We start from the raw sequence: 113033 nt of genomic DNA on the forward strand, positions 1-113033 counted from the left end.
ATCACACACATTTGACACTTTACAGATCAACATGTCGTTAGATGTTTTATTATTTAATAAAGCCATATCAATCACATCACAAAAACAGCTTTTTATCATTTAAAAAATATCTCAACATTAAGAGGCTTCCTGTCAAAAGCAGACTCTGAAAAATTAATTCATGCATTCATAACAAGTAGATTAGACTACTGTAATGGTCTATTCACTGGCCTCCCAAAATCAGCTGTACAGCGATTACAGTTAATTCAAAATGCGGCTGCACGCACTCTCACTGGAATAAAAAAGTTTGAACATATTACACCTGTTCTTAGATCCCTACATTGGCTCCCCGTGAAAACTAGAATTGATTTTAAGATTCTGCTACTTATATATAAAGCTCTAAATGGCCTCGCACCTCAGTATATAAAAGACATGCTCATCAGATATGAACCAGCAAGAACTCTCAGGTCCACCGGCAGTGGTCTTTTTAACATCCCTCGTACTAACTCTAGAGCAGGGGAGGCTGCCTTCTGTATCTATGCCCCAAGCAAATGGAACACCCTGCCTGAGGACCTGAGACACGCTCCTACACTGAGCACTTTTAAAAGCAGGTTAAAAACCTTACTTTTTTCCAAAGTTTATGATTAAGTTTCTGTGTGTATGTGCGTGTGTGTGTGTATGTGTGTGTGTGTGTGTGTGTGCGTGCATGCATGTGTCTGTTCTGTATATTGCAAGATCTGTATAGGCTACATGCACTGGTCTTTGTCCTGTAATCATGTTGTCGCTATGTGTAAAGCACATTGTGTTACATTGATTTGTATGAAATGTGCTATAGAAATAAAATTTGATTTGATTTGATTTGAATAATGACAGAAAAGAAACATTCTTCACCTCTATTTGCTATATCACAATTCTTTCAGATGATCTGTTTCACCTTCAGTCAGCTGATTCTTCACACGTCAATAAAGACTCAAATCTACAGGTGGAAAAGAAAAGAGTCACATCAGCACTTTCCCATTCAACCTTGTATTCATCATGAAACAAAATCATTTCACTGCAGTTGGAGTTGCCTTTCACTTTCTAAATAAAACATTGGAAATAAAACAGTTTTCAAATATACAAACATCAAATAAACCTTCGACTGGAAACATCAACGTGATAAATCCTCGTATTTCCCTGGTTGATACTTCCAGCTCTGACGACTCTCCTGTTCAATCACGAAACGTTATGGATGGATGCATGAAAAGAAAACATACATTACATTTCGAGTCATCACATTTCTTCATCAACAGATTCAACAGTTTAATGTGTAACATTATTATATTTCATCAACAGCAGCTGAAAAGCATCAGATGCATAAATGAGACTCATTCAGTGAACAGAGTCGAGCTTACCCTTGCAGACGTGGACCTTCACCAGAGACCAGAGCAGGTCTGGCACACATGTTTTATTGGCTGACTGAGCCTCCACTCCACCTTGTGTTGCTCAGTCAGTCACTAGGCGACTGTTGCTGCCAACTCTGCATCAATAACATCACACATGTTGACAGTTTGTGATTCAACTCATTGGTTCAACTTTCAGCTGTTTCTTTCTTTTTTCCTAGATTATAAACTTCCAAGTTCTCTGGTCTCTAACTGATCAGGTACTCTGGTTTGTACAGGTACTCTGGTATCTAACTGATCAGGTACTCTGGTCTCTACAGGTACGGTCTCTAAATGATCAGGTACTCTGGTTTCTACAGGTACTCTGGTCTCTACAGGTTCTTTGGTCTCTACAGGTACTCTGATGGAGGTTCCGTTTGAATGAATTGTCATGGACCTCATTGGCCAGTTAACTGGAGCGCAAGCGGATATGGCTTTGTTGTAAATTTGAAGTCCAGGAAACCACAAGGGGTGTTGGAACTAATTAAGGAAAACTGGAGGATGGTCTAAGCCCAAGCAAAAACGTTAAATAAGTCCTGGACCTGGGAGGTCCCAAAATCCACCAATCATGCCTCATTTATTTATGATGACCATCCCTCACTGTCCCAGAGAGCAGATGTGGCTCCATTGCAACAGTGGTTTGATGATATGACGGCCCGTTCACGGCCCTTTACATTACCTGAACACAAGAGAAAAGTGGTTCAGGAGGAATTACAATCTATGCTGGAGATGGGATTAATGGAAGGATCCAACAATGCCTGGGGTAGCCCCATAGTTCTTGTACCAAAGAAGGATGGCGGTATTCCATTCTGTGTGCCTTAATGTGTGGCTGAATGATATTTCACGGTTTGAAGCCTACCTAATGGCCTGGATCCATGAGCTGTTTTTTTACGACAGATTTGATCAAGGGCTACAGGCGGGCTTATCTCCAGAGTCTAATGAAAAAAGCAGCCTCATGCGGGGTACCACTTGGGCGGAGGGCAAGTGCGGATAAGACCAGGGCGATTGCAGCCTGTCCAAGGCCCAAGACCAAAAAGGAGGTGATGCAATTTCTGGGACTGACTAGGTATCATCGGCGGTTCATTCCGAAATTCGTGGACCTGACCGGTCTGGTGGACGGAGTGGTACCAGATGCATCGAACTAGAGGCTGTTTATTCCCACAGGTAGGCTACAGGGGGTCGATCGGCCAGTGCTTTTCATCAGCTTGAAGCTCTCTGAGAGGCAGTCACGCTGCAGCACCACTCCGGCCTAAGTCGGTGAGCCACCCGTCAGGTGTACGCAGCTGCAGCTGATCTGGAGGGTTGACTGAATAATTTACAAACACTCAAACACAAACATGTAACTCAGTTCCTCGTGCCCGATCTCCATGTACTGAAGCTCTGCTGTGCTTGATAACGTGATGATTGATAATGTGGTAACTGTAATTGATAATATTCTCTCCCGACTGGAGCTGCACTGGCACGCTGCTATGCTGGCGGGATGGAAGAGCAATGATAGGCGAATTGCAACGACCAGTTGCTGCCCGATTGTTGTCGGATCTGACCGGGTTCTGGCAGTCCCCGCTGAGGCTGACATATTGGGCCCTAGTTTCGTAGACCAGGCGCAGTCAGCCTTCAGCGCACCTGCGCCACGCCGACGGGGTGTGTCCGCCTGGACTTTGCAAGTTTCGTGCACCGCGCAGGCTCGCGCAGGCACACCTCCCGTCTCGCCCACCGGCGCAAGTAAGAAAGAGGGAGGAGAAGAAGGCGTTAGTGGGAGACGAGGAGGAGACGAGGAGGAGACGAGGCGTGGACTGGGATTACTACAGCCGATTCAGATCTTCACCAATCAAATGAGCTCCTCTCCTCACCTTTAATGCGTTAGGGGAGGTTCAGTGCAAGTTCCGTCATTTGACAACCCGATGACAGAAGCAGCGCCGCTGCTCCCACCTCGCGCATCACGCGCTGTGCGCGCGTATCATAATAATAACAATGCCGATATTATAAAAAACAGGAGAGAGAGAGAGGGAGATGTTTTGGTCCGAGAGGCTGAGTTTCCGTTACGCGTGCAATCCGCCTTTGATCTGACGTCAGATGTGACGGGACAATCTATATAGATATAAATTCACGTGTTGATTCAATTAGTTGCATTAAATAGTGTTTGTTGTGATTATTTATTGCATTTAAATGTGCCTGGAACTGTGGAAACCTGCCTGTGAGGTCTCGGTGACGTGTGCGCACTGCGCGCCGTCAGCCAAACTTCCACTCCGCCAGCTGTGATTCGCATTGAATGAATGGACTTTATTTACGTCTTGCGCCTTGCGCCGAAAGTAGACCAGGTTGGAGCTGGCGAGCTTTCAGCGCAGTCTCGGCGAGGCTTTTTGCCACGAAACTTCCGCTACGCCAAACTGAATCTGTGACGCCTCCCCCTGCTGCGCCGCCACACCCATCTTGGCACAGGCGATCCACCAAACTGCCAAACTGACGGTGCGCAAGGCTGCGCGGGTCGAAACTTGCATTGCGCCGGCTCTGCCACCCTGCGCCGCCCTGCGCTGCGCCACGAAATTAGGGCCCATTGTTAAGTAATGCCGCTGCTTTAGTTCAGCTTCTTGAGTAGAAATCGGTGAGACAAACGAATGAACAGTCGCTCAGTTGCCTTTATTTTGAAATGCCACCAACCAACCACCACACGACATAACTTTACAGAATGAAATTCTACAGATCCCTGCAGTACGAATTGGACAAAATTACGTCACAATTACACACGGTTCACAAACTCACAGGAAGCGACTTGCAAATATGCAGACCCAGTTTCACACGTAGAATTCAACCTGTAAATGCATAAATATGAGTTGACATACTTTTTGTGGTGAAACATCTCTCATTTTTTTTGTGAAATAAAAATACACATAAATACATTTACTGCCTACATATTTGTAAATCACTATCTATTTTTGTAGATATAACTTGACAAAACACAAATACACATACAAATTATTGCACCTCACATGTGTAAGGTTTATTCTACAGATCCATGGTGGTGAAAGTTGGACAAAATTATGCAAATATGTAAGCGTTGTTGCACTACAATCACTCAAATATTTTTTTGTTCATTTTTAGTATTAGTAATATGTTGTGCACTTTATTGTTTATTGTTTTTGTCTCAGTGTTATTGTTATTGTATTGTCTTCTCTGTTGTGCCTGTGCACTTTATCTCACAGTGGAACGGGGAGAAACGTTGTTTCCATTTTCTTGTGTGTGGTACATGGAAGATATTGACAAATAAAAAAATAAAAAGTTGAAGAAAGTCAAAAAAGTCAAAAATGTTACATTGCTCACAAACTCACAGGAGGCAACCTTCAAATATGAAAACCCTGTTTCACGTGCAGAAAGTCATCCGTAAATATAACTACACATTTTTAGATTAAAAAATTGTATTCTGTGCTTTTACAATTAATAAAGTGCAAAAAAGTACTTCCATACAAAACCACTTAGGTTCAGGAAAAGCATCGTTGTTGGGCTTGAATTAATTATGTAAGTTTAGGCAACGTAAACAAATGTGAGGTCCACACAGTGTCGAACACTGGTCTCGTGGTTGAAAGTCCTGTGTTGTCGGACCCATCCATCCCATTGATCAACGTTAGTATATCCATATGTTTTCGTTTTCAGCTGAAATAAAAAAGTAGACCACTTTTTTCACTCTTTGAATTCAGTATTCAGCATCACCTCATGTGTGCCTGGTAAACATGATGAAAAGTTTTTGTCTTACAGCTTTAATTTGCAGTCCATAGATAATGCCGTTCAGGGCGGGAGGAACCACGTGGAACAAGATGGATGCCAGCTTTCTGTAATCTGATAAGTGAGGGAAACGATGGAGGATGATGATGATGCAGCCTGACATTAAGAATATGACGTACACAGCCAGGTGGGAGGCACATGTCTGCAGTGCTTTGATGTTCAGAGCCTTGTTATGACTACTCAGACACACTATGGCGATCCTCAGGTAGGTGAGCGTGACGCTGCCGATGGAGGAGCCCAGCAGAATTACGGTGTAGCTGAGGCCGTAGATGTTATTGATGAGGACACTTTCACAGGACAGCTTGAACAAGGAAGCATTGTCGCAAAATAATGCAAATATCATCAACCTACAGCGCGACAGGCGCACACTGAGACCCACGAGGATCGCCACCATCAAAAAAGTCACCGCCCAGGCTGTCACCGACAGCATCACCACCATCCTGTTGGTCATGATAGTGGTGTATTGCAGGGGGTTGCAGATGGCCACATAGCGGTCGAAGGCCATGATCATGAGAACAGTGTGACTGGCGCTGCTAGTCAAGTGAACACAAAATGCCTGAGTGGCGCAGTAGCTGTAGTGAATATAGCGGTCTGTGATTGGAATAAAAATGTCACTTAACAGGCGAGGGATGATTGTTGTCGCCCCGAATGCATTGTTAATACTCAAGTTGCAAAAGAGCAGATACATGGGCTGGTGGAGGCTCCTCTCCATGGTGATCAGGACCAGCAGGCTGAGGTTGGACACCATGATGAACATGTAGCTGAGGAGTAGGAGGACGAAGGCCGGAACAGAGAACTGGGGGCTGACCTTTAACCCCTCTAACTGTAGAACATCCATGTTGACAGTCTGGTTGTTCATCCTGCAGAGGGACGAAATAGCACAAAATAAAAATAATTCAAAATGTGGAAAGTAAATCATGTTTAGTCAACTCTGACTCCAAACAGAAAGATATGTAGAAAACATATTTAAAACGTGAAGATTGTTCTCACATAACACAGTTTCATGTTTTCATTTAAAAAAGATTTAAAAACAGTTTCTTAAATATAAAACTATACAGTTTAGATCCGGACTGAGAAAATGCATACAATCAGAGATTATTTGACCCACACTTTTGAACATTTTCCCACATAGATTAGAAGTGAAACTGACTTCACATACAAATATTTAAGTGGAATATCACAACTTCACCTGATCACCTTCTGTCAATTGTAGAGGCTGAAATCATTTCACATTTAGCACGAAGAGTCTCACTGTTTAAACAATCAATCTGTCTGTGAAGTCGAACAGGAAACACCAAAACCAAAGTTCTCATGTCAATAAGAATAATTAAATGAAAATGAGGATTAAATCCTTAATAACATAGTACAAATGTTCCAGAATATACTGAGAGTTTCACACATTATATTTTACTGTCCTTTTTTCTTTTTGGCCAAACAGAACATATTTGTACAGTTTAACACCTACACCTAATACAAATCTTATAATAAAATAGTAGTAAATTCAATTTTCCAGATTACAGTTCATTTTGTTCATTAATAATAACATCTCAGTGCTGTTAAACATTTGAATACTGTCTGAGTGTGCATCAGGTTCACCTCTTCCAGGCAGACCAGAGGTGGACTGGCAGAACCCCCCTTCATAAGGAGACTGGTGACGCCTGGTCGCCGCCTTAGAAACCACATCTCAGCGGAGGGCTTTGATCGCCACACAAATAATTTAATGATGTTGTTCAAGTTTCATTCAACTCTTTGAAGAACTGTGTGTTCTTCACAGAACTCAACAACACTTATCAACTTTTCTGGACATGATGTACAAACCCTTCAACACAATAGCACCTTTGATATTAGTCTGATCCTGTGTCTGATCATTTTATTATATATATTAAGCCTAGGGAGGCTTAGCCATATCTTCCTTTTGCACATATAAAAAATAAATCTAAAACATATTAGGCCCCCCCGTTGGCCTCTAGAGCGGCGGTTTCCGTGGGTAGGGACACATTATACCGAATGAGTCGTGACAATCAGATGAATGAGGAAATCACCCAGTTCTTAATGCCGAAAAGCCGCAGTGAAATCATTTTCGAGGAGGCTCACTTCAACCCGATGGCCAGTCACATGGCGTATGAGAAAACACCATCCATCCATCGTCTACCGCTTATCCTGTATTCAGGGTTTCAGGGGGGGCTGGAGCCGATCCCAGCTGTCATTGGGCGAAGGCAGGGTACACCCTGGATAGGATGCCAGTCTATCGCAGGGCCTGAGAAAACAATCAACTGAATAATTGCCTGTTTCAATTGGCCAGGCATTCAGGGAGATGTGCATTGTTGGTATGAAACTCTTGCCCCGAATGCCAGTTGGTTAACCAACCAGCAATCCCCAGGGTGCCTTTGCACCCATTACCACTGATGGAGGTAGAACCGTCAGAACAGGAGCGGTTGACGAGCGGACCCCCAATAGGCTGCGTGGGGCAGGCGTAGGACGGTCCCCTGTATGGACAGGAACAGGTGATGAGCGGAATCCCAGACGGCTGCTTGGAGCAGGCGTCAGACGGTCCCCCATCAGGACAGGGACGGGTGACGAGCGGACCTCCTGAAGGCTGCGTGGAGCAGGCGTAGGACGGTCCCCCATCAGAACAGGAGCGGTTGACGAGCGGACCACCAATAGGCTGCGTGGGGCAGGTTTCGGATGGTCCCCCGTCGGGAAAAGAACGGGTGATGAGCGGACTCCCAGACGGCTGCTTGGAGCAGGCGTTGGACAGTCCCCCGTCAGGACAGGGACGGGTGACGAGCGGACCTCCTGAAGGCTGCGTGGAGCAGGCGTAGGACGGTCCCCCGTCAGAACAGGAGCGGTTGACGAGTGGACCCCCAATAGGCTGCGTGGGGCAGGCGTAGGACGGTCCCCTGTCGGGACAGGAACGGGTGATGAGCGGAATCCCAGACGGCTGCTTGGAGCAGGCGTAGGACGGTCCCCCGTCAGAACAGGAGCGTTTGACGAGCGGACCCCCAATAGGCTGCGTGGGGCAGGCATTGGACAGTCCCCCGCGGAACAGGAAGGGGCCACGAGCAGACCTCCCGAAGACTGCGTGGAGCAGGCGTAGGACGGTCCCCCGTCGGGACAGGAACGGGTGACGAGCGTACCTCTCGAAGGCTGCGTGGATCAGGCGTCGGACGGTTCCCCCGTCAGGACAGGGACGGGTGACGAGCGGACCTCCTGAAGGCTGCGTGGAGCAGGCGTAGGACGGTACCCCGTCGGAACAGGAAGGGGCGACGGTCAGACCTCCTGAAGGCTGCGGGGAGCAGGCGTAGGACGGTCCCACGTCGGAACAGGAAAGGGCGATGAGCAGACTCCCGAACGGCTGCGTGGGGCAGGTTTCGGACGGTCCCCCGTCGGGAAAGGAATGGGTGACTGAGGGCCGCCGACTGAAGACCACTGGCAAGTGACAAAAGGGCCGCCGTCTGAAGGCCACTGGCAGGTGGAGACCGGGCCGCCGACTGAAGGCCACTGGCAGGTTTCGACCAGTGTCGACCAGCTGAGACATGGGCTAGTGGCTTGGCTGTGACTGAGACATGAGCTGGTAGCTTGGCAGTGACTGTGGCAAGGGCTGGTAACATGGCTGTGGCTGAGGCCTGGACTGATAGCTTGGCTGTGGCTGAGGCCTGGGCTGGTAGCATGGCTGTGGCTGAGGCCTGGGCTGGTAGCATGGCTGTGGCTGAGGCCTGGGCTGGTAGCGTGGCTGGAACTGTGGCAAGGGCTGGTAACATGGCTGTGGCTGAGGCCTGGGCTGGTAGCATGGCTGTGGCTGAGGCCTGGGCTGGTAGCATGGCTGTGGCTGAGGCCTGGGCTGGTAGCATGGCTATGGCTGAGGCCTGGGCTGGTAGCATGGCTGTGGCTGAGGCCTGGGCTGGTAGCATGGCTGTGGATGAGGCCTGGGCTGGTAACATGGCTGAGGCCTGGGCTGGTAGCATGGCTGTGGCTGAGGCATGGGCTGGTTGTATGGCTGTGGCTGAGGCCTGGGCTGGTAGCTTGAATGGAACTGTGGCCTGGGCTGGTAGCTTGGCTGGAACTGTGGCCTAGACTGGTAGCTTGGCTGGAACTGTGGCCTGGGCTGGTAGCATGGCTGTGTCTGAGGCCTGGGCTGGTAGCATGACTGTGGCTGAGGCCTGGGCTTGTAGCATGGCAGGAACTGAGGCATGGGCTGATAGCTTGGCTGTGGCTAAGTCTGGGCTGGTAGCTTGGCTGGAACTGTGGCAAGGGCTGGTACCATGGCTGTGGCTGAGGCCTGGGCTGGTAGCATGGCTGTGGCTGAGGCCTGGGCTGGTAGCATGGCTGTGGCTGAGGCCTGGGCTGGTAGCTTGGCTGGAACTGTGGCAAGGGCTGGTAACATGGCTGTGGCTGAGGCCTGGGCTGGTAGCATGGCTGTGGCTGAGGCCTGGGCTGGTAGCATGGCTGTGGCTGAGGCCTGGGCTGGTAGCATGACTGTGGCTGAGGCCTGGGCTGGTAGATCGGCTGGAACTGTGGCAAGGGCTGGTAACATGGCTGTGGCTGAGGCCTGGGCTGGAAGCATGGCTGTGGCTGAGGCCTGGGCTGGTAGCATGGCTGTGGCTGAGGCCTGGGCTTGTAGCATGGCAGGAACTGAGGCATGGGCTGATAGCTTGGCTGTGGCTAAGTCTGGGCTGGTAGCTTGGCTGGAACTGTGGCAAGGTCTGGTAACATGGCTGTGGCTGAGGCCTGGGCTGGTAGCATGGCTGTGGCTGAGGCCTGGGCTGGTAGCATGGCTGTGGCTGAGGCCTGGGCTGGTAGCATGACTGTGGCTGAGGCCTGGGCTTGTAGCATGGCAGGAACTGAGGCATGGGCTGATAGCTTGGCTGTGGCTAAGTCTGGGCTGGTAGCTTGGCTGGAACTGTGGCAAGGGCTGGTACCATGGCTGTGGCTGAGGCCTGGGCTGGTAGCATGGCTGTGGCTGAGGCCTGGGCTGGTAGCATGGCTGTGGCTGAGGCCTGGGCTGGTAGCTTGGCTGGAACTGTGGCAAGGGCTGGTAACATGGCTGTGGCTGAGGCCTGGGCTGGTAGCATGGCTGTGGCTGAGGCCTGGGCTGGTAGCATGGCTGTGGCTGAGGCCTGGGCTGGTAGCATGGCTGTGGCTGAGGCCTGGGCTGGTAGCATGGCTGTGGCTGAGGCCTGGGCTGGTAGCATGACTGTGGCTGAGGCCTGGGCTGGTAGATCGGCTGGAACTGTGGCAAGGGCTGGTAACATGGCTGTGGCTGAGGCCTGGGCTGGTAGCATGGCTGTGGCTGAGGCTTGGGCTGGTAGCATGGCTGTGGCTGAGGCCTGGGCTGGTAGCATGGCTGTGGCTGAGGCCTGGGCTGGTAGCATGGCTGTGGATGAGGCCTGGGCTGGTAGCATGGCTGTGGCTGAGGCCTGGGCTGGTAGCATGACTGTGGCTGAGGCCTGGGCTGGTAGCTTGGCTGTGGCTGAGGCAAGGGCTGGTAGCTTGGCTGGAACTGTGGCAAGGGCTGGTAACATGGCTGTGGCTGAGGCCTGGGCTGGTAGCTTGGCCTGGGCTGGTAGCTTGGCTGGAACTGTGGCCTGGGCTGGTAGCTTGGCTGAAACTGTGGCCTAGGCTGGTAGCTTGGCTGGAACTGTGGCCTGGGCTGGTAGCTTGGCTGAAACTGTGGCCTAGGCTGGTAGCTTGGCTGGAACTGTGGCCTGGGCTGGTAGCTTGGCTTGAACTGTGGCCTAGGCTGGTAGCTTGGCTGGAACTGTGGCCTGGGCTGGTAGCATGGCTGTGGCTGAGGCCTGGGCTTGTAGCATGGCAGGAACTGAGGCATGGGCTGATAGCTTGGCTGTGGCTAAGTCTGGGCTGGTAGCTTGGCTGGAACTGTGGCAAGGTCTGGTAACATGGCTGTGGCTGAGGCCTGGGCTGGTAGCATGGCCTGGGCTGGTAGCTTGGCTGGAACTGTGGCCTGGGCTGGTAGCTTGGCTGAAACTGTGGCCTAGGCTGGTAGCTTGGCTGTTGCTGAGGCCTGGGCTGGTAGCATGGCTGTGGCTGAGGCCTGGGCTGGTAGCATGACTGTGGCTGATGCCTGGGCTGGTAGCATGGCTGTGGCTGAGGCCTGGGCTGGTAGCATGGCTGTGGCTGAGGCCTGGGCTTGTAGCATGGCAGGAACTGAGGCATGGGCTGATAGCTTGGCTGTGGCTAAGTCTGGGCTGGTAGCTTGGCTGGAACTGTGGCAAGGTCTGGTAACATGGCTGTGGCTGAGGCCTGGGCTGGTAGCATGGCTGTGGCTGAGGCCTGGGCTGGTAGCATGGCTGTGGCTGAGGCCTGGGCTGGTAGCATGACTGTGGCTGAGGCCTGGGCTTGTAGCATGGCAGGAACTGAGGCATGGGCTGATAGCTTGGCTGTGGCTAAGTCTGGGCTGGTAGCTTGGCTGGAACTGTGGCAAGGGCTGGTACCATGGCTGTGGCTGAGGCCTGGGCTGGTAGCATGGCTGTGGCTGAGGCCTGGGCTGGTAGCATGGCTGTGGCTGAGGCCTGGGCTGGTAGCTTGGCTGGAACTGTGGCAAGGGCTGGTAACATGGCTGTGGCTGAGGCCTGGGCTGGTAGCATGGCTGTGGCTGAGGCCTGGGCTGGTAGCATGGCTGTGGCTGAGGCCTGGGCTGGTAGCATGGCTGTGGCTGAGGCCTGGGCTGGTAGCATGGCTGTGGCTGAGGCCTGGGCTGGTAGCATGACTGTGGCTGAGGCCTGGGCTGGTAGATCGGCTGGAACTGTGGCAAGGGCTGGTAACATGGCTGTGGCTGAGGCCTGGGCTGGTAGCATGGCTGTGGCTGAGGCCTGGGCTGGTAGCATGACTGTGGCTGAGGCCTGGGCTGGTAGCTTGGCTGTGGCTGAGGCAAGGGCTGGTAGCTTGGCTGGAACTGTGGCAAGGGCTGGTAACATGGCTGTGGCTGAGGCCTGGGCTGGTAGCTTGGCCTGGGCTGGTAGCTTGGCTGGAACTGTGGCCTGGGCTGGTAGCTTGGCTGAAACTGTGGCCTAGGCTGGTAGCTTGGCTGGAACTGTGGCCTGGGCTGGTAGCTTGGCTGAAACTGTGGCCTAGGCTGGTAGCTTGGCTGGAACTGTGGCCTGGGCTGGTAGCTTGGCTTGAACTGTGGCCTAGGCTGGTAGCTTGGCTGGAACTGTGGCCTGGGCTGGTAGCATGGCTGTGGCTGAGGCCTGGGCTTGTAGCATGGCAGGAACTGAGGCATGGGCTGATAGCTTGGCTGTGGCTAAGTCTGGGCTGGTAGCTTGGCTGGAACTGTGGCAAGGTCTGGTAACATGGCTGTGGCTGAGGCCTGGGCTGGTAGCATGGCCTGGGCTGGTAGCTTGGCTGGAACTGTGGCCTGGGCTGGTAGCTTGGCTGAAACTGTGGCCTAGGCTGGTAGCTTGGCTGTTGCTGAGGCCTGGGCTGGTAGCATGGCTGTGGCTGAGGCCTGGGCTGGTAGCATGACTGTGGCTGATGCCTGGGCTGGTAGCATGGCTGTGGCTGAGGCCTGGGCTGGTAGCATGGCTGTGGCTGAGGCCTGGGCTTGTAGCATGGCAGGAACTGAGGCATGGGCTGATAGCTTGGCTGTGGCTAAGTCTGGGCTGGTAGCTTGGCTGGAACTGTGGCAAGGTCTGGTAACATGGCTGTGGCTGAGGCCTGGGCTGGTAGCATGGCTGTGGCTGAGGCCTGGGCTGGTAGCATGGCTGTGGCTGAGGCCTGGGCTGGTAGCATGACTGTGGCTGAGGCCTGGGCTTGTAGCATGGCAGGAACTGAGGCATGGGCTGATAGCTTGGCTGTGGCTAAGTCTGGGCTGGTAGCTTGGCTGGAACTGTGGCAAGGGCTGGTACCATGGCTGTGGCTGAGGCCTGGGCTGGTAGCATGGCTGTGGCTGAGGCCTGGGCTGGTAGCATGGCTGTGGCTGAGGCCTGGGCTGGTAGCTTGGCTGGAACTGTGGCAAGGGCTGGTAACATGGCTGTGGCTGAGGCCTGGGCTGGTAGCATGGCTGTGGCTGAGGCCTGGGCTGGTAGCATGGCTGTGGCTGAGGCCTGGGCTGGTAGCATGGCTGTGGCTGAGGCCTGGGCTGGTAGCATGGCTGTGGCTGAGGCCTGGGCTGGTAGCATGACTGTGGCTGAGGCCTGGGCTGGTAGATCGGCTGGAACTGTGGCAAGGGCTGGTAACATGGCTGTGGCTGAGGCCTGGGCTGGTAGCATGGCTGTGGCTGAGGCTTGGGCTGGTAGCATGGCTGTGGCTGAGGCCTGGGCTGGTAGCATGGCTGTGGCTGAGGCCTGGGCTGGTAGCATGGCTGTGGATGAGGCCTGGGCTGGTAGCATGGCTGTGGCTGAGGCCTGGGCTGGTAGCATGACTGTGGCTGAGGCCTGGGCTGGTAGCTTGGCTGTGGCTGAGGCAAGGGCTGGTAGCTTGGCTGGAACTGTGGCAAGGGCTGGTAACATGGCTGTGGCTGAGGCCTGGGCTGGTAGCTTGGCCTGGGCTGGTAGCTTGGCTGGAACTGTGGCCTGGGCTGGTAGCTTGGCTGAAACTGTGGCCTAGGCTGGTAGCTTGGCTGGAACTGTGGCCTGGGCTGGTAGCTTGGCTGAAACTGTGGCCTAGGCTGGTAGCTTGGCTGGAACTGTGGCCTGGGCTGGTAGCTTGGCTTGAACTGTGGCCTAGGCTGGTAGCTTGGCTGGAACTGTGGCCTGGGCTGGTAGCATGGCTGTGGCTGAGGCCTGGGCTTGTAGCATGGCAGGAACTGAGGCATGGGCTGATAGCTTGGCTGTGGCTAAGTCTGGGCTGGTAGCTTGGCTGGAACTGTGGCAAGGTCTGGTAACATGGCTGTGGCTGAGGCCTGGGCTGGTAGCATGGCCTGGGCTGGTAGCTTGGCTGGAACTGTGGCCTGGGCTGGTAGCTTGGCTGAAACTGTGGCCTAGGCTGGTAGCTTGGCTGTTGCTGAGGCCTGGGCTGGTAGCATGGCTGTGGCTGAGGCCTGGGCTGGTAGCATGACTGTGGCTGAGGCCTGGGCTGGTAGCTTGGCTGTGGCTGAGGCAAGGGCTGGTAGCTTGGCTGGAACTGTGGCAAGGGCTGGTAACATGGCTGTGGCTGAGGCCTGGGCTGGTAGCTTGGCCTGGGCTGGTAGCTTGGCTGGAACTGTGGCCTGGGCTGGTAGCTTGGCTGAAACTGTGGCCTAGGCTGGTAGCTTGGCTGGAACTGTGGCCTGGGCTGGTAGCTTGGCTTGAACTGTGGCCTAGGCTGGTAGCTTGGCTGGAACTGTGGCCTGGGCTGGTAGCATGGCTGTGGCTGAGGTCTGGGCTGGTAGCATGGCTGTGGCTGAGGCCTGGGCTGGTAGCATGGCTGTGGCTGAGGCCTGGGCTGTTAGCATGGCTGTGGCTGAGGCCTGGGCTGGTAGCTTGGCTGTGACTGAGGCATGCGCTGGTATCTAGGGTGGAACTGTGGCATGGGCTGGTAGCTTGGCTTTGACTGCAGGATGAGCTGGTAGCTTGACTGTGACTGCGGCACGGGCTGATAGCATGGCTGTCGAGGATGGCCGGGGGCCAGGGGTTGAGTATGTCCTTCACCCAGGCAGGCAATGAGCCCCTGAGCCAAGGGCTCGAGGAAACCAGTTCCCTGGCTCTCGTCAGGGCTGACTGCCTTTCTTCCTCTCCGTCAGCATGCTTGTGCTCTGCCTGGAGGCACCGAAGTTTATAAGTCACGTTCCGGAGCTCATGTGTAGAGCTGCATAAAAAAAAGGCTGCTAGGTCCATAGCGTGGCTGCTGCTCTGCCTCTGCTGGGTCCTTTCTGGCCAGTTCGTTCTGTCAGGTTTCGGGCAAGGAGGGGGGACTCAGATGCAGAGGCAGTGTAAATGGTCTTTATTCCAAAAAAGACTCAAAAGGCCTGTCCAAAAAGGAGGTGATGCAATTTCTGGGACTGACTGGGTATCATCGGCGGTTCATTCTGAAATTCTCGGACCTGACTGGTCCGGTGGACGGAGTGGTACCAGATGCATCGAACTGGAGGCTGTTTATTCCCACAGGTACAGGGCGTCGATTGGCCAGTGATTTTCATCAGCTGGAAGCTCTCTGAGAGGCAGTCACGCTGCAGCATCACTCCGGTCTATGTCGGTGAGCCACCCGTCAGGTGTACGCAGCTGCAGGTGATCTGGAGGGTCGACTGAACAATTTACAAACACTCAAACACAAACATGTAACTCAGTTCCTCGTGCCTGATCTCCATGTACTGAAGCTCTGCTGCCCTTGATAACGTGATGATTGATAATGTGGTAACTGTAATTGATAATATTCTCTCCCTACTGGAGCTGCACTGGCACGCTGCTATGCTGGCGGGATGGAAGAGCAATGATAGGCGAATTGCAACGACCAGTTGCTGCCCGATTGTTTTCGGATCTGACCGGGTTCTGGCGGTCCCCGCTGAGGCTGACATATTGTTAAGTAATGCTGCTTCAGTTCGGCTTCTTGAGTAGACATTAGTGAGACAAATGAATGAACAGTCGCTCAGTTGCCTTTATTTTGAAATGCCACCAACCGACCACCAAAACTTTACAGAATTAAATTCTACAAACTCACAGGAAGCGACTTGCAAATATGCAGACCCAGTTTCACACGTAGAATTCAACCTGTAAATGCATAAATATGAGTTGACATATTTTGTTATGGTGAAACATCTCTCATTTTTTTTCTAAAATAAAAATACACATTTACTGCCTACATATTTGTAAATCACAATTTATTTTTGTAGATATGACTTGACAAAACACAAATACACATACAAATTATTGCACCTCACATGTGTAAGGTTTATTCTACAGATCCATGGTGGTAAAAGTTGGACAGAATTATGCAAATATGTAAGCGTTGTTGCACTACAATCACTCAAATATTTTTTTTGTTCATTTTTAGTATTAGTAATATGTTGTGCACTTTATTGATTATTGTTTTTGTCTTAGTGTTATTGTTATTGTATTATCTTCTCTGTTGTGCTTGTGCACTTTATCTCACAGTGGAACGGGGAGAAACGTTGTTTCCATTTTCTTGTGTGTGGTACATGGAAGATATTGACAAATAAAAAAATAAAAATGTAAAAAATGTTACATTGCTCACAAACTCACAGGAGGCAAATTGCAAACGTTTCACGTGTAGAAATTAATCCGTAAATATGACTACATATTTTTAGAGTAAACTTTACATTTGCAAGTTAAAGAATACATAATTGTGGAAACCTGAAAATCACGCTACAAATTTGTTAATTGTATTCTGTGCTTTTACAATTAATAAAGTCCAATAAAAATTTCCATACAAAACCACTTAGGTTCAGGAAAAGCATCGTTGTTGTGCTTAAATTAATTATGTATGTTTAGGCAACGTAAACAAATGTGAGGTCCACACGGTGTCTAACACTGGTCTCGTGGTTGAAAGTCCTGTGTCCTGTGACCGATCCATCCCATTAATCAACAATGTTTGTATCCATATGTATTTGTTTTCAGCTGAAATAAAAAAGTGGTCTGGGGGTTTACTCTTTGAATTCAGTATTCAGTATCACCTCATGTGTGTCTGGTAAACATGATGAGAAGTTTTTGTCTTACAGCTTTAATTTGCAGCCCATAGATAATGCTGTTCAGGGCGGGAGGAACCACGTGGAACAAGATGGATGCCAGCTTTCTGTAATCTGATAAGTGAGGGAAACGATGGAAGATGATGATGATGCAGCCTGACATAAAGAATATGACGTACACAGTCAGGTGGGAGGCACATGTCTGCAGTGCTTTGATGTTCAGAGCCTTGTTATTACTACTCAGACACACTATGGCGATCCTCAGGTAGGTGAGCGTGACGCTGCCGATGGAGGAGCCCAGCAGAATGACGGTGTAGCTGAGGCCGTAGATGTTATTGATGAGGACACTTTCACAGGACAGCTTGAACAAGGAAGCGTTGCTGCAAAATAATGCAAATATCATCCACCTACAGCGCGACAGACGCACGCTGAGACCCACAAGGATCGCCACCATCAAAAAAGCCACCGCCCAGGCCGTCACCGACAGCATCACCACCATCCTGTTGGTCATGATAGTGGTGTATCGCAGGGGGTTGCAGATGGCCACGTAGCGGTCGAAGGCCATGATCATGAGAACAGTGTGACTGACGCTACTAGTTAAGTGAACACAAAATGCCTGAGTGGCGCAGTAGCTGTAGTGAATATAGCGGTCTGTGATTGGAATAAAAATGTCACTTAACAGGCGAGGGATGATTGTTGTCGCCCCGAATGCATCGTTAATACTCAAGTTGCAAAAGAGCAGATACATGGGCTGGTGGAGGCTCCTCTCCATGGTGATCAGGACCAGCAGGCTGAGGTTGGACACCATGATGAAGATGTAGCTGAGGAGTAGGAGGACGAAGGCCGGAACAGAGAACTGGGGGCTGACCTTTAACCCCTCTAACTGTAGAACATCCATGTTGACAGTCTGGTTGTTCATCCTGCAGAGGGACGAAATAGCACAAAATAAAAATAAATCAAAATGTGGAAAGTAAATCATGTTTAGTCAACTCTGACTCCAAACAGAAAGATATGTAGAAAACATATTTAAAACGTGAAGATTGTTCTCACATAACACAGTTTCATGTTTTCATTTAAAAAAGATTCCCACATAGATTAGAAGTGAAACTGACTTCACATACAAATATTTAAGTGGAATATCACAACTTCACCTGATCACCTTCTGTCAATTGTAGAGGCTGAAATCATTTCACATTTAGCACGAAGAGTCTCACTGTTTAAACAATCAATCTGTCTGTGAAGTCGAACAGGAAACACCAAAACCAAAGTTCTCATGTCAATAAGAATAATTAAATGAAAATGAGGATTAAATCCTTAATAACATAGTACAAATGTTCCAGAATATACTGAGAGTTTCACACATTATATTTTACTGTCCTTTTTTCTTTTTGGCCAAACAGAACATATTTGTACAGTTTAACACCCACACCTAATACAAATCTTATAATAAAATAGTAGTAAATTCAATTTTCCAGATTACAGTTCATTTTGTTCATTAATAATAACATCTCAGTGCTGTTAAACATTTGAATACTGTCTGAGTGTGCATCAGGTTCACCTCTTCCAGGCAGACCAGAGGTGGACTGGCAGAACCCCCCTTCATAAGGAGACTGGTGACGCCTGGTCGCCGCCTTAGAAACCACATCTCAGCGGAGGGCTTTGATCGCCACACAAATAATTTAATGATGTTGTTCAAGTTTCATTCAACTCTTTGAAGAACTGTGTGTTCTTCACAGAACTCAACAACACTTATCAACTTTTCTGGACATGATGTACAAACCCTTCAACACAATAGCACCTTTGATATTAGTCTGATCCTGTGTCTGATCATTTTATTATATATATTAAGCCTAGGGAGGCTTAGCCATATCTTCCTTTTGCACATATAAAAAACAAATCTAAAACATATTAGGCCCCCCCGTTGGCCTCTAGAGCGGCGGTTTCCGTGGGTAGGGACACATTATACCGAATGAGTCGTGAATGAGGAAATCACCCAGTTCTTAATGCCGAAAAGCCGCAGTGAAATCATTTTCGAGGAGGCTCACTTCAACCCGATGGCCAGTCACATGGCGTATGAGAAAACACCATCCATCCATCGTCTACCGCTTATCCTGTATTCAGGGTTTCAGGGGGGGCTGATCCCAGCTGTCATTGGGCGAAGGCAGGGTACACCCTGGATAGGATGCCAGTCTATCGCAGTGCCTGAGAAAACACTCAACTGAATAATTGCCTGTTTCAATTGGCCAGGCATTCGGGGAGATGTGCATTGTTGGTATGAAACTCTTGCCCCGAATGCCAGTTGGTTAACCAACCAGCAATCCCCAGGGTGCCTTTGCACCCATTACCACTGATGGAGGTAGAACCGTCAGAACAGGAGCGGTTGACGAGCGGACCCCCAATAGGCTGCGTGGGGCAGGCGTAGGATGGTCCCCTGTATGGACAGGAACAGGTGATGAGCGGAATCCCAGACGGCTGCTTGGAGCAGGCGTCAGACGGTCCCCCATCAGGACAGGGACGGGTGACGAGCGGACCTCCTGAAGGCTGCGTGGAGCAGGCGTAGGACGGTCCCCCATCAGAACAGGAGCGGTTGACGAGCGGACCACCAATAGGCTGCGTGGGGCAGGTTTCGGATGGTCCCCCGTCGGGAAAAGAACGGGTGATGAGCGGACTCCCAGACGGCTGCTTGGAGCAGGCGTTGGACAGTCCCCCGTCAGGACAGGGACGGGTGACGAGCGGACCTCCTGAAGGCTGCGTGGAGCAGGCGTAGGACGGTCCCCCGTCAGAACAGGAGCGGTTGACGAGTGGACCCCCAATAGGCTGCGTGGGGCAGGCGTAGGACGGTCCCCTGTCGGGACAGGAACGGGTGATGAGCGGAATCCCAGACGGCTGCTTGGAGCAGGCGTAGGACGGTCCCCCGTCAGAACAGGAGCGTTTGACGAGCGGACCCCCAATAGGCTGCGTGGGGCAGGCATTGGACAGTCCCCCGCGGAACAGGAAGGGGCCACGAGCAGACCTCCCGAAGACTGCGTGGAGCAGGCGTAGGACGGTCCCCCGTCGGGACAGGAACGGGTGACGAGCGTACCTCTCGAAGGCTGCGTGGATCAGGCGTCGGACGGTTCCCCCGTCAGGACAGGGACGGGTGACGAGCGGACCTCCTGAAGGCTGCGTGGAGCAGGCGTAGGACGGTACCCCGTCGGAACAGGAAGGGGCGACGGTCAGACCTCCTGAAGGCTGCGGGGAGCAGGCGTAGGACGGTCCCACGTCGGAACAGGAAAGGGCGATGAGCAGACTCCCGAACGGCTGCGTGGGGCAGGTTTCGGACGGTCCCCCGTCGGGAAAGGAATGGGTGACTGAGGGCCGCCGACTGAAGACCACTGGCAAGTGACAAAAGGGCCGCCGTCTGAAGGCCACTGGCAGGTGGAGACCGGGCCGCCGACTGAAGGCCACTGGCAGGTTTCGACCAGTGTCGACCAGCTGAGACATGGGCTAGTGGCTTGGCTGTGACTGAGACATGAGCTGGTAGCTTGGCAGTGACTGTGGCAAGGGCTGGTAACATGGCTGTGGCTGAGGCCTGGACTGATAGCTTGGCTGTGGCTGAGGCCTGGGCTGGTAGCATGGCTGTGGCTGAGGCCTGGGCTGGTAGCATGGCTGTGGCTGAGGCCTGGGCTGGTAGCGTGGCTGGAACTGTGGCAAGGGCTGGTAACATGGCTGTGGCTGAGGCCTGGGCTGGTAGCATGGCTGTGGCTGAGGCCTGGGCTGGTAGCATGGCTGTGGCTGAGGCCTGGGCTGGTAGCATGGCTATGGCTGAGGCCTGGGCTGGTAGCATGGCTGTGGCTGAGGCCTGGGCTGGTAGCATGGCTGTGGATGAGGCCTGGGCTGGTAACATGGCTGTGGCTGAGGCCTGGGCTGGTAGCATGGCTGTGGCTGAGGCATGGGCTGGTTGTATGGCTGTGGCTGAGGCCTGGGCTGGTAGCTTGAATGGAACTGTGGCCTGGGCTGGTAGCTTGGCTGGAACTGTGGCCTAGACTGGTAGCTTGGCTGGAACTGTGGCCTGGGCTGGTAGCATGGCTGTGTCTGAGGCCTGGGCTGGTAGCATGACTGTGGCTGAGGCCTGGGCTTGTAGCATGGCAGGAACTGAGGCATGGGCTGATAGCTTGGCTGTGGCTAAGTCTGGGCTGGTAGCTTGGCTGGAACTGTGGCAAGGGCTGGTACCATGGCTGTGGCTGAGGCCTGGGCTGGTAGCATGGCTGTGGCTGAGGCCTGGGCTGGTAGCATGGCTGTGGCTGAGGCCTGGGCTGGTAGCTTGGCTGGAACTGTGGCAAGGGCTGGTAACATGGCTGTGGCTGAGGCCTGGGCTGGTAGCATGGCTGTGGCTGAGGCCTGGGCTGGTAGCATGGCTGTGGCTGAGGCCTGGGCTGGTAGCATGACTGTGGCTGAGGCCTGGGCTGGTAGATCGGCTGGAACTGTGGCAAGGGCTGGTAACATGGCTGTGGCTGAGGCCTGGGCTGGAAGCATGGCTGTGGCTGAGGCCTGGGCTGGTAGCATGGCTGTGGCTGAGGCCTGGGCTTGTAGCATGGCAGGAACTGAGGCATGGGCTGATAGCTTGGCTGTGGCTAAGTCTGGGCTGGTAGCTTGGCTGGAACTGTGGCAAGGTCTGGTAACATGGCTGTGGCTGAGGCCTGGGCTGGTAGCATGGCTGTGGCTGAGGCCTGGGCTGGTAGCATGGCTGTGGCTGAGGCCTGGGCTGGTAGCATGACTGTGGCTGAGGCCTGGGCTTGTAGCATGGCAGGAACTGAGGCATGGGCTGATAGCTTGGCTGTGGCTAAGTCTGGGCTGGTAGCTTGGCTGGAACTGTGGCAAGGGCTGGTACCATGGCTGTGGCTGAGGCCTGGGCTGGTAGCATGGCTGTGGCTGAGGCCTGGGCTGGTAGCATGGCTGTGGCTGAGGCCTGGGCTGGTAGCTTGGCTGGAACTGTGGCAAGGGCTGGTAACATGGCTGTGGCTGAGGCCTGGGCTGGTAGCATGGCTGTGGCTGAGGCCTGGGCTGGTAGCATGGCTGTGGCTGAGGCCTGGGCTGGTAGCATGGCTGTGGCTGAGGCCTGGGCTGGTAGCATGGCTGTGGCTGAGGCCTGGGCTGGTAGCATGACTGTGGCTGAGGCCTGGGGTGGTAGATCGGCTGGAACTGTGGCAAGGGCTGGTAACATGGCTGTGGCTGAGGCCTGGGCTTGTAGCATGGCTGTGGCTGAGGCTTGGGCTGGTAGCATGGCTGTGGCTGAGGCCTGGGCTGGTAGCATGGCTGTGGCTGAGGCCTGGGCTGGTAGCATGGCTGTGGATGAGGCCTGGGCTGGTAGCATGGCTGTGGCTGAGGCCTGGGCTGGTAGCATGACTGTGGCTGAGGCCTGGGCTGGTAGCTTGGCTGTGGCTGAGGCAAGGGCTGGTAGCTTGGCTGGAACTGTGGCAAGGGCTGGTAACATGGCTGTGGCTGAGGCCTGGGCTGGTAGCTTGGCCTGGGCTGGTAGCTTGGCTGGAACTGTGGCCTGGGCTGGTAGCTTGGCTGAAACTGTGGCCTAGGCTGGTAGCTTGGCTGGAACTGTGGCCTGGGCTGGTAGCTTGGCTGAAACTGTGGCCTAGGCTGGTAGCTTGGCTGGAACTGTGGCCTGGGCTGGTAGCTTGGCTTGAACTGTGGCCTAGGCTGGTAGCTTGGCTGGAACTGTGGCCTGGGCTGGTAGCATGGCTGTGGCTGAGGCCTGGGCTTGTAGCATGGCAGGAACTGAGGCATGGGCTGATAGCTTGGCTGTGGCTAAGTCTGGGCTGGTAGCTTGGCTGGAACTGTGGCAAGGTCTGGTAACATGGCTGTGGCTGAGGCCTGGGCTGGTAGCATGGCCTGGGCTGGTAGCTTGGCTGGAACTGTGGCCTGGGCTGGTAGCTTGGCTGAAACTGTGGCCTAGGCTGGTAGCTTGGCTGTTGCTGAGGCCTGGGCTGGTAGCATGGCTGTGGCTGAGGCCTGGGCTGGTAGCATGACTGTGGCTGAGGCCTGGGCTGGTAGCTTGGCTGTGGCTGAGGCAAGGGCTGGTAGCTTGGCTGGAACTGTGGCAAGGGCTGGTAACATGGCTGTGGCTGAGGCCTGGGCTGGTAGCTTGGCCTGGGCTGGTAGCTTGGCTGGAACTGTGGCCTGGGCTGGTAGCTTGGCTGAAACTGTGGCCTGGGCTGGTAGCATGGCTGAAACTGTGGCCTAGGCTGGTAGCTTGGCTGGAACTGTGGCCTGGGCTGGTAGCTTGGCTGGAACTGTGGCCTGGGCTGGTAGCTTGGCTGGAACTGTGGCCTAGGCTGGTAGCTTGGCTGGAACTGTGGCCTGGGCTGGTAGCATGGCTGTGGCTGAGGTCTGGGCTGGTAGCATGGCTGTGGCTGAGGCCTGGGCTGGTAGCATGGCTGTGGCTGAGGCCTGGGCTGTTAGCATGGCTGTGGCTGAGGCCTGGGCTGGTAGCTTGGCTGTGACTGAGGCATGCGCTGGTATCTAGGATGGAACTGTGGCATGGGCTGGTAGCTTGGCTTTGACTGCAGGATGAGCTGGTAGCTTGACTGTGACTGCGGCACGGGCTGATAGCATGGCTGTCGAGGATGGCCGGGGGCCAGGGGTTGAGTATGTCCTTCACCCAGGCAGGCAATGAGCCCCTGAGCCAAGGGCTCGAGGAAACCAGTTCCCTGGCTCTCGTCAGGGCTGACTGCCTTTCTTCCTCTCCGTCAGCATGCTTGTGCTCTGCCTGGAGGCACCGAAGTTTATAAGTCACGTTCCGGAGCTCATGTGTAGAGCTGCATAAAAAAAAGGCTGCTAGGTCCATAGCGTGGCTGCTGCTCTGCCTCTGCTGGGTCCTTTCTGGCCAGTTCGTTCTGTCAGGTTTCGGGCAAGGAGGGGGGACTCAGATGCAGAGGCAGTGTAAATGGTCTTTATTCCAAAAAAAACTCAAAAGGCCTGTCCAAAAAGGAGGTGATGCAATTTCTGGGACTGACTGGGTATCATCGGCGGTTCATTCTGAAATTCTCGGACCTGACTGGTCCGGTGGACGGAGTGGTACCAGATGCATCGAACTGGAGGCTGTTTATTCCCACAGGTACAGGGCGTCGATTGGCCAGTGATTTTCATCAGCTGGAAGCTCTCTGAGAGGCAGTCACGCTGCAGCATCACTCCGGTCTATGTCGGTGAGCCACCCGTCAGGTGTACGCAGCTGCAGGTGATCTGGAGGGTCGACTGAACAATTTACAAACACTCAAACACAAACATGTAACTCAGTTCCTCGTGCCTGATCTCCATGTACTGAAGCTCTGCTGCCCTTGATAACGTGATGATTGATAATGTGGTAACTGTAATTGATAATATTCTCTCCCTACTGGAGCTGCACTGGCACGCTGCTATGCTGGCGGGATGGAAGAGCAATGATAGGCGAATTGCAACGACCAGTTGCTGCCCGATTGTTTTCGGATCTGACCGGGTTCTGGCGGTCCCCGCTGAGGCTGACATATTGTTAAGTAATGCTGCTTCAGTTCGGCTTCTTGAGTAGACATTAGTGAGACAAATGAATGAACAGTCGCTCAGTTGCCTTTATTTTGAAATGCCACCAACCAACCACCAAAACTTTACAGAATTAAATTCTACAAACTCACAGGAAGCGACTTGCAAATATGCAGACCCAGTTTCACACGTAGAATTCAACCTGTAAATGCATAAATATGAGTTGAGATATTTTGATATGGTGAAACATCTCTCATTTTTTTTCTAAAATAAAAATACACATTTACTGCCTACGTATTTGTAAATCACAATTTATTTTTGTAGATATGACTTGACAAAACACAAATACACATACAAATTATTGCACCTCACATGTGTAAGGTTTATTCTACAGATCCATGGTGGTAAAAGTTGGACAGAATTATGCAAATATGTAAGCGTTGTTGCACTACAATCACTCAAATATTTTTTTTGTTCATTTTTAGTATTAGTAATATGTTGTGCACTTTATTGATTATTGTTTTTGTCTTAGTGTTATTGTTATTGTATTATCTTCTCTGTTGTGCTTGTGCACTTTATCTCACAGTGGAACGGGGAGAAACGTTGTTTCCATTTTCTTGTGTGTGGTACATGGAAGATATTGACAAATAAAAAAATAAAAAGTTGAAGAAAGTCAAAAAAGTCAAAAATGTTACATTGCTCACAAACTCACAGGAGGCAACCTTCAAATATGAAAACCCTGTTTCACGTGCAGAAAGTCATCCGTAAATATAACTACACATTTTTAGATTAAAAAATTGTATTCTGTGCTTTTATAATTAATAAAGTGCAAAAAAGTACTTCCATACAAAACCACTTAGGTTCAGGAAAAGCATCGTTGTTGGGCTTGAATTAATTATGTAAGTTTAGGCAACGTAAACAAATGTGAGGTCCACACAGTGTCGAACACTGGTCTCGTGGTTGAAAGTCCTGTGTTGTCGGACCCATCCATCCCATTGATCAACGTTAGTATATCCATATGTTTTCGTTTTCAGCTGAAATAAAAAAGTAGACCACTTTTTTCACTCTTAGAATTCAGTATTCAGCATCACCTCATGTGTGCCTGGTAAACATGATGAAAAGTTTTTGTCTTACAGCTTTAATTTGCAGTCCATAGATAATGCCGTTCAGGGCGGGAGGAACCACGTGGAACAAGATGGATGCCAGCTTTCTGTAATCTGATAAGTGAGGGAAACGATGGAGGATGATGATGATGCAGCCTGACATTAAGAATATGACGTACACAGCCAGGTGGGAGGCACATGTCTGCAGTGCTTTGGTGTTCAGAGCCTTGTTATTACTACTCAGACACACTATGGCGATCCTCAGGTAGGTGAGCGTGACGCTGCCGATGGAGGAGCCCAGCAGAATTACGGTGTAGCTGAGGCCGTAGATGTTATTGATGAGGACGCTTTCACAGGACAGCTTGAACAAGGAAGCGTTGTCGCAAAATAATGCGAATATCATCAACCTACAGCGCGACAGGCGCACGCTGAGACCCACGAGGATCGCCACCATCAAAAAAGTCACCGCCCAGGCTGTCACCGACAGCATCACCACCATCCTGTTGGTCATGATAGTGGTGTATCGCAGGGGGTTGCAGATGGCCACATAGCGGTCGAAGGCCATGATCATGAGAACAGTGTGACTGGCGCTGCTAGTCAAGTGAACACAAAATGCCTGAGTGGCGCAGTAGCTGTAGTGAATATAGCGGTCTGTGATTGGAATAAAAATGTCACTTAACAGGCGAGGGATGATTGTTGTCGCCCCGAATGCATCGTTAATACTCAAGTTGCAAAAGAGCAGATACATGGGCTGGTGGAGGCTCCTCTCCATGGTGATTAGGACCAGCAGGCCGAGGTTGGACACCATGATGAAGATGTAGCTGAGGAGTAGGAGGACAAAGGCGGGAACAGAGAACTGGGGGCTGACCTTTAACCCCTCTAACTGTAGAACATCCATGTTGACAGTCTGGTTGTTCATCCTGCAGAGGGACGAAATAGCACAAAATAAAAAGAAATCAAAATGTGGAAAGTAAATCATGTTTAGTCAACTCTGACTCCAAACAGAAAAATATGTAGAAAACATATTTAAAACGTGAAGATTGTTCTCACATAACACAGTTTCATGTTTTCATTTAAAAAAAGATTTAAAAACAGTTTCTTAAAATGTAAAACTATACAGTTTAGATCCGGACTGACAAAATGCATACAATCAGAGATTATTTGATCCACACTTTTGAACATTTTCCCACATAGATTAGAAGTAAAACTGACTTCACATACAAACATTTAAGTGGAATATCACAATTTCACCTGATCAACTTCTGTCAATTGTTGAGGCTGAAATCATTACACATTTAGCACAAAGAGTCTCACTGTTTAAACAATCAATCTGTCTGTGAAGTCGAACAGGAAACACCAAAACCAAAGTTCTCATGTCAATAAGAATAATTAAAGGAAAATGAGGATTAAATCCTTAAAAACATGCTACAAATGTTCCAGAATAAAGTGAGAGTTTCACACTTTTACTGTCCTTTGTCTTTTTGGCAAAACAGAACATATTTGTACAGTTTAACACCTACACCTAATACAAATCTTATAATAAAATAGTAGTAAATTCAATTTTCCAGATTACAGTTATCATTTTGTTCATTGATATTAACATCTCAGTGCTGTTAAACATTTGAATACTGTCTGAGTGTGCATCAGGTTTACCTCTTCCAGGCAGACCAGAGGTGGACTGGCAGAACCCCCCTTCATAAGGAGACTGGTGACGCCTGGTCGGCGCCTTAGAAACCACATCTCAGCGGAGGGCTTTGATCGCCACACACATAATTTAATGATGTTTTTCAAGTTTCATTCAACTCCTTGAAGAACTGTGTGTTCTTCACAGAACTCAACAACACTTATCAACTTTTCTGGACATGATGTACAAACACTTCAACACAATAGCACCTTTGATATTAGTCTGATCCTGGGTCTGATCATTTTATTATATATATTAAACCTAGGGAGGCTTAGCCATATTTACATTTACATTTAGGTCATTTAGCAGACGCTTTTGTCCAAAGCGACTTACAATAAGTACATTTGTCAAAAGAAGGAAACAAAGAAACCACAACGTATCATTGCTGATAAAGTAAGAGCTAAAAATAGAACAAGTGTTAGGTCCTCATCTGAGTAAACTAGTACTTTAAGAGCAACAGTGCTATGATCAGAGTGGTATAGGTAAGGTTTTTTTTTTTTGGGGGGGGGGGGGGGGGTGTTAGTGGGTCATGCTATGTAGAGTCGAGGTGAAGTCTGAACAGGTGAGTCTTGAGCCTTTTTCGGAAAATGGCAAATGACTCTGCTGTCCTGACATTAGTCGGGAGTTCGTTCCACCACTGAGGCGCCAGAACAGAGAAGAGTCTGGACTTTGCTGAGCGACATTTGTTTGATTTCAGCGATGGTGGTACCAGCTGGCCAGCTGAAGTAGAGGAGCGAAGTGCTCGCTTCGGGGCATGAGGTTTGACCAGTGTTTGAAGGTACACGGGTGCTGTTCCATTGATGGCCAGTGTCATCGTCTTGAATTGGATGCGTGCTGCAACAGGGAGCCAGTGGAGGTCACGGAGGAGGGGGGGGTCACATGGGAGAATTTGGGTAGATTGAAGATAAGGCGTGTTGCAGCGTTCTGGATACGCTGCAATGGTTTAATCGCAGAGGCCTGGAGTCCGGCCAGGAGAGAGTTGCAGTAGTCAAGGCGGGAGATGACCAGTGCTTGGACCAAGAGTTGCATTGCATCCTTTGTGAGGAAGGTCCGAATCCTGCGGATATTGTAGAGGGCAAATCTGCAGGATCGGGCCACAGCAGTGATGTTGGGGGTGCAGGATAGTTGGTCATCGAGGATTACACCCAGGTTCCTCGCAGTTGACGACGGCAATACTGTGATACCCTCGACAGTGACCGACAGGTCCATGCGAGGGCAGTCTTTCCCTGGGATGAAGAGGAGTTCGGTTTTATTCAGGTTAAGCTTGAGGTGATGTGCAGTGGTCCAGACAGAGATGTCAGCCAGACAGTCTGAGATGCGAGTTGCAATGTGAGTGTCAGAGGACGGGGGAAAAGAGAGGAACAGCTGGGTGTCATCTGCGTAGCAATGGTAGGAGAATCCATGCGATGTGATAACAGAACCTAGTGATCTGGTGTATAGTGAGAACAGAAGCGGTCCTAATACTGAGCCTTGAGGGACACCCGTGTCCAGAGAACAGGGTTTGGACATAGAGCCATTCCATGTGACCTGAAAGGTGCGATTTGTCAGGTATGATGTAAACCAGGTGAGAGCAGAGTCAGTTATGCCAAGTTCAGCCAGAGTGAAGAGGAGGATTTGGTGGTTGACTGTGTCGAATGCAGCAGATAGGTCGAGGAGAATGAGAACGGAGGAGTGGGACGAGGCTCTGGCGTCTCGCAGGGACTCGGTCACTGTGAGGAGGGCCGTCTCAGTGGAGTGAGCAGTCCTGAAGCCTGATTGATTAGGGTCTAGGAGGTTGTTCAGCGAGAGATAGGATGACAGTTGGTTGTAGGCGGCACGTTCCAAGGTTTTAGAGAGGAATGAAAGAAGAGATACAGGTCTGTAGCTTTGGATGTCAGTAGCGTCTAGGGTGGGTTTTTTAAGGAGAGGCTTCACGGTAGCTGTCTTAAAATCCGCTGGAATGACACCTGAGGTGAGGGAGGAGTTGATCAGGGTGGTGAGGAATGGCAAGATGTCGTGTGAGATGTCTTGGAGAAGAGAGGAGGGAATCGGGTCGAGGGAGCAGGTGGTGGCACGGTTAGATGTAACAAGTGCGTGAACGTCTTCAGAGGTGAGGGGGGTAAAGCTGGTAAGACCATCCGAGTTGAAAGTTGGGGGAGATGTCTTCTGGGAGGGAATAGGCGTGAATGAGGAGCTGATGTCATTTACTTTCTTGGTAAAGTAAGTTGCAAAGTCATCGGCAGTAAGGGAGGAAGGGGGGGAGGGGTAGGAGGGGCGAGGAGGGAGGAGAACACGGAGAAGAGTTTCCTGGGGTTGGAGGTAGAAGAGTTGATCTTTGCCAGGTAGAAGGCAGATTTGGCTGCCGAAACAGTTGAGGTGAAGTCAGAGAGGAGGTCGTGGTAGTGAGCAAGGTCCTCGTGCTGGCCCGATTTCTTCCATTTTCTCTCTGACGCTCGCAACAATGATCTGTTGGTTCACAGAGGTTCGGACAGCCAGGGAGGGGAGGGAGATGATCGCGCAGGTCGTGAGATTGGGGGACAGAGAGTGTCCAAAGAAGAGGAGAGTGAGGACATCAGGATGGAGGAGGCTTCCTCAGTAGGCATTAAGGAGAACTGTTCTGAGGATGGTAGCGAGGAGATAACAGTTGAGGAGAGAGCGGAGGGAGTGAGGGATTTCAGGTTGCGGCGGCTGGTGACCATTCGAGGCGTAGAGGGGAGGGATGTGGTGGGCTCCATGGGGAGGGAGAAAATCACAAAGTGGTGGTCGGACACGGTGAGCGGGGTAACGGAGAGTGCCGAGATGCCACAGGATCTTGTGAAGACAAGGTCAAGTTGGTTCCCGGCCCGGTGAGTTGGTGGAGAGGGGGAGAGTGTAAGGTCAAATGCGGAAAAGAAGTCAATGAATTCAGATGAGTGCAGCTTTCCCGAGTGGATGTTGAAGTCACCGAGGACGACGAGTGGTGTGCCATCATCAGGGGAGCAGCTCAGGAGGGCATCCATCTCATCCAAAAAGTCACCGAGAGGACCAGGTGGGCGATCAATCACTATGATGTTGAGTTTGAAAGGAAGGGTGACAGAGACGGGTTGAAATTGAAGTGTAGATCGGGGTAGGTGGTCCAGAGGAAGGACCTGGTAGGACCATCTGGGTGAGATGAGGAGCATATCTTCCTTTTGCACATATAAAAAACAAATCTAAAACTTATTAGACCCCCCCGTTGGTCTCCAGAGCGGCGGTTTCCGTGGGTAGGGACACATTATACCGAATGAGTCGTGACAATCAGATGAATGAGGAAATCACCCAGTTCTTTATGCCGAAAAGCCGAGTGAAATAATTTTCGAGGAGGATCACTTTAACCCGATGGCCAGTCACATGGCGTATGAGAAAACACCATCCATCCATCCATCCATTGTCTACAGCTTATCCTGTATTCAGGGTTGCAGGGGGGGCTGGAGCCGACCCCAGCTGTCATTGGGCGAAGGCAGGGTACACCCTGGATAGGACGCCAGTCTATCGCAGGGCCTGAGAAAACACTCAACTGGATAATTGCCTGTTTCAATTGGCCAGGCATTCGGGGAGATGTGCATTGTTGGTATGAAACTCTTGCCCTGAATGCCAGTTGGTTAACCAACCAGCGATCCCCAGGGTGCCTTTGCACCCATTACCACTGATGGAGGTTCCGTGTGAATAAATTGCCATGGACCTCATTGGCCAGTTAACCGGAGCGCATGTCGGCAAGTGACCTGAAACGAGAGTGGAGTTATTTTCAAAATAAAACAGGAAATGACAAGACAAAAACCAAGACGAGACATTACCTCACCGGCGTGACAGCACAAGTGGATATGGCTTTCTTGTAAATTTGAAGTCCAGGAAACCACAAGGGGTGTTGGAACTAATTAAGGAAAACTGGAGGATGGTATAATCCCAAGCAAAAACGTTAAATAAGTCCTGGACCTGGGAGGTCCCAAAATCCACCAATCATGCCTCATTTATTTATGATGACCATCCCTCACTGTCCCAGAGAGTAGATGTGGCTCCATTGCAACAGTGGTTTGATGATATGACGGCCCGTTCACAGCCCTTTACATTACCTGAACACAAGAGAAAAGTGGTTCAGGAGGAATTACAATCTATGCTGGAGATGGGATTAATGGAAGGATCCAACAATGCCTGGGGTAGCCCCATAGTTCTTGTACCAAAGAAGGATGGCTGTATTCCATTCTGTGTGGCTTAATGTGTGGCTGAATGATATTTCACGGTTTGAAGCGTAGCCAATGCCCTGGATCCATGAGCTGTTTTTTTAAGACAGATTTGATCAAGGGCTACAGGCGGGCTTATCTCCAGAGTCTAATGAAAAAAGCAGCCTCATGCGGGGTACCACTTGGGCGGAAGGCAGGTGCGGATAAGACCAGGGCGATTGCAGCCTGTCCAACGTGATGATTGATAATGTGGTAACTGTAATTGATAATATTCTCTCCCGACTGGAGCTGCACTGGCACACTGCAATGCTGGCGGGATGGAAGAGCAATGATAGGCGAGTTGCAACGACCAGTTGCTGCCCGATTGTTGTCGGATCTGACCGGGTTCTGGCGGTCCCCGCTGAGGCTGACATATTGTTAGGTAATGCCGCTGCTTCAGTTCGGCTTCTTGAGTAGACATCAGTGAGACAAATGAATGAACAGTCGCTCAGTTGCCTTTATTTTGAAATGCCACCAACCAACCACCACACGACATAACTTTACAGAATTAAATTCTACAGATCCCTGCGGTACGAATTGGACAAAATTACGTCACAATTACACAATTTTTTGTGGTGAAACATCTCAAATTTTTTGTGTGAAATAAAATTACACATTGTAAATCAGTATCTATTTTTGTAGATATAACTTGACAAAACACAAATGCTGTTTCTACAATTAATAAAGTGCAAAAAAGTACTTCCATACAAAACCACTTAGGTTCAGGAAAAGCATCGTTGTTGGGCTTGAATTAATTATGTAAGTTTAGGCAACGTAAACAAATGTGAGGTCCACACAGTGTCGAACACTGGTCTCGTGGTTGACAGTCCTGTGTTGTCGGACCCATCCATCCCATTGATCAAGTTAGTATATCCATATGTTTTCGTTTTCAGCTGAAATAAAAAAGTAGACCACTTTTTTCACTCTTTGAATTCAGTATTCAGTATCACCTCATGTGTGCCTGGTAAACATAATGAAAAGTTTTTGTCTCACAGCTTTAATTTGCAGTCCATAGATAATGCCGTTCAGGGCGGGAGGAACCACGTGGAACAAGATGGATGCCAGCTTTCTGTAATCTGATAAGTGAGGGAAACGATGGAGGATGATGATGATGCAGCCTGACATTAAGAATATGACGTACACAGCCAGGTGGGAGGCACATGTCTGCAGTGCTTTGGTGTTCAGAGCCTTGTTATTACTACTCAGACACACTATGGCGATCCTCAGGTAGGTGAGCGTGACGCTGCCGATGGAGGAGCCCAGCAGAATTACGGTGTAGCTAAGGCCGTAGATGTTATTGATGAGGACGCTTTCACAGGACAGCTTGAACAAGGAAGCGTTGTCGCAAAATAATGCAAATATCATCAACCTACAGCGCGACAGGCGCACGCTGAGACCCACAAGGATCGCCACCATCAAAAAAGTCACCACCCAGGCTGTCCCTGACAGCATCACCACCATCCTGTTGGTCATGATAGTGGTGTATCGCAGGGGGTTGCAGATGGCCACGTAGCGGTCGAAGGCCATGATCATGAGAACAGTATGACCGGCGCTGCTAGTCAAGTGAACAAAAAATGCCTGAGTGGCGCAGTAGCTGTAGTGAATATAGCGGTCTGTGATTGGAATAAAAATGTCACTTAACAGGCGAGGGATGATTGTTGTCGCCCCGAATGCATCGTTAATACTCAAGTTGCAAAAGAGCAGATACATGGGCTGGTGGAGGCTCCTCTCCATGGTGATCAGGACCAGCAGGCCGAGGTTGGACACCATGATGAAGATGTAACTGAGGAGTAGGAGGACAAAGGCGGGAACAGAGAACTGGGGGCTGACCTTCAACCCCTCTAACTGTAGAACATCCATGTTGACAGTCTGGTTGTTCATCCTGCAGAGGGACGAAACAGCACAAAATAAAAAGAAATCAAAATGTGGAAAGTAAATCATGTTTAGTCAACTCTGACTCCAAACAGAAAGATATGTAGAAAACATATTTAAAACGTGAAGATTGTTCTCACATAACACAGTTTCATGTTTTCATTTAAAAAAGATTTAAAAACAGTTTCTTAAATATAAAACTATACAGTTCAGATCCGGACTGACAAAATACATACAATCAGAGATTATTTGACCCACACTTTTGAACATTTTCCCACATAGATTAGAAGTGAAACTGACTTCACATACAAATATTTAAGTGGAATATCACAACTTCACCTGATCACCTTCTGTCAATTGTAGAGGCTGAAATCATTTCACATTTAGCACGAAGAGTCTCACTGTTTAAACAATCAATCTGTCTGTGAAGTCGAACAGGAAACACCAAAACCAAAGTTCTCATGTCAATAAGAATAATTAAATGAAAATGAGGATTAAATCCTTAATAAAATAGTACAAATGTTCCAGAATATACTGAGAGTTTCACACATTATATTTTACTGTCCTTTGTCTTTTTGGCCAAACAGAACATATTTGTACAGTTTAACACCTACACCTAATACAAATCTTATAATAAAATAGTAGTAAATTCAATTTTCCAGATTACAGTTAATTTTGTTCATTAATATTAACATCTCAGTGCTGTTAAACATTTGAATACTGTCTGAGTGTGCATCATGTTTACCTCTTCCAGGCAGACCAGAGGTGGACTGGCAGAACCCCCCTTCATAAGGAGACTGGTGACGCCTGGTCGGCGCCTTAGAAACCACATCTCAGCGGAGGGCTTTGATCGCCACACACATAATTTAATGATGTTTTTCAAGTTTCATTCAACTCCTTGAAGAACTGTGTGTTCTTCACAGAACTCAACAACACTTATCAACTTTTCTGGACATGATGTACAAACCCTTCAACACAATAGCACCTTTGATATTAGTCTGATCCTGTGTCTGATCATTTTATTATATATATTAAGCCTAGGGAGGCTTAGCCATATCTTCCTTTTGCACATATAAAAAACAAATCTAAAACTTATTAGGCCCCCCCGTTGGCCTCTAGAGCGGCGGTTTCCGTGGGTAGGGACACATTATACTGAATGAGTCGTGACAATCAGAGGACAGTCACATGGCGTATGAGAAAACACCATCCATCCATCGTCTACCGCTTATCCTGTATTCAGGGTTGCAGGGGGGGCTGGAGATGATCCCAGCTGTCATTGGGCGAAGGCAGGGTACACCCTGGATAGGATGCCAGTCGGTTAACCAACCAGCAATCCCCAGGGTGCCTTTGCACCCATTACCACTGATGGAGGTAGAACCGTCAGAACAGGAGCGGTTGACGAGCGGACCCCCAATAGGCTGCGTGGGGCAGGCGTAGGACGGTCCCCTGTATGGACAGGAACAGGTGATGAGCAGAATCCCAGACGGCTGCTTGGAGCAGGCGTCAGACGGTCCCCCATCAGGACAGGGACGGGTGACGAGCGGACCTCCTGAGGGCTGCGTGGAGCAGGCGTAGGACGGTCCCCCATCAGAACAGGAGCGGTTGACGAGCGGACCACCAATAGGCTGCGTGGGGCAGGTTTCGGATGGTCCCCCGTCGGGAAAGGAACGGGTGATGAGCGGACTCCCAGATGGCTGCTTGGAGCAGGCGTTGGACAGTCCCCCGTCAGTACAGGGACGGGTGACGAGCGGACCTCCTGAAGGCTGCGTGGAGCAGGCGTAGGACGGTCCCCCGTCAGAAAAGGAGCGGTTGACGAGCGGACCCCCAATAGGCTGCGTGGGGCAGGCGTAGGACCGTCCACTGTCGGGACAGGAACGGGTGATGAGTGGAATCCCAGACGGCTGCTTGGAGCAGGCGTCGGACTGTCCCCCGTCAGGACAGGGACGGGTGACGAGCGGACCTCCTGAAGGCTGCGTGGAGCAGGCGTAGGACGGTCCCCCGTCAGAACAGGAGCAGTTGACGAGCGGACCCCCAATAGGCTGCGTGGGGCAGGCGTAGGACGGTCCCCTGTCGGGACAGGAACGGGTGATGAGCGGAATCCCAGACGGCTGCTTGGAGCAGGCGTAGGATGGTCCCCCGTCAGAACAGGAGCGGTTGACGAGCGGACTCCCAATAGGCTGCGTGGGGCAGGCGTTGGACAGTCCCCCGCGGAACAGGAAGGGGCGACGAGCAGACCTCTCGAAGGCTGCGTGGAGCAGGCGTTGGACGGTTCCCCTGTCACTTCAGGGACGGGTGACGAGCGGACCTCCTGAAGGCTGCGTGGGGCAGGTTTCGGACGGTCCCCCGTCGGGAAAGGAATGGGTGATGAGCGGACTCCCAGACGGCTGCTTGGAGCAGGCGTCGAACTGTCCCCCGTCAGGACAGGGACGGGTGACGAGCGGACCTCCTGAAGGCTGCGTGGAGCAGGCGTAGGACGGTCCCCCGTCAGAACAGGAGCAGTTGACGAGCGGACCCCCAATAGGCTGCGTGGGGCAGGCGTTGGACAGTCCCCCGCGGAACAGGAAGGGGCGACGAGCGGACCTCCCGAAGACTGCGTGGAGCAGGCGTAGGACGGTCCCCCGTCGGGACAGGAACGGGTGACGAGCGGATCTCCCGAAGGCTGCGTGGAGTAGGCGTAGGACGGTCCCCCGTCGGGGCAGGGATGGGTGACGAGCGAACCCCCAATAGGTTGTGTGGGGCAGGCGTAGGACGGTCCCCTGTCGGGACAGGAACGGGTGATGAGCGGACCTCCTGAAGACTGCGTGGAGCAGGTGTAGGACGGTCCCCCGTCGGAACAGGAAGGGGCGACGGGCAGACCTCCTGAAGGCTGCGGGGAGCAGGCGTAGGACGGTCCCACGTCGGAACAGGAAAGGGCGACGAGCAGACTCCCGAACGGCTGCGTGGGGCACGTTTCGGACGTTCCCCGTCGGGAAAGGAATGGGTGACTGAGGGCCGCCGACTGAAGACCACTGGCAGGTGACAACCGGGCCGCCGTCTGAAGGCCACTGGCAGGTGAAGACCGGGCCGCCGACTGAAGGCCACTGGCAGGTTTCAACCAGTGTCGACCAGCTGAGACATGGGCTAGTGGCTTGGCTGTGACTGAGACATGAGCTGGTAACTTGGCAGTGACTGTGGCAAGGGCTGGTAACATGGCTGTGGCTGAGGCCTGGGCTGGTAGCATGGCTGTGGCTGAGGCCTGGGCTGGTAGCATGGCTGTGGCTGAGGCCTGGGCTGGTAGCATGGCTGTGGCTGATGCCTGGGCTGGTAGCATGGCTGTGGCTGAGGCCTGGGCTGGTAGTATTTTTGTGGCTGAGGCCTGGGCTGGTAGTATGACTGTGGCTGAGGCCTGGGCTGGTAGCATGACTGTGGCTGAGGCCTGGGCTGGTAGCATGGCTGTGTCTGAGGCCTGGGATGGTAGCATCGCTGTGGCTGAGGCATGGGCTGGTAGCATGGCTGGAACTGCGGCATGGGCTGATAGCTTGGCTATGACTGAGGCATGGGCTGGTAGCTTGCCTGTGACTGAGGCATGGGCTGGTAACATGGCTGTGGCTGAGGCCTGGGCTGGTAGCATGGCTGTGGATGAGGCCTGGGCTGGTAGCATGGCTGGAACTGAGGCACGGGCTGTGGCTGAGGCCTGGGCTGGTAGCATGGCTGTGGCTGAGGCCTGGACTGGTAGCATGGCTGTGGCTGAGGCCTGGGCTGGTAGCTTGGCTGGAACTGTGGCAAGGGCTGGTAATATGGCTGTGGCTGAGGCCTGGGCTGGTAGCATGGCTGTGGCTGAGGCCCGGGCTGGTAGCATGGCTGTGGATGAGGCCTGGGCTGCTAACATGGCTGTGGCTGAGGCCTGGGCTGGTAGCATGGCTGTGGATGAGGCCTGGGCTGGTAGCATGGCTGGAACTGAGGCACGGGCTGTGGCTGAGGCCTGGGCTGGTAGCATGGCTGTGGCTGAGGCCTGGACTGGTAGCATGGCTGTGGCTGAGGCCTGGGCTGGTAGCTTGGCTGGAACTGTGGCAAGGGCTGGTAATATGGCTGTGGCTGAGGCCTGGGCTGGTAGCATGGCTGTGGCTGAGGCCTGGGCTGGTAGCATGGCTGTGGCTGAGGCCTGGGCTGGTAGTATGGCTGTGGCTGAGGCCTGGGCTGGTAGCATGGCTGTGGCTGAGGCCTGGGTAACATGGCTGTGGCTGAGGCCTGCGCTGGTAGCATGGCTGTGGATGAGGCTGTGGCTAAGGCCTGGGTAACATGGCTGTGGCTGAGGCCTGGGCTGGTAGCATGGCTGTGGATGAGGCCTGGGCTGGTAGCATGGCTGGAACTGAGGCACGGGCTGTGGCTGAGGCCTGGGCTGGTAGCATGGCTGTGGCTGAGGCCTGGGCTGGTAGCTTGGCGGGAACTGTGGCAAGGGCTGGTAATATGGCTGTGGCTGAGGCCTGGGCTGGTAGCATGGCCGTGGCTGAGGCCTGGGCTGGTAGCATGGCTGTGGCTGAGGCCTGGGCTGGTAGCATGGCTGTGGATGAGGCCTGGGCTGGTAGCATGGCTGTGGATGAGGCCTGGGCTGGTAGCATGGCTGGAACTGAGGCACGGGCTGATAGCATGGCTGTGACTGAGGCCTGGGCTGGTAGCTTGGCTGTGGCTAAGGCTTGGGCTGGTAGCTTGGCTGTGACTGAGGCCTGGGCTGGTAGCTTGGCTGGAACTGTGGCCTGGGCTGGTAGCTTGACTGTGGCTGAGGCCTGGGCTGGTAGCTTGGCTGGAACTGTGGCAAGGGCTGGTAGCTTGGCTGGAACTGTGGCAAGGGCTGGTAGCATGGCTGTGGCTGAGGCCTGGGCTGGTAGTATGGCTGTGGCTGAGGCCTGGGCTGTTAGCAAGGCTGTGGATGAGGCCTCGGCTGGTAGCATGGCTGTGGATGAGGCCTGGGCTGGTAGTATGGCTGTGGATGAGGCCTGGGCTGGTAGCATGGCTGTGGCTGAGGCCTGGGCTGGTAGCATGGCTGTGGATGAGGCCTGGGCTGGTAGCATGGCTGGAACTGAGGCACGGGCTGATAGCATGGCTGTGGCTGAGGCCTGGGCTGGTAGCTTGGCTGTGGCTAAGGCCTGGGCTGGTAGCTTGGCTGTGACTGAGGCCTGGGCTGGTAGCTTGGCTGGAACTGTGGCCTGGGCTGGTAGCATGACTGTGGCTGAGGCCTGGGCTGGTAGCTTGGCTGGAACTGTGGCAAGGGCTGGTAGCTTGGCTGGAACTGTGGCAAGGGCTGGTAGCATGGCTGTGGCTGAGGCCTGGGCTGGTAGTATGGCTGTGGCTGAGGCCTGGGCTGGTAGCATGGCTGTGGCTGAGGCCTGGGCTGGTAGCATGGCTGTGGATGAGGCCTGGGCTGGTAGCATGGCTGTGGATGAGGCCTGGGCTGGTAGTATGGCTGTGGCTGAGGCCTGGGCTGGTAGCTTGGCTGGAACTGTGGCCTGGGCTGGTAGCTTGGCTGGAACTGTGGCCTAGGCTGGTAGCTTGGCTGGAACTGTGGCCTGTGCTGGTAGCTTGGCTGGAACTGTGGCCTAGGCTGGTAGCTTGGCTGGAACTGTGGCCTGGGCTGGTAGCATGGCTGTGGCTGAGGCCTGGGCTGTTAGCATGGCTGTGGCTGAGGCCTGGACTGGTAGCTTGGCTGTGACTGAGGCATGCGCTGGTATCTAGGGTGGAACTGTGACATGGGCTGGTAGCTTGGCTTTGACTGCAGGATGAGCTGGTAGCTTGACTGTGACTGCGGCACGGGCTGATAGCATGGCTGTCGAGGATGGCCGGGGGTCAGGGGTTGAGAGTAAGTCCTTCACCCAGGCAGACAATGAGCCCCTGAGCCACGGGCTCGAGGAAACCAGTTCCCTGGCTCTCGTCAGGGCTGACTGCTTTTCTTCCTCTCCGTCAGCATGCTTGTGCTCTGCCTGGAGGCACCGAAGTTTATAAGTCAAGTTCCGGAGCTCATGTGTAGAGCTGCATAAAAAAAAGGCTGCTAGGTCCATAGCGTGGCTGCTGCTCTGCCTCTGCTGGGTCCTTTCTGGCCAGTTCGTTCTGTCAGGTTTCGGGCAAGGAGGGGGGACTCAGATGCAGAGGCAGTGTAAATGGTCTTTATTCCAAAAAAACCTCAAAAGTTCTGTCCAAAAAGGAGGTGATGCAATTTCTGGGACTGACTGGGTATCATCAGCGGTTCATTCTGAAATTCTCGGACCTGACTGGTCCGGTGGATGGAGTGGTACCAGATGCATCGAACTGGAGGCTGTTTATTCCCACAGGTACAGGGGGTCGATTGGCCAGTGCTTTTCATCAGCTGGAAGCTCTCTGAGAGGCAGTCACGCTGCAGCATCACTCCGGTCTATGTCGGTGAGCCCCCCGTCAGGTGTACGCAGCTGCAGGTGATCTGGAGGGTCGACTGAACAATTTACAAACACTCAAACACAAACATGTAACTCAGTTCCTCGTGCCTGATCTCCATGTACTGAAGCTCTGCTGCCCTTGATAACGTGATGATTGATAATGTGGTAACTGTAATTGATAATATTCTCTCCCGACTGGAGCTGCACTGGCACGCTGCTATGCTGGCGGGATGAAAGAGCAATGATAGGCGAGTTGCAACGACCAGTTGCTGCCCGATTGTTTTCGGATCTGACCGGGTTCTGGCGGTCCCCGCTGAGGCTGACATATTGTTAAGTAATGCTGCTTCAGTTCGGCTTCTTGAGTAGACATTAGTGAGACAAATGAATGAACAGTCGCTCAGTTGCCTTTATTTTGAAATGCCACCAACCAACCACCAAAACTTTACAGAATTAAATTCTACCGATCCCTGCGGTACGAATTGGACAAAATTACGTCACAATCACACGCGGTTCACAAACTCACAGGAAGCGACTTGCAAATATGCAGACCCAGTTTCACACGTAGAATTCAACCTGTAAATGCGTAAATATGAGTTGACATATTTTGTTATGGTGAAACATCTCTCATTTTTTTTCTAAAAAAAAAAATACACATTTACTGCCTACATATTTGTAAATCACAATTTATTTTTGTAGATATGACTTGAAAAAACACAAATACACATACAAATTATTGCACCTCACATGTGTAAGGTTTATTCTACAGATCCATGGTGGTGAAAGTTGGACAGAATTATGCAAATATGTAAGCATTTTTGCACTACAATCACTCAAACATTTTTTTTTTCATTTTTAGTATTAGTAATATGTTGTGCACTTTATTGATTATTGTTTTTGTCTTAGTGTTATTGTTATTGTATTCTCTTCTCTGTTGTGCTTGTGCACTTTATCTCACAGTGGAACGGGGAGAAACGTTGTTTCCATTTTCTTGTGTGTGGTACATGGAAGATATTGACAAATAAAAAAATAAAAATGTAAAAAATGTTACATTGCTCACAAACTCACAGGAGGCAAACTGCAAACATGAAAACCCTGTTTCACGTGTAGAAATTAATCCGTAAATATGACTACATATTTTTAGAGTAAACTTTACATTTGCAAGTTAAAGAATACATAATTATGGAAACCTGAAAATCACGCTACAAATTTGTTAATTGTATTCTGTGCTTTTACAATGAATAAAGTCCAATAAAAACTTCCATACAAAACCACTTAGGTTCAGGAAAAGCATCGTTGTTGTGCTTAAATGAATTATGTATGTTTAGGCAACGTAAACAAATGTGAGGTCCACACGGTGTTGAACACTGGTCTCGTGGTTGAAAGTCCTGTGTCCTGTGACCCATCCATCCCATTAATCAACAATGTTTGTATCCATATGTATTTGTTTTCAGCTGAAATAAAAAAGTGGTCTGGGGGTTTACTCTTTGAATTCAGTATTCAGTATCACCTCATGTGTGTCTGGTAAACATGATGAGAAGTTTTTGTCTTACAGCTTTAATTTGCAGCCCATAGATAATGCTGTTCAGGGCGGGAGGAACCACGTGGAACAAGATGGATGCCAGCTTTCTGTAATCTGATAAGTGAGGGAAACGATGGAAGATGATGATGATGCAGCCTGACATAAAGAATATGACGTACACAGTCAGGTGGGAGGCACATGTCTGCAGTGCTTTGATGTTCAGAGCCTTGTTATTACTACTCAGACACACTATGGCGATCCTCAGGTAGGTGAGCGTGACGCTGCCGATGGAGGAGCCCAGCAGAATGACGGTGTAGCTGAGGCCGTAGATGTTATTGATGAGGACACTTTCACAGGACAGCTTGAACAAGGAAGCGTTGCTGCAAAATAATGCAAATATCATCCACCTACAGCGCGACAGACGCACGCTGAGACCCACAAGGATCGCCACCATCAAAAAAGCCACCGCCCAGGCCGTCACCGACAGCATCACCACCATCCTGTTGGTCATGATAGTGGTGTATCGCAGGGGGTTGCAGATGGCCACGTAGCGGTCGAAGGCCATGATCATGAGAACAGTGTGACTGACGCTACTAGTTAAGTGAACACAAAATGCCTGAGTGGCGCAGTAGCTGTAGTGAATATAGCGGTCTGTGATTGGAATAAAAATGTCACTTAACAGGCGAGGGATGATTGTTGTCGCCCCGAATGCATCGTTAATACTCAAGTTGCAAAAGAGCAGATACATGGGCTGGTGGAGGCTCCTCTCCATGGTGATCAGGACCAGCAGGCTGAGGTTGGACACCATGATGAAGATGTAGCTGAGGAGTAGGAGGACGAAGGCAGGAACAGAGAACTGGGGGCTGACCTTTAACCCCTCTAAATGTAGAACATCCATGTTGACAGTCTGGTTGTTCATCCTGCAGAGGGACAAAACAGCACAAAGAAAAGAAATCAAAATGTGGAAAGTAAATAACGTTTAGTCAACTCTGACTTCAAACAGAAAAATATGTAGAAAACATTTAAAACGTGAAGATTGTTCTCACATAACACAGTTTCATGTTTTCATTTAAAAAAGATTTAAAAACAGTTTCTTAAAATGTAAAACTATACAGTTCAGTTCTGGACTGACAAAATGCATACAATCAGAGATTATTTGATCCACACTTTTGAACATTTTCCCACATAGATTAGAAGTAAAACTGACTTCACGTACAAATATTAAAGTGGAATATCACAACTTCACCTGATCACCTTCTGTCAATTGTTGAGGCTGAAATCATTACACATTTAGCACGAAGAGTCTCACTGTTTAAACAATCAATCTGTCTGTGAAGTCGAACAGGAAACAGAAAAACCAAAGTTCTCATGTCAATAAGAATAATTAAATGAAAATGAGGATTAAATCCTTAAAAACATGCTACAAATGTTCCAGAATAAAGTGAGAGTTTCACACTTTATATTTGACTGTCCTTTGTCTTTTTGGCCAAACAGAACATATTTGTACAGTTTAACACCTACACCTAATACAAATCTTATAATAAAATAGTAGTAAATTCAATTTTCCAGATTACAGTTCATTTTGTTCATTAATATTAACATCTCAGTGCTGTTAAACATTTGAATACTGTCTGAGTGTGCATCAGGTTTACCTCTTCCAGCCAGACCAGAGGTTTGACTGGCAGAACCCCCCTTCATAAGGAGACTGGTGACGCCTGGTCGCTGCCTTAGAAACCACATCTCAGCGGAGGGCTGTGATCGCCACACAAACAATTTAATGATGTTGTTCAAGTTTCATTCAACTCTTTGAAGAACTGTGTTCTTCACAGAACTTAACAACACTTATCAACTTTTCTGGACATGATGTATAAAAACTTCAACACAATAGCATCTTTGATATTAGTCTGATCCTGTGTCTGATCATTTTATTATATTAAGCCTAGGGAGGCTTAGCCATATCTTCCTTTTGCACATATGAAAAACAAAATCTAAAACTTATTAGCCCTGTGGTTAGGGACAGATTATACCGAATGAGTCGTGACAATCAGACGAATAAGGAAATCACCCAGTTCTTTATGCTGAAAAGCCGCAGTGAAATTATTTTCGAGGAGGCTCACTTTAACCCGATTGCCAGTCACATGGCATATGAGAAAACACTCAACTGCATAATAGCCCGTTCCACCTGGCCAGGCATTCGGGGAGATGTGCATTGCTGGTGTGAACCTCTTGCTCGGAATGCCAGTTGGTTAACCAACCAGCAATCCCCAGGGTGCCTTTGCACCCATTACCACTGATGGAGGTTCCATTCAAATGGATTGCCATGGACCTCATTGGCCATTTAACTGGAGCACAAGCGGATATCGCTTTGTGTTGGTCTTGGTGGATTACGCCACGCAATACCTGAGGCAGTGACCGCTGTACACCTTCTCTGCAAAGAGTGTTGTGCAGGAGCTGTTTCAGGTCATCTCCCGTGTCGGGATCCGAAAGAGATTCAAAACAGAGCAGGGCACCTAATTTCTGTCACAATCACTTGCGGAACTGTACGGATAACTGGGCATCAAGTCTATTCGTACCAGTGTTTACCACCCTCAGACGGTCTAGTCGAGCATCTGAATAAGACTTTGAAGTCTATGATCCATAAATTTCTGTACAAGGATGAGCGTATGGAATAGGTGGCTAGATACACCACAAGGGTGTTGGAAGTAATTAAGGAAAACTGGAGGATGGTCTAAGCCCGAGCAAAAACGTTCAATACGTCCTGGACCTGGGAGGTCCCAAAATCCACCAATCCCGCCTCACTTTTTTATGATGACCATCCCTCACTGTCCCAGTGAGCAGATGTGGCTGTGTTGCAACAGTGATTTGATGATATGACGGCACATTCACGGCCCTATAATTACCTGATCACAAGAGAAAAGTGGTTCAGGAGGAATTACAATCTATGCTGGAGATGGGAATATGAAAGGATCCAACAGTGCCTGGAGTAGCCCCATAGTTCTTGTACCAAAGAAGGATGGGTCTATTCCAGTCTGTGTGGCTTATCTTAAGGTGAACCATATTTCACAGTTTAATGCCTACACAATCACTGAAATTATGGATCTGTAAGCATGGCTCATTTTTTTTACACTGGATTTAACCAGGGGCTACTGGTGAATTCCCTTGCCTCCAGAGTCTAAGGAAAAAACTGCCAGAACTACAGTCTAGGCCCAAGACCAAAAAAGAAGTTAGGCAATTTCTGGGACTGCCCGGGTATTATTGGCGGTTCATTCCGAACTTCACATACCTGACCAATCTGACCTCATCCGGAGAGGTGCCACTGGATGGAGCGGTGCCAGCTGGAAGCTCTCTGAGAGGGAGTACAGCACCATCGAGATCGGTTCAAATCGTGGATTGGTTAGGCAAAGGTAGTTTTTACGACACTGGATTTAACCAAGGGCTACTGCCGGATTCCTTTATCTCCAGAGTCTAAGGGGGGAAAAAAGGCTCAGGCGGGGTTCCGCTTGGGTGGAGGGCAGGTGCAGTCTTAGGTAGATAAGACTGCAGCAATTACAGCCTTATCCGAGGTCCAAGACCGAAAAGGAAGTGAATTTCTGGGACCGGCTTGGTATTATTGGCGGTTCATTCCAAACTTCACATACCTGACCAGTGAAAGGAGTGGTGCCAGATGGCATTTGAGAGGGATAAAACAAACCCTCTGTGGGGAGGTACTCCTCCCCTGACTGACCTCACCCAGAAAGGTAAGGTCAGTCAGCCAGGAATAAAACTCCTTGCTGGATATTTTCTGTTCGGCATTGTATCATTTAGTTTGGTGTGAAACCTCTCAGTAAACTACATCTCTGATCTCACACAATATACGTCACCAACACAGTCATTATCATGGCTTGCTAGCTAGCTAACTTAGCTAGGTACATCACCAACAGGACTGTTACATGGTTTGCTAGCTGACTTTGTGATAGTAATATAGTTAGGGTTAGGATTAGGACATTTTATTTTATTATTAATGTGAAGGAACATACCGTGACCCTGAATACAGAAGAAGTGGTAGAAAATGGATGGATGGATGGTGAAGGAACATAGACATGCTGCTTGGTAGAAGAGCAACAGAAAATATCCAGCAAGGAGTTTTATTCCCAGCTGGTTTGGGTTCATTTTAATCGTGGAAGCATGAAACAGTGTTGTTGATGAAAGTTTTAAAAGTTTGTCTCCAGGCAACAGTTGCACAACAAACCCTGGAGCACCACCGGACCAACATTTAGCTTATAAAAGGTGTCAGCTGATCTCAGGTATGAGTGGAGGAGGTTTATGTGAATGCAGGTAAACATGAGACACATTTGTGCACGGAAATATTGCTGTAGAATACTGAATCATGCCTTTGTTATCTCTGTCTGACTCACTTTATTCTTCTCCAGCTTCCCTTATTGCAACTGTCTTTGGACCTGAGTGATAATCTGTTGATATGAGCTTCTATAATCAGTTTTCATATTAATTTGCTGCCTTGTGTGACACTCAAGTAATTGCACTATATTTGAATGAAGCAGTCCGGCATTCATCAACTACACAGATGTCTTATTGAACTATATGCCACTCAAAGAACAAACTACAGCATTTTTTTCATGTCATTCAATTATTTTTAATGGATAATGGTTTTTATTATATTGTTGTTTTATGTCTCAGTGTGGTTATGGGATGTCCAGTAAATTCATTTTTAGCATTGCGAGACAAATGTCCTCAATGTCTGTTGCTCATTGACTGATTATGAAAACTGAAAATATTTTGAAGTCAATTGGAAAATATAAAAAATAAATCTGGCATTTTAATCTCAGTTAATATTACATGAAATCATTGAAATTAAAATATACAGTTTATAGCCATTTTCATTGTACTCATGGCAGACTTATACTTGGTATCACAGGGGTCTCAAACTGTTTTCCCTCTGACAACTCATTTTCTCAATTTTCTCCTCTCCCTGTGTTCTTGGACGACCAGCCAGAACGGTCACTTTGGACTTTGGTGAAGATCACCAACGCCATTAAACAACATACAAACAATTATTATTTTTTTTGTATAATTTGTGCATATGGAAAATATTTTACATAGTTTTTGCATTGAACTGCTGCTGCTGACCCGTTTGAGAATCCATTTCTTCTGTTTGTGTAGATCACTATCTCTATATTATTATCTTTAAAAAATCATCATTATTAAGTCTCGCACCTTCCAGTGTTACCCAAGGAATCTTTTCTGAAACAAAAATATGTTAGTCAACAGCAACAAACATACATTTTTTTTTACATGTACTTTAATCACGTTTGAATTGTGTGTGATATTACAGTAAATGCCATTTCTGTCTCCCATCCTCACTAGGCTTCTATTAAGCCTCTGCAGGATGAATAACCAGACTGTCAACATGGATGTTCTACATTTAGAGGGGTTAAAGGTCAGACCCCAGTCCTCTGTTCCCGCCTTTGTCCTCCTACTCCTCATCTACATCTTCATCATGGTGTCCAACCTCAGCCTACTGGTCCTGATCACCATGGAGAGGAGCCTCCACCAGCCCATGTATCTGCTCTTTTGTAACTTGAGTATTAACGATGCATTCGGGGCGACAACAATCATCCCTCGCCTGTTAAGTGACATTTTTATTCCAATCACAGACCGTTATATTCACTACAGCTACTGCGCCACTCAGGCATTTTGTGTTCACTTGAATGGAAGCGCCGGTCACACTGTTCTCATGATCATGGCCTTCGACCGCTACGTGGCCATCTGCAACCCCCTGCGATACACCACTATCATGACCAACAGGATGGTGGTGATGCTGTCGGTGACAGCGTGGGCGGTGTCTTTTTTGATGGTGGCGATCCTCGTGGGTCTCAGCGTGCGCCTGTCGCGCTGTAGGTTGACTATATTCCACCCGGTTTGCGACAATCCTTCCTTGTTCAAGCTGTCCTGTGAAAGCGCCCTCATTAATAACATCTACGGCCTCAGCTACACTGTCATTCTGCTGGGCTCCTCCATCGGCAGCATCATGCTCACCTACCTGAGGATCGCCATAGCGTGTCTGAGTAGTAATAACAAGGCTCTGAACACCAAAGCACTGCAGACATGTGCCTCCCACCTGGCTGTGTACGTCATATTCTTTATGTCAGGCTGCATCATCATCATCCTCCATCGTTTCCCTCACTTATCAGATTACAGAAAGCTGGCATCCATCTTGTTCCACGTGGTTCCTCCCGCCCTGAACGGCATTATCTATGGACTGCAAATTAAAGCTGTAAGACAAAAACTTTTCTTCATGTTTACCAGGCACACATGAGGTGATACTGAATACTGAATTCATAGAGTAAACCCCCAGACCACTTTTTTTAAATTTCAGCTGAAAAGGAATACATATGGATACAAAAATTGTTGATTAATGGGATGGATGGGTCTGACAACACAGGACTTTCAACCACGAGACCAGTTTTCGACACTGTGCGGACCTATTGTTCCTTTATGTTGCCTAAACGGTATGTAATTATTTTAAGCCCAACGATGCTTTCCCTAAACCTAAGCGGTTTTGTTGCCCTAACCTAGACATTTGTTTAATAGCGTAACATCATCGCAACTGACACAAATAACAATACTTCCAATATAAATAAGTATTACACACGGTATGGATGTGCTCTCACATGATTAATTTTCATTTATATATTGTAGACAAACTGTCATATCTATGTACCCAATTAATTTCCAAGCTGGGTTTTGTATCGAATGCTGAGAAAAATATTTGTCATTAAAAAATTCAATTCAGTTGTATGTCATCCTTATCTCCAGAGTCTAAGGAAAAAAAGAAGCCTCAGGCGGGGTACCACTTGGGTGGAGGGCAGGTGCAGTCTCAGGTAGATAAGACAGCAGCGATTACAGCAGGGATGCCAGGGTGAAATTGGACAGGGCGCCAGATTTTTTTCAAGTGAGACCTCAGGGGGCCGGATTACACTTTCGGACTGAAAAGGCCAAACATTGACTCAACACATGGATAGGTAGGCTATTTGAAATTATTCATGAAGGCCTACACATCAAAAAGAAAATGCATTGGCACCAAAATAGCCTCACAATAAGGCCTAAATTACATACATTACAAAGGAAGATGATTGACAGGCGCTCTCCTTCATACAATTACGTGCACACTACATGGCTGCACCTGATTGGACGATCACTTTCACAGCTGTCCCGTCTGCTCCCGGATTTCAAACCGACCAACATGGCGGCTCGTTTGAAAACGTTCTCTTATTTTACGACAATAGTTCACCGAAACGTGTTTCTGAAAACATTTAAAGCGAGAAATAAGCTATGCAGTTGCTGATTCTGTCTTTATTTTAGATCGATAACATTCAGTTGAAAAGATTTTCGAGAGCTTGCGGGAGGCAGTGGCGCACCGTCTGTCCACACTCGCCGTGAGTCGAATGCATTGCAGGGCATACCGTAAATCCTTTAATATAGAACTCAGCCTAAATCTTCGCGACGCGAACCTGACTGAATGAATGGGAAGGGTGGAAATAACGCTGCCTGTCGACACTTGCCCCGGCCAATGTGACTGGCCGGTGATAGAATACAGGCCAGTATTAGAGGATTTACGGTATATATATATATTTTTTTTAAATAGATAAAATAATAATTAAAAAATAAATTCTCCCCTTAACACCCGCGGGCCGGATGTGACGTACAGTCGGGCCGGGTCCGGCCCCTGGGCCGTAACCCTGGCATCCCTGGATTACAGCCTTATCCGAGGTCCAAGACCGAAAAGGAAGTGAATTTCTGGGACTGGCTGGGTATTATTGGCGGTTCGTTTCCGAATTTCACATACCTGACCAGTGGAAGGAGTAGTGCCAGCTGGCATTTGAGAGAGTGAAACAAACCCTCTGTGGGGAGGTACTCATCCACTGACTGACCTCACCTGGAAGGGTGCTGTCTGAGTGTTTTGACAGAAATCTATAATGTAGGCTTTCACCATGAAAATTCACCCAAACCAGCCAGGAATAAAACTGCTGGATATTTTCTGTTCGACATTGTATCATTTAGTTTTGTGTGAAACTGCTCAGTAAACCTGGTAAAAAATCTCTGATCTCACAAAATAAACGTCACCAACACAGTCATTATCATGGCTTGCTAGCTAGTTATCTTAGCTAGGTATGTCACCAACAGGACCGTTATGTGGTTTGCTAGCTGACTTAGTGATAGTAATATAGTTAGGGTTAGGATGAGGACATTCTTTATTGTATTATTAATTTGAAGGAACATAGACACGATGAATGGCAGAAGAGCAACAGAACATATCCAGCAAGGAGTTTTATTCCCAGCTGGGGTTTGAGTTTTCTGACATTTGAGGATGTCTGTGAGTAATGTTGAGAGTATGTTGAGATATTTCACAGGCTAAGTGTAAAAAGATCATCTACGTCATTTGGATTCATCCTCTGGGGACCACAAATGTCTACAAAATGCCAAGGCACTCTATCCAATAATTCAGTAGAGAAAAGAGTGGTGGAATGACCAATCTGCCGACAGAAGTAAAAGTCTGTCATTAGACAGACATCGATCTGAATTCAAATCGATCTGGTGGGATGATAAAGAATGTCGTAGACAGCAGATCAGGCCCCAACCTTTGAGTCTTTTTGTGGCCACCTGTGGTGCCTGATATTGGCAAAATGACATTTGACATTACCGTGAACTTGAAAGGAGATTGCTGGGTCACATATGACACGTCGCATTTTACAAAACCGCTAGTTGTTTAGCTGACTATTATTTAGCAAACCAGCTATCTGCCCCTATTGTGCACACTTACAACCCGTGTCCACTCCAGGGAGCCTATGGGCCTATATAGTGCCAGTTAACATCAGTTAGCTAGGCTAAATTTACTGTTTAGCAACAGATGGGTAGAGCATAGCCAATCAGAGGCGGAGCAGTGGCAGGTTGCCCATCCAGCTGATCCGTTTCGTCTCTCCCACATAAAGCTGTGGCATGGACTGTTGCCATCCGGGTCTCACAGTTCAAGGAAGCACTTTGACACTGGTTGATCAAATTTATTTTTATTTTACCCGTTTTTACGGATACAAAACACGTTCCCAGAGTTCCATTGTCCAGCATGCTGCGCTCTCTCTCCCTCCTGTGGCCGCCTACTTTGAAGCATATGAAGTGTTAATTGTTCATTCAATCCTTCAGATTACCTGCAGCTGCGTTTATCAGCTGACTTAGGCCGAGGAGCGGGAGAGGAAGTCGGCCACAACCATCTGTGCCCCCTGCTCGTGAGAATCAGCAGATCTCCGCTCTGTAAAGGATTAGGATTAGGACATATTTTATTTTATTATTAATGTGAAGGAACATACCCGTGACCCTGAATACAGAAGAAGTGGTAGTAAATGGATGGATGGATGGTGAAGGAACATAGACATGCTGCTTGGTAGAAGAGCATCAGAAAATATCCAGCAAGGAGTTTTATTCCCAGCTGGTTTGGGTTCATTTTAATCGTGGAAGCACGAAACAGTGTTGTTGATGAAAGTTTTAAAAGTTTGTCTCCAGGCAACAGTTGCACAACAAACCCTGGAGCACCACCGGACCAACATTTAGCTTATAAAAGGTGTCAGCTGATCTCAGGTATGAGTGGAGGAGGTTTATGTGAATGCAGGTAAACATGAGACACATTTGTGCACGGAAATGTTGCTGTAGAATACTGAATCATGCCTTTGTTATCTCTGTCTGACTCACTTTATTCTTCTCCAGCTTCCCCTATTGCAACTGTCTTTGGACCTGAGTGATAATCTGTTGACATGAGCTTCTATAATCAGTTTTCATATTAATTTGCTGCCTTGTGTGACACTCAAGTAATTGCATTATATTTGAATGAAGCTGTCCGGCATTCACCAACTACACAGATGTCTTATTGAACTATGTGCCACTCAAAGAACAAACTACAGCATTTTATTCATGTCATTCAATTATTTTTAATGGATAATGGTATTTATTATATTGTTGTTTTATGTCTCAGTGTGGTTATGGGATGTCCAGTAAATTCATTTTTAGCATTGCGAGACAAATGTCCTCAATGTCTGTTGCTCATTGACTGATTATGAAAACTGAAAATATTTTGAAGTCAATTGGAAAATATAAAAAATAAATCTGGCATTTTAATCTCAGTTAATATTACATGAAATCATTGAAATTAAAATATACAGTTTATAGCCATTTTCATTGTACTCATGGCAGGCTTATACTTGGTATCACAGGGGTCTCAAACTGTTTTCCCTCTGACAACTCATTTTCTCAATTTTCTCCTCTCCCTGTGTTCTTTGACGACCAGCCAGAACGGTCACTTTGGACTTTGGTGAAGATCACCAACGCCATTAAACAACATACAAACATTTATTATTTTTTTGTATAATTTGTGCTTATGGAAAATATTTTACATAGTTTTTTGCATTGAACTGCTGCTGCTGACCCGTTTGAGAATCCATTTCTTCTGTTTGTGTAGATCACTATCTCTATATTATTATCTTTAAAAAATCATCATTATTAAGTCTTGCACCTTCCAGTGTTACCCAAGGAATCTTTTCTGAAACAAAAATATGTTAGTCAACAGCAACAAACGTACATTTTTTTTACATGTACTTTAATCACGTTTGAATTGTGTGTGATATTACAGTAAATGCCATTTCTGTCTCCCATCCTCACTAGGCTTCTATTAAGCCTCTGCAGGATGAATAACCAGACTGTCAACATGGATGTTCTACAGTTAGAGGGGTTAAAGGTCAGCCCCCAGTCCTCTATTCCCGCCTTTGTCCTCCTACTCCTCATCTACATCTTCATCATGGTGTCCAACCTCGGCCTGCTGGTCCTGATCACCATGGAGAGGAGCCTCCACCAGCCCATGTATCTGCTCTTTTGCAACTTGAGTATTAACGATGCATTCGGGGCGACAACAATCATCCCTCGCCTGTTAAGTGACATTTTTATTCCAATCACAGACCGCTATATTCACTACAGCTACTGCGCCACTCAGGCATTTTGTGTTCACTTGAATGGAAGCGCCGGTCACACTGTTCTCATGATCATGGCCTTCGACCGCTACGTGGCCATCTGCAACCCCCTGCGATACACCACTATCATGACCAACAGGATGGTGGTGATGCTGTCGGTGACGGCCTGGGCGGTGTCTTTTTTGATGGTGGCGATCCTCGTGGGTCTCAGCGTGCGCCTGTCGCGCTGTAGGTTGACTATATTCCACCCGGTTTGCGACAACGCTTCCTTGTTCAAGCTGTCCTGTGAAAGCGTCCTCATCAATAACATCTACGGCCTCAGCTACACCGTCATTCTGCTGGGCTCCTCCATCGGCAGCATCATGCTCACCTACCTGAGGATCGCCATAGCGTGTCTGAGTAGTAATAACAAGGCTCTGAACACCAAAGCACTGCAGACATGTGCCTCCCACCTGACTGTGTACGTCATATTCTTAATGTCAGGCTCCATCACCATCATCCTCCATCGTTTCCCTCACTTATCAGATTACAGAAAGCTGGCATCCATCTTGTGCCACGTGGTTCCTCCCGCCCTGAACAGCATTATCTATGGACTGCAAATTAAAGCTGTAAGACAAAAACTTTTCATCATGTTTACCAGGCACACATGAGGTGATACTGAATATTGAATTCAAAGAGTAAACCCCCAGACCACTTTTTTTTAATTTCAGCTGAAAACGAATACATATGGATACAAACATTGTTGATTAATGGGATGGATGGGTCCGACAACACAGGACTTTGAACCACGAGACCAGTTCTATTTCATCCTTACTGACCGCCAGAGGCGGTGCTTAAAGCACTGGATATCTCCACCTCGCGCATGCGCATTTCGAGTACCAATAACAACATAGTCACCTGTGACCCCCACGTGACACCGGGAGGGCTATATCTTCCGGTGTCGTAAGAGGATCTGTTCCTTTTCATCTTCTCGCTGCGCATGTACCGTGTTGCACTTTGTGCTGAGAAGGAAGTTGGAAACTTTTGTTTACAGCTGGCTGCGTGCAGCCTCGTGACGACAGTCGGAGCCGCGGGCAACCCGTCCTCCAGAGGCTGTGGCTAGCTGATCTTCGTCTGAGACCAGACCAGCGTGGAGTCAGGTTTGTGTCGGCGTTTGTTAGTTGAGGCAGTGTTTTCGCTCCCGATCCTAGCACTCGTTGGCCTCCTTGCTCTCAATGTTATTGGTGTCTAACCAATTTGTTTTTGTGTGGCTTGCCGGTGAAAGTAGTGTTTTCGCTCCCGCTCCCGGTGACGCTTTTATTCGACTTTTGTTTAGCAGCAGCGCTTACGCTCACAGCTAATTGTCCGTTGTTGATTGCTTACTGGTGAAGGCAGTGCTCTCGCTCCCGCTCCCGGTAACGCTATTATTTGACTTTTGTTTAGCAGCAGCGCTTACGCTCACAGCTAATTGTCCGTTGTTGATTGCTTACTGGTGAAGGCAGTGCTCTCGCTCCCGCTCCCGGTAACGCTATTATTTGACTTGTGACTGTTAGCAGCAGCGCTTACGCTCATAGCTAATTATTGTCTGATTATCGATTATTTGCTGGTGACGCCACGCGCCCAGTAACACTATTATTGGCTACCTCTGTGATGGCCCATCCATGTGTCACCTGTGCGGCTCCTCTTGAGTCTGAGGACGGTCATGACCGCTGCCCTCCTTGCCTTGGCCTCGAACATTTGAGAGAGGGCCTCACTGACAGTGCCTGTATGAACTGTGGCCTCCTGCCTTGGGTGCTCAGGGTGGCTAGGCTGGCAGAGTTGGAGCGTCGGGCGACAGCTGACGACCCCTCTGCTTTGACGAGTCTCCCTCCACATCAGTCCCGCCGTTGTCGGCCTCGACATGAGGGAGCTGCGGCCATGGGTGCCCCCCCCAAGAAAAAGGGGAGGGGCGGGCTGTCCTCCAAAGTGGACGGTTTGGCGGCCGACATGGAGCAGATGAAGGCGCTCCTCCTGGCCCTTCAGCCTGGGGCTGGTCGGGGGCCGGCTGGGCTACAGCCTGACCCCCCCTCGGAGGATGCACCTGTGCTGGACGATGCCTCCTGCTCCTCTGCTCGGAGCTCTCTGCAGGGGGCAGCAGACACCTCTATCGGGGCCATCATGCGTATGGCTCTTGCTCGCCTACAGCTGGATGTGCCACAGACAGACGCGGCTCAGGCTAGCGCCTTTTTCAGGCGCAGCCCTGCCCCGACCGCACTCACTGTTCCTCCTTCAGAGGAGTACTTGAAGGAGCTTCATGCGTGTTGGAGGGACACCAGGGTCTTTTCCCATCCGTCCTCAGACGCCCGGACCTTGGCTGCCATGCATGATGCGGCACAGGTTGGGCTAGGCCGTATGCCACCAGTTGAGCCTGCCATTGCGGCCCTCATTTTGGCTCCTGATGAGGCTTTGAGGCCAGATGCCAGGTGTCCCCGGCCTCAGTGCAGGGTCACGGACGACCTTCTCACAAAGGCCTATGATTCTGCGGCACGCATGGGTCGGATTGGCAATTCCCTTTCCCACCTACTGCTGGGCCTTTCTACCTCTCTGCAGCAGGCGCAGATTGATCCGTCGCTGCAGAGTCTGAGTGATGCCTCGTTACAGGCATTTGCCCTCATGTCGAGGGAGTTGGAGCGCACAATGTCCACCATTGTCCAGGCTCGCCGCCAGGTTTGGCTCGCTCAGTCGCCCCTGTCGGAGTCATGTAGGAAGGTTCTTCGTGCTGTACCGGTAGAACCTGGGGAGCTCTTTGGTTCTGCTGCCCTGGAGGCGCTGGAGAGAGCTGCCCAGGCTACTCAGACCAGGCAGCGGCTATCCAGTCTACGCAGGAGTGTGTCTGCTCCTAGCAGGCCCAGGGGCCCCTCGGCTGTCCCCCGGCAGCGCTCTCAGCCACCTGGTTACCCTGGTGGCCTGCGGAGGTCTCAGCGGCCTGCTCAGCAGCCTGTTGATGACTTTCGGCCCCCCGAGCGCCTACCTTTCCGGCAGCCTCGTGCCCCGCAGCCTGACCGTCGCCCCCCCAGAGCCTCGAGACGCGGGGGGGGCAGGCGCTAGGGCCACGGGGCCGGTCGTCGGATGTTTTTCCCAACAGCAGCTCAGTTACTGGGCTGCCTGTACTTCAGACCCCTGGGTGGTTTCCACCTTAACCCAGGGGTACGAATTGCAGTTCTGACGCCGGCCCCTGGCCTTCAGCCGGGTCAAAATGACTGTTCTTAACGATCCGGCGAAGGCCTTAGCTCTGAGCCAGGAGTTGTCCGCCCTCCTGGCCAAGGGTGCAATCGAGCCAGTGGACCCTCTGCTACACCCCAGGGGGTTCTACTCCAGGTACTTTCTGGTAGCAAAGAAAGGTGGCGGACTTCGCCCCATTCTCGACCTGAGGGGACTCAACAGGTTCCTGAAGGTGCTTCCATTTCACATGCTGACCGCGTCAGACACGCTTCGTGTGGTGACCAGGGGGGAGTGGTTCACCACTGTAGATCTAAAGGATGCGTACTTCCATGTCCCAATTGCGTTGCACCATCGATGCTTCCTGAGATTTGCTTTTCGCAGCCGGCATTTTCAGTTCAGGGTTCTTCCCTTTGGCCTTTTCCTCTCCCCGCGGGTGTTCACCAGGGTTGTTTCGGCAGCTCTGGCACCCCTGCAGAAACAGGGCATGAAGGTTCTGCCATATTTAGACGACTGGCTGGTCTGTGCACCATCCCGGTGTCTGGTGGCCCAGTATACGGCTCGGCTGCTTCAGCACGTGGCCCGGCTGGGCCTGACAGTAAATTTTTCAAAGAGTGTCCTGGACCCATCCCAACGGGTAGTATACCTGGGGATGGTCCTGGACTCGGTCACTATGAGGGCATATCTGTCGCCTCGGCGTGTAGACGACATCCTCCTCCGCCTTCCCCTCTTCAGGGGTGGCAGGATGGTGCCATTCCTTCAGTTCCTCCAGCTCCTGGGCAAACTGACAGCTGCTTCAGCTATGGTGCCGTTGGGCTTGCTGTCTCTGCGCCCACTACAGATGTGGCTGAACAGCCTCCACTGACCGGAAGGTCAGGGTGTCTCGGCGGTGCCTCTTTTCTCTGTCCCCATGGAGACAGAGGTCGTTTCTGTCTGTGGGTGTACCCCTGGGCGCCATTCCATCCCGCCGGGAGATGGTCGCGACCGACGCTTGCCTCTCGGGGTGGGGCGTGGTATGGCAGGGCAGGACTGCCCAGGGGCAGTGGTCGGCCCAGCACCACATTCATATCAATGCGCTAGAGCTCCGTGCTGTGCATCTGGCGCTTGTTCACTTTCTGCCTCACCTGTGGGGCAAGCATGTGCTGGTTCGATCGGATAACATGTCCACTGTTGCCCAGATCAACCACCAAGGGGGCACCCGGTCTACACAGCTTCTCCAGGTAGCTCGGAGCCTGTTGACTTGGGCGTATCCCCGTCTGGCCAGCCTGCGGGCAGTATTTATACCAGGGGAACAGAATCTGGCCGCAGATTTTCTGTCGCGGTGGAAGCCCCCACCAGGGGAGTGGCGGCTTCATCCGGAAGTGGTGGAGACGTTGTGGGGTCTTTTTGGCAGGGCGGAAGTGGACCTCTTCGCTCCGGCGGAGTCGACACATTGCCCCCTCTGGTTCTCCTGGACGGAGGTGACCAGCCCCCTTGGCCAGGACGCTCTGGCTCACGATTGGCCGCAGTGTCCTCTGTATGCCTTCCCACCGCTGCCCCTGATTCTTCCAACACTCCAGCGGGTACTTCTGCAGGGCCACAGGCTCCTTCTGGTGGCCCCCTTTTGGCCAGGGAGACTGTGGTTTCCACTGCTGCGCAGGCTCTGCTGCAGCTCTCCGTGGCGCCTCCCCTACAGGACGGACCTCCTTTCACAGCTGGGGGGTCTGATTTGGCATCCGGACCCCGGTCGCCTCCAGCTCTGGGCTTGGCCGCTACAGGGCCCGACCCACTGCTGAGGGTTTGCCCTGCGGACGTCAGGCGTACTATTCTGAATGCCAGGGCACCATCTACCCGGGTTCAATATGAGAACAGATGGAGGCTGTTCTCTAACTGGTTTGTGGATAAGGCAGTAGATCCAGCACGTTGCTCTGTGGCCACTGTTCTGGAGTTTCTGCAGTCTCTGCTGGATGGTGGTCGCGCTCCTTCCACCTTAAGAGTCTATGTGGCTGCTATTTCTTCCCAACACGAGATGGTCGACGGAGCCACAGTGGGGAGCCACAGGTTGGTGTCCCTCTTCCTTAGAGGGGCTCTGAGGCTGTGTCCCCCTAGGACCCTGAGGGCTCCAGCACGGGACCTGCCCCTGGTGCTGGAGGCCGTGTCCGCTCCTCCCTTTGAGCCTTTGACCCAGGTAGGGTTGAAATGGCTTTCTATGAAGACGGCTTTTCTGCTCGCCATTACCTCTGCAAAGCGGGTCGGGGAGTTGCATGCCCTCTCCGTGGCTGATACCTGCCTGCGGTGGAACCCTGATGGCTCAGGGGTGGTCCTGTGGCCGAATGTGGCGTTCCTACCCAAGGTGCTTTCACGTGCCCATCTTAACCAGCCTATCCAGCTCGCACGCTTTGACTCCCTGTCTGAGGATGGTCAGTCGGAGCTGCTGTGCCCGGTACGGGCACTTGAGGCTTATATTGCCGCTACTGCCGGTATTCGGCAGTCGGAACAGCTGTTTGTGTGTCATAGTGGCCCTAACAGAGGCCGTGCGCTTTCCAAGCAGCGGCTGTCCCACTGGGTTGTGGATGCGATCACGCATGCCTATGGGGCCAGTGGCCGCCCCCCCGCCATCTGGGGTAAGGTGTCACTCCACCAGGAGTGTTTCAACATCATGGGCGGCACTAAGAGGGGTGCCCCTGGAGGCGATCTGTGCTGCTGCATCATGGACGTCACCTGGCACATTTGCACTTCAACGTCGCCGCTCCCCATCCGATGGGTGTGGTCCTGTGTCCAAGCGCTGCTGCCCCCGATGAGTGAGGTGGGTGTTGGATTCTTTGTGACCTTGTTGGTATGGGTCATCCAGTGCTTTAAGCACCGCCTCTGGCGGTCAGTAAGGATGAAATAGAACGAAAGTTACGAATGTAACTACGGTTCTATGAATCCTGGATGACTGCCAGAGCATCTTGTCACTCAGAATCCGTGTGTTTTCGCAAGAAGATTCTGGGAACAGATCCTCTTACGACACCGGAAGATATAGCCCTCCTGGTGTCACGTGGGGGTCACAGGTGACTATGTTGTTATTGGTACTCGAAATGCGCATGCGCGAGGTGGAGATATCCAGTGCTTTAAGCACCGCCTCTGGCGGTCATCCAGGATTCATAGAACCGTAGTTACATTCGTAACTTTCGTTTTCGACACTGTGTGGACCTATTGTTCCTTTATGTTGCCTAAACGGTATGTAATTATTTTAAGCCCAACGATGCTTACCCTAGAAACCTAAGCGGTTTTGTTGCCCTAACCTAGACATTTGTTTAATAGCGTAACATCATCGCAACTGACACAAATAACAATACTTCCAATATAAATAAGTATTACACACGGTATGGATGTGTTCTCACATGATCATTTTATATATTGCAGACAAACTGTCATATCTATGTACCCAATTAATTCCCAAGCTGGGTTTTGTATCGAATGCTGAGAAAAATATTTGTCATTAAAAAATTCAATTCAGTTGTATGTCATCCTTATCTCCAGAGTCTAAGGAAAAAAAGAAGCCTCAGGCGGGGTACAGCCTTATCCTAGGTCCAAGACCGAAAAGGAAGTGGCTGGGTATTATTGGCGGTTCGTTTCCGAATTTCACATACCTGACCAGTGGAAGGAGTAGTGCCAGCTGGCATTTGAGAGAGTGAAACAAACCCTCTGTGGGGAGGTACTCATCCACTGACTGACCTCACCCGGAAAAGTGCTGTCTGAGTGTTTTTGACAGAAATCTATAATGTAGGCTTTCACCATGAAAATTCACCCAAACCAGCCAGGAATAAAACTGCTGGATATTTTCTGTTCGACATTGTATCATTTAGTTTTGTGTGAAACTGCTCAGTAAACCTGGTAAAAAATCTCTGATCTCACAAAATAAACGTCACCAACACAGTCATTATCATGGCTTGCTAGCTAGTTATCTTAGCTAGGTATGTCACCAACAGGACCGTTATGTAGTTTGCTAGCCGACTTAGTGATAGTAATATAGTTAGGGTTAGGATTAGGACATTCTTTATTTTATTATTAATTTGAAGGAACATAGACACGATGAACGGCAGAAGAGCAACAGAACATATCCAGCAAGGAGTTTTATTCCCAGCTGGGGTTTGAGTTTTCTGACATTTGAGGATGTCTGTGAGTAATGTTGAGAGTATGTTGAGATATTTCACAGGCTAAGTGTAAAAAGATCATCTACGTCATTTGGATTCATCCTCTGGGGACCACAAATGTCTACAAAATGCCAAGGCCCTCTATCAATAATTCAGTAGAGAAAAGAGTGGTGGAATGACCAATCTGCCGACAGAAGTAAAAGTCTGTCATTAGACAAACATCGATCTGAATTCAAATCGATCTGGTGGGATGATAAAGAATGTCGTAGACAGCAGATCAGGCCCCAACCTTTGAGTCTTTTTGTGGCCACCTGTGGTGCCTGATATTGGCAAAATGACATTTGACATTACCGTAAACTTGAAAGGAGATTGCTGGGTCACATATGACACGTCGCATTTTACAAAACCGCTAGTTGTTTAGCTGACTATTATTTAGCAAACCAGCTATCTGCCCCTATTGTGCACACTTACAACCCGTGTCCACTCCAGGGAGCCTACATGGGCCTATATAGTGCCAGCTAACATCAGTTAGCTAGGCTAAATTTACTGTTTAGCAACAGCCGGGTAGGGCATAGCCAATCAGAGGCGGAGCAGTGGCAGGTTGCCCATCCAGCTGATCCGTTTCGTCTCTCCCACACTGCAAAAACAGCCCTTCTAGAAAGAAGTAAAATATTCTCATATTCAATCAAATTATCTTGTATCAAGCAAAAAAATCTGCAAATGGGGTAAGCTTTTTTTGCTTGACAAGCAATTCTTAAAATAAGCCCAAATTTCTTAGCTCCGAAAGACTAAAATGAGACTTTAAACTAGACAGAAAATCTTAAACTAATCCAAATTCTTCTAAAACAAGCAATGAAAAAAACACTAATTCAAGATTAAATTACTCAAAATTAGAATTTAAGTCTCTTTACTAATTTAAGAAATTACACCTTAATCTGGGATTGATAATGAGCATAAAAGTAGTTAAAATAAGACATAATTTCTTAAAACAGCATAACAAATATAAAAGTGATGTCTTAAATCAAGATACTTGACTTGAAACTTTCTCAGTTAATTTTTTTTTTTATGGCTGGAGTGCCATGCAAGCCTTTTTTATTTTTATTATGAGAGAGACAGTGTGGAAAGGGGAGATAGAGGGGGAAGACATGCGCGAAGGAGATTGCCGGGCCGGGAGTCGAACCACTGATCTCCGCGTCGAGGCCGTACATGGGGCGGCTGCCTTATCCACTGCGCCACCGGCTGAGCCTCCTTACATGGGGCGGCTGCCTTATGTGCTGCGCCACCGACCGCCCCAGTTAATTTTTTTTATTAACTTTGCATTGCTCAACTCAACATCCAAAAAAAAAAAGGGCACTTCTACATTCCAGATCCATCATAATCAAACAGATTGAAAAGCCAGTTTTGATTTGAACCTCACTATCAAAATAATAATACATCAGTTATTGTAGCAGCATAGCAACTAAACATCATGTTGCAGCTGGTTTGCAACATAATATCCCATATGGTTTTCAATCTCACCAAGCAACTGTCCTGTAATGAAAATGAAAATATTAATAATAAAAACTTTTGTCCTTGTTTCATGGCATTCTTGAATTGAGATGTTGTGCAAATGGTCTTACTCTTAAAATAAGGCAAATAATCTTGGTGCCCCGCTGGGTTTGATCGTAAAACATTTTTATACTCTTTTTCTGGTTCATTCTAGCTCAAAATTAGCTGGAATATCTTATCAAGAAAAAGTAAGGCATACTTTCTTAAAATGAGATATTTTTTCTAATGCAAAACTTGCTTGACAAGATTAATATTATTTTTGGACAAAAAATAAGACTTATTTTCTTGATACAAGGCTTTTTTTACTTTCTTGAAATTCCATTTTTGCAGTGCACATAAAGCTGTGGCATGGACTGTTGCCATCCGGGTCTCACAGTTCAAGGAAGCACTTTGACACGGGTTGATCAAATTTATTTTTATTTTACCCGTTTTTACGGATACAAAACACGTTCCCAGAGTTCCATTGTCCAGCATGCTGCGCTCTCTCTCCCTCCTGTGGCCGCCTACTTTGAAGCATATGAAGTGTTAATTGTTCATTCAATCCTTCAGATTACCTGCAGCTGCGTTTATCAGCTGACTTAGGCCGAGGAGCGGGAGAGGAAGTCGGCCACAACCATCTGTGCCCCCTGCTCGTGAGAATCAGCAGATCTCCGCTCTGTAAAGGGTTAGGGTTAGGATTAGGACATATTTTATTTTATTATTAATGTGAAGGAACATACCCGTGACCCTGAATACAGAAGAAGTGGTAGAAAATGGATGGATGGATGGTGAAGGAACATAGACATGCTGCTTGGTAGAAGAGCATCAGAAAATATCCAGCAAGGAGTTTTATTCCCAGCTGGTTTGGGTTCATTTTAATCGTGGAAGCATGAAACAGTGTTGTTGATGAAAGTTTTAAAAGTTTGTCTCCAGGCAACAGTTGCACAACAAACCCTGGAGCACCACCGGACCAACATTTAGCTTATAAAAGGTGTCAGCTGATCTCAGGTATGAGTGGAGGAGGTTTATGTGAATGCAGGTAAACATGAGACACATTTGTGCACGGAAATATTGCTGTAGAATACTGAATCATGCCTTTGTTATCTCTGTCTGACTCACTTTATTCTTCTCCAGCTTCCCCTATTGCAACTGTCTTTGGACCTGAGTGATAATCTGTTGATATGAGCTTCTATAATCAGTTTTCATATTAATTTGCTGCCTTGTGTGACACTCAAGTAATTGCATTATATTTGAATGAAGCTGTCCGGCATTCACCAACTACACAGATGTCTTATTGAACTATGTGCCACTCAAAGAACAAACTACAGCATTTTATTCATCCATCCATCCATCCATCCATTTTCTACCGCTTATCCTGTATTTAGGGTCGCGGGGGGGCTGGAGCCGATCCCAGCTGTCATTGGGCGAAGGCAGGGTACACCCTGGACAGGTCGCCAGTCTATCGCAGGGCATTTTATTCATGTCATTCAATTATTTTTAATGGATAATGGTTTTTATTATATTGTTGTTTTATGTCTCAGTGTGGTTATGGGATGTCCAGTAAATTCATTTTTAGCATTGCGAGACAAACGTCCTCAATGTGTGTTGCTCATTGACTGATTATGAAAACTAAAAATATTTTGAAGTCAATTGGAAAATATAAAAAATAAATCTGGCATTTTAATCTCAGTTAATATTACATGAAATCATTGAAATTAAAATATACAGTTTATAGCCATTTTCATTGTACTCATGGCAGGCTTATACTTGGTATCACAGGGGTCTCAAACTGTTTTCCCTCTGACAACTCATTTTCTCAATTTTCTCCTCTCCCTGTGTTCTTGGACGACCAGCCAGAACGGTCACTTTGGACTTTGGTGAAGATCACCAACGCCATTAAACAACATACAAACATTATTATTTTTTTATATAATTTGTGCATATGGAAAATATTTTACATAGTTTTTTGCATTGAACTGCTGCTGCTGACCCGTTTGAGAATCCATTTCTTCTGTTTGTGTAGATCACTATCTCTATATTATTATGTTAAAAAAATCGTCATTATTAAGTCTCGCACCTTCCAGTGTTACCCAAGGAATCTTTTCTGAAACAAAAATATGTTAGTCAACAGCAACAAACGTACATTTTTTTTACATGTACTTTAATCACGTTTGAATTGTGTGTGATATTACAGTAAATGCCATTTCTGTCTCCCATCCTCACTAGGCTTCTATTAAGCCTCTGCAGGATGAATAACCAGACTGTCAACATGGATGTTCTACAGTTAGAGGGGTTCAAGGTCAGCCCCCAGTCCTCTGTTCCCGCCTTTGTCCTCCTACTCCTCATCTACATCTTCATCATGGTGTCCAACCTCGGCCTGCTGGTCCTGATCACCATGGAGAGGAGCCTCCACCAGCCCATGTATCTGCTCTTTTGCAACTTGAGTATTAACGATGCATTCGGGGCGACAACAATCATCCCTCGCCTGTTAAGTGACATTTTTATTCCAATCACAGACCGCTATATTCACTACAGCTACTGCGCCACTCAGGCATTTTGTGTTCACTTGAATGGAAGCGCCGGTCACACTGTTCTCATGATCATGGCCTTCGACCGCTATGTGGCCATCTGCAACCCCCTGCGATACACCACTATCATGACCAACAGGATGGTGGTGATGCTGTCGGTGACAGCCTGGGCGGTGTCTTTTTTGATGGTGGCGATCCTCGTGGGTCTCAGCGTGCGCCTGTCGCGCTGTAGGTTGACTATATTCCACCCGGTTTGCGACAATCCTTCTTTGTTCAAGCTGTCCTGTGAAAGCGTCCTCATCAATAACATCTACGGCCTCAGCTACACCGTCATTCTGCTGGGCTCCTCCATCGGCAGCATCATGCTCACCTACCTGAGGATTGCCATAGCGTGTCTGAATAGTAATAACAAGGCTCTGAACACCAAAGCACTGCAGACATGTGCCTCCCACCTAACTGTGTACGTCATATTCTTTATGTCCGGCTCCATCATCATCATCCTCCATCGTTTCCCTCACTTATCAGATTACAGAAAGCTGGCATCCATCTTGTGCCACGTGGTTCCTCCCGCCCTGAACGGCATTATCTATGGACTTCAAATTAAAGCTGTAAGACAAAAACTTTTCATCATGTTTACCAGGCACACATGAGGTGATACTGAATATTTAATTCAAAGAGTAAACCCCAAGACCACTTTTTTTTTAATTTCAGCTGAAAAGGAATACATATGGATACAAACATTGTTGATTAATGGGATGGATTGGTCCGACAACACAGGACTTTCAACCACAAGACCAGTTTTCGACACTGTGTGGACCTATTGTTCCTTTATGTTGCCTAAACGGTATGTAATTATTTTAAGCCCAACGATGCTTTCCCTAAACCTAAGCGGTTTTGTTGCCTTAACCTAGACATTTGTTTAATAGCGTAACATCATCGCAACTGACACAAATAACAATACTTCCAATATAAATAAGTATTACACACGGTATGGATGTGTTCTCACATGATTAATTTTCATTTATATATTGCAGACAAGGGGCCCTAGTTTCGTAGACCAGGCGCAGTCAGCATTCAGCGCACCTGCGCCACGCCGACGGGGTGTGTCCGCCTGGACTTTGTAAGTTTCGTGCACCGCGCAGGCTCGCGCAGGCACACCACCCGTCTCGCCCACCCGCGCAAGTGGGAAAGAGGGAGGAGAAGAAGGCGTGAGTGGGAGACGAGGAGGAGACGAGGCGTGGACTGGGATTAATACAGCCGATTCAGATCTTCACCAATCAAATAAGCTCCTCTCCTCACCTTTAATGCGTTAGGGGAGGTTCAGTGCAAGATCCGTCACTTGACAGCCCGATGACAGAAGCAGCGCCGCCGCTCCCACCACGGGCATCACGCGCTGTGCCGATATTATAAAAAACAGGAGAGAGAGAGAGGGAGATGTTTTGGTCCAAGAGGCTGAGTTTCCGTTACGCGTGCCATCCGCCTTTGATCTGACGTCAGATGTGACGGGACAATCTATATATATATAAATTCACGTGTTGATTCAATCAGTTGCATTAAATAGTGTTTGTTGTGATTATTTATTGCATTTAAATGTGCCTGGAACTGTGGAAACCTGCCTGTGAGGTCTCGGTGACGTGTTCGCACTGCGTGCCGTCAGCCAAACTTCTGGTACAGACACACCAACTCCGGCAACAGACGTCAAGTCAACGGATCCCATTCATTGTCTATGTAGAGCAGGAGCTCCGCATGATGGATAAAGCACGTCGAGTTGACGGCCCTGTCGCTGTAAGTGAATTTGCATAAAGTTCGATAGATAGATTGAACTTTATGCAAATGACGTCCGTCCAACGCAGTGCCGCCGGCTCCAGAAACTTCGTTCAAACTATCAAACTAGGCAGTGTTGTTCAAATATCAATCCAGATTCTGTTACTGCACTACACATTTCCCGCCTCAAATGTTTTCAGAAACATGCTATAGTGTGTTGTTTAACTGTAAAATGAGATCGTTTGTGATCGTCGCCGAGAGTAGACCAGGTTGGAGCTTGCGGGCTTTCAGCGCAGTCTCGGCGAGGCTTTTTGCCACGAAACTTCCACTGCACCAAGCTGAATCTGTGACGCCTCCCCCTGCTGCGCCGCCACACCCATCTTGGCGCAGGCGATCCACCAAACTGCCAAACTGACCGTGCGCAAGGCTGCACGGGTCGAAACTTGCATTATGCCGGCTCCGCCACCCTGCGCACACTGGGGTGGCGCCACGAAACTAGGGCCCAAACTGTCAAATCTATGTACCCAATTAATTCCCAAGCTGGGTTTTGTATCGAATGCTGAGAAAAATATTTGTCATTAAAAAATTAAATTCAGTTGTATGTCATCCTTATCTCCACAGTCTAAGGAAAAAAAGAAGCCTCAGGCGGGGTACCACTTGGGTGGAGGGCAGGTGCAGTCTCAGGTAGATAAGACAGCAACGATTACAGCCTTCTATGAGGTCCAAGACCGAAAAGGAAGTGAATTTCTGGGACTGGCTGGGTATTATTGGCGGTTCATTCCGAATTTCACATACCTGACCAGTGGAAGTAGTGCCAGCTGGCATTTGAGAGAGTGAAACAAACCCTCTGTGGGGAGGTACTCATCCACTGACTGACCTCACCCGGAAGGGTGCTGTCTGAGTGTTTTTGACAGAAATCTATAATGTAGGCTTTCACCATGAAAATTCACTCAAACCAGCCAGGAATAAAACTGCTGGATATTTTTCTGTTCGACATTGTATCATTTAGTTTTGTGTGAAACTGCTCAGTAAACTACATCTCTGATCTCACACAATAAACGTCACCAACACAATCATTATCAGCTCAGGGGTTTAGCTCAGTAGAGCGTTGGACTGGCAACCGGAAGATTCCCGGTTCGATCCCCGGCTCCTCCTAGCTGAGTGCCTGGTTTCCCTGAGCAAGACACCTCACCCCAATTGCTCCTGACGAGCTGGCTGTCGCCCTGCGTGGTTGACTCCGCCGTCGGTGTGTGAATGTGTGCGTGAATGGGTGAATGTTAGTCATTACTGTAAAGCGCTTTGGAGAAAAGCGCTATATAAATGAGGCCATTTACCATTTTATTATCATGGCTTGCTAGCTAGTTATCTTAGCTATGTATGTCACCAACAGGACCGTTATGTAGTTTGCTAGCTGACTTAGTGATAGTAATATAGTTAGGGTTAGGATTAGGACATTCTTTATTTTATTATTAATTTGAAGGAACATAGACACGATGAATGGCAGAAGAGCAACAGAACATATCCAGCAAGGAGTTTTATTCCCAGCTGGGGTTTGAGTTTTCTGACATTTCAGGATGTCTGTAAGGTATGTTGAGTGTATGTTGAGATATTTCACAGGCTAAGTGTAAAACGATCACCTACGTCATTGGATTCATCCTATGGGGACCACAAATGTCTACAAAATGCCAAGGCAATCTATCAATAATTCAGTAGAGAAAAGAGTGGTGGAATGACCAATCTGCCGACAGAAGTAAAAGTCTGTCATTAGACAGACATCGATCTGAATTCAAATCGATCTGGTGGGATGATAAAGAATGTCATAGACAGCAGATCAGGCCCCAACCTTTGAGTCTTTTTGTGGCCACCTGTGGTGCCTGATATTGGCAAAATGACATTTGACATTACCGTGAACTTGAAAGGAGATTGCTGGGTCACATATGACACGTCGCATTTTACAAAACCGCTAGTTGTTTAGCTGACTATTATTTAGCAAACCAGCTATCTGCCCCTATTGTGCACACTTACAACCCGTGTCCACTCCAGGGAGCCTACATGGGCCTAAATAGTGCCAGTTAACTTCAGTTAGCTAGGCTAAATTTACTGTTTAGCAACAGCCAGAAAGCATAGTAGCTGACTGTAATGGACGCTTCATTATGGTCTCGGGCAGACTGTTTCACTTACCTGTTATATTAGTCTATGTCTACGCTCCTAATTTTGATGACAGCCAGTTCATGGCCACACTTTTATCTTCACTTCCAAATACGCATGGATACGCATTATTTGATTTTAGGAGGAGACCTAAATTGTATAATGAACACTAAGCTAGATCGCTCAATCCCTAGAGGGACCAGTTTATCAAAAATGGCGACAACACTGCAATCTTTCATGGTAGATTATGGAAGCTGTGACCCCTAGAGATCCTTACATAAAGATACTAGAGTTTATTCCTTTTATTCTCACGTGCACCATGTCTACTCAAGGATAGACTATTTTTTTATCGATAAAGTACTATTACCATCTGTACATGTTATTGAATACTCAGCGATAGTCATATCAGACCACTCCCTGGTCTTACTAGATTTCAGATTTGACTCCCCTTCGGCAGGGACTCCACAATGAAGACTCAATACATCACTGTTGTCTGGTGATGCATTTTGCTCTTCCATAAAATAAGCTATTGAAGACTTTCTGTGTTTTAACCACTCAGAAGAGGTTAGTTCATCGCTACTTTGGGAAAGCCTCAAAGCTATTGAGCTCACCAGCGCCGGAGCCATCGTTCCATCCTCCCTGATGGAGCACTGCCACTCCGCGGGGCGAAGGCAGGAGGTGGAGGGTGTCGATGACTTCGGCTTGGCTCCCTGCTGGTGCCAACGGAACTCAGAGAGTGCTGATGCCGGAGCTCCGGTGGTGATTGAGCCAGTCCACGGCAGGGTGGTGTTGTCCGCGGCCGTCATGCTCCGGTCACCAGCGCCGGATGCCCTCAGATGGGCGACGAGCTTTGACTGGGTCGTGGCAATGGTGGAGAGATCCAAGAGGATTTTTCCCTCTCCCTGAGGTCAGCCTTCAGGCCAGAGACGCTCTCTCTCAGCTTTGAGAGGGTCGGAAGACAGGACTTGCACACCGCCATCATACCTGCCAGCCTGTGCTGGGGATCCGTGGGGTGATATTACTTTTAGTTGATTGCTGCCTTTCCAAGAAATGCCTGGATCATAACAGATCTAAGCAAACTAGGAAGGGTGGGGGCTTGAAAACCATTAGCCGCTATGAATGGAGACATAGCCTACCTGTGGCCAAGGACACCAGGGAGTTGTGGGCATATTCCACCCAAGGTAGGTGGGTGGACTAGGTGAGCGTCTCCAGGTCTTGGTTCGTTTACTCTGTCTGGCCATTGATTTGAGGATAATGTTAGGCTTATGATGGTTACCAGTCAATTTTATAATGACAGTGTTATGTAGCTTAATATTTGCATTGTGATGGTCAAAGTTAGTAACTTAGTTTTAATTTTACCTCGGATTTCTTCTGACATTGTATAATTATGCTTAATGTTAGCTTTGCAATGAAAAAAATAGCTGTTAATGTTACTAACGATATAAAGCCGCGTCATTCAACAGGCAAAGTTAGTAAGGTAGAAGAAAATACGGACATTTATTGTAGGATCCTTGTATTAGATTGTGATGGCCAAAGTTAGCAGCTAATGTTACGGACACCATATAATGTAGGTAAATGCTTGCCTTGTGATGGTTAGTCCGCTACATTTCTGTCTGTTTCTTGTGACTCTGTCTGTCAAACTGGAACAGACTCAGATAACCAATACTGCCACCAAAATAATAGGTCTGCACACCCCCAGTTGACAAGAACTAAACAGCAAGGCCATCACATATATCGCACATGCAATATCCCTGGACAACACACACCAACTCAATCGTTACTTCTCACTTCTCACTTCTCTATACCTCCAACCTTCAATGTGCAAAAAGGCCTGCTTAATCCCTTCAGCCATCCCAATACTAAGTGATATCCCCCCCCCCCCCATGTCTACCTAAATTAATATATGTATGTATATGTATGAATATATAATATGTATATATGTCTAGCCAAAGTGGCCCAAATGTCTGCTATGTCAAATGTGCCTGAAATGTCTGCTGTCAGAAATGTCTGTGTTGACCACACAACACGCTGGACTATATACCTTTTCTAGCCTGAGGTCTGCCAGGAAGAGCTGGGAAGCATTTCTGTGGTTAAGGAGCTCTGGAATGCCCTCAGGGGCTCCAGACTAACTTTTCCACAAGTTGCACTTTGGTGACCAACTGGTGCTAGCTAAATCTTGGACCTGCATTTTATGTTTTGACTGCTGCAAATTAAAACCGTCCTCTTGTGGATCCATTCAGTCCTCTTGCAGACATATGATATTTCATGAAATTCTGAAGCAGCGGCGGAAACAGCATAATGATCGTTTACTCGCACAAATGCCAAAACGTAAAAATGTCACTTGCACAATCTCAAAAAATGGTCTCAGTCTGGAGCCCTGCCCTCCTAAGTCTACTGGTAAGGAGGGCGGCCTGGTCCGTGAAGGTATCTTTGCCTGGATGTGAGCCCACTTGGTCCCTCTTCTGTTCTACTATAAACCCATCAACAGAAGAATTAAGATGAATAGTTAATTTAGCGACAGTATCTTTGCAAAATCATATCGTTATTCATAAAGCAAGCAATGTCCTTGTGGGATATCAACACTTGCCATTCATCTTTTCAGCTGCCTTTGATAGTTGAACAGAACCTAGTGGTGATAATTTTGTAGATTAAGTAATTTTGCGAGTTTTAATCCCACCCTTTGTACTTCTACTATATTGATAGTAGTATTGATTGAATCACTTATTAACGCTAGCACTAAGCGACTATGATACAAAATGAAAAGTGTTTTTAATCAAAGCATTATTTACAGTAATTTATTTCACATTTTTTTAACTGTGTGCTTTTATGCAAATAATCACTTAACTTTGGGGACTTTATCAGAATCAAAATGCATTTTTAATCACTCTGTCAATAACAGTTCATAGAAAATCGTAATCAGCAGGTCATACTTGTAAAAAAAATGGGAATCAGCGTTCAAAATTACAAATGTTTATTTGCTTTCTAGATACGTAAGAATGTGGATTCAACTAGCTATGATTCATCAGATTTCCTCAATGGGAATTTTACTCTCTCTTTTTTATAGACCTACGTTTTGCCAGTTGCTCAATTTTTTTCTCCAGAGGTTCCTCTGGCTAAAGTAGAATCAATGTGTCAGTCGATAGATTTATCAGAGATAGATCGACATTGGTGCAGTTTCGGCTGATCATTCACAATAACAAATAGACCAGCCTCTGAGGGACATTTGAAACACTCTTACGATGTCATTTTTTTCTTTGAGTGTATAAAACAATTTAACTTGCCTGCTTTGGTGGACTGTGAAAAAAAAACAGGGACAACAATGGAAGTAAGACTTTCGTTACATCCCTGGCTAAGTCTGATATATAGCTTATTAGCATGATGTCAGTAAGTAAACCACATCACAACATAATGATAAATACCTAGCAAGTAATCCTAATATCCATCTTTAAATAGTACTTGTTTTTCTGTTAATGGGTTGTTGATGTTTTGTTTTTTTTTACACAAAAACTGCTTTGTGTGTTTTCAGGTAGGAAACTCCAGCATCCTGACATTGCAGGCAAAGACTGTTATCCCCACCTCGCATTACGTTACTTGGCAGAAGATGGCGCAATATGAGTCATCTGTCGGAAAGCCCACAAAACATCGATATGGGGCCCCATGAGTGAAACATTTCTCTTTATTACAATGGCAAAACCTTTTTGGATTCAAACAACTTGGACATGAATTTCTTCATCTCTTTGGATTGCAAGCCATAAATAATGGGGTTGAGGCTGCCGGGGATGATATGATATAAAATGGCAGCAAGTTTTCTGTAGTCTGAGTACTGTGGGAAGCGATGCAGAATAATATTAGATATTCCACTGATGAACATGATGAGATACACAACCAGATGAGTGCTGCAGGTCTTCAAAGCTTTACTGTTCAAAGACTTGTTGTTACTGGTGAGACAGACCACTGTGATCTTAGTGTAGGTGAGAACCATGCTGCCTATTGAAGCTGTGAACAGGACGACGGTGAACGTGAGGCCATAGACATTATTAACAAACACACTCTCACAGGAGAGCTTAAACAGCGAGGCATTGTCACAGAACGGGCTTGTGATCAGAGTTCTGCAGCGGTTCAGTCGTATGGTCAGACCCAGCAGAACCCCAACCAAAACAAAGGCCACCCCCCAGGCAGAGAGTGTCAGCTTGATCACCATCTTGTTGGTCATTATAGCAGCATAGCGTAGGGGATTACAGATGGCCATGTATCTGTCAAAGGCCATAATCATGAGCACCGTGTGGGAAGTGGTGCCAAACATGTGTATCGTGAAAGCTTGGACCACACATTCATAGTAACTGATGAGGCGCTCGGACGGGGGTTTCAACATGTCTATCAGTAAACGGGGAAGCGTGATAGAATTACCCAGGATGTCATTAATGGGCAGGTTGCAGAAAAGCAGATACATCGGCTGGTGAAGACTTTTGTCACTGAAAACCAGAACAGCTATTGCTACATTTACAAAAATGATAAACAAGTAGGAGACAAAGATAAATAGAAAGACAGGGTATTTGGAATCCTTTGAAACATTCAACCCCTCCAGCTGTAATGTTAAGCTGTTGTAGGTGTCGTTTTCCATCTACCTGAAAGAACGAAAACAACGCTGTCAATGTCACAAGTAATGTCTTTGCAATTTAGAATAAGAGGTCATGTTGAATCACAGCATACAACTAACAGAACAGAAAACAGCTTTTTCCAGATATCAGCAATAAAGAATCCCAGTATGGATCATTTATAGTTTGGTGTTTTATTTCAGTTTGTTTTTGTTCAAAATCAATAACTTCATGTTCAAGTCCAGGAAGACAATCACTCATGTAGTAACAATGCAGAAATAAACTATGAAAAATGTGCTGAAAGTTGTAGATAACCTGCTGTGAGTGCCTCTGGTTCCAGTCTGTTGGCCTCTCTTTGTTTTGCCTCATTGCTCGTGAGAATCAGCAGATCTCCGCTCCACAACATTTTATAGACATGATTTTATCCGTAAGGGACTCAGTATGGTAATCATTATGCTATGCAACACTGAACAAGGAATTCTTAAGGTGGTTTGAGATAGATAGCAATAGCATGTATATGCATTAAGTAATCATATATATATATAGGATAGAGAGTATGATAGAGAGTGCTATTTGCTGGAAGTAGTGCATACCAAACTATTAAAACAGTACAAAAGATTTGCAGAATCATATTTAAAAAAAAAAAAAGACTAAGACAACTGTGTGACAGTTGTGACTGAGGAACAACTCTAGCAAGAAGACACTTGAACACTCAAAGCAACTCTGCTAAAGAGAATGACCACCATGCACTCTAGAGTCGGTGGCATCGTGCTTTACACCACTGCATCCAACGCTTTGCGTTGCACTTGCTGATGTATGGCTTGGATGCAGCTGCTCGGCCCTGGAACCCGACCCATTCCTCTACGCACTGTTCTTGAGCTAGTATGAAGGCCACAAGAAGTTTGGAGACCTGTAGCGATTGACTCTGCAGAAAGTTGGCGACCTCTGGGCACTATGCGTCTCAGCATCCGCTGACCCCGCTCTGTCATTTTACGTGGCCTACCACTTCTTGGCTGAGTTGCTGTCATTCCCAATCGCTTCCACTTTGTTATAATCCCAGTTGACTGTAGAATATTTAGGAGCGACTAGCGAGGATATTTCATGACTGGAATTGTTGCACAGGTGGCATCCTATTACAATACCAAGCTGGAATTCACTGAGCTCCTGAGAGCGACCCATTCTTTCACAAATGTTTGTAGAAACAGTCTGCATGTCTAGGTGCTTGTTTTTATACACCTGTGGCCATGGACGTGATTGGAACAACGGATTTCAAGTATTTGGATGGGTGAGTGGATACTTTTGGCAATATAGTGTATTTCTGTCAGGTCCATTGAAGTCAAGAAACACAGGAGATGAAAATACTGTATGAACTTATTTTTTATTGATAAAATATGAATTAAATTTGGCAGGATGGCTCTGTTCAGAGGACAGCAGCAGCATTGGGGAACGCTTACCCAGTTTCAGACTGGGAGAGCTAACTATTCCCCCCAAACAGACCATACCTGGTAATCCTCTCGAGATTGAATAAAATGAGAGGATGGTATTTAGCAGTTGAATTTAGACACCCCCCCCCCCCCCAACCCAACCTGATTTAGATTGCTTAATGATGGTAAATAAAACGCAGAGGAATTCGATTGTCGCTTGTTTATTGGTCTATAGCATCAGGGATCGTAGAGCTCATAGCTTTCTGAGCATTGAGAACGTCAGGTGGGAGGTAACGTTCGTAGGCAGCAGAAGTCCAGCACCCCATGGCCTTTAGGGTTGAAACCGGAGCAGAAGCAGCTGCGGTGGTTGCAGCCCCTATGTGCAGGGAATGAGGTGTATAGCGGTCTGGACGCAGCCCGCAGAATTGGCGGAGGAGGCGCAGGTGAGAAGCAAACCAAGCTCTGGACATTGGTTTCCCTCCCTGGATGACAAACAGCGGCTCCTGGGATCCAGCACGTGGTCGGCTTTGCAAGTAGGTCAGCATGGAAGACAGAGGGCAAAACACATCATTAGACTCTGAGATGTACACGACTGTCCCTTTGCCATTTTTGTCAGTTTTGTAGTGTTTGAGAAACAAGGTGAAATGGTGCTCATACGTGGAAACATCAGAAAGGGTGAGATCGTGATCTGGGTCGAAGGAACATGTGCATGAAGAGAATTCGCCGTCCCTTAGAGAACCATAGAAAGCTGTGAGAATGACTGTTTCTAACATTCTTGCCCCAGAGAAGGCAGGCGACGACGATGGGATATAGTTCTAATAGGGCTGTTGAAGATTCACTGGCGGGTAAGGCGAGTAATTCTTTCGGCCAAACCATTCATTATTGAGAACCCCTCCAAACCCCACGGAGGGCGCAGCATCCGTATATAGATTGAGGGCTGGAGAAGATTCCGAAAAATCATTAATGAAAAAATAAATTTCATTCCAATGGTTTAAGAGCTGAGACCAAAATTTGAGTTCTGATCTACACCCGGCGTCTAAGGTAACGACATCAGTGAGATCTTTAACAGATTTGGATGCGTCGAGAAGCCTGGAGATAAATGATCTGCCTTGGGGGATTACCCTCATTGCAAAATTTAGGTGGGCTAGAAGAGAGAGCATTTCTCTTTTGGAGAAGGACAGCGACTCTTGAGCGTTTTGCATAACCTGTCTTATACGGGACAGTTTCTCGAGGGGCAGCGAGGCTTGCATAAGGTTGGAATTGAGAGTGATGCCCAGAAACTCTATAACTTTAACCGGACCTACGGTTTTCTCCTCCGAGAGCGGAACACCCAGATAAGAAAAGGTGCGTTTAAGTGCCAAGATGGAAAAGTCAGATTTTGCGGGTGGGGGATCTCCCAGGAAGAAATCATCTAGAAGATGGAGGACGAACGGTAACTTGTCGTTGTTAAGGAGAATCCAACACAAGGCCTCGGGTAGTGTATCAAAGATTTTTGGACTACTTCGACAGCTGAAAGTGAGCCTAACCAAAAAATTTATTTTCTCTCTCCACTGAACACCGAACAGAGGCCATTGAGAAGGATGCAGTGGCATCACTTTAAAGGCTTCCGAAATATCGGCTTTTGCAAGCCAAGCTCCTTGCCATGCCCTTTTGATGAGCTTGATAGCGTCGTCAACGGTATTATAAAACAAGGAGAACGGATGTAAAGGAATAAGGCTATTGATGCTATCAGCCCGAATCATTGTGAGGAGCGGAAAGGTCAATGATCAAACGTTTTTTGCCGGAATATTTCCAAGCGGCTATCCCGATGGGGTTTATCCTAAAAATGTTCCACCCGGTTTGCGACAATCCTTCCTTGTTCAAGCTGTCCTGTGAAAGCGTCCTCATCAATAACATCTACGGCCTCAGCTACACCGACATTCTGCTGGGCTCCTCCATCGGCAGCATCATGCTCACCTACCTGAGGATCGCCATAGCGTGTCTGAGTAGTAATAACAAGGCTCTGAACACCAAAGCACTGCAGACATGTGCCTCCCACCTGACTGTGTACGTCATATTCTTTATGTCCGGCTCCATCATCATCATCCTCCATCGTTTCCCTCACTTATCAGACTAGAGAAAGCTGGCATCCATCTTGTTCCACGTGGTTCCTCCCGCCCTGAACGGCATTATCTATGGACTGCAAATTAAAGCTGTAAGACAAAAACTTTTCATCATGTTTACCAGGCACACATGAGGTGATACTGAATACTGAATTCAAAGAGTAAACCCCCAGACCACTTTTTTTAATTTCAGCTGAAAAGGAATACATATGGATACAAACATTGTTGATTAATGGGATGGATGGGTCCGACAACACAGGACTTTCAACCACGAGACCAGTTTTCGACACTGTGTGGACCTATTGTTCCTTTATGTTGCCTAAACGGTATGTAATTATTTTAAGCCCAACGATGCTTTCCCTAAACCTAAGCGGTTTTGTTGCCTTAACCTAGACATTTGTTTAATAGCGTAACATCATCGCAACTGACACAAATAACAATAATTCCCATATAAATAAGTATTACACATGGTATGGATGCGTTCTCACATGATTAATTTTCATTTATATATTGCAGACAAGGGGCCCTAGTTTCGTAGACCAGGCGCAGTCAGCATTCAGCGCACCTGCGCCACGCCGACGGGGTGTGTCCGCCTGGACTTTGCAAGTTTCGTGCACCGCGCAGGCTCGCGCAGGCACACCACCCATCTCGCCCACCCGCGCAAGTGGGAAAGAGGGAGGAGAAGAAGGCGTGAGTGGGAGACGAGGAGGAGACAAGGCGTGGACTGGGATTAATACAGCCGATTCAGATCTTCACCAATCAAAAAAGCTCCTCTCCTCACCTTTAATGCGTTAAGGGAGGTTCAGTGCAAGATCCGTCACTTGACAACCCGATGACAGAAGCAGCGCCGGCGCTCCCACCACGGGCATCACGCGCTGTGCGTGCGTATAATAATAACAATGCCGATATTATAAAAACAGGAGAGAGAGAGGGAGATGTTTTGGTCCAAGAGGCTGAGTTTCCGTTACGCATGCCATCCGCCTTTGATCTGACGTCAGATGTGACGGGACAATCTATATAGATATAAATTCACGTGTTGATTCAATTAGTTGCATTAAATAGTGTTTGTTGTGATTATTTATTGCATTTAAATGTGCCTGGAACTGTGGAAACCTGCCTGTGAGGTCTCGGTGACGTGTTCGCACTGCGCGCCGTCAGCCAAACTTCTGGTACATACACACCAACTCCGGCAACAGACGTCAAGTCAACGGATCCCATTCATTGTCTATGTAGAGCAGGAGCTCCGCATGATGGATAAAGCATGTCGAGTTGACGGCCCGGTCGCCGTATGTGAATTTGCATAAAGTTCAATAGATTGAACTTTATGCAAATGACGTCCGTCCAACGCAATGCCGCCGGCTCCAGAAACTTCGTAGCGTAGTCAACGGGTCTTTCGGGCCTCGCCACCCCCCCCCCCCCCCCCAGCCGGTCGGAGTCCGTCTTCGGTCCTGATACTCCGAACAGGCGAACAGCGGTCCCCTCGCTCCCGCCACCTGTGCCGATCAGTCGATGGCTCCGTCTCCGTCCTCTCCGCTGGCCTGCCCAAAAACCGAAGGGATCTCCCGGCGCCCCGCATTGTCCCCCTTTTCTCCTCAGGCGAGCCCCCGGCACACCCCCGGCTGCGCCAATCACCACGGTCTCCTGGAAGGCCCGTCCCGTGGCCGACCAATCAGCAACCAGTCCTAATCTTTAGGCACATCCATATCAGCTGTGAACAAAGCAGAGTACATACCAACCCCCCCCCCCAGTCTCAACGGTCTCCATGCTTCCTCAATGAATGAGTTCAGGTCCCAATCAGCATCTGTCCATGCACAAAGTTATTTTAAAGATGCCAGCCCCCACACACATCAGTCCATAAAACAGTCACTTTCACATTTCTGTACAAAGTCCCCGTCTACTGGTGACATTTTCTACCCCCCCTATTACAGTGGTCGTCCTCGCCCACTCACTTAGGCCCCATACCTTAATGGAGGCATGCCCATATTGGAACGCTGTGACCGCCTCAGAGGGTTCGGTTCCCGCCCGGGCAGCAGGTCACCTCCGATCTGGGCATCAGGTTCCAATAAGGCCGGGGCCTGAGCTGGATCAGCAAGCTGTTCTGGCTCAACCCCCAGGTGAGGAATGGCAGGCTCCGCAACGGCCAATGGGGCCAATCGGGCTAAGGGGGCAAAAGGTAAAAAAAACGTAGGCTGCCTCGGCAAAGAATCCATCTTTGGAGTACACACCTTGGGCTCAGTCCTTGTAGTCCCGAGTCCTGCAAGGCAGGGGCGCAAGTTGTTCCGGTGCATCGTCTGAATCGGTCCCTCCTTCCCTTCAGGTCGAATCTTGTACACTGGGGGGCCAGGCCGTATCTGCGAAATCACCACAAAAGGAGAGGGCAACCAATGGGGTGCCAACTTGCCCCGAGCTCTCCGTCTGAAATTCCTGATCAGCACTCTCTCGCCTGGCAACAAAGGGACGGCCCGTGCCTTCTTGTCACACCGAGCCCGATCCAAGTTCTGCGTGGGTTCGAACCCGGCTATAGGCATCCACCAGCGTCCGATGGTGTTTGTCCACCCATCCCGCCACTGTCCGCCGATCCTGTGGGGGGACAACATCTACGCACAGGTCAATAGGCAGTCGGGCATGACGTCCAAAAAGCACGAAATAAGGGGTCAGACCAGTACTACAATGCACAGTGTTGTTATAGGCCTGCACCAAGGCTGGAAGCTTGTCTCTCCACCGCGACTGATCCTCTTCACAGAGTGTATTCAACAGGGACAGTAGCGTCCTATTGAAGTGCTCACATGCACCATTGCCCTGCGGGTGGTATGGAGTGGTCCGGCTCTTCGTGCAACCATACAATTCACAGAGTCGATGCATTACCTCATATTCAAAAGCCCCCCCACGGTCTGTAAGGAAACGCTCTGGACAGCCAAACGGCTGGATGAGGGCAGCCCACAGGGCGTTTGCAGTAGTCTGAGCAGTCTGGTCCTTAGTAGGTAAAGCCACTGCAAACCTAGAAAACAGATCAGTCATTACAAGAATATACTGGTGTGTGTCAGCTGGCCGCCCTAAAGACAAATAATCCAAGGCCACAACTTCCCACGGATAGCTGGATAATATCGGCTGGAGGGGGGCCCGCACCGCGGGGCCAGCTTTTGCAACCGCACACTCGGGGCACCCAGCTGTCCAAGCCTTTATGTCTTTTCCCATTCCTTGCCAGTAGAAACGGCGGCGCATAAGGCCAAGGAGCTTTTCGCTGTTGGCGTGTCCAACGGCCTTGTGGTAATCTTTCCACAAGTCCTGAGTGTGTTGCGTTGGGACAATCAACTGGAAGGTCAGCTGGCCGGTCAGCTGGCCGGTATCTGGTTCTTGAATGCAACGTCCCAGGACTCCTCTGCGTCGCTCCAGTCGATCCCATTCTCGCACCCACCTGTGAACTTGAGGGGACACCAAGTTTCGCATCTGAGACACTGCTAAACCTCGACTTTTCAGCTGGCTCACCTGGTTCAACTCTGGGTCCTGCTGCTGGCGTTCTTGCCAGGACCCCCAACCATCGTCCTGAGCCGCCCGAGGAACCTCCTCTTCCGGCCCTCCCTCCTGGGGAGGGGCAAGCTGGACGGCCTGGGCATTTGCCGCTCCAGGAAGTCGGCTGCATTCCGGTTCGTCGTGCCAGGCCGGTATTTGACTGAGAAGGTAAAGTTGGCCAATTGAGCCACCCACCTCTGCTCTACCGCTCCCAGTTTTGCCGTCTCCAGGTGTACAGGGGGGTTGTTATCCGTGAACACCGTGAACTCTGCCCCCCACAGGTAGTGCTTAAACTTCTCCGTGATTGCCCAAAACAGCGCCAACAGCTCCAACTTAAATGAACTGTAATTCTGGTCATTCCTCTCGTGGGGTTTCAGGCTCCGGCTTGCATAAGCAATCACCCGTTCCCTCCCCCCTTGTACCTGTGACAGCACTGCCCCAAGTCCCTCCAAGCTGGCATCCGTATACAGCAAAAACGGTAGGGTAAAGTCTGCATAAGCCAGCACTGGTGCCTGCAGCAGCGCTTGCTTGAGCTCTTCAAACGCCTGCTGGCACTTGGGGGACCACTGAATTGCTGCCTTCTTAACCCCTGCCGTACCCTGAAGGAGCGCGTTGATGGGGGTGCCACTCTGGAAAACCCAGGGATAAAACGGCGGTAATAGCCTGCGAAGTTAAGGAAGGAGCGGACTTGGGTGACTGTCGCAGGAACCGGCCAGTTCTGTACTGCTGCTGTCTTGTCAGGGTCAGTAGCCACCCCACTTTTGCTGACCACATGTCCCAGGTACTTGACTTCTTTATGAAAGAGGTGACATTTCTGTGGCTGGAGTTTCAGGCCGTGTTGGTGTAGTTTCTCAAACACGTTCTCGAGGTGTCCCAAGTGACTGCTGAAACAGGGGGAATACACGATGACATCATCCAAGTATATCAACAGGAAGTCATTCACCTGGCCGCCCAGGCAGCGCTGCATGAGCCGTTGGAAGGTAACGGGGGCATTGCACAGGCCGAAGGGCATCCGCTCGAACTGGAAAAGGCCCACTGGTGTTGCGAAGGCTGTCTTTTCTTGGTCCCGCGGATCCACCTCGACCTGCCAATACCCACTTGCGAGATCCAGGGTAGAATACCAGGCAGACTCCTTGAGATGGGTCAGGGACTCCTCGATCCTGGGCAAAGGAAAAGCATCTTTGTGAGTGATGGCATTTAACTTCCGGTAATCAACGCAAAACCGCCTTCTTCCAGACCAGTACCAAGGGGGCAGCCCAGGGACTAGCACTTTCCTTTATAACATCATTGTCCAACATACAAAGCATAGTACCTGACTGTAATGGACGCTTCATCATGGTCTCGGGCAGACTGTTTCACTTACCTGTTATATTAGTCTGTGTCTACGCTCCTAATTTTGATGACAGCCAGTTCATGGCCACACTTTTATCTTCACTTCCAAATATGGATACGCATTATTTGATTTTAGGAGGAGACCTAAATTGTATAATGAACACTCAGCTAGATCGCTCAATCCCTAGAGGGACCAGTTTATCAAAAATGGCGACAACACTGCAATCTTTCATGGTAGATTATGGAAGCTGTGACCCCTAGAGATCCTTACATAAAGATACTAGAGTCTATTCCTTTTATTCTCACGTGCACCATGTCTACTCAAGGATAGACTATTTTTTTATCGATAAAGTACTATTACCATCTGTACATGTTATTGAATACTCAGCGATAGTCATATCAGACCACTCCCCGGTCTTACTAGATTTCAGATTTGACTCCCCTTCGGCAGGGACTCCACAATGGAGACTCAATATATCACTGTTGTCTAGTGATGCATTTTGCTCTTCCATAAAAGAAGCTATTGAAGACTTTCTGTGTTTTAACCGCTCAGAAGAGGTTAGTTCATCACTACTTTGGGAAAGCCTCAAAGCTACAATCAGAGGACAAATAATTTCTTATTCCTCTCATTCTAATAAGCTGCGCAGAAAGAAGCAAACTGATATAATGGATAAATTATCCGAATGTGATAGGCAATATGCAATAAATCCCACCCCAGAGCTGTACCAACGAAAAGTTAACCTCCAAACTCAGTTTGATCTCTCTTCGACGGGGAAGGCTGAATATACTGTACTAAGATCTAAAGGCAGGTGGTATGAGTATGGCGACAAGGCTAGCCGGCTGCTGGCTCTCCAGCTCAAACATCAAGCAGCATCACGACACATCCCCCGAATCAACACCCAGTCAACTGGTCTTACAACATCTCCTCTGGAGATCAATGCAGCTTTTAAATTATTTTATTCCAATCTATACACTTCTGAGCCCCCTCCAACGGACTTGAACATGAATATTTTTTTGATAGCATAGAAATACCCACTATAGATACAGCAACACGGTTATCACTAAATCAGCCAATAACTTTAGAGGAAATACTTAGCAGCATACGGAAATGAATAACTCTAAAACACCAGGGCCTGACGGGCTGCCATCTGAATTTTACAAAAAATTCTCCACTCAACTAGCCCCGTTATTACTAGATATGTTTAACTTCCCTGTCTATAGGACTTTTACCAAAGACTTTCACAGAGGCGACTATTTCCGTTATTCTTAAGAAGGATAAGAACCCTGCTGAATGTAGTTCCTATCGACCAATTTCACTTTTGAATGTGGACGCGAAAATATTAGCAAAAATGTTGGCGAAAAGATTGGAATCATGTCTCCCGCAATAATCTCTGAAGACTAAACTGGCTTCATCAGAGCTCGTCAGTTATCCTCAAATATCAGACGGCTATTAAATATTATCTCCTCCCCATGCAATGAAATAAAGCCTGAAATAGTGCTTTCATTGGATGCGGAAAAAGCCTTTGACAGGGTGGAATGGGGGTACTTATTTAAGGTACTAGGAAAATTTGGATTCGGAGAAAACTTTATTGCATGGATACGCCTTCTTTATAAATCACCCCCTGCCCGTGTTAAATAGGCAGTATTCATCATATTTTGCCTTGTACCGTGGTACCCGTCAAGGCTGCCCGTTTTCGCCATTACTTTTTGCTCTTGCTATTGAGCCGCTAGCCATACGGTTGAGATCTTCTGCACATCTGCAAGGTGTTAAACGGGGAAACATTGAGCACCGTGTCTCCCTGTAAGCAGATGATCTATTAATTTACATAACAGACCCTGTTACGTGTGTCAATAATTTAATACACATACTAGATGATTTTGGTGCATTTTCAGGTTACAAAATCAACCTCCAAAAAACTGTCTGTTTCCCAATTAACTCCAAAGCTAAAACACTCACGCAGGGACCCTTTTAATTTCTCTCCAGAAAGTTTTCATTATCTAGGGATCAACATCACCCACTCTTTTAAGGGCTTGCATAAAAATAACATTGACAAATTAATAAATAAAGTCAAAACTGACCTACAGAAGTGGTCCAAGTTGCCGCTGTCATTAGCAGGCAGAGTACAATGCATAAAGATGAATATCTTGCAGAGATTTTTGTTTTTTTTTCCAATGTTTACCGCTCTTCCTGACCAAAATTTTTTTTTTTTTAAACTTGATCAAGTTATTCTTTCATTTGTGTGGGCGGGCAGGGTAGCCAGGATTAATAAAAGCACCCTACAGACAGCAAAGCAGGAGGGTGGGCTGGGCCTACCTAACTTTATATACTACTGGGCAGCAAATATACAAAAGATACTCAGCTGGTGTTAAGTAAGTGGGTTGGACTGGTGTAAAATGGAGTCCCTCTCCTGCCACACCTCTTCACTTGTGGCTCTGACATTCTCCCCTTTGCCACTTTCAGTTTCAAATTATACCTCAAATCCTGTAATCTTGTCAATTTTGAAAATATGGACACAGTTTCGCAAACATCTCAAGCTAAATACTCTTGTCCTCCTAGGTCTAATATGCAATAATCATATTTTTTTACCCTCTAAACTTGACTCCGCATTTACACTTTGGAAGGAGAAAGGTATCATATCATTCCGAGACCTGTTTTTAAATGGAACATTTGTTGATTTTTGCATGACTTGCCCCAGACCGACTTTTTTTGCTACCTCCAGGTTCGCAGTTTTGTTAAAGATCATTGCAGTACATTTCCACGTTTACCGACAGATTTACCTAAAATTCTTGGCAAACCAGAAACTTGGATAAAAATAATCAAAGCTGTACACAGGTATTCTCCAGGCTAACCCCTCTCCACAGATCACAGCAAAACAGGGGTGGGAAAAAGAGCTCTCAATCCAACTCCAGGATCCTTGGTGGGAGAGAGCCAAATTACAAGTGAATAGCTCCTCATCCTGTGCCCATCTTAAACTAATACAATTCAAAGTAGTACTGCATAGAATACATTTCAGCAAAGCAAAACTAGCAAAGATTTTTCCTGGCAGTAGCGAAGCTTGCAATAGATGTGCCTTTGTCCCAGCTGACTTAGCCCATACTTTCTGGTCATGCTCGAAGCTAACAGGGTTCTGGAAGAGCTTTTTCAAGATCATGTCAGAGGTTGTAGTTGTAGCTATCACTCCCTGTCCGCTCATTGCTATTTTTGGAGTTCCTTCAAATTATTCAGAATTCAGTAAGCATTTGCCTCTCTGATTGTCTGCAGGCGTATCCTTCTACACTGGAAGTTGCCTAAACCCCCAGTAGAACAATCTTGGCAGACTGACCTAATGTCATTCCTTAAATTAGAAAAAATCTAATTTACACTCCGAGGGTCAACTGAGAAATTCTATACTACATGGCAGCCTCTTATCTCATATTTCGATAATGTAGCTACAACTCCTACGGTGTAGGAGTGAACAACACATTCTGTTTTTCTGTCCAGCTGTGCTCTTACATCAATATGAATGCACAAATGTAAGGTGGTTGATGAGATATTCTGTTTCAAAAGGGAAGACCAACTGGGGTGGGGGTTGGGATAATGTTTTGTATATTTTCTACTTGTTTGTCTGTTTGTTTATTTGAAGAAAAAAAGCTGATCCGTTTCGTCTCTCCCACATAAAGCTGTGGCATGGACTGTTGCCATCCGGGTCTCACAGTTCAAGGAAGCACTTTGACACTGGTTGATCAAATTTATTTTTATTTTACCCGTTTTTACGGATACAAAACACGTTCCCAGAGTTCCATTGTCCAGCATGCTGCGCTCTCTCTCCCTCCTGTGGCCGCCTACTTTGAAGCATATGAAGTGTTAATTATTCAGTCAATCCTTCAGATTACCTGCAGCTGCGTTTATCAGCTGACTTAGGCCGAGGAGCGGGAGAGGAAGTCGGCCACAACCATCTGTGCCCCCTGCTCGTGAGAATCAGCAGGTCTCCGCTCTGTAAAGTCAAATTTGGCACATCAGTTTTATGACAAAACAAGTCCATAAAGACATTGGAACACTCAAAGCAACTCTGCAACAGAGAATGACCACCATGCATCAGTAGCCACCTTGTGGTGTTTCCTTGCAGTTTGCTGACCAGCAGGTGATATTACTTTTAGTTGATTGCTGCCTTTCCAAGAAATGCCTGGATCATAACAGATCTAAGCAAACTAGGAAGGGTGGGGGCTTGAAAACCATTAGCCGCTATGAATGGAGACATAGCCTACCTGTGGCCAAGGACACCAGGGAGTTGTGGGCATATTCCACCCAAGGTAGGTGGGTGGACTAGGTGAGCGTCTCCAGGTCTTGGTTCGTTTACTCTGTCTGGCCATTGATTTGAGGATAATGTTAGGCTTATGATGGTTACCAGTCAATTTTATAATGACAGTGTTATGTAGCTTAATATTTGCATTGTGATGGTCAAAGTTAGCAACTTAGTTTTAATTTTACCTCGGATTTCTTCTGACATTGTATAATTATGCTTAATGTTAGCTTTGGAATGAAAAAAATAGCTGTTAATGTTACTAACGATATAAAGCCGCTTCATTCAACAGGCAAAGTTAGTAAGCAAGTTAGCAAATAGTTAGCAAATACGGACATTTATTTTAGGATCCTTGTATTAGATTGTGATGGCCAAAGTTAGCAGCTAATGTTACGGACACCATATAATGTAGGTAAATGCTTGCCTTGTGATGGTTAGTCCGCTACATTTCTGTCTGTTTCTTGTGACTCTGTCTGTCAAACTGGAACAGACTCAGATAACCAATACTGCCACCAAAATAATAGGTCTGCACACCCCCAGTTGACAAGAACTAAACAGCAAGGCCATCACATATATCGCACATGCAATATGCCTGGACAACACACACCAACTCAATCGTTACTTCTCACTTCTCACTTCTCTATACCTCCAACCTTCAATGTGCAAAAAGGCCTGCTTAATCCCTTCAGCCATCCCAATACTAAGTGATATCCCCCCCCCCCCCCCCCCCCCATGTCTACCTAAATTAATATATGTATGTATATGTATGAATATATAATATGTATATATGTCTAGCCAAAGTGGCCCAAATGTCTGCTATGTCAAATGTGCCTGAAATGTCTGCTGTCAGAAATGTCTGTGTTGACCACACAACACGCTGGACTATAAACCTTGTCTAGCCTGAGGTCTGCCAGGAAGAGCTGGGAAGCATTTCTGTTGTTAAGGAGCTCTGGAATGCCCTCAGGGGCTCCAGACTAACTTTTCCACAAGTTGCACTTTGGTGACCAACTGGTGCTAGCTAAATCTTGGACCTGCATTTTATGTTTTGACTGCTGCAAATTAAAACCGTCCTCTTGTGGATCCATTCAGTCCTCTTGCAGACATATGATATTTCATGAAATTCTGAAGCAGCGGCGGAAACAGCATAATGATCGTTTACTCGCACAAATGCCAAAACGTAAAAATGTCACTTGCACAATCTCAAAAAATGGTCTCAGTCTGGAGCCCTGCCCTCCTAAGTCTACTGGTAAGGAGGGCGGCCTGGTCCGTGAAGGTATCTTTGCCTGGATGTGAGCCCACTTGGTCCCTCTTCTGTTCTACTATAGACCCATCAACAGAAGAATTAAGATGAATAGTTAATTTAGCGACAGTATCTTTGCAAAATCATATCGTTATTCATAAAGCAAGCAATGTCCTTGTGGGATATCAACACTTGCCATTCATCTTTTCAGCTGCCTTTGATAGTTGACCAGAACCTAGTGGTGATAATTTTGTAGATTAAGTAATTTTTGCCAGTTTTAATCCCACCCTTTGTACTTCTACTATATATTGATTGAATCACTTATTAACGCTAGCACTAAACGACTATGATACAAAATGAAAAAGTGTTTTTAATCAAAGCATTATTTACAGTAATTTATTTCACATTTTTTAACTGTGTGCTTTTATGCAAATAATTACTTAACTTTGGGGACTTTATCAGAATCAAAATGCATTTTTAATCACTCTGTCAATAACAGTTCATAGAAAATCGTAATCAGCAGGTCATACTTGTAAAAAAAATGTGAATCAGCCTTCAAAATTACAAATGTTTATTTGCTTTCTAGATACGTAAGAATGTGGATTCAACTAGCTATGATTCATCAGATTTCCTGAATGGGAATTTTACTCTCTCTCGTTTCTAGACCTACGTTTTGCCAGTTGCTCAATTTTTTTCTCCAGAGGTTCCTCTGGCTAAAGTAGAATCAATGTGTCAGTCGATAGATTTATCAGAGATAGATCGACATTGGTGCAGTTTCGGCTGATCATTCACAATAACAAATAGACCAGCCTCTGAGGGACATTTGAAACACTCTTACGATGTCATTTTTTTCTTTGAGTGTATAAAACAATTTAACTTGCCTGCTTTGGTGGACTGTGGAAAAAAAAAACAGGGACAACAATGGAAGTAAGACTTTCATTACATCCCTGGCTAAGTCTGATATATAGCTTATTAGCATGATGTCAGTAAGTAAACCACATCACAACATAATGATAAATACCTAGCAAGTAATCCTAATATCCATCTTTAAATAGTACTTGTTTTTCTGTTAATGGGTTGTTGATGTTTTTTGTTTTTTTTTACACAAAAACTGCTTTGTGTGTTTTCAGGTAGGAAACTCCAGCATCCTGACATTGCAGGCAAAGAGTGTTATCCCCACCTCGCATTACGTTGCTTGGCAGAAGATGGTGCCATATGAGTCATCTGTCGGAAAGTCCACAAAACATCGATATGGGGCCCCATGAGTGAAACATTTCTCTTTATTACAATGGCAAAACCTTTTTGGATTCAAACAACTTGGACATGAATTTCTTCATCTCTTTGGACTGCAAGCCATAAATAATGGGGTTGAGGCTGCCGGGGATGATATGATATAAAATGGCAGCAAGTTTTCTGTAGTCTGAGTACTGTGGGAAGCGATGCAGAATAATATTAGATATTCCACTGATGAACATGATGAGATACACAACCAGATGAGTGCTGCAGGTCTTCAAAGCTTTACTGTTCAAAGACTTGTTGTTACTGGTGAGACAGACCACTGTGATCTTAGTGTAGGTGAGAACCATGCTGCCTATTGAAGCTGTGAACAGGACGACGGTGAACGTGAGGCCATAGACATTATTAACAAACACACTCTCACAGGAGAGCTTAAACAGCGAGGCATTGTCACAGAACGGGCTTGTGATCAGAGTTCTGCAGCGGTTCAGTCGTATGGTCAGACCCAGCAGAACCCCAACCAAAACAAAGGCCACCCCCCAGGCAGAGAGTGTCAGCTTGATCACCATCTTGTTGGTCATTATAGCAGCATAGCGTAGGGGATTACAGATGGCCATGTATCTGTCAAAGGCCATAATCATGAGCACCGTGTGGGAAGTGGTGCCAAATATGTGTGTGGTGAAAGCTTGGACCACACATTCATAGTAACTGATGAGGCGCTCAGACGGGGGTTTCAACATGTCTATCAGTAAACGGGGCAGCGTGATAGAATTACCCAGGATGTCATTAATGGGCAGGTTGCAGAAAAGCAGATACATCGGCTGGTGAAGACTTTTGTCACTGAAAACCAGAACAGCTATTGCTACATTTACAAAAATGATAAACAAGTAGGAGACACAGGTAAATAGAAAGACAGGGTATTTGGAATCCTTTGAAACATTCAACCCCTCCAGCTGTAATGTTAAGCTGTTGTAGGTGTCGTTTTCCATCCACCTGAAAGAACGAAAACAACGCTGTCAATGTCACAAGTAATGTCTTTGCAATTTAGAATAAGAGGTCATGTTGAATCACAGCATACAACAGAACAGAAAACAGCTTTTTCCAGATATCAGCAATAAAGAATCCCAGTATGGATCATTTATAGTTTGGTGTTTTATTTCAGTTTGTTTTTGTTCAAAATCAATAACTTCATGTTCAAGTCCAGGAAGACAATCACTCATGTAGTAACAATGCAGAAATAAACTATGAAAAATGTGCTGAAAGTTGTAGATAACCTGCTGTGAGTGCCTCTGGTTCCAGTCTGTTGGCCTCTCTTTGTTTTGCCTCATTGCTCGTGAGAATCAGCAGATCTCCGCTCCACAACATTTTATAGACATGATTTTATCCGTAAGGGACTCAGTATGGTAATCATTATGCTATGCAACACTGAACAAGGAATTCTTAAGGTGGTTTGAGATAGATAGCAATAGCATGTATATGCATTAAGTAATCATATATATATATATATATATATAGGATAGAGAGTATGATAGAGAGTGCTATTTGCTGGAAGTAGTGCATACCAAACTATTAAAACAGTACAAAAGATTTGCAGAATCATATTTAAAAAAAAAAAAAGACTAAGACAACTGTGTGACAGTTGTGACTGAGGAACAACTATAGCAAGAAGACACTTGAACACTCAAAGCAACTCTGCTAAAGAGAATGACCACCATGCACTTCTCTAGAGTCGGTGGCATCGTGCTTTACACCACTGCATCCAACGCTTTGCCTTGCACTTGCTGATGTATGGCTTGGATGCAGCTGCTCGGCCCTGGAACCTGACCCATTCCTCTACGCACTGTTCTTGAGCTAATCTGAAGGCCACAAGAAGTTTGGAGACCTGTAGCGATTGACTCTGCAGAAAGTTGGCGACCTCTGGGCACTATGCGTCTCAGCATCCGCTGACCCCGCTCTGTCATTTTACGTGGCCTACCACTTCTTGGCTGAGTTGCTGTCATTCCCAATCGCTTCCACTTTGTTATAATCCCAGTTGACTGTAGAATATTTAGGAGTGACTAGCGAGGATATTTCATGACTGGAATTGTTGCACAGGTGGCATCCTATTACAATACCAAGCTGGAATTCACTGAGCTCCTGAGAGCGACCCATTCTTTCACAAATGTTTGTAGAAACAGTCTGCATGTCTAGGTGCTTGTTTTTATACACCTGTGGCCATGGACGTGATTGGAACAACGGATTTCAAGTATTTGGATGGGTGAGTGGATACTTTTGGCAATATAGTGTATTTCTGTCAGGTCCATTGAAGTCAAGAAACACAGGAGATGAAAATACTGTATGAACTTATTTTTTATTGATAAAATATGAATTCAATTTGGCAGGATGGCTCTGTTCAGAGGACAGCAGCAGCATTGGGGAACGCTTACCAAGTTTAAGACTGGGAGAGCTAACTATACCCCCCAAACAGACCATACCTGGTAATCCTCTCGAGATTGAATAAAATGAGAGGATGGTATTTAGCAGTTGAATTTAGACACCCCCCCCCCCCCCCAACCCAACCTGATTTAGATTGCTTAATGATGGTAAATAAAACGCAGAGGAATTCGATTGTCGCTTGTTTATTGGTCTATAGCATCAGGGATCGTAGAGCTCATAGCTTTCTGAGCATTGAGAACGTCAGGTGGGAGGTAACGTTCGTAGGCAGCAGAAGTCCAGCGCCCCATGGCCTTTAGGGTTGAAACCGGAGCAGAAGCAGCTGCGGTGGTTGCAGCCCCTATGTGCAGGGAATGAGGTGTATAGCGGTCTGGAGGCAGCCCGCAGAATTGGCGGAGGAGGCGCAGGTGAGAAGCAAACCAAGCTCTGGACATTGGTTTCCCTCCCTGGATGACAAACAGCGGCTCCTGGGATCCAGCACGTGGTCGGCTTTGCAAGTAGGTCAGCATGGAAGACAGAGGGCAAAACAGATCATTAGACTCTGAGATGTACACGACTGTCCCTTTGCCATTTTTGTCAGTTTTGTAGTGTTTGAGAAACAAGGTGAAATGGTGCTCATACGTGGAAACATCAGAAAGGGTGAGATCGTGATCTGGGTCGAAGGAACATGTGCATGAAGAGAATTCGCCGTCCCTTAGAGAACCATAGAAAGCTGTGAGAATGACTGTTTCTAACATTCTTGCCCCAGAGAAGGCAGGCGACGACGATGGGATATAGTTCTAATAGGGCTGTTGAAGATTCACTGGCGGGTAAGGCGAGTAATTCTTTCGGCCAAACCATTCATTATTGAGAACCCCTCCAAACCCCACGGGGGGCGCAGCATCCGTATATAGATTGAGGGCTGGAGAAGATTCCGAAAAATCATTAATGAAAAAATAAATTTCATTCCAATGGTTTAAGAGCTGAGACCAAAATTTGAGTTCTGATCTACACCCGGCGTCTAAGGTAACGACATCAGTGAGATCTTTAACAGATTTGGATGCGTCGAGAAGCCTGGAGATAAATGATCTGCCTTGGGGGATTACCCTCATTGCAAAATTTAGGTGGGCTAGAAGAGAGAGCATTTCTCTTTTGGAGAAGGACAGCGACTCTTGAGCGTTTTGCATAACCTGTCTTATACGGGACAGTTTCTCGAGGGGCAGCGAGGCTTGCATAAGGTTGGAATTGAGAGTGATGCCCAGAAACTCTATAACTTTAACCGGACCTACGGTTTTCTCCTCCGAGAGCGGAACACCCAGATAAGAAAAGGTGCGTTTAAGTGCCAAGATGGAAAAGTCAGATTTTGCGGGTGGGGGATCTACCAGGAAGAAATCATCTAGAAGATGGAGGACGAACGGTAACTTGTCGTTGTTAAGGAGAATCCAACACAAGGCCTCGGGTAGTGTATCAAAGATTTTTGGACTACTTCGACAGCCGAAAGTGAGCCTAACCAAAAAAATTATTTTCTCTCTCCACTGAACACCGAACAGAGGCCATTGAGAAGGATGCAGTGGCATCACTTTAAAGGCTTCCGAAATATCGGCTTTTGCAAGCCAAGCTCCTTGCCATGCCCTTTTGATGAGCTTGATAGCGTCGTCAACGGTACTATAAAACAAGGAGAACGGATGTAAAGGAATAAGGCTATTGATGCTATCAGCCCGAATCATTGTGAGGAGCGGAAAGGTCAATGATCAAACGTTTTTTGCCGGAATATTTCCAAGCGGCTATCCCGATGGGGTTTATCCTAAAAATGTTCCACCCGGTTTGCGACAATCCTTCCTTGTTCAAGCTGTCCTGTGAAAGCGTCCTCATCAATAACATCTACGGCCTCAGCTACACCGTCATTCTGCTGGGCTCCTCCATCGGCAGCATCATGCTCACCTACCTGAGGATCGCCATAGCGTGTCTGAGTAGTAATAACAAGGCTCTGAACACCAAAGCACTGCAGACATGTGCCTCCCACCTGACTGTGTACGTCATATTCTTTATGTCCGGCTCCATCATCATCATCCTCCATCGTTTCCCTCACTTATCAGACTAGAGAAAGCTGGCATCCATCTTGTTCCACGTGGTTCCTCCCGCCCTGAACGGCATTATCTATGGACTGCAAATTAAAGCTGTAAGACAAAAACTTTTCATCATGTTTACCAGGCACACATGAGGTGATACTGAATACTGAATTCAAAGAGTAAACCCCCAGACCACTTTTTTTTATTTCAGCTGAAAAGGAATACATATGGATACAAACATTGTTGATTAATGGGATGGATGGGTCCGACAACACAGGACTTTCAACCACGAGACCAGTTTTCGACACTGTGTGGACCTATTGTTCCTTTATGTTGCCTAAACGGTATGTAATTATTTTAAGCCCAACGATGCTTTCCCTGAACCTAAGCGGTTTTGTTGCCTTAACCTAGACATTTGTTTAATAGCGTAACATCATCGCAACTGACACAAATAACAATACTTCCAATATAAATAAGTATTACACATGGTATGGATGCGTTCTCACATGATTAATTTTCATTTATATATTGCAGACAAGGGGCCCTAGTTTCGTAGACCAGGCGCAGTCAGCATTCAGCGCACCTGCGCCACGCCGACGGGGTGTGTCCGCCTGGACTTTGCAAGTTTCGTGCACCGCGCAGGCTCGCGCAGGCACACCACCCGTCTCGCCCACCCGGGCAAGTGGGAAAGAGGGAGGAGAAGAAGGCGTGAGTGGGAGACGAGGAGGAGACAAGGCGTGGACTGGGATTAATACAGCCGATTCAGATCTTCACCAATCAAAAAAGCTCCTCTCCTCACCTTTAATGCGTTAAGGGAGGTTCAGTGCAAGATCCGTCACTTGACAACCCGATGACAGAAGCAGCGCCGGCGCTCCCACCACGGGCATCACGCGCTGTGCGTGCGTATCATAATAATAACAATGCCGATATTATAAAAACAGGAGAGAGAGAGAGGGAGATGTTTTGGTCCAAGAGGCTGAGTTTCCGTTACGCATGCCATCCGCCTTTGATCTGACGTCAGATGTGACGGGACAATCTATATAGATATAAATTCACGTGTTGATTCAATTAGTTGCATTAAATAGTGTTTGTTGTGATTATTTATTGCATTTAAATGTGCCTGGAACTGTGGAAACCTGCCTGTGAGGTCTCGGTGACGTGTTCGCACTGCGCGCCGTCAGCCAAACTTCTGGTACATACACACCAACTCCGGCAACAGACGTCAAGTCAACGGATCCCATTCATTGTCTATGTAGAGCAGGAGCTCCGCATGATGGATAAAGCATGTCGAGTTGACGGCCCGGTCGCCGTATGTGAATGTGCCGTATGTGAAATGACGTCCGTCCAACGCAATGCCGCCGGCTCCAGAAACTTCGTAGCGTAGTCAACGGGTCTTTCGGGCCTCGCCCCCCCCCCCCCCCCCCGGCCGGTCGGAGTCCGTCTTCGGTCCTGATACTCCGAACAGGCGAACAGCGGTCCCCTCGGCGGTGCCGATCAGTCGATGGCTCCGTCTCCGTCCTCTCCGCTGGCCTGCCCAAAAACCGAAGGGATCTCCCGGCGCCCCGCATTGTCCCCCTTTTCTCCTCAGGCGAGCCCCCGGCACACCCCCGGCTGCGCCAATCACCACGGTCTCCTGGAAGGCCCGTCCCGTGGCCGACCAATCAGCAACCAGTCCTAATCTTTAGGCACATCCATATCAGCTGTGAACAAAGCAGAGTACATAGCAACCCCCCCCCCCCCCCCCCCCCCAGTCTCAACGGTCTCCATGCTTCCTCAATGAATGAGTTCAGGTCCCAATCAGCATCTGTCCATGCACAAAGTTATTTTAAAGATTCCAGCCCCCACACACATCAGTCCATAAAACAGTCACTTTCACATTTCTGTACAAAGTCCCCGTCTACTGGTGACATTTTCTACCCCCCCTATTACAGTGGTCGTCCTCGCCCACTCACTTAGTCCCCATACCTTAATGGAGGCATGCCCATATTGGAACGCTGTGACCGCCTCAGAGGGTTCGGTTCCCGCCCGGGCAGCAGGTCACCTCCGATCTGGGCATCAGGTTCCAATAAGGCCGGGGCCTGAGCTGGATCAGCAAGCTGTTCTGGCTCAACCCCCAGGTGAGGAATGGCAGGCTCCGCAACGGCCAATGGGGCCAATCGGGCTAAGGGGGCAAAAGGTAAAAAAAACGTAGGCTGCCTCGGCAAAGAATCCATCTTTGGAGTACACACCTTGGGCTCAGTCCTTGTAGTCCCGAGTCCTGCAGGGCAGGGGCGCAAGTTGTTCCGGTGCATCGTCTGAATCGGTCCCTCCTTCCCTTCAGGTCGAATCTTGTACACTGGGTGGCCAGGCCGTATCTGCGAAATCACCACAAAAGGAGAGGGCAACCAATGGGGTGCCAACTTGCCCCGAGCTCTCCGTCTGAAATTCCTGATCAGCACTCTCTCGCCTGGCAACAAAGGGACGGCCCGTGCCTTCTTGTCATACCGAGCCCGATCCCAGTTCTGCCTTTGTCCTGCGTGGGTTCGAACCCGGCTATAGGCATCCACCAGCGTCCGATGGTGTTTGTCCACCCATCCCGCCACTGTCCGCCGATCCTGTGGGGGGACAACATCTACGCACAGGTCAATAGGCAGTCGGGCATGACGTCCAAAAAGCACGAAATAAGGGGTCAGACCAGTACTACAATGCACGGTGTTGTTATAGGCCTGCACCAAGGCTGGAAGCTTGTCTCTCCACCGTGACTGATCCTCTTCACAGAGTGTATTTAACAGGGACAGTAGCGTCCTATTGAAATGCTCACATGCACCATTGCCCTGCGGGTGGTATGGAGTGGTCCGGCTCTTCGTGCAACCATACAATTCACAGAGTCGATGCATTACCTCAGATTCAAAAGCCCCCCCACGGTCTGTCAGGAAACGCTCTGGACAGCCAAACGGCTGGATGAGGGCAGCCCACAGGGCGTTTGCAGTAGTCTGAGCAGTCTGGTCCTTAGTAGGTACAGCCACTGCAAACCTAGAAAACAGATCAGTCATTACAAGAATATACTGGTGTGTGTCAGCTGGCCGCCCTAAAGACAAATAATCCAAGGCCACAACTTCCCACGGATAGCTGGATAATATCGGCTGGAGGGGGGCCCGCACCGCGGGGCCAGCTTTTGCAACCGCACACTCGGGGCACCCAGCTGTCCAAGCCTTTATGTCTTTTCCCATTCCTTGCCAGTAGAAACGGCGGCGCATAAGGCCAAGGAGCTTTTCGCTATTGGCGTGTCCAACGGCCTTGTGGTAATCTTTCCACAAGTCCTGAGTGTGTTGCGTTGGGACAATCAACTGGAAGGTCAGCTGGCCGGTCAGCTGGCCGGTATCTGGTTCTTGAATGCAACGTCCCAGGACTCCTCTGCGTCGCTCCAGTCGATCCCATTCTCGCACCCACCTGTGAACTTGAGGGGACACCAAGTTTCGCATCTGAGACACTGCTCAACCTCGACTTTTCAGCTGGCTCACCTGGTTCAACTCTGGGTCCTGCTGCTGGCGTTCTTGCCAGGACCCCCAACCATCGTCCTGAGCCGCCCGAGGAACCTCCTCTTCCGGCCCTCCCTCCTGGGGAGGGGCAAGCTGGACGGCCTGGGCATTTGCCGCTCCAGGAAGTCGGGATAACGCATCTGCATTCCGGTTCGTCGTGCCAGGCCGGTATTTGACTGAGAAGGTAAAGTTGGCCAGTTGAGCCACCCACCTCTGCTCTACCGCTCCCAGTTTTGCCATCTCCAGGTGTACAGGGGGGTTGTTATCCGTGAACACCGTGAACTCTGCCCCCCACAGGTAGTGCTTAAACTTCTCCGTGATTGCCCAAAACAGCGCCAACAGCTCCAACTTAAATGAACTGTAATTCTGGTCATTCCTCTCGTGGGTTTTCAGGCTCCGGCTTGCATAAGCAATCACCCGTTCCCTCCCCCCTTGTACCTGTGACAGCACTGCCCCAAGTCCCTCCAAGCTGGCATCCGTATACAGCAAAAACGGTAGGGTAAAGTCTGCATAAGCCAGCACTGGTGCCTGCAGCAGCGCTTGCTTGAGCTCTTCAAACGCCTGCTGGCACTTGGGGGACCACTGAATTGCTGCCTTCTTAACCCCTGCCGTACCCTGAAGGAGCGCGTTGATGGGGGTGCCACTCTGGAAAACCCAGGGATAAAACGGCGGTAATAGCCTGCGAAGTTAAGGAAGGAGCGGACTTGGGTGACTGTCGCAGGAACCGGCCAGTTCTGTACTGCTGCTGTCTTGTCAGGGTCAGTAGCCACCCCACTTTTGCTGACCACATGTCCCAGGTACTTGACTTCTTTATGAAAGAGGTGACATTTCTGTGGCTGGAGTTTCAGGCCGTGTTGGTGTAGTTTCTCAAACACGTTCTCGAGGTGTCCCAAGTGACTGCTGAAACAGGGGGAATACACGATGACATCATCCAAGTATATCAACAGGAAGTCATTCACCTGGCCGCCCAGGCAGCGCTGCATGAGCCGTTGGAAGGTAACGGGGGCATTGCACAGGCCGAAGGGCATCCGCTCGAACTGGAAAAGGCCCACTGGTGTTGCGAAGGCTGTCTTTTCTTGGTCCCGCGGATCCACCTCGACCTGCCAATACCCACTTGCGAGATCCAGGGTAGAATACCAGGCAGACTCCTTGAGATGGGTCAGGGACTCCTCGATCCTGGGCAAAGGAAAAGCATCTTTGTGAGTGATGGCATTTAACTTCCGGTAATCAACGCAAAACCGCCTTCTTCCGGACCAGTACCAAGGGGGCAGCCCAGGGACTAGCACTTTCCTTTATAACATCATTGTCCAACATACAAAGCATAGTACCTGACTGTAATGGACGCTTCATCATGGTCTCGGGCAGACTGTTTCACTTACCTGTTATATTAGTCTGTGTCTACGCTCCTAATTTTGATGACAGCCAGTTCATGGCCACACTTTTATCTTCACTTCCAAATATGGATACGCATTATTTGATTTTAGGAGGAGACCTAAATTGTATAATGAACACTCAGCTAGATCGCTCAATCCCTAGAGGGACCAGTTTATCAAAAATGGCGACAACACTGCAATCTTTCATGGTAGATTATGGAAGCTGTGACCCCTAGAGATCCTTACATAAAGATACTAGAGTCTATTCCTTCTATTCTCACGTGCACCATGTCTACTCAAGGATAGACTATTTTTTTATCGATAAAGTACTATTACCATCTGTACATGTTATTGAATACTCAGCGATAGTCATATCAGACCACTCCCCGGTCTTACTAGATTTCAGATTTGACTCCCCTTCGGCAGGGACTCCACAATGGAGACTCAATATATCACTGTTGTCTAGTGATGCATTTTGCTCTTCCATAAAAGAAGCTATTGAAGACTTTCTGTGTTTTAACCGCTCAGAAGAGGTTAGTTCATCGCTACTTTGGGAAAGCCTCAAAGCTACAATCAGACGACAAATAATTTCTTATTCCTCTCATTCTAATAAGCTGCGCAGAAAGAAGCAAACTGATATAATGGATAAATTATCCGAATGTGATAGGCAATATGCAATAAATCCCACCCAGAGCTGTACCAACGAAAAGTTAACCTCCAAACTCAGTTTGATCTCTCTTCGACGGGGAAGGCTGAATATACTGTACTAAGATCTAAAGGCAGGTGGTATGAGTATGGCGACAAGGCTAGCCGGCTGCTGGCTCTCCAGCTCAAACATCAAGCAGCATCACGACACATCCCCCGAATCAACACCCAGTCAACTGGTCTTACAACATCTCCTCTGGAGATCAATGCAGCTTTTAAATTATTTTATTCCAATCTATACACTTCTGAGCCCCCTCCAACGGACTTGAACATGAATATTTTTTTGATAGCATAGAAATACCCACTATAGATACAGCAACACGGTTATCACTAAATCAGCGAATAACTTTAGAGGAAATACTTAGCAGCATTCGGAAATGAATAACTCTAAAACACCAGGGCCTGACGGGCTGCCATCTGAATTTTACAAAAAATTCTCCACTCAACTAGCCCCGTTATTACTAGATATGTTTAACTTCCCTGTCTATAGGACTTTTACCAAAGACTTTCACAGAGGCGACTATTTCCGTTATTCTTAAGAAGGATAAGAACCCTGCTGAATGTAGTTCCTATCGACCAATTTCACTTTTGAATGTGGACGCGAAAATATTAGCAAAAATGTTGGCGAAAAGATTGGAAACATGTCTCCCTCAATAATCTCTGAAGACCAAACTGGCTTCATCAGAGCTCGTCAGTTATCCTCAAATATCAGACGGCTATTAAATATTATCTCCTCCCCATGCAATGAAATAAAGCCTGAAATAGTGCTTTCATTGGATGCGGAAAAAGCCTTTGACAGGGTGGAATGGGGGTACTTATTTAAGGTACTAGGAAAATTTGGATTCGGAGAAAACTTTATTGCATGGATACGCCTTCTTTATAAATCACCCCCTGCCCGTGTTAAATAGGCAGTATTCATCATATTTTGCCTTGTACCGTGGTACCTGTCAAGGCTGCCCGTTTTCGCCATTACTTTTTGCTCTTGCTATTGAGCCGCTAGCCATACGGTTGAGATCTTCTGCACATCTGCAAGGTGTTAAACGGGGAAACATTGAGCACCGTGTCTCCCTGTAAGCAGATGATCTATTAATTTACATAACAGACCCTGTTACGTGTGTCAATAATTTAATACACATACTAGATGATTTTAGTGCATTTTCAGGTTACAAAATCTACCTCCAAAAAACTGTCTGTTTCCCAATTAACTCCAAAGCTAAAACACTCACGCAGGGACCCTTTTAATTTCTCTCCAGAAAGTTTTCATTATCTAGGGATCAACATCACCCACTCTTTTAAGGGCTTGCATAAAAATAACATTGACAAATTAATAAATAAAGTCAAAACTGACCTACAGAAGTGGTCCAAGTTGCCGCTGTCATTAGCAGGCAGAGTACAATGCATAAAGATGAATATCTTGCAGAGATTTTTGTTTTTTTTCCAATGTTTACCGCTCTTCCTGACCAAAATTTTTTTTTTTTTAAACTTGATCAAGTTATTCTTTCATTTGTGTGGGCGGGCAGGGTAGCCAGGATTAATAAAAGCACCCTACAGACAGCAAAGCAGGAGGGTGGGCTGGGCCTACCTAACTTTATATACTACTGGGCAGCAAATATACAAAAGATACTCAGCTGGTGTTAAGTAAGTGGGTTGGACTGGTGTAAAATGGAGTCCCTCTCCTGCCACACCTCTTCACTTGTGGCTCTGACATTCTCCCCTTTGCCACTTTCAGTTTCAAATTATACCTCAAATCCTGTAATCTTGTCAACTTTGAAAATATGGACACAGTTTCGCAAACATCTCAAGCTAAATAATCTTGTCCTCCTAGGTCTAATATGCAATAATCATATTTTTTTACCCTCTAAACTTGACTCCGCATTTACACTTTGGAAGGAGAAAGGTATCATATCATTCCGAGACCTGTTTTTAAATGGAACATTTGTTGATTTTTGCATGACTTGCCCCAGACCGACTTTTTTTGCTACCTCCAGGTTCGCAGTTTTGTTAAAGATCATTGCAGTACATTTCCACGTTTACCGGCAGATTTACCTAAAATTCTTGGCAAACCAGAAACTTGGATAAAAATAATCAAAGCTGTACACAGGTATTCTCCAGGCTAACCCCTCTCCACAGATCACAGCAAAACAGGGGTGGGAAAAAGAGCTCTCAATCCAACTCCAGGATCCTTGGTGGGAGAGAGCCAAATTACAAGTGAATAGCTCCTCATCCTGTGCCCATCTTAAACTAATACAATTAAAAGTACTGCATAGAATACATTTCAGCAAAGCAAAACTAGCAAAGATTTTTCCTGGCAGTAGCGAAGCTTGCAATAGATGTGCCTTTGTCCCAGCTGACTTAGCCCATACTTTCTGGTCATGCTCGAAGCTAACAGGGTTCTGGAAGAGCTTTTTCAAGATCATGTCAGAGGTTGTAGTTGTAGCTATCACTCCCTGTCCGCTCATTGCTATTTTTGGAGTTCCTTCAAATTATTCAGAATTCAGTAAGCATTTGCCTCTCTGATTGTCTGCAGGCGTATCCTTCTACACTGGAAGTTGCCTAAACCCCCAGTAGAACAATCTTGGCAGACTGACCTAATGTCATTCCTTAAATTAGAAAAAATCTAATTTACACTCCGAGGGTCAACTGAGAAATTCTATACTACATGGCAGCCTCTTATCTCATATTTCGATAATGTAGCTACAACTCCTACGGTGTAGGAGTGAACAACACATTCTGTTTTTCTGTCCAGCTGTGCTCTTACATCAATATGAATGTACAAATGTAAGGTGGTTGATGAGATATTCTGTTTCAAAAGGGAAGACCAACTGGGGTGGGGGTTGGGATAATGTTTTGTATATTTTCTACTTGTTTTTCTGTTTGTTTATTTGAAGAAAAAAAGCTGATCCGTTTCGTCTCTCCCACATAAAGCTGTGGCATGGACTGTTGCCATCCGGGTCTCACAGTTCAAGGAAGCACTTTGACACTGGTTGATCAAATTTATTTTTATTTTACCCGTTTTTACGGATACAAAACACGTTCCCAGAGTTCCATTGTCCAGCATGCTGCGCTCTCTCTCCCTCCTGTGGCCGCCTACTTTGAAGCATATGAAGTGTTAATTGTTCATTCAATCCTTCAGATTACCTGCAGCTGCGTTTATCAGCTGACTTAGGCCGAGGAGCGGGAGAGGAAGTCGGCCACAACCATCTGTGCCCCCTGCTCGTGAGAATCAGCAGGTCTCCGCTCTGTAAAGTCAAATTTGGCACATCAGTTTTATGACAAAACAAGTCCATAAAGACATTGGAACACTCAAAGCAACTCTGCAACAGAGAATGACCACCATGCATCAGTAGCCACCTTGTGGTGTTTCCTTGCAGTTTGCTGACCAGCAGGTGATATTACTTTTAGTTGATTGCTGCCTTTCCAAGAAATGCCTGGATCATAACAGATCTAAGCAAACTAGGAAGGGTGGGGGCTTGAAAACCATTAGCCGCTATGAATGGAGACATAGCCTACCCGTGGCCAAGGACACCAGGGAGTTGTGGGCATATTCCACCCAAGGTAGGTGGGTGGACTAGGTGAGCGTCTCCAGGTCTTGGTTCGTTTACTCTGTCTGGCCATTGATTTGAGGATAATGTTAGGCTTATGATGGTTACCAGTCAATTTTATAATGACAGTGTTATGTAGCTTAATATTTGCATTGTGATGGTCAAAGTTAGCAACTTAGTTTTAATTTTACCTCGGATTTCTTCTGACATTGTATAATTATGCTTAATGTTAGCTTTGGAATGAAAAAAATAGCTGTTAATGTTACTAACGATATAAAGCCGCTTCATTCAACAGGCAAAGTTAGTAAGGTAGAAGCAAATACGGACATTTATTTTAGGATCCTTGTATTAGATTGTGATGGCCAAAGTTAGCAGCTAATGTTACGGACACCATATAATGTAGGTAAATGCTTGCCTTGTGATGGTTAGTCCGCTACATTTCTGTCTGTTTCTTGTGACTCTGTCTGTCAAACTGGAACAGACTCAGATAACCAATACTGCCACCAAAATAATAGGTCTGCACACCCCCAGTTGACAAGAACTAAACAGCAAGGCCATCACATATATCGCACATGCAATATGCCTGGACAACACACACCAACTCAATCGTTACTTCTCACTTCTCACTTCTCTATACCTCCAACCTTCAATGTGCAAAAAGGCCTGCTTAATCCCTTCAGCCATCCCAATACTAAGTGATATCCCCCCCCCCCATGTCTACCTAAATTAATATATGTATGTATATGTATGAATATATAATATGTATATATGTCTAGCCAAAGTGGCCCAAATGTCTGCTATGTCAAATGTGCCTGAAATGTCTGCTGTCAGAAATGTCTGTGTTGACCACACAACACGCTGGACTATAAGCCTTGTCTAGCCTGAGGTCTGCCAGGAAGAGCTGGGAAGCATTTCTGTGGTTAAGGAGCTCTGGAATGCCCTCAGGGGCTCCAGACTAACTTTTCCACAAGTTGCACTTTGGTGACCAACTGGTGCTAGCTAAATCTTGGACCTGCATTTTATGTTTTGACTGCTGCAAATTAAAACCGTCCTCTTGTGGATCCATTCAGTCCTCTTGCAGACATATGATATTTCATGAAATTCTGAAGCAGCGGCGGAAACAGCATAATGATCGTTTACTCGCACAAATGCCAAAACGTAAAAATGTCACTTGCACAATCTCAAAAAATGGTCTCAGTCTGGAGCCCTGCCCTCCTAAGTCTACTGGTAAGGAGGGCGGCCTGGTCCGTGAAGGTATCTTTGCCTGGATGTGAGCCCACTTGGTCCCTCTTCTGTTCTACTATAGACCCATCAACAGAAGAATTAAGATGAATAGTTAATTTAGCGACAGTATCTTTGCAAAATCATATCGTTATTCATAAAGCAAGCAATGTCCTTGTGGGATATCAACACTTGCCATTCATCTTTTCAGCTGCCTTTGATAGTTGACCAGAACCTAGTGGTGATAATTTTGTAGATTAAGTAATTTTTGCCAGTTTTAATCCCACCCTTTGTACTTCTACTATATATTGATTGAATCACTTATTAACGCTAGCACTAAACGACTATGATACAAAATGAAAAAGTGTTTTTAATCAAAGCATTATTTACAGTAATTTATTTCACATTTTTTAACTGTGTGCTTTTATGCAAATAATCACTTAACTTTGGGGACTTTATCAGAATCAAAATGCATTTTTAATCACTCTGTCAATAACAGTTCATAGAAAATCGTAATCAGCAGGTCATACTTGTAAAAAAAATGTGAATCAGCCTTCAAAATTACAAATGTTTATTTGCTTTCTAGATACGTAAGAATGTGGATTCAACTAGCTATGATTCATCAGATTTCCTGAATGGGAATTTTACTCTCTCTCGTTTCTAGACCTACGTTTTGCCAGTTGCTCAATTTTTTTCTCCAGAGGTTCCTCTGGCTAAAGTAGAATCAATGTGTCAGTCGATAGATTTATCAGAGATAGATCGACATTGGTGCAGTTTCGGCTGATCATTCACAATAACAAATAGACCAGCCTCTGAGGGACATTTGAAACACTCTTACGATGTCATTTTTTTCTTTGAGTGTATAAAACAATTTAACTTGCCTGCTTTGGTGGACTGTGGAAAAAAAAAAACAGGGACAACAATGGAAGTAAGACTTTCATTACATCCCTGGCTAAGTCTGATATATAGCTTATTAGCATGATGTCAGTAAGTAAACCACATCACAACATAATGATAAATACCTAGCAAGTAATCCTAATATCCATCTTTAAATAGTACTTGTTTTTCTGTTAATGGGTTGTTGATGTTTTTTGTTTTTTTTTACACAAAAACTGCTTTGTGTGTTTTCAGGTAGGAAACTCCAGCATCCTGACATTGCAGGCAAAGAGTGTTATCCCCACCTCGCATTACGTTGCTTGGCAGAAGATGGTGCCATATGAGTCATCTGTCGGAAAGTCCACAAAACATCGATATGGGGCCCCATGAGTGAAACATTTCTCTTTATTACAATGGCAAAACCTTTTTGGATTCAAACAACTTGGACATGAATTTCTTCATCTCTTTGGACTGCAAACCATATATAATGGGGTTGAGGCTGCCGGGGATGATATGATATAAAATGGCAGCAAGTTTTCTGTAGTCTGAGTACTGCGGATAGCGATGCAGAGTAATAATAGACATTCCACTGATGAACATGATGAGATACACAACCAGATGAGTGCTGCAGGTCTTCAAAGCTTTACTGTTCAAAGACTTGTTGTTACTGGTGAGACAGACCACTGTGATCTTAGTGTAGGTGAGAACCATGCTGCCTATTGAACCTGTGAACAGGACGACGGTGAACGTGAGGCCATAGACATTATTAACAAACACACTCTCACAGGAGAGCTTAAACAGTGCAGCATTGTCACAGTACGGGCTTCTTATCAGAGTTCTGCAGCGGTTCAGTCGTATGGTCAGACCCAGCAGAACCCCAACCAAAACAAAGGCCACCCCCCAGGCTGAGAGTGTCAGCTTGATCACCATCTTGTTGGTCATTATAGCAGCATAGCGTAGGGGATTACAGATGGCCATGTATCTGTCAAAGGCCATAATCATGAGCACCGTGTGGGAAGTGGTGCCAAACATGTGTACCGTGAAAGCTTGGACCACACATTCATAGTAACTGATGAGGCGCTCAGACGGGGGTTTCAACATGTCTATCATTAAACGGGGCAGCGTGATAGAATTACCCAGGATGTCATTAAAGGGCAGGTTGCAGAAAAGCAGATACATCGGCTGGTGAAGACTTTTGTCAATGAAAACCAGAACAGCTATTACTACATTTATAAACATTATAAACAAGTAGGAGACAAAGATAAATAGAAAGACAGGGTATTTGGAATCTTTGGAAACATTCAACCCCTCCAGCTGTAATGTTAAGCTGTTGTAGGTGTCGTTTTCCATCCACCTGAAAGAACGAAAACAACGCTGTCAATGTCACAAGTAATGTCTTTGCAATTTAGAATAAGAGGTCATGTTGAATCACAGCATACAACTAACAGAATAGAAAACATCTTTTTCCAGATATCAGTAATAAAGAATCCCAGTATGGATCATTTATAGTTTGGTGTTTTATTTCAGTTTGTTTTTGTTCAAAATCAAGAACTTCATGTTCAAGTCCAGGAAGACAATCACTCATGTAGTAACAATGCAGAAATAAACTATGAAAAATGTGCTGAAAGTTGTAGATAACCTGCTGTGAGTGTCTCTGGTTCAAGTCTGTTGGCCTCTCTTTGTTTTGCCTCATTGCTCGTGAGAATCAGCAGATCTCCGCTCCACAACATTTTATAGACATGATTTTATCCGTAAGGGACTCAGTATGGTAATCATTATGCTATGCAACACTGAACAAGGCATTCTTAAGGTGGTTTGAGATAGATAGCAATAGCATGTATATGCATTAAGTAATCATATATATATATATATATATATATATATATATATATTTTATATATATATATATATATATATATATATATATATATATAAATTTAAATATACATATATATATATATATATATATATATATATATTATATTTATAAATATAGGATAGAGAGTGAATGGCTTGCTATTTGCTGGAAGTAGTGCATACCAAACTATAAATACAGTACAAAAGATTTGCAGAATCATATTTAAAAAAAAAAAAAGACTAAACACCTGACTGTGTGACAGTTGTGACTGAGGAACAACTCTTGCAAGAAGACACTTGAACACTCAAAGCAACTCTGCTAAAGAGAATGACCACCATGCACTTCTCTAGAGTCGGTGGCATCGTGCTTTACACCACTGCATCCGACGCTTTGCATTGCACTTGCTGATGTATGGCTTGGATGCAGCTGCTCGGCCCTGGAACCCGACCCATTCCTCTACGCACTGTTCTTGAGCTAATCTGAAGGCCACAAGAAGTTTGGAGACCTGTAGCGATTGACTCTGCAGAAAGTTGGCGACCTCTGTGCACTATGCGTCTCAGCATCCGCTGACCCCGCTCTGTCATTTTAAGTTACCACTTCTTGGCTGAGTTGCTGTCATTCCCAATCGCTTCCACTTTGTTATAATCCCAGTTGACTGTAGAATATTTAGGAGCGACTAGCGAGGATATTTCACGACTGGAATTGTTGCACAGGTGGCTGTCAGGGCGAGGACGAGGAGGGAGGACCCAGACGCAGGACAAGCAGTTTTTAAAAGGCTTTATTCAAAATCAAAACAAAAGACCGAGGTGGGAAAAAACTAACTCTAAAAAATAAACTAACACTATAAACAAAAATCACTCACTGGGAGGAAAACATGACTTCAACATAAACTGCAACAAAAACAACTTAACTTAGGTTCTGAGGTGACGAGGAACATGACGTGACGAGGAACATGACGTGACGTGGAACATGACGTGACGGCAGACATAAGACGAACTGGCACAAGACAAGGGGAGACGCAGACTTAAATACACAGAGGGATAATGGGCAACAGGTGATAACAATCAGGGATGACATCAGACCAAGGAACACATGGAGGAGGGGCAAGTGACCTGAAACGAGAGGGGAGTTATTTTCCAAATAAAACAGGAAATGACAAGACAAAAACCCAAGACGAGACATTACCTCACCGGCGTGACAGTACCCCCCCCTTAAGGGACGGATTCCAGATGTCCCTAAGGTCCATGATGCGTAGGGCGGGTGGAGGGGGCCAGGTTGCTTGGCTGGGGCTGTGGCGTGGGCTGGTTGCTTGGCTGGAGCTGTGGCGTGTGCTGGTTGCTTGGCTGGAGCTGTGGCGTGGGCTGGTAGCATGGCTGGAACTGCGGCATGGGCTGGTAGCATGGCTTGAGCTGAGGCCTGGGCTGGTAGCATGGCTGGAGCTGTGGCATGGGTTGGTAGCTTGGCTGTGGCTAAGGCCTGGGCTCTTAGCTTGGCTTTGACTGAGGCATGGGCTGGTAGCTTGGCTGTGGCTGAGGCCTGGGCTGGTAGCTTGGCTGAAGCTGAGGCCTGGGCTGGATGCTTGCCTGGAGCTGAGGCCTGGGCTGGATGCTTGGCTGGAGCTGAGGCCTGGGCTGGTAGCATGGCTGGGGCTGTGGCTGGGGCCTTGGCTGGTGGCGTGGCTGTGGCTGAGGACGGAGCTGGTAGCGTGGCTGCGGAGGATGGCCGGAGTTCAGGGGTTGAGAGAAAGCCCCTGACCCAGGCAGGCAATGAGCCCCTGAGCCACGGGCTGGCAGAAACCAGCTCCCTGGCCCTTGCCAGGGCCGGCAGAAACCAGCTCCCTGGCCCTCGCCAGGGCCGACTGCCTCTCCTCCTCTCCTTCAGCATGCCTGTGCTCGGCCTGGAGACACTGGAGTCTGTAGGTTGCCTCCCAAGGCTCATGTGTTGAGCCACATAAAAAAAAGGCTGCTGAGTCCATAGTTCTTAGCTGCTGCTGCTCTGCTGGGTCCTTTCTGGCCAGTTCGTTCTGTCAGGGCGAGGACGAGGAGGGAGGACCCAGACGCAGGACAAGCAGTTTTTAAAAGGCTTTATTCAAAATCAAAACAAAAGACCGAGGTGGGAAAAAACTAACTCTAAAAAATAAACTAACACTATAAACAAAAATCACTCACTGGGAGGAAAACATGACTTCAACATAAACTGCAACAAAAACAACTTAGGTTCTGAGGTGACGAGGAACATGACGTGACGTGGAACATGACGTGACGGCAGACATAAGACGAACTGGCACAAGACAAGGGGAGACGCAGACTTAAATACACAGAGGGATAATGGGCAACAGGTGATAACAATCAGGGATCAGGGATGACATCAGACCAAGGAACACATGGAGGAAGGGCAAGTGACCTGAAACGAGAGGGGAGTTATTTTCAAAATAAAACAGGAAATGACAAGACAAAAACCCAAGACGAGACATTACCTCACCGGCGTGACAGTGGCATCCTATTACAATACCAAGCTGGAATTCACTGAGCTCCTGAGAGCGACCCATTCTTTCACAAATGTTTGTAGAAACAGTCTGCATGCCTAGGTGCTTGTTTTTATACACCTGTGGCCATGGACGTGATTGGAACAATGGATTGGAGTGGATACTTTTGGCAATATAGTGTATTTCTGTCAGGTCCATTGAAGTCAAGAAACACAGGAGATGAAAATACTGTATGAACTTATTTTTTATTGATAAAATATGAATTAAATTCGGCAGGATGGCTCTGTTCAGAGGACAGCAGCAGCATTGGGGAACGCTTACCCAGTTAAAGACTGGGAGAGCTAACTATTCCCCCCAAACAGACCATACCTGGTAATCCTCTCGAGATTGAATAAAATGAGAGGATGGTATTTAGCAGTTGAATTTAGACACCCCCCCCCCCCAACCCAACCTGATTTAGATTGCTTAATGATGGTAAATAAAACGCAGAGGAATTCGATTGTCGCTTGTTTATTGGTCTATAGCATCAGGGATCGTAGAGCTCATAGCTTTCTGAGCATTGAGAACGGCGCGAACGTCAGGTGGGAGGTAACGTTCGTAAGCAGCAGAAGTCCAGCGCCCCATGGCCTTTAGGGTTGAAACCGGAGCAGAAGCAGCTGCGGTGGTTGCAGCCCCTATGTGCAGGGAATGAGGTGTATAGCGGTCCGGAGGCAGCCCGCAGAATTGGCGGAGGAGGCGCAGGTGAGAAGTAAACCAAGCTCTGGACATTGGTTTCCCTCCCTGGGTGACAAACAGCGGCTCCTGGGATCCAGCATGTGGTCGGCTTTGCAAGTAGGTCAGCATGGAAGACAGAGGGCAAAACACATCATTAGACTCTGAGACGTACACGACTGTCCCTTTGCCATTTTTGTCAGTTTTGTAGTGTTTGAGTAACAAGGTGAAATGGTGCTCATACGTGGAAACATCAGAAAGGGTGAGATTGTGATCTGGGTCGAAGGAACATGTGCGTGAAGAGAATTCGCCGCCCCTTAGAAAACCATAGAAAGCTGTGAGAATGACTGTTTCTAACATTTTATCTGTGTGAGGCCCAAAACACCCTCCCCTTAATCGTGAAATAATTTTCTTAACTAGGGGTAATGTGAAAGGGAGACGTTTATCATTGCCTTGAGGTGACTCCTTTTTGAGGCCGTTCAGCAGGAGGCGTATGGACGGGTTTTCCAGAATGCTCGCAGCGGAAGGGTCCTGACATCTTAGGTGGAACTGGATGCCAGCGGCCATGCTCTTGATAGAGGATGGCTGCATTTTTCTGGACTCGAAGCAGTGGACTATAAAAGCACTTATACAGGATATGTTAACTGGCAGCGCTGCTATAGATAAAGTAGCACAAAAGGTGGTGAAGTGAGACCAGGCTGAGTCATACATTTTTAATGTTGATTTGGCTAAGCCCCCACGCATGTATTGCGCAGCGGCACGCAAATAGGATTGCAGTGGATCATTTAGTCTAGAAAGGTTTGACTGTAGGGAGGACATTCCAGGCTTGAATGGGCCGCTCCTGGACGCAGAAGATGGAATTTCTGGAAATTGAAACGGGACAGGGAATCGGCTACTGGATTATTCAGACCAGGGATATGAGCTGCATGAATATTATAATTACCCATGATTGCCAACCATGTAAGACGCCTCATAAATCTATTGATGAATGGAATAGAGGAGCGCCCCTTGTTAATGATGCTAACGTTGCCTCATTGTCACAAAAGAAAATAATTTGTTTTCTTGCCCAGTGCTTGCCCCAGAGAAGGCAGGCGACGACGATGGGATATAGTTCTAATAGGGCTGTTGAAGATTCACTGGCGGGTAAGGCGAGTAATTCTTTCGGCCAAACCATTCATTATTGAGAACCCCTCCAAACCCCACGGAGGGCGCAGCATCCGTATATAGATTGAGGGCTGGAGAAGATTCCGAAAAATCCTTAATGAAAAAAGAAATTCCATTCCAATGGTTAAGGAGCTGAGACCAAAATTTGAGTTCTGATCTACACCCAGCGTCTAAGGTAACGACATCAGTGAGATCTTTAACAGATTTGGACGCGTCAAGAAGCCTGGAGATAAATGATCTGCCTTAGGGGATTACCCTCGTTGCAAAATTTAGGTGGGCTAGAAGAGAGAGCATTTCTCTTTTGGAGAAGGACAGCGCCTCTTGAGCGTTTTGCATAACCTGTCTTATACGGGACAGTTTCTCGAGGGGCAGCGAGGCTTGCATAAGGTTGGAATTGAGAGTGATGCCCAGAAACTCTATAACTTTAACCGGACCTACGGTTTTCTCCTCCGAGAGCGGAACACCCAGATAAGAAAAGGTGCGTTTAAGTGCCAAGATGGAAAAGTCTGATTTTGCGGGTGGGGGATCTACCAGGAAGAAATCATCTAGAAGATGGAGGACGAACGGTAACTTGTCGTTGTTAAGGAGAATCCAACACAAGGCCTCGGATAGTGTATCAAAGATTTTTGGACTACATTTGACAGCCGAAAGTGAGCCTAACAAAAAAATACATTTTCTCTCTCCACTGAACGCCGAACAGAGGCCATTGAGAAGGATGCAGTGTGTAACGGTGCGGCTGCCCGCTACCACTGGCGCAGCTGAGCTGAACGGGACTGACACCGGAATTTATTATATTAGCACGGACGTAGCATCCCGGCGCACACACGAACATGACGTTCCAGCGCATTCAGGACGTCGCCTGCAACACAAACATAAGGCACAACATTACGGACAAGTGTTGAGGAAACACGGTGCAAACATTTCCCAAGCATGGACAAAGACGGTGAAATACTCACGCTGCAGTTGCACTGGCTTCCGGAGGCTGTGAAAGGACCCGACGTGAAGTCAGGAGGAACTTTGTGCAGTGGGGGGTGTGACGTCAGAGATGTGCGGGGTTCAAGTGTGTGGGATGAGAGGGGTGTTTTTGACGTTGTGTGTTAGGGGAATATTTAAGGGGGATAGGAATTGGGGTATAATGATGTAAGGCGGGTAAATATGTGGGGGATAAGGTGATGACTGTTTGGCGATGTTTTAAACCGACATGTACGTTTTTAGAGATAATTGATTTTTGATGGGAATGGGTCAGGCCATAGGTGGCTTGGCCTAAACAGGTCTATGGCAGAGAGGGGTCTGAGGTGAGCGAGCCAGCATCTAGACCATGGACAGAAGGATTCTGATTTTGAAGTTTGAGTGTTAATCCAATTCAAGACGATGACACTGGCCTTCAGGGCCATCAATGGAACGGCACCCATCTACCTTCAAACACTGGTCAAACCTCATGCCCCGAAGCGAGCACTTCGCTCCTCTACTTCAGCTGGCCGGCTGGCAAATGCTCGCAGTGCATTTGTCGCCATTGACTTGGAGGACAAGCCATCTAGAAAAAGTACAACATAAACCCTGAGACTTACCGACAGAAATTTCGCACAGCAGAGATTTTGCCAGATGAGACACCAAGAGAATTATATGTCAGACTAAAAGAATATCTCCACAAGTGGATCAGTCCAGAGAAGCATTCAGTGCAGGATATCACAGAGATGATCATCCTGGAACAGTTCATGGGCATGCTGAGCACAGATATGGCCATCTGGATCCGGGAGCATGACCCCAAGACGGCAGAGGAGGCAGCTAGGTTGGCGGAAGTGTTCCAGTCGGCTCGCCTTGGCATGAGAGGCCCCAGCACAAGCCAGTGGAGCTCAGCCAGAAGTAAGTCTGATGGGGGTGATGAGAAGCGTGGTCAGTCTCAGGGTAGGCCAACCAGTTATAACAGATGGTCAGATAAGTCTAGACAGGACTTTAACTGTTATCACTGTGGGAAACCAGGACACACTAGACAAAACTGTCAGGAAAGGAGAACACAGGACACAAACATTTGCTATACACCAAGACCACACACACCACATACACGACATACACCCAACAGCACAGGTCATTCAGTACAGGTTTTGGTTAATGGAGAATCTGCAAAAGCTCTTGTTGATACTGGCAGTTCACAAACATTGATTCATCAAAGCCTAGTTGCAGAGGAAGAGTGTAGAATTCAACCCCCAGTGAAAGTATGCTGCATTCATGGAGATGTTAAGAGTTACCCCACGACAGAGATTTTTCTTACTGTGAGTGGCCAGACCTTTTTCATGCCTGTTGCTATAGCACCCCAGCTGCCTTATGAAGTAGTGTTAGGACATGATCTACCAATCTTGTGTGATTTAGTCCCCCAGGTGAAGCACTGTAATGCTGTCACTAGGGCCCAGAGGGCTAGTGAGATGAGGGAACTTCCTTTTGCTGATGATGACTTGGTGCTGGAGGTGGAGAGTAGACCAGAGCGGAGACAGTTGTCAAGACAGGAGCAACGTAGACAGAAAATTACAGTTGAAGTTGGTCAGGAGAAGCAAGGTTGGCCACAACCAAGCATGGCATTGCAGATTGACATACCCACAAACATTGTTGAATTGCAGAGACAGGATAAGACACTGGAGTCATGGTTTCGGAAGGCAACGTGGGGTGAAGAGGGGTTCATTCTGAGGAATGATATCCTGTACCAGGTGAAAGGAGAGGAGGAGAACTTAGTGGTGCCCGGCCCTATCAGAGAGAGAGTAATGACCCTGGCCCATTCTATCCCATGGTCCGGACATCTAGGAAAACACAAAACACTTGCCAGAATAGGGAGCCGGTTTAGTTGGCCCAATATGTACACTGATGTATCCAATTTTGTTCTTACATGTCCAGAGTGTCAGCTTACCTCAGGGAGAGCAGTCCCACATGCACACCTACATCCTCTTCCAATCATTGACACACCCTTTTCACATATTCGGATGGACATAGTTGGCCCACTAGAGAGAAGTAAAGGGGGGTACCGTTACATCTTAGTACTGTGTGACTATGCTACTAGATACCCTGAAGCATTTCCCCTCAAGAATATCAAGGCAAGACAGGTGGCCAATTGCTTAGTGCTGCTGTTTTCACGGGTGGGGGTGCCAAGAGAGGTAGTGACAGATCAGGGCACCAATTTTCTGTCCCTACTTCTGAAGCAGGTGTGCAGTCTGTTAGGTATTAAAGGCATCAAGACCACGCCTTATCACCCCCAGACAGACGGGTTAGTGGAACGGTTTAACCGTACCCTCAAAACCATGCTCCGTCGCTTCGTCTCGCAGACCGGAAAGGATTGGGATGAGTGGCTGCCGTACCTCCTGTTTGCATACAGGGAGGTGCCACAGGCGTCCACAGGCTTCTCCCCCTTTGAGCTTCTTTATGGCCGGCAGGTGAGAGGGCCGTTAGACCTGTTGAAGGAGCTCTGGGAGGGGCCCAAAGAAGAGAACCGGAATGTGGCGCTGTACGTTATCCAGATGAGGAGCCGACTGGAAGAAATGTCTGCTCTGGCACATCAGAACATGGAGATGGCACAGAAAAGACAGAAAACCTGGTATGATGGGAAAGCCAGAGAGAGGACCTTCGTGCCTGGCCAGAAGGTGCTGCTTCTACTACCCACAGATGACAACAAACTCCTGGCTAAGTGGCATGGCCGCTATGAAATCACCAGGAGAACAGGAGAGGTCACCTATGAGGTCCACATGCCAGAGCGGGGTAAGAAGAAACCGATTTTTCATGTTAACCTCTTGAAAGAATTCCATTCCAGAGGCCAAGCGGAGACGCTCTTTGTCCGGGAAGTGACGGAGGAAGAGGAGCCAGAGGAGCAGTTCTTCCCTGTCAAGACCACCTCACAGACAGTGGACCTTTCCCACCTTGGGGAAGGCCAGCAGGATCAAGTAAAGGAGCTCTTAGACCCCAACTTGTTCCAGGAGACACCAGGGCAGACGACAGCTGTGAAGCACGACATCATCCTGCAACCAGACGCGTCCCCTCAGCGGAAGAGCTATAGGGTGCCAGAAAGGTTGGTGGGCGTATTGAAGGAAGAGCTGGAT

The 113033-nt window shown here is 47.7% G+C and overlaps 10 protein-coding genes across 10 annotated transcripts; 3 read left to right on the plus strand and 7 right to left on the minus strand.

Moving 5' to 3' along the window:
- Window positions 1-5106: 5106 nt before the first annotated feature.
- On the minus strand, window positions 5107-6036 carry LOC311025360 (olfactory receptor 5B17-like; the record flags this gene model as incomplete). Its single annotated transcript, XM_084028210.1, has 1 exon — window positions 5107-6036. The coding sequence occupies one exon, from the start codon at window positions 6034-6036 to the stop codon at window positions 5107-5109; it is 930 nt and encodes a 309-aa protein (XP_083884336.1).
- A 10708-nt stretch (window positions 6037-16744) lies between these two features.
- LOC311025361 (olfactory receptor 5B17-like) lies at window positions 16745-17674 on the minus strand (the record flags this gene model as incomplete). The annotated part of the gene is made up of 1 exon (XM_084028211.1): window positions 16745-17674. The coding sequence occupies one exon, from the start codon at window positions 17672-17674 to the stop codon at window positions 16745-16747; it is 930 nt and encodes a 309-aa protein (XP_083884337.1).
- A 7679-nt stretch (window positions 17675-25353) lies between these two features.
- On the minus strand, window positions 25354-26283 carry LOC311025362 (olfactory receptor 5B17-like; the record flags this gene model as incomplete). The annotated part of the gene is made up of 1 exon (XM_084028212.1): window positions 25354-26283. The coding sequence occupies one exon, from the start codon at window positions 26281-26283 to the stop codon at window positions 25354-25356; it is 930 nt and encodes a 309-aa protein (XP_083884338.1).
- A 5930-nt stretch (window positions 26284-32213) lies between these two features.
- LOC311025363 (olfactory receptor 5B17-like) lies at window positions 32214-33143 on the minus strand (the record flags this gene model as incomplete). Its single annotated transcript, XM_084028213.1, has 1 exon — window positions 32214-33143. The coding sequence occupies one exon, from the start codon at window positions 33141-33143 to the stop codon at window positions 32214-32216; it is 930 nt and encodes a 309-aa protein (XP_083884339.1).
- A 7882-nt stretch (window positions 33144-41025) lies between these two features.
- On the minus strand, window positions 41026-41955 carry LOC311025364 (olfactory receptor 52D1-like; the record flags this gene model as incomplete). Its single annotated transcript, XM_084028214.1, has 1 exon — window positions 41026-41955. One exon carries the CDS (start codon window positions 41953-41955, stop codon window positions 41026-41028), a length of 930 nt encoding a protein of 309 aa, XP_083884340.1.
- A 4464-nt stretch (window positions 41956-46419) lies between these two features.
- On the plus strand, window positions 46420-47349 carry LOC311025365 (olfactory receptor 5B17-like; the record flags this gene model as incomplete). The annotated part of the gene is made up of 1 exon (XM_084028215.1): window positions 46420-47349. The coding sequence occupies one exon, from the start codon at window positions 46420-46422 to the stop codon at window positions 47347-47349; it is 930 nt and encodes a 309-aa protein (XP_083884341.1).
- Window positions 47350-51762: 4413 nt separating this feature from the next.
- On the plus strand, window positions 51763-52692 carry LOC311025366 (olfactory receptor 52H1-like; the record flags this gene model as incomplete). Its single annotated transcript, XM_084028216.1, has 1 exon — window positions 51763-52692. The coding sequence occupies one exon, from the start codon at window positions 51763-51765 to the stop codon at window positions 52690-52692; it is 930 nt and encodes a 309-aa protein (XP_083884342.1).
- A 10420-nt stretch (window positions 52693-63112) lies between these two features.
- On the plus strand, window positions 63113-64042 carry LOC311025367 (olfactory receptor 5B17-like; the record flags this gene model as incomplete). The annotated part of the gene is made up of 1 exon (XM_084028217.1): window positions 63113-64042. The coding sequence occupies one exon, from the start codon at window positions 63113-63115 to the stop codon at window positions 64040-64042; it is 930 nt and encodes a 309-aa protein (XP_083884343.1).
- A 6941-nt stretch (window positions 64043-70983) lies between these two features.
- LOC311025755 (olfactory receptor 8G17-like) lies at window positions 70984-71925 on the minus strand (the record flags this gene model as incomplete). The annotated part of the gene is made up of 1 exon (XM_084028841.1): window positions 70984-71925. One exon carries the CDS (start codon window positions 71923-71925, stop codon window positions 70984-70986), a length of 942 nt encoding a protein of 313 aa, XP_083884967.1.
- Window positions 71926-87070: 15145 nt separating this feature from the next.
- On the minus strand, window positions 87071-88012 carry LOC311025739 (olfactory receptor 8G17-like; the record flags this gene model as incomplete). Its single annotated transcript, XM_084028824.1, has 1 exon — window positions 87071-88012. The coding sequence occupies one exon, from the start codon at window positions 88010-88012 to the stop codon at window positions 87071-87073; it is 942 nt and encodes a 313-aa protein (XP_083884950.1).
- Window positions 88013-113033: the final 25021 nt, after the last annotated feature.

The sequence above is a fragment of the Eutrigla gurnardus genome, assembly GCF_963514095.1.
Source record: "Eutrigla gurnardus genome assembly, chromosome: 15".
NCBI lineage: Eukaryota > Metazoa > Chordata > Actinopteri > Perciformes > Triglidae > Eutrigla > Eutrigla gurnardus.